Raw genomic sequence first — 144,179 nt, 5'->3', positions numbered from 1 at the left:
TCCCTCTCGCTGTCCTTGCTGCTTCACCTTCATTTTTGTCTCATTATTTCTGCTCCCTGATGTCTGGCTGAGCCTCCAGTGTTCCCTTATCGCCTCTCTGTGTGACTGTCTGTCAGTGTGTCCTCGCTCCAGCCATCCTGCTCTATTCTTGGCCGTTCGACAGCTTTTTAAAGCTGATCATGAGCTCCAGGCCTTGTTCTGAGGCATCTACTATTCAACCTGTATACTTTATGCTCGATCATGCAAGACAGTAAGATTGCATGTGGCTTTGCAGATGACACTGATTTACTTAGCTGTCTCCCCAAATTACTACGGTGCCCACTGTGCCAGTAGCCTGCTTAGAACAGTCAACTATTAAAGACAATACAGAAAATATAGCCACAAGCGGCCGTTATTAGTTTAGGTCCTTTTTTGCTCAGCGGAAGGAAAGCAGCTCAATTGCCAAAAGCAAATCCGCAGGAGGCAGCAAGCGGTTATTAGAGGCTTGAAGCCTAATAACTTAGTTTGGCAACAAGGAGAAACAACTGAAATGTATTGCTTGGTTTGATTCCAGAGCTATAGACAATAGCCCAGGTTAGCCTCACCAGACACACCGAGGCAGGTAGAGCGGGTCGTCCCTCAATCAGAAGATCGGTGGTTAGATCCAAAGCTCCACCAGTCACTTAACCCCAAATTGCTCTCGAAGGCTGTGCAATCAGTGAATGGGTGAGAATTATTAGATAGTCCTGATGGGCAGGTGGCACCTTGCACGGTAGCCCTGTCATCAGGGTGTGAATGGGTGAATGATGACATGTAGTGTTAAAGAGCTTTGAGTGGTCGAAGACTAGAAAAGAGAAAGTACAGTCCATTTACCATGGACAGTCACTTTTATGATCCATTGTACCTCTACTAGTAGTAGTGTATGATCAGTGGTGTGTGTGTGTGTCTCTGTGTGTGTGTGTGTGTGTGTGTGTGTGTGTGTGTCTGTGTGTGTGTCTCTGTGTGTGTGTGTGTGTGTGTGTGTGTGTGTGTGTCTGTGTGTCTCTCTCTCCATGTGTGTGTGTGTGTGTGTGTCTCTGTCTGTGTGTGTGTGTGTGTGTGTCTGTGTGTCTCTCTCTCCGTCTGTGTGTGTGTGTGTGTCTGTGTGTCTCTCTCTCCGTCTGTGTGTGTGTGTGTGTGTGTGTCTGTGTGTCTCTCTCTCCGTGTGTGTGTGTGTGTGTGTGTCTGTGTGTGTGTCTCTCTCTCCGTGTGTGTGTGTGTGTGTGTGTCTCTGTCTGTGTGTGTGTGTGTGTGTGTCTGTGTGTCTCTCTCTCCGTGTGTGTGTCTGTGTGTGTGTGTGTGTGTGTCTGTGTGTCCCTCTCTCCGTGTGTGTGTCTCTCTCTCCGTGTGTGTGTGTGTGTGCCTGCCTGCCGTTGGGCTTTACTGAAGTAACCCACGTTGCTCATGCTCTCTCTCTTTCTGACCTCCTTCCTCAGACCAGGTGCCTCTCTGTCTGACCCCCGGCTGTCTTAACTACAGCAGATAGCTGCCTCCCTGTGGACAGATCACTACTCTAGACAGCGATGCAGGTCTTGAACCCACTGAGAGACAGAAAAAGACAACTACAGTAAAGCAAACAAGTTTAAGGCAAATTGATCTGCAACATGACGAGGTTTTTATCATTAAATACACACTATGACTTGGCACAGTGGATTGGACTCTAAATGTCAGGTTAGAGAATTACTCCATATCAATATTCAACTTTGGACAACCTCCTGTTTGTTTGTTTCTGTAAACTTTAGTATGGAGATAAACAGAATGATTCAAATGATTGATTGAAACTCTCGTTAGGTTTGATTGTTGATCACTGTGTGATTCAACTTGTTTCTCTTTTCTTTCGTCCCTCTTTCTGCCTCACATCCATCTTCTCTCTTTCTCCACATCCTCCATATCTCTATCCCCTCACCTCAGGATTTTGACCTATTCTTACCTGCTGTCTTTCAATGCCTGGCTGCTGCTGGCCCCCATCGTTCTGTGTTACGACTGGCAGGTGGGCAGCATTCCCCTGGTGGAGTCGTTGGGTGACATGCGCCTCGTGGCTACCGCGCTGCTGGCCGTAGTGATGGTTGCTCTCTGCCTGCGCTGCGTCTTCTCACTGCAGGTAACAGTAAAAAGTGATAAGTAGCAGGAAAGGGCCTAAGACTGCAATTCCAATGCCTCCTGATGCCCTCTGCCCTCATCGCATCATGTAACTACATCGTTAGAAGAGTGGGAAGAGGTGTAAGAGCTGGAAAAGCCTAGTGTAATAATGTTCACATAAAAACCCAATGGTTACATCACAAAAGAGTGGCAGTAGATTGTTTCACTCTAATGATCTACCTCCCACACTTAAGTCCCGGATAAGATACCCCAACAGCTTCTGAACAAAATGTCATGAAATTAGACATTCAGATAGATATTCAGTGCGTCATAAAGGCAGCGTCTATTCATTGTTTGTACCATATGGTTTACACACACACACACACATGTATACACATAGTCTGGTCTCTACTGATATGAGGGATCGTAGAGCTCTGGGTGAACACAGACGGCTACAGTATTTATTTCCTGATTCAACAACGGCAGGACGTCAGTGACGACAGGAGAAACATCTCAACGCTGATAGGCTATCGCGCTGCAGCGTCACGCCATTTTTTCACCGGTGTTGAAATATTTCAACTCACGTGTTTGGGGCGTTTGTAGCGCTGCGCCATCGCAAATTCTCGTCACTCGAGTCTCATCGCGTCTGTGCATAGACTTTGTATGTAATCTAATATTTCGCGGCGCGTTTGGTGTGAACGCACCTTTAGTCTGGCACGACTATCAGGCTGAAATTTCAACAGAATCAACAATTTGGTCCATGGCAGTGGTTCTCGACAAGTAAGGGCTACCTGCTGACTATCCACTTGACATCCATGGAATGTGCAGTGGATATTCATGGTCCCCAGTCCTTATTGTTTTAATGTTCTACTAACCTCTCCTCAAGCAACACCATCAGGCCAAAATGTCCACTTATACATAATATCTAAAAAAAGCTAACCAGTGCCATGAAAATTGGAAATTCTGATTTCATCATGTCAGTGGCGCTGAAGCAACAACCCCACATCAACTCAGTCACTTTAATAATCATTTATGAATGGCACTGCACACCAGTTAAACACTTTTGGAAAGAAATAACTGAGTCACTGTCTGTCTTCCTGGGCTGCCTCGTCGTATTATCCCCTTCACTGTGCGTACTAGGAGACACCTCAACAATCAGTCTGAGCAAAACAAACCGCCGATTACTCCTCGCAGCCCGAACTATCGCCAAGAACACCATCCTCATGAAGGAAATCAAGGAATAACACACACATCACACACTGGAGAAACTTAATGATAGAATATATTTCAATGGAAAATCTAACTTCCTCCATCATATACAACAGAACACCACTCCACCTCACCACCCATCCTGTTAATATTACAATTGTATAAGTATATACGTACGTGCATACATGAACACCCACATGCACACGTACATGCATGCACGCATACGCACATACATATACAATTATAATATTTTAAATATATTATTATTTATAGTGGTCCTGTTTGTTCTTTGCTATATATTATTCATCTATATCATAGCCTATTATATTTAATAGTAGTTATTGTACAGCTGGAGCTGTTATCTTCATATTTTAGAAGATCTTTTTTATTTCTATTTATTTTTTTGTTATTATTTTTGTTTATCTCTGACGATGTTATATTATTGTTGTGATGTTGCTGTTATTACTCTCTCTCTCTCTCGCTCTCTCTCTCTCTCTCTCTCTCTCTGCAGAGACAGGAGAGCAGACAGGTATTGGTCGGAATGTTGTTTCTGGTCTTCCCCTTCATTCCTGCCAGTAACCTTTTCTTCAGGGTGGGATTTGTTGTGGCCGAGAGGGTTCTCTACATGCCAAGGTGTGTGTGTGTGTGTGTGTGTGTGTGTGTGTGTGTGTGTGTGTGTGTGTGTGTGTGTGTGTGTGTGTGTGTGTGTGTGTGTGTGTGTGTGTGTGTGTGTGTGTGTGTGTGTGTGTGTGTGAGAGAGAGAGTCTGTGTGTGTGAGAGAGTCTGTGTGTGTGAGAGAGTGTGTGTGTGAGAGAGTCTGTGTGTGTGAGAGAGTCTGTGTGTGTGAGAGAGTCTGTGTGTGTGAGAGAGTCTGTGTGTGTGAATATGTGCGTGTACCTGTATCGATATATTGTTGTGTATGATTTCTACTCTCACTCTTCTATAAAGAGTTTGTTATATGCATTATGCTCTGATTAGGCTGGATATACATTGTGCAGATTAAGACTTTTCTTTTCTCAAAACAAAACAGAATAGTCTCTAATTTGTCTGCCCTGGAAACTTCTCCTTTTATTTTTTGCAATCTGAGTCTTGTTTTCATCGTTCTTGTCCAGCCTTTCTATTCATAAAGAATTCTAACAGTGTCAGAAATGTATGACCAATGTGACTGCTGCTACGACCCTAAACAACCAATTTGTACATCTCATAAATGATACGGAATATTCTGGTCAATGACAGTGTAAAACATTACATTGCATTACAGTCATTTAGCAGATGCAATTTTGGGGTTAAGTGTCTTGCTCAAGGACACATCGACATGCGACTAGCCGGAGCCGGGGATCGAACCGCCGATCCTCTAATATAAGGACGGCCCTGCTCTCCACTTAGCCACAGTCGCCCGACAGTTGTTGGACCCTAGATCATAGTGTATGCTATCTTCGCTGTCTTCAGAATCAGCAGCTGCATTACCTGCATACATCTGCTGCTGTGTGGCAACAAGACGACACCGTGGGCCTGTGAACCTATTTCGTGGCCAGGCCCCTGTGCAGCAGTGGGGCGTGGGGTGGGATCAGAAAGATCACATTTGAGCTAAAGTCATGACGCACTGACAGAAAAAAACACGCCTGTTCATGTGCAGAATAACACTGTGAACAACATGCACATGAGAACGGAGCAGCGGAGGACATTTTCATTTGTCACTGTGACCAGTTCCCTCAGGAACACCTGTAGAGTTTCCTTACATGAGACTCCAGGATGAACTGATTAGAATGTAGTGGTCAAAGGTCAAGGTCACTGTGACCTCACAAAACATAACTCAACATGCTAATTATAACAATTTCACACAAATGTCTAACGGGATAAAAATTTGAAATGATAACATGGATGTAAACTGCTACTTGATTGGTTGGAGGAGCCATACAACTGCCAGGCAGTCCTTCTAGTTACTATGAAATTCAGGTCAGGATTTGGTAAAAGTGGTGAGAGAGTTTTTATGGTAAGCAACAGCAGCCACCCATGTTGAGAATATGTGCACCCATGGGACCTGAAGGGATTTGGGTGAAAGGCACCGCCAGGGTGCCTTACGTTATGTCACAATGTTTTGAGGAGGCATGTGTTGAGTGATGAGACTATGTAGGACTGCAGTAATCAATGATACTTTTTCCTTTTTTAGTCTGTCACCATCCTGTCTCTCCACCAATCCCCTCACTTACGTCGTCCCTCCTCCTCTCCTCTTCTAGTATGGGTTATTGTATCCTGGTGGCTCATGGTCTAGGCCGGCTGTGTTCGGTGGTGGGCCGTTGGGGCACCACAGTCCTCAGTGTCTCCATGCTGCTGCTCCTCCTGCTCTTCTCCTGGAAGACGGTCCAGCAGAACCACGTCTGGCTCTCCAGGGAGGCACTCTTCCGGTAAGGAGAAACTGTGAATGGGGGGGGGATAAGGGGAATTGCATGTAAATCACTACATTTTAGGATGAAGACTTGGAGTAAGGTCAGGTTGAGGTTAGGGCAAGGTTAAGGGTCTAGGACCAGCCTGGTAGCGGTTATGAGTTGTGAAGGCATCGCTACTTTGGATGAGCCCTTTGACTTTCCAATGAGAAATATTAATTATAGAGGGGAGCAAAGTGAGAGCTGTATGGTAGGGACAGGAGTACACCAGTGCTCTAAAACAACAGGAAGTTAGTTATTCTAAATTGGCCCATTGATTTGGCCACTTATCAACACAGTCAACAGTAGAAGCAGCTCACACACTCACGGAGGCAATTACAGTTCTTTAAAGGTTTACTAGCTTGCAGTCTTCTTCTTCCCTGTCTGTCTGAAATCTAAACACACAGACATGATACAAATATGTTCAGATTCAGTGTGAATTCAACTTTCCGATGTCTATAAATCAACTTAGAAGTCAAAGAAACAAGACACTCCCTATAACTCCCAACGGGTCTGAGAATTCTCACTGTTTTTTTTCTCTATCAAAGTAATCCAGTGATGGTTGATTTATTCATGGGAGGCCACTAGTACACTGCAGATACAGGTTACCACTTACATGTGGACTATTATATTAAACATGCACCGTGAAAAATGCTGTGTGGAAGCTGCCAGTCTTTTTTATAATAGTTGTTGTCATTATTTGTAAAAAAAAAAGCCCTTATGAAGTCAATGTTTAGGTGTATGTGTGTGTTTTACCTGTCTTGTGGGGACATAAATAAGATTACAACACAATGACATGTCCCCATGACTTAAAGCGTTACATGTTAGGGTTGGGGTTGGGCTGGTAGCAGTTAGGAAACGTTTCCAGAAAATTAATGTAAGTCGATGTAATGTCCCCAAAAGTCAGAACTGTGTGTGTGTTCATAATAACTTTAACGTGCTGTTTATTGATTGATGAAATTACTATTAATAAGTTAATGTATCTGTGTCCACATTATGCCGTCTCTTCCCCTCCACGATGGAGACTGATACAGTGAAATTATAAAGCCCTAGAAGTGATTTTTTTCCTCACATTTTTTTCATATTTCAGTCAAATGCAAATAATAAGACTATATCATTTTATTTGTATAGCACTTTAAAGGGTACTCAAAGACGCTTTACATGGTAAAAACAGAAACAATAGAAGTAATTATTATATAAACAAAATCGATGACATAACAATAAGGAACAGCACAAAAAAACAAACATAACTAGCATCACAGGTTAAAAGCTGATTTAAATATGTGAGTTTTAATTAAGTGCAGTTTTGAAAGTGGTGAGTGACGGAGAATGTCTCTGAGTTCCAGAGGGACTGTCCCCCCAGGTCCACTGCTTGGACAGAGTAGGGGGGTAAGGAGGTCTAAAGGTATGAAGGGGTTCAGGGTTGTGAAGGGCTTTGTATGTGATGAGGAGAATCTTGAACTGGATTCTTAGCTGTATGGGAAGCAAGTGGAGGTTCTGAAGGACTGGGGTGATGTGGTCTCTGGTGGAGTGGGAGAGCAGACGGGCAGCTGAGTTCTGGATGTTTTGTAGTTTGTTGATGATTTTGGTGGATGAGCCGTAGAGGAGGCTGTTGCGTAGTAGTCCAGTCGAGAGGTGATGAAGGCGATGATGAGTGTTTCAGGGCTGAGGAGGAGAGGGAGGTGCGGAGAAGGGCGATGTTTTTCAGATGAAAGAAGGCGTTTTTTGTGATGTCATTGACGTGGCGTTCAAAGGAGAGGGTTTGATCAACAATGATACCACGGTTATGGACATGTGTGGAAGCAGGAACAGTGGTGCCATCGATGCAGAGGGAGAAGTTGTGGTGGGATTTGTTCAGTGATATGGGGATGATGATGAGGATTAAAGATTTGTCGCTGTTGAGTTTGAGAAAGCTGGCTTGCATCCAGGTTTTTATATCTGTGCAATTGATGATTTGGTGGAGTGGGTGGTGGGGGTGATGGATTTGGTGGAGATGTAGAGCTGGGTGTCATCACCATAGCAGTGGAAATGGAAACCATGGCGGTGTATGATGTCGCCAAGGGGGAGCAGGTAGACGATGAAGAGGAGGGGACCGAGTACTGAACCTTGGGGGACACCTTGAGAGACTGGGGCTGTGTCAGACTTGAATGTATTGATACTAATGAACTGTTCACGGTCGGAGAGGTATGATCTGAACCAGGAGAGGCTGTGCCAGTGATGTGGAGGGAGGACTCAAGACGGGAAAGGAGGATGGACTATTGCACTTCTGTCCATTTTTTCCTGTTCTGATGTGAGGGTTCCGGGACAAGAGGATGTCGCATGTGTACAGGCCGTTTTCTTTGGAGAGTCGTTCTAGTCTGCGTTTCCGGGATTTCATGAGGCGGAGTTCAGGGGTGAACCAGGGAGCAGTGTGGGTGAGAGGGGCAGGCTGATCAAGGCAGGAGGATAGTGTGTTATTGTAGAAGTTGACCAGGTCTGAGGGGGAGGGGCTAAGGGAGGGAGGGAGTGTGGAGAATTTGTCAGTGAGACAGGCTGACAGGGATGAGATAAAATAAGATAATCCTTTATTAGTCCTGCAGCGGGGACAATTACAGGATTACAGCAGCATACGTACAGTACAGTGCAAACAAGATGCATAGTAAAAAAACAAGATCAAAACAAGAATTATAAATAAGTAATAAAACAGTAAAGAATATTATTAAATAAGTAAAAAAGTAAAAAATTCACAATAACAAAAATATTATATATACAGACAGAAGAATTGTTGTATTGCAACAAGGGGGGCATGATGGGGGCAAGGGGGTATGAGGGGCAGACGGACTTGATATTACGGAGTTTGGGTTCTGGGATGGGGATGTTGATCTCCATGATGATAGCTCGGTGGTCGGAGATGGTGAGGTCAGAACCAGAGAGGTGGTGGATGGTGATTCCAGTGGAGCAGACCAGGTCCAGGATGTGACCGCGGTTGTGGGTGGGGAATCAATGTGTTGAGTGAAGTTGAAGCATCTAAGAATGTCCAGAAAGTCTGTGGCTGTTTTACAGTCTGAGGAGTCGATGTGAAATCACCGAGCAGCAGGATGGAAGGTGGGGTGGAGCAGAGCTAGGTAGGTAATTCAGATATGTCGGAGAGGAAGGCAGGGTTTGGTTTTGGGAGACGGTAGATCATTTAAATGACATGGGGTTTAGGACCAGAGAGTTTGAATGTCAGCTGTTCAAATGAGGATGGACTTTGGGTGGTAGTCAGGCTGGTTTTCATGTGTTGGTGGTAAAGAGCGACAATTCTTCCACCGAAGCCATCAGGACATGGTTTGTCCAGGTAATGATATCCAGTAGGCGTGGTTAGGTTCAGTGCGTTGTAGTCCAGGTGTTTTTGCCAAGTTTCAGTGAGACAGAAGATATCAAGGTTGTTGTCAGTGATGAATTCATTGATGATTGATTTGTTGTAAAGTGACCGGGTGTTGAACAGAGCAAGTTTCATGGAGTGTTTTGTGATTGGTTGTGAGGATTTGGGTTGTGAGGTTGGCTGGATTCACGTGCTGTTTGGTATGATGACGTGATGAGGGAGTGGTTGTACACCGGTGCTGAGTCCACAGAGACGGGATGGAATTGACAGAAGTGGGGTTGTAGATATTGAACTTGCGCTGGGAGCCGATATGAACATCACTGGGACGGATGTAGCAGAGGTTGTTTTTGTTTATGGCTTTGTGAATGCGGTGTGAACGGGGCAGCCTCTCTGTCACAATAGTCTGAATGGGGAGAGCTGCAGCTGAAGGGGTTAATGACAGGTGGGGCCAGTAGGGGGAGCAGTCACAGGAAACTGTGCTCTGAGGTGGCAGCGTAGAAGAAGAGGAAGGGGCGTGTGTGTGCAGAGAAAATAGTCAGTTGCGTGGACAGAATTGTACAGCGTGCTGTAAATTAGCTGCTAGCAGCTTGTTGAGATGAATACCATCGTTCTTAAAAGAGGAAGAGCGGTCCCAAAACAGATTCAAATTGGCAATGAAGAGGAATTAAACTGTGTGTGTGTGTGTGTCATATGTATAGTATGTGTGTACAGGTAAAGGTCAATTATTGTTAATGTGTGTGTGTTCACAGGGACATACACAGAGTTAAAAAACTGATTTGGACAGGATTAACATAAAGTTTAAGAACAAGTAGAAGAACAAGCGACTTTTAAACTCAGAGATCCACTGTGAAATACCAGGGAATCATTCGGGACGGAGTTTAATTATGGGAGGACCAGTGAGTTCATAGAAAAGCCGGAGCTCATTGTGGCTGTGATTATTTCTTTCTACAGACTGACCTCATGCCTTCTCCTCCTCCTTTCTCCTCTTCCTCCTTGTAAAGCTCTGGTATCCAGACTCTGCCACACAATGCCAAAGTCCACTACAACTACGCCAACTTCCTGAAAGACAGCGGCCGGCACCAGGAGGCCATTCACCACTACACCACTGCTCTCAGGTCTGACTTAACTGAAGCTCTCTGACTGTAACAATCCAACACTTTCTAAGTCACACAGTATGTTGGCAAAGTTGTTTCCTGTTTCATGTCAAACACTCTGTATTACTTCTCAAAGTTTCCTTCGTTTAAACCAGGGGTGTCAAACATACGGCCCGCCACGTCATTTTATGTGGCCCGCGAATCCGCCAGCAAAAAAAAAAAATGTAAAATCGCGCACGGCGGAGCTCCTCCCCGATCCGCGCGCACACACCTCCACCAGCGTATGTGGCAGCAGCAGCAGCAGCAGCAGCCCCCCTCCCCGCCGACGACGAAGGAGCAGCAGCAGCACCCCCACCCCACCCCCCTTTGGGGGCAACCATGATGCCGATGCGGCCCCAGAGCAGCAATGAGTTTGACACCCCTGGTATAGATCAACAAGTGCCTGAGCGCGTGTGTGTGTGTGTGCGCGTGCGTGCGTGCGTGTCATGTCATGTCCTGGGGGGCGTCTTACAGTACGCTGCATTTACTGTACATTACATGCTCAGATGGGATGTTTTTTTTTTTGCATAAAGACTTAACCACATGTGCGGGGTAGATGGAGGCAGAGATGGACACTTTGAAACGTCACTGACGGGGCTTCAGCTGATAGCTGTGAATTATTTAGGCCAGAAAAGGTAACGCAAGGCTAGTGAGAAGCCTGCGAGTCAGAGAGTGCTACTAATAGTTTGCACTACCTTTCCTCGGATAACCCTTTGCACTAAAAGCTGGCGGAGACACATTAAAACAAAGAATGGTGGGAAGAATTCCCAAAACTATTCCGCTAAAGAAAGACAGATTATTAATCAGACAGTAAAGTAGCTAACCAGCCGTATTCTAATTTAATAATATGTTATGAGGAATTACACTATGTTTATTTGACCTGAGAGTGCCAAGTGAAATAAGGTGTATATTGTATTGGTGGCAGACGGTTTGACTTGGTTTTTATTGTCATTCCGCAGATTCTCGGTTTCACGGCGGAGTTAGTAGGTGAAATAGGAAATGACTCATGTTCACTTTGAATTGATGTTTCATCTGTGATGCTGCTGTCACTGTTCAGACTTGTTCTTCATGATGCTCAAGCAAAAGATTAGTTCACGTTGCCATTAATTCATTTGGCCTTTTCTCACCATGTAGTTGGTAAATGAGATAATAAAATGTCCTGCATTTAGTGATAATCGCCTTTTATTTATGTTCTTGTACCATACATGTATGGCTTCATCTCTTAAGATTGTAATGATTTATAGTTTAACAGAAGGTAGGTGAGGGGGTTATACATCTCTACAAGCAATTTAACCTGATGAAAAAAACTGGGACACTACTGCTACTGTTGTGTAATTTCCCATCCAGCTCTGATGCATTACATGTTTAATTAGATCGTAATAGAGCTGAAAAGATGACTTGATACATTTATTATTTGTTCATCTGAACTTTTTTTTATCATCAATTAATCATGTAAGTCATTTTTAATGCGTTGGAGACTCATCGACTTAGTTGTTTTTCTGCGGGCGTGGTGGAATCTTGCAATTGTCTCTTCCCTTAATGTTAGGATATAGTGACAGTCAGTGGCGGCTGGTGGAAAGTTTTCTAGGTAAGGCCATCCAATCAATTTCAGCAAACATCCCAGTATGATTTAATGCAAAAAAATGAAAGTATCAAACACGCATTACTACTTTGCAGTTCAATATTTAAAATGTATTCCAACATGAAAAAAAGCAGTAAATAACACTTTGATAAACATGTCAGGACATCTTATTTTAGTCACTCTCACAGGCAATTCAGTATAATATATATATATATAAAACATACACATACATATATAGATATAAGCTATGATGAGTTTTCACTGATGCCTCCGTGATCAAGTTGTCATGAAACTATGTAGAAGAAAAGATGTTCACTTTGTCTAATATGTAGCTTGACAGAGTTCTCATGTGTGCCCTGGTGTTCTCATGTTTCCTTACCTCCTCATCCCTCACTCCCTAACTGTCCATGCTGGATCTGTCCCCGTTGTTTTAAAAAGCTAAATAAGTTATTAGCCAAACCTGTCTGGTACAGCTAGTAGAGAAGCTTCATGTACTGCTTCTCTTTCCCGCTAGTCTGCTGTCTGATTGTGAGGTCAGGCTGATCTGGGATCAGCTCTTTAACTGCAGAATCTCCACCAAACTTCTCCTCTCATACGGTTCTTGGAGGAGTAGTGCTCGCGCTGGCGCTCAACGCTTCGCTTGGGGCCAAACCGATTTGGCCCCAAGCTGAATCTATTTGAGGACGCTGATTGGCTAAATTGTATGTCACTCATTTATATCTTTAATCAGCAATTGGCTAAATTGCTTCATAGACCCACCTCTTTTGGGCCAAATTCGTTTGGCCCTCTAGCTGCGCGTTCTGAGACGTGTCGTGCACACAGGCAGAGAGGATGAGCAGGAAAAGCATATATTTTGCGCAGATATCATATATTACACATATTACTGGGTACATTCCATAGTTCAAAAACACAAATATAACTTTTATAATTTATTATTATAATTTTTTTTTTTAATATATTCAATTCAATTAAATTCATTTTTGTATATAAAAATATATTTGCCTCAGAGGGCTTCACTATATGTACACATGACATCATCTTGTCCCGGAACCCTCACATCGAAACAGGAAAAACTCCCCCAAAAACCCCTTTAACGGGGAGAAAAGAGGAAGAGACCTGTGGGAGAGCAACAGAGGAGGGATCCCTCTCCCAGGATGGACAGAAGTGCAATAGATGTCAAGTGTTGAACAGCATAACAGAATTACAAGATATTCAATGCAATGCTTTCTCACCCTGGAGTATGTTGCTGAGCTCCTCAACCTTAAGCTGAAGAGTGCCGTTTTCTTGGCTCAGGGCTTCGTTCTCTGACATTATCGCAGCGTTTTTGTCCTCGTAGATTTGTTGTTGTGAGAATTTTTTCTCCAGTGCCGTAACTTCTTTTTTCAGAGAGTCATTCTGTCTAGTTAGAACCGTTTTCGCTGCCTTCCTTTCAATATAATCTGCCTTAATGGCATCCATAACTAAGAGGTTGTTGATGAAACCGCAGATTGTTTCTGTCCTTTCATTGTTCTGTCTCTTCAAGGCGTCAGTCTGTTCCTTCAGCATGTCATACTTTGTCTTCCAGTTTTCTTCTTCCAGAAGCTTGTTGAAGACGATTTGATCAGGTCTTTGTTTTGTGCCACCAGGACTTTCTCCTCAGCTTCCAGTTTAATGAGATTGGCCTTGAAAGTTTTTCTGATCGTGAGCTCTTCATTGACGACCTGGATTTGCTGCTTCAAACCGTGGTTTTCTTTCTCCACAGCGTCCATGCGGCCCTGTGTTTCATTGCACCTGTCACTCCAGACCATCACCACGTCATGTTCTTGGTTAAGGCGCTGGAGTTCCTGCTGCAGGGCCTCATTTTGACGGCTGAGGTCTTCAATTGAGGGTTGCATTGCCTCGTTTGTTACCTGTAAAGCTTTTCCAAACTCGACCTGTTTGTATAACTCTTTAATCTCATGTTGCAGAGCAACGTTGTCCTGGCTGATCACCTCTTTCTGAGCTTTTACGACTTTGCATGATTCAACCAAGGCTTCGACATGCTGCTGTGTGTCCTTGAGCTTCAGGAGTTCCTTTTGCAGCACGTCGTTTTGATTGCTGACAGCTTTGTGCAAAGCCGCCTCGTCCTGTAGCTCCCTGTGCAACTCCTGCATTTCAAAGTGCAGAGCGTCGTTCTCCTGGCTGATCGCCTCTTTCTGAGCTTCTGTGTCGTTGAAGGATTTCTCCAAAGCTCTGACATGCTGGTTCCTATCTTTGAGCAGCTGCAGTTCTTGTCTCATGGCCTTGTTTTCCAGATTCAATGCATCCGTCTTCTCTTTCAGTGCAGTGCACGCTTCCTCCGAAGTGGTCGCATCTTGCAGTTCTTTCACCAGATCCATAATTTCTTTCTTGAAATTCAGGTTCTCTTGTCTTGCGACTTCATAGGCTGCCTTCACATTATCCACTCTCTTCAGCTTTTCCTGCTGTTTCTGCAGTCTTCGTCGCAGACTTTCCTGGTGAAGGCCCATTGTTCTGTTTGATGCTTTTGCCTCTTCATACATTGCATCAACAGTGCTGTGATTTTGGGCCTTGTCGATGAGCACCTTCACCTGTGCTCGTAGATCATCAATATTTTTCCTTGCAGCATTTCTTTTTGACCTGAATTGCTGACATTTCTGATGTTTTGTCTGCAAAGATTCCCAGTCTGCAATCTCTACCTGGCTGCGGTGAATTTTGAGGCGCATGGAGCCAAGCACTTCAGAGATGTCCTGTAGGTTCATATTCATCTCTTCATAGTTTTCAGATGAAGAGGAACTTGAAGGTGTTACGCTTGGTCCCTGGTTGCAATTCATCTTAGCCATGGGGTCGTTTAAAGAGGACTTGAGAGAAGGAATGGTGTTTGCTTGCTTGGGAATTTCTCTCCTGAAGCTTGTTGATTCAAATACTTGTGTGTTCACGACAGAAATACAAAATACAATTTGTATCGTCAGTGTCCAAGATATGTAGAACCAATGGGCAGTATGATCGGTATGAGAGTGTGTCTACAGGGGCTTAGAACTAGAATAGATAGATTAAAGCCAGTGACATCCCTTCCTGTTAGAACATAGAATCTCTGTGTATTATGTAAACAAGTCGGTCGTTGCCTTGGCAACAATGAACTGAGCTGCATTATGGGTAATGTAAGATGGATATTACATAATTATGCATATTTGTTTGGATTATTATTCCTGCTATACAAATGTTTAAGGTGGAGCACATGTTAACTCCTTTATACTCTGTTGTTCAGTTTGGGTAGTTAGGAAGAGTTTTAAACATTGTAATGCACCTTTTTGTTGTCACACTTTCATCATGGCACCTTTCAGTGGATATTTTTCTGCTTTCATTTTGAGGTACTTCTTAAGAGAAACAAAGAATAAATGTAAGATTTATTTACATCTTTCTTTTTTAAATTTTCTTTTTTTTTAAGCTGTGCTGCACAGCAGCACCATTGTTTAACTAACCTTTCATCTCATTTAATGGATATAGATATATGATGTGAAATAAATTTGGGGAAAGAAAAGCAGTGAAGCCGTTGCTTTGAACATATTGTGCTTGATCATATAATTTCATTTTGGTGCTTACTAATTATAACTGAATACATATTGCATTACATTACGCTGGTCAAAGGGGTCCCTTATTTTGAAGGTTCCGACCGGAAGTTGACACAAGCATCTCTAACTCGACACTGGTGTACTTTTCGTTTGGTAGGGAGGAGTCAGACGATAGTTTCTTTATTAAAGTGACATGTTTATTACCTTTAGTAGATTCCCTTTAGTAAAGGTCATTAGGTACCCGTTAGACAGTATGTATTGTGCTCCTAATAATCCAGAAAGATGGTGGCATGTGATCACTCTCTTTCTTCTCATTCTATAGCACATAAAAAACGTCAAATAAAAAAGCTAAAATGGAACAAAAGTGTAGTGATAGATGTACTGTCATCAACAGGTTTCCATGCAACAACTGTGATGCGTTAGCTGAAGTACAGTCACAGTACAGACTTCGGTGAGAGAATTATAACCTTACTGTATGTCAACCTTAGTAAAGGATGGGCCAACGTTTTGTTATTCTATTTCCAAACTTCTATCTAATAAAACTAGTATCTAAAGAAACCACTTCTAAAAATACTAAATGATTCTCCCTCAGTGCACCTGCCCCCCTCTGCTGCTTCAAGATGGCCAGAGTCATAGCGGGCTGATGCATTGTGGGGGAGAGAGCGGGACGTGGGAGCTACTTCTCAGTGACCTACGCACTGCACATCTAAGAGCGTGCACACGTGTGTGTGTGTGTGTGTGTGTGTGTGTGTGTGTGTGTGTGTGTGTGTGTGTGTGTGTGTGTGTGTGTGTGTGTGTGTGTGTGTGTGTGTGTGTGTGTGTGTGTGTGTGTGTGTCGAGTGATGTACAAGCAGAGATGGGCAGTATTTCTATTACTTGTATTTGAAATACGTATTTCAATTACTTTAGAGTATTTTGTAATTTGTATTTGATAGGGCCGATTAAAAATCAAACGTAATTTGTAACAAAATACTTTAGAGTGGAGTAATTTTGTATTCAAAAACACTCAAAATACTTTCTCCACGAATCAAAAAACAGTTCACGAGTTCAGTCTTCAGATCTTCAAGTTCAACGGATTGTCTGTCAAGTTAAATATTGTATCTGAGTGTGACAGATGTCAACTAGCTTGATGTATAATTTATGCTGGGTCTGGCTACATAGTCTATTGTATATATATGGTGATGGTTATAATATCAAGCTAGCAATCGATGCTAACATGCTAATGACGCTAGCATGCTGTCTAGGCTAGTGCATAGCCAGTGTTTAGCAAGTTAACTTATCAGTCGAGTAGCTATAGGAAGAGGGAGATTGGGAGCTTGTATGTCATATGTGATGAATATTTTCTTGTTGATACAAAGCCAAAGTTTATGGGCTGTTAAGTCCCATTAATACAAATATATATATACATAATCAAGTTGTTGTCTTTCAATAGCTTTGCTGAGTTACACTGACATTCTGTGACTGTTCTTCCTTTTTGTGGGGTTCACCAGAGCTTTGTGTACATTATATAAACCTGAATGCTCTGCTATACCACATTGTGCGAAAACAGAAAATCTAGAAAAAAGTATTTCCTATATTTTAAATACAAAATACATGTATTTTGTTACATTTTCTGGCACCAGTATTTTGTTGTATTACATTTATTTGGGGGTATTTTGTATCAAAATACATTTTGATGTATTTTTGCCCATCTCTGTGTACAAGTGTGAGACAAACACGTGCGTATAGATCAGGGGTGTCAAACATACATAATTTTAAATTTTTAATCACGCACGGCGGAGCTCCTCCCCGATCCGCGCGCACACACCTCCACCCCCCCCCCCACCCCCCCCCCACCCCACCCCACCCCCACCCCCCCTAACCCTAACCCTTTGGGGGCAACCATGATGCCGATGCGGACCCAGAGCAACAATGAGTTTGACACCCCTGGTTTAAACCATGGGGATGCCCTGTGGCAACCCTGAGCTTCAAGTCATATTGCGAATGCTACAAAATGTTTAACACGGTGTGCTGCTGATCAGCTTAAGAGCCTCTAGTCAGGCTACAGCTGACTGACAACTTAAATATAGAGGACGTTTTCAAGGAAAACTCTCAAAAGAAAAAGCATTTATTCAGCAGTGAAAAGCTTCTAGAGCTAGTGTTGATCAAGAATCTCAGAATCCTTCCTAGGAATCATGTTGAAAGTTAAAGGTTGGTAATCTTGAGAAACTAGCAAGAGAATGCTATGTTTTAAAAACTCAGTCCAGTGTTGCCAACTCTATTCCAGTGAAAGTATCTCGCAGCGCTAAAACTAGCAAAAGATGCGCTAAGTCTGTAACACTGGCATTCCAAATAAGAATATGACTAATAAGTTTCAAGAATATTTCCAACCCTGCCTTTTAAGCTAACACTAAAAATACTTCTACCTCTAATTCATGTGTGAATGCAGCCTGTTGTTCCGTGGCGTGACGCTGGTCTGTGGGGGAATGAGTGATCTGAGCAGCTCTACTTGCAAGTTTGATTCATTACTGCAAAAGTGTTTGGTTGCTCACAGACATTTACCCTTTCGCTGAAAGGTCCTGAGGACCTTGATTAATGTACTTTTACATCCTACAGAAGGATATCAATAATTATTCATATCATTATTTATTCTTTTGTTAAGGTCAATGTCCTCAAAGAGTGTCTCCTGCTGCCTGTTCATGTGTGTGTGAGAACTGCTGTAGCACAGTGACATCAGGACAGAGACTGAACATGATATGTTCAGTCTGATATGTACTCATGTGACTGTGGTGTCTACGTGAGCCACTTAATGAAACTACAAATCTAAAAACGAGGACGGATATTTCTCAGCAAGGAATGTAACAAATCAACTACCAACATGCCACATCACATTTCATGTCTCCCTGTTTAGTTTTTTACTAGTTGTATTCCCTTTTGCCCAGTAGCCCATCATCTGTGCCAAATTGTCTAGCTTGTTGAATAGTAGAAAGTCAATTCAAGAGAGGTGCTTTTTTGACATGCATTTGGCTCATAATGGATGGCCAGGAACTCTGCATGTAAAATAAGGCAATTATGATATGACTTTAAGAAATCATGCACAAGTTACTGGGTTGTATCCAACATACACACATTGTATTACATTACATACAGTAAGAGAGGCTTCCTGAGGAACCAGAGATGTGGCTCAATATGTCTCCTCATGTTTCACTCTTCAGATGAGTTCATCTGTAATCTGGAAGCTATTAATCTGTCTATGTGTCAAATTGTATTACTCTGTGTTTGATGGTCTCCAGCCAAAAACCCAAACAGGTGTTTATGAAAACACCCTGTTTTATCTTTTAATGCTTTACTAATTCCTTCAATTTCATCTGCAGTTAATTGTTTTAACAGAAATATGTCTCTTCAACTATTAAAGATAAAAAATATAGATAGATATATAGATAAATATAGATAGATAAAAAATAAGGATTGACAATTATAGGGCTGAACAATTTGAGGAAAATATCTAATTGTGATCTTTCTGTCCAACTTCTTTGATTATATATCAATACAATCAAATCAAATAATGAAAAGTTGATGTTATGAAGGTCCTCCTAAGCTCGGTTATTGTTCCATATTGTAACTTACTCATTACATAACTAGCACATGTAAGCAAATCCATTCTCACTGCCTTTAGGACCACCAGGGTCCCAATCAGCCCTTCCAATGGGCTGGATCCACCAGCTCCTTCTGTTCTAAGCAAAGGCACGGGGTCCCCTCTTATATCCATTCAGCCAACTTCTTTGCAGTTGGTGCAGTTTAGTATCTATGAACTCTTAACAAGTTGAATATCAAAGATGATGCATTCATATGTGTGTGAAACATATTTTGTAAACACATTGTTCATGTATGTCCATACCAGATTTAATGACCAATCAGAACAAATGTTGTGGCATTGTTCCTTCAACTGAATATAGTCATTTGGAACGAATGGGCTAAATTAACGAAAACACAACAATTCTTTGTTTCAGGTGATTCTGCACTAATAAAATCATAATACCGAATATCATATTCCATTTCTGCCAATAGATCCCCTTAAATCTGGACACATTATTCCATCACAGGTTGGTAGAGACCAAATGCAGTGAAAAAGAGTGAATGTTGGACTTATATTCATCAGATGTTTTATACAAAAAGGTTCTCAATAAATGAAATTGGACTCCCTCCTCGGCTGTCCTGTCTTCTTATTCTCTCTCCTACTCTTGTCCCCTCCCCTCTGCTGTCTTTCTTCTCTTCTCCCCTCCTATCAGGTTATTCCCCCGCCATGCCAGCGCCATGAACAATCTCGGCACTCTGACTCGCGACCCAGAGGAGGCTGAGCGCTACTACAGGAAGGCACTGGACACCAACCCCCAGCATAACCGAGCTCTCTTTAACCTGGGAAACCTCCTGAAGTAAGACACAAACACTCTCTGACACAAAGTCTCTCTCTGTCTCTCTCTCTCTCGCTCTCTCTCTCTCTCTGTCTCTCTGTCTCTCTGTATCGCTCTCTGTCTGTCTGTCTGTGTGTGTGTGTGTGTGTGTGTGTGTGTGTGTGTGTGTGTGTGTGTGTGTGTGTGTGTGTGTGTGTGTGTGTGTGTGTGTGTGTGTGTGTGTGTGTGTGTGTGTGTGTGTGTGTGTGTGATGATGATGCAGATGATGGTGATGAAGATGATGATGCTCTGTTCTAGGTCCCAGGGGAAGGAGAAAGAGGCTGAGACTCTACTAAAGGACTCCATACACTTCGGTCCACATTTTGCTGATGCTTACTCCAGTCTAGCATCACTCTATGCTGAGCAGGTGAAACATTCACAATACATAAGAAACACTCTTTCTCTCACACTCATGCACATCAAGTATGCACCACACTTGACTGGTGCCTCATGTAATAAGTCCAGACTCAAATGAGCTTTAGCTGTAGATGATTAATCTCTGCAGCAACAAATCAGTGTCAGAGAAGCCTGCTCAGTTGTTCACACTTCGGTCTAGTTCGTTCCTGATTTAATCCTGTATTCACCTGCCGTCTCCCACAGAAACGCTTCGCTGAAGCCAGTGAAGTGTATCTGAAAGGAATAGAGAACTGTCCGGACAGCTCCGACCTACATAATAACTATGGAGTGTTTCTGGTGGATACGGGTGAGTTGAACCTAGAGGCTCTCTGGCCCCGGGGCTGATGGTCTTCTACTGCATAGACATACATAAGAATCCAAAATGTTCAGCTCATACTGGCTTTTCTTCCAAGGGCTGTGCTGTTTTTTACTGATGAGATATCACAGGTGGTTTATCCTGGTATAATCCTGACTACTTATTCGAACCATTAACATTAAATTGCCCATTTTCCTAAGCTTACTTGAAATGTTAAGTTTCCAGGCAGTCTTAGCACCTTCTAAAACTTTAAACTAGTTCTGCTGAGATCTAATCTATAACTGACCTCAACAATGACACAGCTGACCATACTAATGACGCATGAGGGGAGCATATAGCATTTAACAGACATGAGGGGAAGACAAAACAATAACTAATGTCAATAAACACTACATAGATCCTTTACTTCTAACGCAATATTAACTGTGCAAAATTACGAAATTAACTTCAAAATACACAAATTTGGGCTCTCTCCCAAAACCTTGCTGTGGCAGGTGTTTGTTATAGTCCAGGGCCCCGGCGTAGGCTCGGCTCATTGCCTCAGTAACCTGTTACATGGTGGAGGCCAGAGGTCCCCTCGACCAGCAGCACAATAACTCACAAGAAAAGAAATAATTGTATTTATGTATTGATACATTTTACAGGCGCAGTGCACAGCTTCTTAGCTGTTCCAGAGGTAGCTCTAAACTAATTAGTCATCTGTAGTTCCTGGGCATGTCGATCATGCGCTGAACCACTGGTGCAAGCAATAAGACAGAGTGAAGACCTGCAGGATGAACATATCATTGGACTTGTTCTTGAACAACCAGATATATGTCTCCCAAACGTAATGAACCTACTTGAAACGTATGGACACTACTTTGGGTATAAACTGAACAAAAACACTAATTCTTTCATTTAATCTCCATCCCAACAAATCAGGGATGCTTATAATTTGAAATGGAACTCTAAAACGATTATCTTGGTGGAACTATAACCAAAACCCTTTCCAACATATTTGAAAACAATTACAACAGAATTGAACATCTACCCTCCCTTTAGACTTCAGTGCTAGAACACAAACCGTTCAAATGAGTATCGTACCTAAGCTATTATATTTATTCCAATCCCTCCCAATCAATGTTCCCCAAAGCAAATTCCGGAACCCAGATCTTGGTGGGAGACAAATATTTGACAGGGGCTTTGATGGTGTGATTGGGGTGATTGTGGATGCATACAAACAGAAGGGGTCTTGGGTCATTTCAGCTTTCTACCAAGCTCTGGGGGGATACAACGCTCGACATAAAAGAAAAATGGGAAGCAGAGTTAAATATTCAAATAACATAGGAAGAATGGTTTCAAATGTGTGAGACACAATGTACATCCACAAACTATCGAGGGAATTTTGCTGGAAGAACTTTTTCTTTACACACTTTTTCTTTACACCCAAAATAAAAAGCAGGCAACATGCTCCACAACAATGTTGGAGGCTGTGTAGAAGCATGGATACTGACCACTTGGATATTTTCTGGAACTGTACAAAGATAAATCTTTATTGGGAAAATGTTAATGCTGTTAAAATATTTTGGGATACGAGATTCCGAACACCTGCCCTGTGATGCATCTTGGGAACATTGAAAGTGTTGTGATGAGAGAAGACCTCTACTTGTCAAAAGTTTTACTTGCAGCAAGTAAGAAATCTTTGTTATGGAAAAGTTGACATACCTTCTGAGAGTCCAGGAGAATCGAAAATAAGTCAAATCTTAAAATCAATTCTAAAACTCCGAGGTAACCAGTGAAGGGCAGCAAGGATTGGTTGGATGAGGTTGCTTCTCTTAGTACATGTTAAAAGCTTGGCAGCAGCATTTTGTATCAACTGCAGTCTGGATGTTCCACTTGCTTATACCAGAGTAAAGTGTGTTGCAATAATCAAGTCTGGAGGAGTTTGCAGAGGAAACTTGGATCTTGGTAAGCTGTCTTAATTGGGCAAAGCAGGACTGCACAACTTCAGTCACCTGAGCAGCAAAAGACAAATCAGAATAAAAAATGACACCTAGTTTCCAGGCCTCCTTACGTACATTGTTAGAAAAGGCTCCCAGCCTAGAGGAGATATTATGAATGCTGCTAGTGCAGGTGCTACAGGGGCTAATGTGAGAGGGCCGTATTCATCTGGATTATCCAGGTCTATGTAATGATGAAAAAGAATCCATATTATTTTGTCATGATAGAATCCTGACAGGTTTATTGGAAAAGGATCTTACATTGAGTTATCTGAATTGTGCTGATTCAGCAACAGAGATTAAAGAAGTGATTTTAATTGTGGGAAGATTGTTTTGCCTTTCACTAATCACTATCACAGTATGATCTGAAGGCTGCATGTTGAAGAGAGACGGAAGTAGTTCTATAAAATCAGCTGTCTTGCCTCCTGAGTAAGTAATTAAACGGAAAGTTTTACAAATCTGATGTTACCAGTCACCAACAACTAAAATCTCAGGTCTCTCTGTTTAAGGGTTTCCTTTGTAAGTGGCAAGCTTTGACCGGAGGGTTTGGCCAACTGTTAACGAGCTGTGCAGTTGATGCTTGCGTTGGTTGTAGTGCCACCACAAAAATGGCCCCATAGAGGCTACTCTGGGCCAGTTTTACCATCAAGTGTAAAGATCTTCCCACACCACCGCTGTCAAAGCAACACTGTCCCTGTCTGGTGTCTTTAAACAGTTAGATTACTTCAGAAAGTAAACCCTAACGGTTACTGAGGTGCATGTAATAAACAAACCAATGTTTTATCCTGTTGTTGCCTGCAACAGTGACTCCAGCTGCAAAGCTTGAACCTGATACTTACTATGTGTTTGAAGTGATTCGTGCGAAATACAGTACTTCCAACAAAACAACTGCAATTTTGTGTAAGTCCCTGCATTAGTGTAATTCCAGTATGTTTCAGGCCAAAGCAATGTCTGCTGGAAAGGTAGTGAATCAATCTAAAAAATGATGCTCAGCAGTGATGTGACGTCAACACTTTCCATATTTCTTGAACTGAAACACAGCAGCGTGGTCCTGTTGAGTGAAACATCTGCGTTGATTTAGTTTAAATGTAGAATTCATCGGTGCAATGCTCCACCAGCTCAGCACATTGTGAGAAGCATTTCACCTGAACTTCTAGTGGGACATGATGCTAGATGAACTATGAATGGTCATCTCAGTATTATTGTCATCATCAACAGTGAATATTCTACAACTCTGTAGAATATAAATGAGTAGAAGCAGGTATTCCATTTTTTAACATCTGATCACATATATTTAATAGATATGTCTTATCTTCTATCTCCTGCCTCACTTCTCTTACATCCTTTGGTTTTTCTGGTTTCCTTTTTCATTGCGACCTTATTTCTCTTCCACCCTTATTCATTCCTTCATTCCTTTCCTTCATCCTCCCACTTCCTTTCCTTACTCTTTGCTCTCATGATCCGCAGGAGAGGGGGAGCTGGCAGCCGCTCACTACCAGCAAGCCGTTAGACTCAAACCAGCACACTACGTTGCCATGGTGAACCTGGGCCGCCTGCTCCGATCATCCAATGAGAACACAGAAGCTGAGTCTTGGTACAAGAGGTGAGAAAATAATTGTTTTCTTTCTACTCAGGGAGGCCTGGAGCCAAAATATTTATCCGCTGCAATGCTATTGCTGTGTAACATGGCAAGGAACAGTGATACAGAAGGCCGCATCGAATCATTTAGTCTCTAATTTATACTTTCAACCTTCCTCTGTCCTGAACACACAGAGATGTTATTGATATTGATCTTTCCATCTAACTCCTGGCAAGAAAGCTAAGACATGTATTTCCCCAAAATGTTGGAGTGTTGCTTTAAGGGGAAGTTTAATAAGTTGGTCTCTCTCAAAAATATTTTTTCTTCAAGGTTTGAAATGTGAAATGAACCATTTAGATGTAGATGATTTTTCATGCCTTCTTTAAACATGTGTGTGATGTTTGTGACAACCCTCCAGTGGCGGGCCTAATAACTTCATTATGACGCCACAGCTACGGTTATTATTTGTTTCTAGGGGTGTAACAATACACGTATTTGTATGAAACCGTTCGGTACGAGGCTTACGAACAGAACAATACATTTGAATAATACTAGTGCATTTTGAAAATGCAGAAGCTTAAATTGTGGGAAATATAATGTTTTCGGGTGGACTTCGCTCAAACTGGCAACAAGCTGTCTGACACTCCCACCTCGGAACCACAACATTGTACTCTGGTGTGGCGCAATTGTGTTCTGGGAGACACACTATGCTAAACTAGCTTAGCAGGAAAACAACAGCAGCACACACGCTACAAACTCTCCCCGCAGCGTTTAGCTGTTCTCTACTGATTCAAACAGGGCTAAAGCAATCGCCACACAATCGCCATTTCTTCAGACCATAATTCTTCCTTTGTAAAAGAAAACAGAACCCCAAACAGAATCAATTGTCCGACCCTAACCCCGCACATAACGGGATGCTTCGTCATTAACGGACAATGCATAGAGTCAAAATCAATGCAATTAAAACAATGACAAGAACAAACTCACAAGAACCAGTCACATATATTTATATGACAACAAAGCAACAAATCAATCCAGCAACACTGCAGCGCTAAAACACGTATTCATCCACACACTGAAGAGCACGAGCCATTCAAATATTATTCACATCAGAGGGAACAATATTAACCATATCATAAAAACGACACCATCGACAAATGAACACAGTAGTAACGATACTGCAGATGTAAAAACACAAAAACACTTCACTTACCAAAGCTGCTGTTCACTTAAAGACAAAGTCCATCCTCCTTTCTTTGTTGACAAAGAGTTCAATACCACGGTTGTACAGAACATCGGTGCGGTTCAGTTCCAGCCAGAGGTCCTCCTGCGAACGTGTTCATTGAGTTGTAGATCCACTCGGGTCTCAGTAAAAGTTTTCAAAAGCGCCGTAGCTTGTAAGTGTCCAGTCGTGCTATGGTGTCTTGTTGCTGCCTTGGTTAGCCACCTCAGGTTAGCGTAGCGTAGCTCCAAACAGCTCCAAACACCAAAACGCTCAGTTGCAAATAAGATGCGTTCTTAGCCATAAAATGTGCAACGCTTCTCCGACGCTATCAGCCAGAAATACCGTTCGTACAAATCCTTTTCCTGGCTGGGTCAGGACTGCTAGCTGTAGGGTTGGCCGATTCTTTCTTACGATGTCCAGTTTTTGCTGAAATGTCCTTCTCCAGAAAGGCGTTTGCAGTAACTCCCAAATCTGTTTCTCCTCCTTCAGCAATTGAGTGTTAACAAAACAAAGCTAGGCAAGCAAAACACAAACAATTTGATAACTTCTTACATATCTTTCAACTTGAACTCTTACTACTACTACGAACTTCTACTAGCTAGCTTTCTGCTTCACAACAGTCACGCTACCCCACTGACCAATCACGGTGCACGTTATTGCTGACGTACTTGTAGGCTTGTAGCTCTGACATGTCAAAGAATACGCCCAACATGTCAAACTAAAGATCTGATTGGTTGAAGACTATAACAATCATCAATATCGTCCCCATTCACTTAAACTGCACATGGAGGCACTGGTGAGTCTGCAGGCCTGGGGCCTCTCTTCTACCTAGAGACACAAAGGTGAAATCTGATTGGAAGCAGAGCAACTGAGGAACACAGTAGCTGTGCAATGAGATAATAAACTAATGGGAAAAATAATTATAATACATGTAGTGTATTTGTGAAAAATGATTAAATTATAAAATAGCTATAACTTTGTGATTCTGTTTAGGCCAGCAGAGAAGGCTTAGCTGGCCCTGACGGCCCACCACTGCGACCCTGGCTGTGTAAGACAAGCTGGCCAACACCCAGAGTCATCCCTGGGAGAACAGTATTCACTCTCAGCAGCCTTTTGATCATTTATTGGTCTCACTGATGTTTCTGTAGCATTCCAAACATAAAATCTACTTGCTTTTTGAAGATAAACTTTGGTCTAGGACTTTAAATCAAGTTTGTGTTTTTATTGGACAGTTAATGTACAACAGCGCTTGGATAAATCTTAACACATTTTTTAAGTATTAATATACGACGATGTTAGACGGTGTTAGTGGAAAATGCAGTCTGAAGTCTAGACCGTGATTATAAGCTCCATGATAACATGACAGAAGCTCCCGAACCACCAGACTTCAAAACAGCTTCTTTCCTCTGGCTCTGAGACTCCGTCATTCATCCTCCATATATAATATCGATAATATATAATATAATATATATTTGACAAATAGAAACTATGTAACCTTGTAAGTGTAAACTAATTAAATTTGACACATTTTTGATTTTTTATGTTTATTACTGTAACTGGCACCTAAAACACTTAATTTAAGCACCGCAATTGTGTAAAAAGCAATCCCTGGTGACTTTTGACCTTTTCTTGCAGGGCGCTGCAGGTGACAAGGAAGGTTGACATCCTGACTCCACTCGGAGCTCTGTACTACAACACGGGGCGGTACGAGGAGGCCCTGCAGGTGTACAAAGAGGCTGCCGCCCTGCAGCCAGACAGCACCGACATCTGGCTGGCTTTGGTGAACAGACACACACCGACACACTCAAACACCCAATGAATCATGGAATGTCAGGTCGTGTGTGTGTGTGTGTGTGTGTGTGTGTGTGTGTGTGTGTGTGTGTGTGTGTGTGTGTGTGTGTGTGTGTGTGTGTGTGTGTGTGAATATGTGCGTGTACCTGTATCGATATAGTGTGTGTGTTGTGTTTGGAAACACACACATTCACACACTCTGTTTCTGTCCCAGGCTCAGGTTTTGGCCATGGCCGGTCGTACCAAAGAGGCGGAGAAGATGACCCTGGACATCATATCCAGAGAAGGCAGCTGTATCGAATGTTACCGCCTCCTGTCGGCTATCTACAGCAAGCGTGGAAACTACACAGAGGTGTGTGTATGTTTGTGCGTGTCTCATGGCCTCAGTGTCTGATCCTCAGAGGTCAGATAACTCACATTGGAGGAATGATAAACTCAGCAGGAGATACTTTCAGCTCCAACAGTTACCGTGGAAACTAATCACCGCTGCATCGATCATATCCTCCCTCTATCACCACCGTCATTCCTTGTGCTTGTCTGTCTTTCACTTTCCCTGTGACCCAGTTTCACAGTCAATATGAATTCTGTAGCATTAGTATGCAGATTGTTCACACTATAAATCTACAGTACGATAAAATGCCAGTAGTCATACTAATATCAATACCAGTGTGGTATCCTGATGGCAAAGGCACGGTCACCTTTAGTCTCCCCCCCCCCCCCCCCCCCCCCCCCCCCGAGGATCTTAGGTTGCAAGCTGGCTCATAGGGGCTCAACATTCCCTCTACAGTATATATGTTGGGGCCAGACCCAGACGTGCTTTAAAAGTGATCAGTAAAATCTTAAAATCAATTCTAAAACGTACAGGGAGCCAGTGGAGAGAGGCCAGGATCGGGGTGATGTGATATCGTCTGTTAGAACCAGTGAGAAGCTGAGCTGCTGCATTCTGAACTAGTTGAAGGAGAGAGAGAGACTTCTGGTTGATGCCAGAAAGAAGGAGGAGCTACAGTAGTCCCATCTTCTAAAGATGAATGCATGAATAACTTTTTCCAGCTCAGGGTGAGAGAGCATTCCTTTGATTTTGGAGATGGTTCTTATTTGAAGAAAACAGGACTGGACAAGTTTAAATCTGATTCAAAAACTCCTCCTAAGTTTCTGACAGTGGACTTTATGTTAGCGGTCTTAATTAATGGGAGTGATTGGGTTACATATTATGATTTCTGATTTTGAGTTATTGAGTTGAAGAAAATGTTGTTGATATCATTAAGACTTCTGGGGTCATCAGGTCTCAAGGGAAGGTATATCTGTGTGTCGTCTGAAAGAAACATGATGTTGTGTGATTGATGAATGATGTGTAAACGTTAGTGCTAGAAACAAATGTTTCTAGAGAAGTAGTTCTACCATGTAAACATTTTTTTTGTTTGTGTACAGATTAAACAAACAAGATAGACTTAGAAGTTTGGTAGGTGTGAACTTTGTACAGAGCGAGGCTTGCTTTTCCCCCCTGCATCCAGTCTTGATGCTAAGCTAGGCTAAGTACTCCCTGACTCCAGCTTTGCAATTAACGCAAAGATATGAGATATGTAACATAATGGACCCTACATAAACTATACTTTAACTTGCTCCTCTCAATCTTCTCCTTTGTAATAGTAACTATAAACCCTGACACACCAGGCCAACAGTCGGGCCCTCGGCGAGTGTCTGTGGCCCTCGTCTTTGCGGTGTGTCCCGCACATGCCAATTGAGCACGCGGAGCCCATTGGTGAGAGAAATCACTCCGATTGGCTGTCCAGCTTAAGCGAATCAGTTCACGAGAACAGGAAGTGAGGAAAGCAAGCAAAATGACTAAAGTCAAGAGGGCACACACCGAAGGCTCTCCTCCTTTTTCATCTTCATCTCATCTGATCATTCCAATACACACATATGTTCACATAACAACATGGCCATTTGGAAAGAAACTGAGTGATGAGTGAGTGGTGGGAAAATGGTAGGCAAGCGCTGCTCTGTTTTGTGTAGTCCTTGGGCTTCTGGTTTCAGTTATGAAAGTTATTCCCTCTCAAGCGGGCGCAGAACATTAGTGTGTAAATAGCAATTGGCTTTAGTCTTTGCGGTGAGTTCAAGTGCAACTTTTTCACCCAGACACGGCGACTTGAGGCAACACAACACTCTGTCTTTGTTGCTGAGAGTTCTTTGATGGCAGTTTGGTGTTTCAACAAGAGAAAATGAATACAGACATAATTTGAACATTCAATGCATAGAATTTGTCATGTTTTAAATGTTATCCCCCGGGACAGTGTCTGCAGCTTGTGGGCTTTATTCTAAGAGTGGAAATAAAATATTGTCTGTCTTTGGTCAGTCAGTGTGTCCCATGTTTTGGGGACAGTGGGTGCCGGCTCAGCTGGACTACAGTAGAGATGAAGCAGGGATCCACTGCTTCTGCTATCGTAGTCCCCAACAACATGGAGTCTGACACAAATCCAGAAACAAATCAAATTCTTTAATTCTCTCAGTGTGGCAGTGATGAAGCTGACGCTGCACTCTGTCAGAGAGACGGGATTAAACGATGACGCTCTTCATCTCCGTACTCCTCACTTTTCTGTCTAACTCTGCTTTAATCAGTTTAGGCTTCCTCTTCTCTGCATTGTCTGCTTCCTCTTCTCTTTCTCCTTCAGAGGCATTTGTGGTTCAAGGTAGAAGGTAGTCAAGGGGTTCTTGTTGCAGAGCCTAGAAAGCAGACTCAAACAGCAAGACACTCAACTGGAAGAGACGGGGACTTTTAGTGTGAATGTTCATTTGTGTGTATTTGGCTGTGTGTCCGTGCCAGGCGCTGGATGCTCTGGACAGGGCCCTGCAGCAGAGTCCCAGTGATCTGACAGTGAGGGCAGAGCTGTACTTCTCCAAAGGAAACCAGCTCAGAGAGATGAACCAGCTGGACCAAGCCTTTGAGGTACTGCTCTCTTCTTCCTCCACACTTGCTCTGTCTCAGTCTCTTCAGCCAGGTTTCTATCCAAATGTGGCACAAATTTTAACCCAAATTTCCAGAAAATTGGCAAAGTACAATGGAAGTCAGGGGGTAGAGCAGGTCGTCGTTTAATCACAAGGTTGGCAGTTTAATCTCCGGCTCCTCATGTCTGCACGTCAAAGTGTCCTTGAGCAAGACCCTGAACCCCAAGTTGCGGCGCTTTACAGCAGCCACTGCTCCTCAATGCTGAGGATGGGTTAAGTGCAGAGGTCAACTTTTATGAACGAATATGACTATTTAAAATAAAGTTTAAAGTTTTGAATGAATTTCCATTTCCATAACATGTTTGTTTCATGCATTCATTTGAGTAACTTTACAGTCTCCTCATTGCATTCATTGTGAATCACTTAACTAAACTGCTCCATAAGCCCTCTAACACAGGTAGTGTTGAGTAATCATGCTTTACTTATGAAGTAAAATGTACACATAAAGACATACAGTGCAGCCCATTTATCTCCCGATGTCTGAAGGAGATGAAGTTATGTTGAAACTGCTTATTAATCATTGTTTTACAATTGTGTGTTATTCCAGTGGCCGCTTTAGATAATGTACTGGAAAAGGAACTTTTTTTTACTCTAAAAAGATAAGAGATAAGGCTCACGGAATCAGTAATCCATTTCAAACCACTTCTTAAAACCCAAATTTATAGACTGGCTAATATGTAATGTCGTCTTTTTACTGCTTTTTTCTGTTTATTTTGTATTTTCTTTTTATTTGTAACTATTGTATTGGTTTGTTTTCATTGTTTTATCAGTATTTAAATGTTACGTCAGTTTGTCTTGCTTTTGTTTAGCCTCACTGTGTGTTGTTCTGTCACCTTGTGCCTAACTTTTAAAGGTGCTATATGAATAGAGAAACCTTATAACAGATCCAGCTCATTACTGCTACTACTGAAACCCTTTGAATCTGTGGAGGAAGTGTCTGGAATGCATTTTTCTGTACAGGAAAGTGGATTGACTTCCTGAGAAAAAGACTTGAGAGGAGAGCAAAGAAACACTTATAGGGAAATACTGGTGTAGTGGAAACAAGACGGCAAGAGCCAAGTAAGCCATCTCAGGTCACAGTATCTTTAAAGTTCTTTCTCTGGTATTATCACAGTCTCTGAAGGAGCAAAACAAACAGTTTGAAGTGCGGTTTAAACTGGTTCAGTTTTGTGAGTCTGGCTGCTGATTCAAACATCCACAGCGCTGCTCTAATCCCTGCAGATAACAAGCAGAAATCAACGAGGTGCATATTTTGAGGGTTTTAAATACTGAAACTGTTCCCATTGCTCCATTTGTTTATTAATCATATTTTGGCCTTGAAAACCAAATTTCAGCATGAGGCGTGATAAAGAGACTAAAATCCACAGCAAAGCAGAAGTCAAAGGAAAAGAGCAGAAACTGAACTGTTTGCATAAGGTTTTCAAAAGTTTATCATCTTACTTGTTTTAGATTTTTTTATTCAGAGTGAGTTCATAAAAGCAAAGCCATCTTCTGTGTTAAAAATAACAGAGGGTAGAGGACCAGCAGTCCCTTTGTTGTTCAAATAGAATGATTTGTTCCAAAGATCATTGTTGACCTTCGTGGTCTTCTAAGTGTATGTTAGAACCAAGATAGACGTACAGTTGAAGGCCCTAACTGACACTAAAGGGGAAAATATTTGAGGGGTCGGACTGGGCTACTTAAATGTATTCTTTGCATGGGTCAGAAGCTGCTACTTTATGTGAATACATTCTATGGCGTGTCCTCTGTCTTTGACAAGTTTTTCACTTGCTGGTTTTGCGCAACAGTTTCTCAATTTCCGGCTGTCTGGACCGGTTCCGTGCAGTTAAACTGCGGTTCACTGTATGGTTTGTGGACTGCCACTTTGAAGCCACAGGGTCGATGAATTTGCCGTTGCCGTCTTGGATTACGGCAATCACCATTTTGTGATTTTGGAAGTGACCATATTTGGAATGCAGAGGAGCGACCTAGAAACGCTGCATTCTGCTCTTGTAGCAGTAGCTACCTGTGAATCACAGTAGCCCCGCCCTAAAGCATCCCCTGCTTTATGGTCTGTTTGACTCTAAATGGACCATCATTTACTAAATGAACATCATGCTGTATTGACGAAGACTTGAAACTAGAGATTGAGACCATAAACTCATGTTTACAATGTTTACTGAGGTAATAAATCAAGAGAGAAGTAGAGTCATTTTCTCATAGACTTCTATACAACCAGAGTTCAGCTCCGGTTCAAACTGCTCCATCTTTACATTAAATACATTTCAGAAGTTGAACATTTGGGTCGCGGCTTGTCATTAAGGGGTGATGGTGGGTCCCGCAGCCAGACCAGTTGAGAACCACTGCTCTAGTCCATGTGTCCTTGGGCAAGACCGTTGACCCCAGATTGCTCCCGCGGGCTGTTCCTGTGGTGTGTGAATGAGTATGACTGTTAGTTAGTCCTGATGAGCAGGTGGCACCTTGCATGGTAGCCCTGTCATCAGTGTGTGAATGGATGAATGATGACATGTAGTGTTAAAGAGCTTTGAGTGGTCGGAATACTAGAAGAGATATAGGTCAGTACAGTCCATTTACTGTATACACATGCAGGCAGAGCGGCCACAACATAGCAGAGTCGCTTCAGTTGCATTCAGACAAAATCTGGCAATGCGGCACCTTCGTGCAGGGTTGTGTGGAGGTTTGAGTGTTTATTTGTGCTTTAGAACATCACAGCCGTGATACAATCAGAGAATAACATTTTATTTCTCTGATTCACTGCTTTGTTGCCACTTACACTGCTCTCGCTCTCTTCATCCAATTTCCAGCTTGCTCAACCACAGCTCTCTCTCTCTCTGTCTGTGTCTCTCAATTCAATTCAATTCAATTCAATTTGCTTTATTGGCATGAACATTTAGAAACGGTATTGCCAAAGCATCACAAAAATTAAACATACAATAATATTAATAAACAATAATATTAATACACAATAACATTAATATACAATAACATTTATATAACATCTCTCTCTGTCTCTCTCTCTCTCTGCCTCTCTGCCTCTCTCTCTCTGCCTCTCTGTCTCTCTCTCTCTCTGTCTGTCTCTCTCTCTGTCTGTCTCTCTCTCTCTCTGTCTCTCTGCCTCTCTCCCTCTCTCTCTCTCTCTCTCTCTGCAGTGCATGCTGGGAGTGAGCGTGTGTGAGTGAGTCGCTGAGCGAGTGGTTTTTCGACCTTTATTTTCTTTTCCCTAGTTTATGTTTATTACTTTAATGTGGTGTATTAGTTGTGTTTCACTTTAAGTTAAGGTTTAATATTTTTGGGGGGAGTTTGGGTTGTTTGTTTGGTGTTTTTTTACTCCTGCAACTAAGAGGAAAAAAAAGAAGCAAAACATAGGCAGTGAGGCTAAAGCCAGTAAGGTTGGGGAGGACAACCAGACGGGCAGAGGGCAGGGACAGTCTGACAGTGAGAGTGAGGACTGTGTGTCAGACAGCAGCAATGTCCAGGGTTTTAGCTTAACCAGCAGCCAGAAAGAAAAGTTTTACTCTGCAGAGTTTATAAAAACCTTTTTGCAAAAAGTTAAAAACAAGAAAAACTTAAAAATTGAAGAGTTTGTTCCAGATCTGGTTTTATTTTATAACTCGGCCAGAATCCGCATGAGCCAGAGGGAGAAGTCTGGCTTCATGATCCAGAGGTCTATAGACTGAGAAAACTTGTGCTGAAAGCAAAAATTAATGATGGTTATGAAAAGAACTCCAATGTGTGTTTTAATTAATTTATTGGTTTTTATTTTTGTTTTTATTTTTTTTACTTACAATGGATGCTTTTAAAGTTGGTAGCCTAAATGTAAATGGAGCCAGAGATGTTAGGAAGAGAGCATCTATTTATGAATTTAAGAAAATGAAAGCTATTTGTGTTCTCTTCCTACAGGAGACGCACAGCGACAGCACCAATGAGGCAGACTGGAGGAGGGAGTGGGAAGGGGAAGTCCTGTTAAGTCACAACACAAACCTCAGTGGAGGAGTGGGCTTCCTCTTCTCCAGGTCCTTTACTCCAGTCTCACTGGAGGTCAAACATATCATCGAGGGGAGGTTGTTTTTAGTTAAAGCACGGTTTGACCTTTTTACTGCTGTTTTTATCAATGTGTATGCTCCAACAATCGGTGCAGAGAGGAAGCTGTTTTTACAAAAAATTAATGATGTTTTAAATGGCTGTGCCTCGGAGGATTTTTTATTCTTGGGGGGGGATTTTAACTGGACAGAGGATGCGTCTATAGACCGCAACCACGCAGAGCCACATCCAGCTTCACAGCATGCTCTGAGGCAGCTGGTCCACTCTCATGGCCTGGTGGATGTGTGGAGAAGGATGCATGCCGACTGCCGACAGTACACATGGTCCCACCTTAGAGAGGGTAGGATCTCCTTAGCCAGGTTAGACCGTATTTATGTTTTTAAGCATCATTTTAATATTTTTAAAATGTGTAGTATTGTACCTGCTAGTTTCACAGATCATTCCTTGCTTTTATGTAATGTGTTCATTAGGAACATTTTACCTAAGAGTGCGTACTGGCATTTTAATTCAGTCTTAACCTTTGATAAGAATTTTAGAGAGGTCCTTTTTTATTTCTGGGGTGTTTTTAGGCAAAGGAAGAGCGATTTTAACAATCTTAGGCAGTGGTGGGACCATGGTAAGATTAAGATTAGGCTCCTTTGCCAGCAGCACACTTTCAACGTCACCAGAGACATCACCAGATCTATGAAGGACCTGGAGACTGATATAGTGGAACTAGAGAGTTTAAGCGAGTCCACAGGAGATTGAGGACATATTGAAGTCCTCAGGATTAAAAGAATGGCTTTGGCCGACCTGTTGGATGTTAAAGTTCAGGGTGCACTGGTCCGGTCCCGATTTCAGACCATCACAGAGATGGACACTCCCTCTAGCTTCTTCTTCGGCCTGGAGAGGAAGAGTGGGCAGGGGAGGGTAATCCACTCACTATTAGCAGACACAGGGCAGCCAGTTGTGGAACCAAGCCAGATAAGAAAGCGGGCTGTCAGCTTTTACTCCTCCCTGTATACCAGCGAGTACGGGGAGGAGGAGGCACTGACGGAAGGGTTCTGTGGTGAACTACCTCAGGTCTCTGAGGAGACCAATAGAGAGCTCGACAGGCCAGTGAGCATGCAGGAGCTGAAGGCCGCCCTGCAGGGCATGCAGGGACGGCGTGCTCCCGGCATCGATGGCCTCTCTGTGGAGTTTTACAAGGCTTTCTGGGACATATTCGCCCATGATATCTTGGATGTCCTGAATGAAAGTCTGGCCTCTGGTTCCATGCCGATGTCCTGCCGTAGAGCCGTGATAACGCTGCTGCCAAAGAAAGGGAACCTGCAGGACATCGGCAACTGGCGTCCTGTGTCTCTACTGTGTGTGGATTACAAGCTTCTGTCCAAAGTCTTTGCCTCCAGGCTGAGGGAAGCTATGGAGCAGGTCATCCATCGGGACCAGACCTACTGTGTGCCCGGCAGGTCCATGGTGGACAACGTCTACCTCATTCGTGATGTTTTGGAGGTCTCCAGCTCTTTGGGTATTAACACTGGTCTGATTTCTCTAGATCAGGAAAAGGCTTTTGACCGCGTTGAACACAACTTCCTCTGGAAAGTTATGGGGAAGTTATGGGGAAGTTTGGGTTCAGCGCTGGCTTCATAGCTAAGATCAAAGTGTTGTACAGCGAAGTTGAGAGTGTGCTGAAGATAAACGGCAGTCTGTGTGCTCCTTTTAGAGTGTGTAGAGGAGTCCGGCAGGGTTGTGCTCTGTCCGGGATGCTCTATGCCAGGGGTGGCCAACCCGCGGCTCGCGAGCCGCATGCGGCTCTTTGCCCGGTTTCATGCGGCTCTTACGTTCATATCGAAGTTTGTATTTGTGTTTTTTTAATGTTCGTGTTCGCTTCGCTTGAGTTAAATACGGTATTTTCGTCAAACGCGCATGTGCGGCCACAGATTACGTTCCTCGTCGACCCATTTAACGCCGAGACGGACTGTTTGAAAGCCCCGCTTTAAGTAAAAATGTAAAAGTCGGACAATTTACAAATATCCGTTGTATCGCGCAAGGCGGAGCTCCTCCCCGATCCGCACGCGCCGCGCACACCTCCACCAGCGTATGTGACAGCAGCAGCAGCAGCCACCCTCCCCGCCGACGAAGAAGGAGCAGCAGCACCCCCCCCCCCCCCCCCCCCCCCCCCCCCCATTTACAATAAATCTGGCTGAGCAAAGGTATGTGTGTGTGTGAGGAAGGGATAGGGTGATGTTCATGTGTGCCCATGTGTATGATGTGGCTCTTTGCGGTAACACAGTAAAAAATGTGGCTCTTGGTCTCTGACTGGTTGGCCACCCCTGCTCTATGCACTCTCCCTGGAACCCCTCCTCATTAGAATACGCTCTAGCCTTCAGGGTCTGGTTTTACCTGGTTTTAGTGGGAACATGATTTTATCAGCGTATGCAGATGACATCGTTGTTTTTATTAAGAACCAGAGGGATGCAGACCTTTTAACCAATATTGTGGAAGATTTTAGCACAGCATCAGCAGCGAGGGTGAACTGGAAGAAAAGTGAAGCCCTCGCTGTCGGTGACTGGCGTGACGGCCTCCCAGTTCTTCCCCAGAGCCTAGTCTGGAAAAGACATGGTTTCAAGTATCTGGGAATACATCTTGGACAACAACACATAGTCCAGAAGAACTGGGAGGGCGTCACAGAGAAGATAGAGGAAAAACTTTCCAAATGGAAATGGCTGCTCCCTCAGATGTCTTTTAAAGGTAGAGTATTGGTTTTAAACAATCTTATTGCATCCCAACTGTGGCACCGACTAACCTGTCTAGACCCTCCCTCAGGCTTTCTAGCCAAGATACAGAAGAGAATGGTTGATTTCTTTTGGGAGGGTCTGCACTGGGTGCCACAAGGGGTGCTGTTTTTAGCCAGAGAGGAGGGGGGACAGGGCCTCGTCCACCTGGCCAGCCGGACAGGCCACTTTTAGAATACAGTTTGTGCAAAAGTACCTCGCAAGTCCGGACGGTTTAGTGTGGAGAGATGTGGCCAGCTGCATCCTCAGACGTGCAGATAACCTGGGGCTGGATACTGCTCTGTTTTTAATTGATTCTAGTGTTTTAAAGTTAAGTGGGCTGCCTCCGTTTTATCAGGGTGTTTTATCTTGGGCCCTTTTTTTCCGTAAAAGGTGCCCAAAGTCTAACTCTCTGTACTGGTTGTTGAGAGAACCTTTGATCCACAGGGCCAAGTTGGACATAAGTAACGGTGTCACCCCTGGCCTGATGGGGGCACTGCTGAAGTCCAAGACCCTGTGCCTGCAGCAGCTGGTAGACGCAGTGGGGCCGACGCTGAGCGACGCCCCGGCCCTGGGCTCTCTGCTGGGTCTGCATTCTGTCCGGGTGGCGAGGAGGCTCCTGGAGCTGTGGAGCCAGAGGCTGACGGAGAAAGAGAGGAGCCTCCTCAAGAACTACAGCCAAAGAACAGTCAAGCCGGACCCTGCAGACCCTTTCCCCGAGATCTCCCTGAGCCCGGGGCTAGGGGCACTCACCGGCCCCCTGCTCACCACAACACGCCCAGAAGAACTGACTTTATACAAGGCAGACAAGAAGAACTTGTATTTTAATTGCGTGAAGGTCACTAACAAAAACGGACTGTGCAACAGGCTCCCCACTGTGTGGTCAGACAGACTGGGACAAAGCGGACCTGGCCCACAGTGGAGGATTTTATATAAACCTCCCCTCAAAAAACGGACTGCCGACCTCCAGTGGAGGATTTTACATGGTGCTGTCGCCTCCAATGCTTTTATCTCTGTTCTTAATCCCTCTGCAACATTAGAGAGACTGTTTACCATGTTTTTACTGAGTGTAAGAGACTCAGAGTTCTTCTCTCTTTTAACATTGTTTTTTAGTCTTTTTAATGTGGTTTTTACTGAAAGGGTTTTTATTATGGGAGCTGCCTACAAAAAAACAGGAAAAGAAAAGTGGCAGCTCCTAAACTATCTATCAGGAGAAGCCAAGATGGCGATCTATCTAAGTAGGAAGAACAGAGTGGAGAACAGGGAGGGGCAGGAGGCCAGGTCAGTCTGGCTGTGCAACATCAGGGCCAGGCTCTGGCTCGAGTTTAGGCCGGCAACCAGCTGGATCTTATCTTCACTAGATACTGTTCTACTGCCAACCTGTCCGTCACTCCTCTCCATCTGTCTGACCACTACTTCATGGCCTACTCCCTCTCCCTCTCCTCTCCCTCTTTACGTCCACCACCTACCCACATGGTCTCTACCCGTAGTCATCTTCGATCCCTCTCCCTGGCTGATCTTTCCTCTTCTGTTACCTCTGCTCTCCCTGACCCTGCATCCTTCTCTCTCCTATCCCCTGATACTGGTACTAATCTCCTCCTTAGCACCCTTTCCTCTTCATTGGACAACCTCTGTCCCTTCACCTCCAGGCCTGCGCGGCCAACTCCACCTGCCCCGTGGCTGTCGGACTCGTGCGTACTGATAGACGGAGTCTAAGAGAGGCTGAGCGTAAATGGAGAAAAGGCAAACTGCCGGAGGACCTTCTCAACTTCCAATCTCTTCTTTCCACTTTCTCTTCCTCTCTATTTACTGCCAAAGCTGCTTTCTTCCGCTCTAAAATCCTAACCTCTGCTTCCAATCCTAAAAAACTCTTCGAAATGTTCTCTTCACTCCTCCAACCCCCACCCCCTCCTCCTACTTCCTCCCTCTGCCCTGATGATTTCGCCAACTTCTTTGATAAGAAGGTAAACGATATCAGATCCTCCTTCTCTCCACTCCCCTGTCCACCCTCTCCCTCTCTACCCTGGCCAGCTCTTCCCCCAACGGTCTCCCCCCACTCTCCATGCCCCAGCTTAGCCTATCTTGCGCCCCTCTCTCCTAACGAGGTCCTCAAACTTGTTACATCTAACCGCCCCACCACGTGCTCTCTTGATCCGATCCCATCCCCTCTTCTTCAGTCTATTGTGACTGAACTCCTTCCGTTCCTCACCCACCTCATCAACACATCTCTCGATTCAGGATGCTTTCCCACAGCTTTCAAGACTGCCAGAGTCACTCCCCTTCTGAAGAAACCATCACTTGACCCGTCTGACGTTAAGAACTTCAGACCGGTTTCTCTTCTACCCTTTCTATCCAAAACACTTGAGCGTGCTGTCTTCAACCAACTGTCTTCCTATCTCCATCAGAACAGCCTCTTGGACCCCCACCAGTCCGGGTTCAAAGTGGGTCACTCGACTGAGACGGCCCTCCTTGCGGTGACGGAGTCCCTTCACACCGCAAGAGCTAACTCTCTCTCCTCTGTCCTGATTCTCCTGGACCTATCTGCAGCATTTGACACTGTGAACCACCAGATCCTCCTCTCCACCCTCAAGGGGATGGGCGTCTCAGGCTCTGCACTCTCCCTGTTTGCATCCTACCTGACAGGTCGATCCTACCAGGTGACATGGAGGGGGACCGTGTCGGAACCACGCTTGCTGACTATGGGGGTTCCACAAGGTTCAGTCCTGGGCCCCCTTCTCTTCTCGCTCTACACAACATCTCTGGGTTCTGTTATTCGCTCACATGACTTTTCTTACCATTGTTATGCCGATGACACCCAACTGGTCTTGTCATTTCCTCCTGGTGACACTCAAGTGGAGGTACGCATAGCTGCGTGCTTGGCTGACATCTCGAAGTGGATGACGACACACCACCTCAAGCTCAACCTGGACAAAACCGAGCTACTGTTCCTCCCGGGAAAGGGTTGCCCACACCGAGACCTGTCCATCACCATGGACGATACCGTGGTGAGGCCAACTCGGACTGCGAGGAACCTGGGTGTGACCCTGGATGACCAACTGTCGTTCTCAGCAAATATCGCATCGGTTACACGCTCCTGTAGATTCCTGCTCTACAACATCAGGAGGATTCGCCCCTTCCTCACTGAGGAGACGGCGCAGGTGCTCATCCAGGCTCTTGTCATCTCCCGCCTGGACTACTGCAACTCTCTACTTGCCGGAGCCACGGCATCGGCCATCAGACCTCTGGAGCTTGTCCAGAAAGCTCCAGCTCGTCTGGTGTTCGAGCGCCCCAAGTTCTCCCACACAACTTCCCTTCTCCGTTCTCTACACTGGCTACCTGTAAGAGCTCGCATCCAGTTTAAGACTCTGGTGCTAGCCTACAGGGCAGTGAAAGGAACAGCTCCTTCCTATCTCCAGGCCATGGTCAAGCCCTACACCCCCGCCCGACCACTTCGCTCTGCTGCCTCGGGGCGACTGGTTCCCCCGTCGCTCAGAGGTCTCTGCGGCCGATCGACCCGGTCACGGCTGTTTTCTGTCCTGGCCCCACAGTGGTGGAATGAACTCCCCACTGACGTCAGGACAGCAGAGTCGCTGCCCATCTTTCATCAGGCTGAAAACTCACCTCTTCAAGAAGTACTACCCTGACCCTTCCACTTAGCACTTATTTCATTCGTATTAGCTTATTGCACTTATTGTAATCGTATTAGTTCGTTGCACTTATTGTATTGCGGGTTTGCTCGTTGCACTTATTGTATGTTTGTTTCTACACTGTACGTTTGCTCTGGTTTATGCTCTTAGATACTTGTTTAGCAAAGGATATGCACTTATGACTTCTGGTGACTAGTAGTTCTCTTGAATACCGATGTTGAATACACTTCTTGTAAGTCGCTTTGGATAAAAGCGTCTGCTAAATGACTGTAATGTAATGTTTAGGTTTTATCGGCACATTGGAGACTTGGACGCTTTTAAACAACGCTGGTGTTTTAACGACATTGTTTGCTCTGTAATTAATGATGAATTGACATTTGCACAAGTTTTTATCGGGTAAACTATTTTTTATATATATTTTATATACTATACAATATATGTATATTTAAAAAACAAACGCATTAGCACTTTATTGAAATTGTAAAAATATAACTATGTAAATAAAGTGTTTTTGAAAAATCAAAAATCTCTCTCTCTCTGCCTCTCTCTCTGTCTCTAGTCGAGCCACGAAGGACGGAGCAACTTCGTTTCAACACCAACCGACAATGTTGCATAAATACCTTTAAATCAAGCTTTATTCTCTACCATGATAGAGAGCTAGATATTTACGAGTATCCCGTAAATAGTAACTCATTGAGTGTTTTTTATCATGATCCGCTATATAATCCTATATCGTTCCCTCCCTAACTATAACATAAACCGTGTTGTTGTTCCTTGAGTGGAATACGACACTGACCAGTCTGTTTTTGTTCTCTCCCACCAGAGCTACAAGCTGGCTGTCGAACTCAAACCTGACCAGTCCCAGGCCTGGATGAACATGGGAGGGATTCAGCACATTAAGGTAGCAAACATCAAATCATTACTGAAGTCAACACACAACAACACTGCCATTCTGTGGTGGGTGAAAAAAAGACCATTCCAATGTGCTTAGCTCCCTAATGCGCTTGCTAAAAATGCTAAAAGAGTTGTTGTCATGATGTACGGTGACTTATTATTTCAAATACACACAAATGAAATGATGAAGTTCTTTATAAACATATGAATACAAATAAATACAAAATATGTGTACAATGAAAATAAATGAAAAGGATTACATGTGACCAGGCAAAATCAGTGACGGATATCATCAACATTATTTTATTAACTTTATTTAGCCTGGAAACATCAAACTCATTTGCACCTGGAAATGACGGTCCTGGTGGGCAGATGGGATCAGCTGGATGGAGTGGCCACAGTTGTCTTCTGGCATCTTGTTGGATGACCGTAGTTTGTTTGGCTCGTACTCTGTACCGTCTCTCGCTCCGGTGGCAGTTGGTTCAGCTTTCTGTAGAATCTTTGGACCGGGCCGTCTTCTTCTTGGAGGTTCGGTTCCATTGCTTTCTCTCTCTCTGAGCGCGATGTGTGACAGAAAACAAATTATATAAACACTATGACCTTAAACATCAGTTAGACAAGTTCAACTGAAACCTCATAGATGATGACCTGTGGTGGTATTTAGTAGGGGAGGGGTATTAATTGTCACGGTTTCACAGATCATTGTAGTCAGTCTGTTCCAGTCACATACTCACACTCTGAATACTCACACAGCATGTGGCAAGAATTTGTCAGGCTTTTTGAGCTCATCATCTGTGACACCGGCAATGTCAGGAGACACTTTCCATCCCTTTTCCTCCATCATAAATGTATTTCCTCTGTAGCGGTATTTGTATTTGGTATCGTTTTGGCCTTTCGGGACCATGTTTTTTCCATACATGCTTATTTACTCACAATCAATGAATACTAAAGGAAAAAAACATCAAACGGAGGAAAGAAATTGGATCAATTATGTGTCAGATTAGTAATTCCTTAATCTACCCCTCATACCCATTCCTAGTATTTAGGTGATTTGTGCATCAGCTGGACTTAGATTAAACACATCTTAACAGTAAACTGCAGTTAAACTATTGACAGAGCAACAACCCAAGTTGATTCTGGATTGAACACATATTGCTGTATACATGTATTGTTCTGTGTCTGTGTGCAGGGAGACTATGCAGCAGCCAGGATGTACTACCAGCGAGCCCTGCTGCTGAGCCCTGGCTCCAAACTTCTGAAAGAAAACTTGGCCAAGCTGGACCGCCTGGAGAGAAGACTGACAGGGGGAGCGTAGACCACCACGGGTCTCCAGACACTGTACCACCCTGGGCACAGATAAGGAGAGCAGGGCTCAGCCCAGCCCTCGAAAGCCCAAACACCAGCCACCAGGCAGCTGGATACTAAGATCACCAGCCTAAGTAAGAGCAGAGGACAAGGGGGAACTTGTCAGGTCTGCAGCGTTTGGAGGTGGACCGGGTGTGGAGTCAAAGAGACTGGTGGAGCTACAGTCCAGACACCTTTCCTCGTGTAGACAGAATCGATTGATTCATCCTCATCAAGGGATTGCACATCCACTGTTGACATTTGTGTTTGATTGATTTATTATTTAGGTCCGTGTGAAGGCATTTCCTTTATGGCACTTCATCACAGATTGTATTTCAGTCCTATGGGAGAATCTTTCATGTATTTACATTAGTGCAGTGGGAGTGTGTGGAACATGTTCAGGATGGGAACAGTATGTGTAGCAAAATAATCTAAATCTAAGCTCAAAGTCTCAGTGGTCGGTCAGCATTGACCAAGAAGGAGTCAAAGTCCAGGACATTTATATCCAACACCAAACCATAGGCGGGACATTGACAAGGACGGTCATTGTTTTGCAAATCACAAGCAGGGCTGGGGAAGCTGCTTTGAATATGTAGCTTATGAAGATACAGGATACACTTCATTGGAAATAATTAAGGAACAGCAACTCTACACTTTAGTTGAAGTAAATGAACCGGTCAGCTGCCGTTCCCACTCTGCTCCATACTGTCAAATCAGCCCAGTAGCTTGATTCTCTCCTGAATCAGAAGACTGGGAATCTCTGTGTGCAAAGTCTGAACAACTGTAGCATTTGGTTGTGCCACTTGAGCAATAACAGCCTGCTACTGTAAATGTTGCATACCTTTGAAAATGGCTATGTAACCCAAACGCTACAGCAAAATAGCTACTGTATATAGTGCTACTGTTCAATACTGGTCACAAGCACGTCTCAAGTTTAGTCCTAAAGTTGAGAGTACATGAGCTGAATTCATCAAAGTTTACTCCAAACTTTCTGACAGCTGAAATTGCAACTCGACTCTGTTGGCTACAAAACCACACCGTCCACTGAGACCACTGAGTGGTGTTTCTTTTACCTCACAATGGATCTTTGGCCAAGAACCGACACCCTCTTGCAGAAAGCACATTAACCAGATAATGGCCATGTTTCATTTTGGCGAGTTTGGCATTAAAGCTTGAGAAACTAGTGAGGTTACGCTTGATCTCCAACCAAAGAACCCTGGCCAATGTTGCCAACCCTTTTCCTAAGAAATTAGCGAGCAGCACTATCTCCAAAACTTGCTAAAAGTAACGAGAAAGTCTCCAAGTTGGCAACAATGACAGCTCGTCCCTTCATGCCCCTCTAATACACATAAACAACAAACGTGCCACTTGTTAGTACTCACAGCTGTCAAGCTAGCAGTTAGTGGAAGACTGATAGAAAATGAGCACATGCAATGTGACGGGCAGGTAGGCCGTCATCACCAGTCAATTCATTCGGCCCGAATGGAATCTGAATCGGACGGCTTTATACAGTCCTGCGACAGATGCTGATTTTCTTTTTCTTTTTTTGTCAGAACATTTGATTCATTGATTGATGTTTGGCCTCAATGACAATTTCTACTAATATAGCACAAATGTTTTTGAAGAAGATTACCAACCCTAGCTTTAATGGTAATTAGCTACAGCTGATGTAATTTGCCGCTGGCAAAATTTGTCATTCAAATCGACAAAAGCAATTCTCAGTGCCAACTACATTTTTCATACCTGCCTGCCTGTGATAATCTTAACATCTATTTTTTGCTGTTGGTCTGCACTCACTACCACTTGATGACACGAGTCAGCTCTATTCACCGAAGACACACAGTTGAAAGCTCCTAAAAGTCAGTAAGTGGACCCTTGAGTTTGGATTATTGTGTTGAGATGAGGAGGTTTGACACAAGATTGACTTTATTCCCACTCCCTGCTCGAGTATATCAGTGAAAACAGGATAGCAAAATCTGTAAAGATCTCGGTTTATATGATTAAATGTAAGAATCATGCCGGCTGCCTTTTCTTTAGACATAAACTCTGCTACGTTCATCTGACCTCCATTTCCAGAACTTGCAACATTTTAAGATTATATTGCGAGCCTTCTGCAAGTATAATAAGCTAGTTTAACTACTCCTGTGTTGAAATAGTTGAAACGTGTGACATCATGCGTACCATAACCTGAAGATTGCTGTTTGGTTTCTTGTTGTGCTTTTGTTAACAGTGATGTGGATTATGAATGAATATTGTTGTGGAATGACAATGGGATGAAAATGAAGTGACTAGTGACTGAATGACTGACTTGCACCAAGAAAATAAAGTATATGTTTTATTAAATGGTGTTTGGAGTTATTGCTATTAATATTACAAATGTTTATGTATAAGCCTTGACAACCTATGGTTAAACCATACAACCCACTATTTAGATTCACAAAGATGTTTACATGTATATCTGCTGAATTATTATTGCAGCCTTACAGATGGGAGAGAAGCAATTGGTTGATTGTTTTGAGAGAGAGAAAACATTTTTTGGAAAAAAAGAAAAACATCGCTGAAGAACTGACACAGAAATGCTAATGAATAGTGATGATGATTCCAAGTGTTGGGGAATAGTACTGCATATATGACAAAGCCTTTAATAAATGGACTACTTGTACAGTGCTATTCTAGTCTTCAGACCACTCAAAGCACTTTAACGCTACATGTCATCATTCACATCCATTCACACACTGATGACAGGAGCTACCATGCAAGGTGCACCTGCCCATCAGGACCAACTCACCCAGGGGTATTCAATTAAAGTTCAGCGAGGTCCAGTTAGAGAGAATTTCCTAATCAAAGTTCCAGAACATCAAAATAATGTCTAATTTATTTAATTTTTTGGATTTATTCATTGATAAAAATGCAAATCATGATTAGCCACCTGCAGGGAAAGGCGTCTGACAGCGACGTAATAGGATGTGACACAATACAAAATATTAAAACATTTTTTATTTTCAGTGACGCAGTATCGCCTCAAACTCCAAGATAAGAGGTATTCTCTTTGAAAGAGTTTCCATTTTAAACGCATATGTTTTGCTACGGTCACACTGAGCGTCCACACTACACCGGCGCTTTCGAGCACCGAAAACGGAGGAGTTTGAAAACACTCCCGAGGACGGATACGTTTGAAAACTCCGGGTTGCGTTTTCGTGTGGACGGTCAAAAACGCATACGTTTAGAAACGATGACGGCCACACCCGCGTTCACTACTTGATTGGTTCTTAGCAGTCATGACGTGTCCTTCCCTGATTTGTCACTCCCCTATCACGTGACCCATACCCGGAAGCTCACACACAACAGTATGAAGGCAAATTACTGTCAAAATCCGAGAGCGCAAATGAGATCCATGCTCGCGCAAATTTTACTTTGACGAGCGCTTTTATATCACTCCGCGAGCAAAAGTCGCTCGAGAAGCTTAATACTGTTCGCTCGCGAAACTTTATTCTGCTCGCTCTCGAGTCTTTTTTTCTTCTCGCTCGCGAGTAGTTTTTCTTTTTGACAGTAAGTGGGCGGACCCAGTCTCCATTGTATCTCTACATCTAATTGGTTACAATGCTCGTCTTTGGATAAACCGGATATCACTGACACAGACGTCAGGTCTGTCAGAGGTGGTTATCAATCCGCCACTAAACACTACTCCACTACATTGCCACTACATTTGCTTTGAATTCACTCCATCATTCTATTACAGACAATGTGTGTTTGATAGTCAAACTGTGACAAACAGCTCAAAGACACTCTTTGATCTTAATTGATTAAAACATGATGCGATCATATTTAATCATAATGTTGTGTTTACAGAAGAGATATAATGTAGTTGTATATAATATGAGCAACAATTTGGACCTGCTCAAAGATCTGGAGCCAAGATTAGGGACCACTGTTTGTATATTAACTGTTAAATCACTGACAAGTAGTTAGTGGATGAAAAAGTATAATCAATACAAATTTCTCGTCGTACTGGGTATCTTCCCATAGGACACTTATATACTGGTTTATTGTTATAACCATTACAGGATACACAGTCTGTAACATTTTCCACCTTCTCTTTAGAATATGGATGCCACCAATTTTTCTGCAATGCTGCACATGTCCGCTTTTTCAACTCATGAGATGGACCATGTGCTTCAATCATTAACATGTGCATTAGCTCGGCAGGAGCTACTATTCGCCCATCATGGGACCTCCACAATCCTTCCCTGTAGGTTGCTCCACTAGCCAACCACTGGGAATGTTCATATGCTCCAGCTTTTTCTTGTAATGCCACAAGGTCACTCTCAGTCGGGGCTAACTGTGAATCATTTGGGCTTAATACCAACATTTGTGTTACATTACCAATATACCCTCCAGCTTTTAGCTGCGAGGTCGGCTGCATCATTACCTCTTGCTACTTGGTCATCCTCCTTTGAGTGACCCCTGCATTTTATTACTGAAATTTGTGCTGGCATCATTACAGTGTCCAATACATTTTTTAGCGCTTCATGGTGTTTGACCGGGGCTCCTGAACTAGTCAAAAACCCTCTCCTCAGCCACTGAGGCCCATCTAGATGCACTGCACCATGAGCATAGGCCGAATCAGTATAAATGTTTGCTTTTATGTCCCTGGACAACCTAAGGGCTCGAGTTAGCCCTACTACTTCAGCCAGTTGGGCTGAGGCAGGTTGAGGAATGGTAGCAGCTTCTACTTCCACCAATGTCCCATCAGGTAGTTGCTCCACTACCGCATATGAGGCTATGTTACCTGTTGGGCCTCGATAACAACAACCGTCACAAAAGAGTGTCATATCTGCTTCTGGGTGCCTTTCTTCTCTCAAATCTGATCTTAACTTTGTCTCCTTTCTGGCCAATTTTGCACAGTCGTGGGTAGCTTTGTCATGCGGCAACCCAGACGTCATGTTTACTCCTTTTGAGGTGAAAGATAGGTGGGGCTGTGTTAAAGTATCTAATAGTCTAGCTCCTCTCATAGCTGTTAGAGAAAAGGCTTGAGTTTCTAGATAGGCTACTACACCATGTTCTGTGTGTATTTTTAAGGGGTGGCACATAACTAAGTCTTTTGGACAACTATTGCGGCTAGGTGTCTGGTGCATCCTACTTGTCCTAGCTCTATGGGGTCTAATTTGGAACTCTGGTAGGTCAAAACTGCTCTTCCCTCTCTTCTCATCCGATATAGGACTGTGTTTACTACACCCTGTTTTTCTCCTATATCTAAATGGAAATCTGATTCATAATCTGGGGCGGCTAGGGCGGCTGCATGAGCCAGACTCTGCTCGGTTTTTATGAATGCTTCTTCTCCTTCAATTGTCCAGATCAGTTCTGCTTTCAGATTTCGGTTTCCAACTTTGGTCAACATGTCTCGGGTGAGGTTGACATAGTTAGGCACGTAGCTCCGGCTGTAGCCTGTCAGTACCAGGAATCCGAGCATTTCTTGGACGATTTTGGGCTTGGGGTAGGTCAGAGCTGCTGATTTCTGCTCTGGTAATATCTTCTTGTTTCCTGACAGTACTCTTCCCAGGAATGTCACTTGCCTTCTTCCAACTTGAGTCTTTTGTCTCTTGATTTTGTAGCCACATTCCGCGACTCTTTTTAGCACAGCTGCAGTTGCTGCCAGGCAGCTTTCTGCTGACTGCCAACAGTAGATCGTCAATGTACTGTATCAGAGTCACTCCTTGTGGCAGTTGGAGCTCTTTCAAATCTTCTTTTAATGCCGCATTGAATATGCCGGGGCTATCTTTGAACCCTTGAGGCATTCGGTTCTAAGTATATGTTTGGCCTTGGAAGGTAAATGCAAACATTTCTTGACTCGAGGGATCGAGTGGCAGTCAAAAGAATGCGTTTGCCAGATCCAGTACTGTGAAATACTGGTGTTGTGGGCTTATGTTCTGCAGTGCCACATATGGGTTGGGCACTGCGATACCTTTTGCCTTGGTGGCTTGATTTACTTCTCTCAAATCATGTACCATTCTCCAACCTTTTCCTCCGGCTTTGGGGACCGGCAATATGGGCGTGTTCCAATCAGATTCTGCTGGTCTGAACACTCCTGCTTCGAGCAGGCCATGAATGGTGTCTGTTATCCCTCTACAGCATCTTTACTGAGTCGATACTGTGGTTTCCAAACAGATGGCTGTCCAGGTTTCTTTTCTATGTTTACTGAATGCTGCGGTGTGCAGCCAACGTCATAGTCTCCTTTTGCCCATAGATATTCTGGCATTTGGTTCAGCAAGTCTTCCGCTGCTGGGTGGTCAGACAACTCACAGCCGTGATGTCTTTCCAGTTCCTGCTTTTCCAATATGCCATTTTCTCTGCTGCAATGTGTTATTTTCCATATTGTCTTGTCTGGGCTGCAGCGGGGAGGCGGTAGGACACCAATTTGTTATTTCCTGGGCTCTTTTCATCATTGGTCCTAATGAACGGGCTTCTCGACCCGCTGCTATGGCCAGCGTGACGTGAGGTTCACTTTCATGGTTTAGTTCATACCATTGTGCTTGGGTTTCAGTGAGTACACAGTGTGCTGCTACTCCTTCTGGGCCCACAAAGATGTCAGTGACCCTGGTCTTTTCTTGAACTCCCTCTCGTTCTTGCTCCCATGCGTCGGTGTATTCTTCATCAGGTGTTCGCAGGTAGTTGTAGGTAAAATGGAATGGGTCGATTGGAGGACCATACACTCCTTGGCTGTTGATCCATGGCTTCCAGTCTTGGTATGTTTTGTTGACGCAAGGCTGTTCCCTTTCTTCCTTGCTGGAATCCTCTCCATCTGCTGTAGCCGCGTCCTCTGCCTCTGTACTGTGGAGGGGGTTGGTAGTACAACACTGGGGGGGCCGGGACTGCTGGATATGGTTGATATGGGTCCGGGGGTGCAGCTGGGTATTGGGGCTGTTGAGGAGCCTGAGCTTCGGCTACTGCCATCTGTTTCCTGGCCTGTTGTTTCTTGTTATTTACTTCTGCATTGGCTTCCGCTATCTGGATTTTCAGCAGTCGCTGCGTCAGTTTCTTTAAATCTTCCTGTCCGCTTGTCTCAGCAGTTTGGTGTCTTTGATTGTGGTGAGTGAGATGTTCCCTCCACATGGCATATTCCATGTTACTCAACCCTACTACTCCTTCCAGCGCTCTTTGTACTGGTAGGGGCAGGCCTTTCTGTACAGTGTGTCTCCATACAACAGTGGTGGCTTCATGGCTGTCATGTCTCCCCCTTGTGGCCATATGCCACTCTACTTCTGCTCTTTTGAGGTACTGATGCATTTCTTCTTCTGGTTTTATCTTCAGTCCAGTGAGGGAGGTCATGTTTGGTTTTGTAGGCCAGATGCTTCGCATTGTTCCCCAGAAAATTCCTCGGAAGTTGTCGAATGGGGTCTGGTCCACTCTGCCGGACGTTCCTGTTTCCTACTTCCAGGGCGTTTAATTTGATTGTTCCCTCTGTGCGGATTATCATGGCCCGTATGTCTCCCAGTGCCAATTTATCCGCTGCCGTGAGTTTTTCAAAGAGATGGATCCAAGGGCTGGCTCCTCCTCCCAGCGGTGGCAGTGCTTCCTCCAGTATGTCCATGTCTCAATGTCCCCATGGCACAAACTCAGCTTGACCGTTGGATTTCACCAGTAAGGGGTACTGTTGGGCTTGGGAGAGTTGTGGCATCTCACCTCTTACAGGACATATCCAGTCTGAATAGCGGTCTGCAGCCTTCCTCTCTCGGGTAGACCGTCTGAGAGGTGTGTGACCTCCAGTTGCTCACTTCATTTCTTCTCTTCCTTCTTTCTCGCCAGTGCTGTCTGTATCATCATCACTTTGGGCTGTTCCATGTCTCCAGGGTTTGAAGGTCAAGACTCCTTTTGTCTCAAACTTCTCACCCTTATTCTTCAGTTCCTTTTTCTTTGTCCTTTCTTTTTCACTTCCTCTTTGTCTTTGCTCTTCTTTACTTCCTCTTCGTCTTTGCTCTATCTGCAGTTGCAGATTTGCTTTGGTGCGTTCCAGTTCTCTTAATTATTTCTGTTCATCTGCATCTTCTTTACTTCCTCTTTGTTTTTATTCTTCTTTTTCCTTTCTCTGTCTGTACACCTCTTTTTCCTCTCTCAGCACTTCCTGTCTTTGTCTTTCAAACGTCCTCACTTCCTCTTCCACTAGATTCAACACGTCCGATGAGTCGATGTCCACTTGTCTGTATGCGTCTCTCATCGCTTGTTCTCGAACATCACTGTTGTGCCTTGTGGTCTCTCTTTCTTCATTACTTCGTTTGTCTGTCCTTTCTTTTCTCTTTTCATCCTCTCTTGTGCGGTCTAGTTTTTTTGCTTCGTCCTGGTAAGCCCTTAGAATAGATGTGTTCAGGTCTACAGTGTCCTCCTCCAGTGTGTCTGTATCATTGCCGTCTTCCTCCTCTGTTTCTAAGTCCACTCTTCCTCCTCTTAACCTCCATAATCTTGAACAAGTACCTATTAGAGTCAGAGATATACTATATGGTATGATCAACCAGGCTTTAGAGGACTCATCCACATGTAATGTCTTAAATAAGGGGTTGAGAGGTCCCTGCGAAGCCAGTGATGTACAGACGTTTGAAATGATGATGCGTCCAATGTAGATTTGTTTCTGGAAGAAATTTTACAAGTTCTACAGAGTAATGACGCATCTATGTCGGATGATGAATTGGAACTGGTAGTCACGGTAGTGCAAAGTAGAAGTGGGGGTGCACGCCTAAATTAAAGAAGTGTTCCTTATGATGAGATTTTATCCAAAAACACATTGCTGGGCAAAAACGACTGCAATGTTTCCAGACGCACGGCACCTCGCAACCTCAAACTGGTTATACCTACAGAGTGACTACTCTTACCTAACTTAATCAGACAGGGCTTTATTGCTACCATACCTATGAAACTATGCTATACCATCATTTTAAGCTACGATGCAACATATGTTTTAGAGTTCATAGGCACCCTGGCAAAACCCTGAAACCAAGTGATTGTCACATAGAGTACAAAGCTATTACTGTCTCATTCTTCAGTTTCAAACATGTTATCCCACGTTATGTCTCATATCCTTTTTTGTTGAAAAAACAGCCCTGAATGTTATGGTTTATATGCAGATAATAATACGATCATAAGAATATGCATACAGTAGTTTAAGAAACACCACACAACTCGGTATACACCCAGAAGTGTTGACTTGATGGTGCTTTAAAATTGTAATGTGACAAAATAGTTGATTCAAAAGATGACAATCAGACATGACAGACAAAAGGGACCAGCATTGCTGCACTCAAGGAATAGCCATACATATCTAGCCAGCTGTATCCATCCCAATGAGCCATTTTCAATTACCAGTGTGCCCCACCTCTCCAGGAAAATGACTGTTTCATTTTGTGAATGTCCTTTATGGCTATAGTTGAGGAACTATTGTTTTGTATATAAATAAATGAAGAACTTTCCTTTCACCCAGTATTTGTCCTATTTATTGCATTTGATCTTTCTATGAGATGCAAAGACCATGGGCTGCCTAAGACACTAAATTAAATCTATTTTACAACTAGTGGTGATGGGGCTTCCAACGGGTCAAACTATTCTATTCTATTAGTTGTTAGGACAGCATGGTATTTCACATTGGTAGGTCGGCCACTTTGCATTTGGGTATTTCTACCTCACCAAACCCCTCAGAAAACGTTTAAAAGTAAATAAAATGCTGCATTAACGACATTTGTGTTTGGTGAAAGTTATGAAAAAGGCACTTGTTGTGGAAATTTATCATATCGTTCTTTTAGGTATAACTTGTATCACTTAAACCTGCATATATGTAGATGAGGCCAACCAGGCTCATTTAAAACCTAACGATAAATGAGTTCATCGGTATTTTAGCATTTCTGACTTGCTGTAGTGTTATTTCACCACCTAACCCTCTTCCCACGAAAAGGCTGGGAACTGGCCTTGGTCTGTGCAGCGGCAGACAGAGGAGGACGACATCTGCGAAGGGGGGGGTGAAGGGAGGAGACGAGATAACGTGCATATACTCTGTTTTTGTCTATTCCTTGTTGTTAGACCTCCGAACCATCTGTGGGGAAAGAGCTCTATCCATTCAGCTGAATTATCATTAGTGTCTGTTAAATAAATATGTTTTTATATTTTAAGAGTTTTCTCATCTCGATTATTTCTCACCGGGAGGTAAAAAAGATTATTTTCCACGACAGCACTAATCTTGTAAGAGTTGGGAGGAAGGGGCTTGCACAGAACAGTGAGATAGGCAGTGGTCAGGGACAGCTCTGACAAGTGGGCTACAGATATTTATTTGTGGATTGCATAAATGTTGCGTGATACTATGCCATTCATTCAGCAATGGAAGAACTTTGTATTTGACATAAATTAACACAATCGGTCATCTTTTATTTATTTTTTCTTTACTAGTTCTTGAAAAAGCCCTAACAGTCTCTAATTTTGCTCCAAAGGGGCAGCACCCCTGGCTTCCTCCTTCTCAGCCTGCCTTTTCAGAAAGTCCAACATGCCCTCACCCTTCTTGCACTTTTTAGTGGGTGGCTGGGAGGAAGAGGAGGACTCCACCTTGCTGACTGACGTGAGGCTTCAGCAGCAGTGTGACCATGGTTTGACACCGAGCACGAGGCAACAAGGGTGGGAGGCTGAATGGACGGCCTCTCCCCAAGTGCCTCATGCATGGCATCAAACCACGGCCAAGTGGCTGCTGTGGCCTCACCACCGTCTGTTCCGTGCCAGTGGGGGATTCTCCAACTCCTGTTAGGACCATAGATAACAGAATGTTACTGAGAGGGCAGTTTAGGAGCAATGCGCAGTGACTTCAATTGATAGGCTAACTGATCATAATTGCCTTCACTTCAAATGTTGAATAGTTAATCAAATTTTGTAGATACAAATTTACATTCAATTTCCATACAGAAGGCTGTTGTATCCAATTCAAGGCAGTTTTTAATTATCTACATCAAATCCACAAATACTAGCCCTGCCATATTATTTGCTTTACCTTGTATTTGGTCTTGAGATTGTCCCACTTTTTGGAAGCCTGCATGCCTGTCCCATGCCCCTCCAGTCCAATTTCCTTCAGCACCTGCCTGTAATCAGAGTAGAATCTGTATTGTCATTGTGCTTTGAACAATGAAAATCTGTCTATAGCTGCTCTTCAGTAATGTGAAATCAATCAATATGTATTTGTCACATTAAATCGTATTAGGCATTGCTGTATGTCAGAATTACCATGACCATTTAGGACTTTTTAACCCACTTACTGTATATAAGACTACTTACTCCCAACCTGATTTGGCCGCATTTCTCTTCCCACTGAAGATCTCGTCCAGTTTAACCCTAGCTTTTATCATAGTTAAGGTTTCAGTATCTGTAACTGAAGTCAAATAAAATAATCAGGGCTGAGGCCAAAGAGAGCATGTCAAATAGCATACGTCAGTTTGATCATTTTACAGCAGTTTTCAGCAACAGCAATGTAACGTTCATAGTTTGCCTTTAGGTTTAACAGATTATTGAAAGACATTATTGAAACATCTAAGCATTTCCAGGTTTTGGCTACGGTTACTTACATGATCTGCAGTTGTCGGTCATGATAGTTTGTTCTCGTGAACGGCTGACTGGTGCGTCACTTTAAATGTTGCAGCCGCAAGGAATTGTGGGTCGGAATAATCTATTTCCTTTCATAAAGGAAGATCCAGTGCTTCCTATGCTAAAGGAGCTAATAAAGGAAGCATTGAAGCACCTTTGCTTAGCATTAGAGAATTTCAACAGCTTTTATCATGGCGGCCACTTAAATACTTCCGGGTCATTTCACTCAGTGAGGAGCCTTCCTAAGCAAAGAGGACTATTCGACCGCAGCCATTGTTTGAGTTTGAGGCTCTGATCATAATGGTAAGCATGGGACTATTTCTATATGTGCAATGGACCTTGAGGGGAAACAAGTTTTGTTTCAATACACTGAAATGCAGTGGCGGGCCGTGGATTTCATACCTGGGCCTTCAGTGCTGTCCTACACTTCTAATAACCTCATTATGACGTCACAGCTACGGGTTATTATTTGTTTCGTGTAAAAGCCGCATATTCACATAACACTGCAACATTTGACAAATGAAATAAAATGTTACATGAAGTTCAACACCTAGCATACAAAACACGAAATGCAGAGTGCAGATACATGAATACGAGCGTGATGGGACGCTGCGTCATTACCGGATAATACAGTCCAAATCAATGTAACACAATGACAAACTCACAAGAGCAGTCGCATATATTCGTATGACAACAAAGCATGACAAGCAGTCCTTCTCGATTCATCGACGCCAGTCGAGCCTCCACAGTTGTATTTCGCCGGGTCGTCGTCGGTCTTCCGCCGCCGGTCGGTTGTCCGTCTTCCGCGGCAGTTCGGTCGTCGTCTTCAACCGCAGTTCGGTTGTCTTCCGCCGCCGGTCGGTTGTCTGTCTTCCGCAGCCGTTCGGTGGTCGTCTTCGACCGCTGTTCGGTGGTCGTCTTCGGCCGTGGACCGGCGAAGGGCGGGCCGCGGTTGTGGAGCTGTTTCCCTGCGAACGTAGTCGTTGAGTTGTAGATCCACTTGAGTCTCTCCAAAAGTACAGACGCTCAGTTAAAATGAAACACATTCCCAGCCATAACATGTGCAACGCTTCTCCGACGCTGCATACAAATCCTTTTCCTGGCTGGTCAGGGCTGCTAGCAGTGGGGTCGTTTCTTACTGTCCAGTTTGTTCAGAAATGTCCTTCTTGAGAAAAGCGTTCCCAGTAACTCCGCCACTAAATCCGTTTCTCCTCCTTCCGCCATTTCATATTAAAAAAACAAAGCTAGGTAAAATGTCTTTCAAATATTTCCACTTGAACTCTGTCTGCTACAACCAAAGCTCTGCTAGCAAGCATTATGTTTCGCGGGCACATAGTCACGTGCCCGCCCACTGACCAATCATAGCACACTCTGCACCTTGCAGCAGAGAGGCATCTGGACTCTGAGCTGCAGTAATGCTGACGTAACTAGGCCTGCAAACCGCTCTGGTGCGCCCATGAATCCCAAACTAAAGATCTGATTGGTTGAAGACTATGTCAATCAACAATATCGTCCCCATTCAACTTAAACTGCACATGGAAGCACTGGGTGAGTCTGCAGGCCTGGGGCCTCTCTTCTTACCTAGAGACACAGAGGTGAAATCTGATTGGATAAAAGCTCTACTTAAAACAAGCTGGACTGGAAGCAGAGCAACTGAGGAGCACAGTAGCTGTGCAATGAGAACATAAGATAATGGGAAAAATATTTTTATAAATTATAATACATATAAGAAAAATTAAATGTATTTAAGAAAAAATATTAAATTATAAAATAGCTATAACTTTGTGATTCTGTTTAGGCCAGCAGAGAAAAAAATCCTGTGGATATACATTTAAAGTGCAGTGTTGAAGTACTTTGTAAAACCAGGTCTCATGCTGCAGGTGATAAGGAGAGGTAGCCGGGTCATTCGGATGTATGACAAAGTAATTCAACAGCACTGCATAGATTTATTCAGTACTACACGAGCAGTTTCCCCGATCCTTCCTGCTATGGTTATGATGAGATGTGCGACAGTGAGAAAATGACTTTCATGAAGTGGTATGACACAGTTTGTGGAGAAACATTTTACTTTCATGTAGGGATTCTGCTCTACTGCATCAATGATGTGTAAGTGTTCTGCAGGGCCTGTATGATTCTAGCGACATTTTTCTGGAGTGCACACAGCTTGATCCTTTTGCATCACCTCTCTGGCATCTAGCTGTATGGGGGTATTTCAAACATTGTTTCTCGCCAAAGACACTGTGGCTCGGACGTATGAAGGTACATACACCGCACAGAATAGAACATACTCTGATGCCTTCATGCAGTGACTCGAATACGTGGCTCAAACAGGAAGATTTTAGATAAAACATATTCGAGGCATACTATGTGGATGGGTACAATACAACTACAAACACCTGCTACGAATTTGCAGGTTGTTTTTTCCACGGATGTGTCAAATGTCATGCACAGTCTGATTTAAACCGTGTCACCAATGTTTCCTATGGGCAGCAATATAGCTGTATGTTCAATGATAGATTAGCCGCCTTGCAAGCATGACATGAGCTGAGGGTTGTGGTGATGTAGGATTGTGAATGGGCATAATTTAAAACAACTCAAACCTTGCGGTCCAGATGTTTATGGACTTACAGTAATTAAAAAAAATCAGACTCCACAAGTATGTATCCGACCATTCAGGCAACAAAACAGTATCCAGTTGGGGACCCACAGATTATCCACAAGGATTTTGATTCTATTAATAATTATTTTGGGTTTGTGAAGTGTACTGTGTTCCCACCAAAAGGCTTGTTCCATCCTGTCGTGCCCTGCAGGTCTAATGGCAAGCTCATGTTCCCGCAGTGCAGCAAGTGTGCACGAGTGAATGTACGGACAGTGACCGTGATAGACAGATTTGGGTCTCACATCAAAAGGCTGTTGAAAAAATGTATCATAGTGTGGCATTCTCCCAACAAGACAGATACATTGTTATGGGATTATGTCAAAACATTTCTCAAATATAGGCCAGAAGCTTCTGGCTACCCAAGGAGAGCAGGTCAACTACATGATGACTTTCAAAAGGGCATTAACTTTACAAAATCAACAAAGCAGTCAGGACTCCTAAACGCTTTGTGAGGCAGATTTAGCATGCGGAATAATATGTCCTCTTCATCACTGATCACTGAACCAGACAGATTTACATAGCTGATGTTCAGCGATCATTACGATGTGCGGCAGTTCTGTTTTATCTCAGATGAAGTGGCAATGGTGCAACAGCTTAATGGGGACGGCAGAGGGTCCCTCAGAAAAGATGTCTTCATAGGGGCCAAGACCACTGCCCATGCCAGACTGATGCTTTATGATTTGTGGGATAAATTGCTGGAACATGTGTTGTAATGTTTCACTAAAAGTGTTGTCTTTACATCAGGGGCTGGTGATTGGGTGCCGCCCCTCGAATCGTCTCTCTGTAATTTGACAGATGAGATAAATGATGGTGACGTGTGTGAGGCCCCCCCAGCAAATTACAGCACAGTTTGTATTGGGGGCCCTAGTATTGTTATGCCTATCACACAAGACTTGGTACAACACTGATGTAAAAGCAGTAATACGGAGCAATATTATCACTGCCTGGCAAAAGCATTGTGATGAAGGAAACAAAGGGCGTCATCTCTATGAAATGAAGCAAAAAGTGTGAAGAAAACTAAAACAATAGGAAAAAACTTCAGAGAGCAAACTCATATCAAGACTGAGGCACACAGGGTTAAATGAAACAATGCAGCTAATGGGGAAACGTCCATCAGGTCTGTTTGAATGTGGCATAGAAGAAGAAACCGTTAAACATATTAAGCTAAAGCATATATTAAAGGATTGTGGGGTGGGAGTCTTGAGTCTTATATTGAATATATATATGAATATATAATATATGAATATATTGAGCAAAGTTAGTCAAGTAAAAACTAAAGCCTTGTTTGTATAAAGATAATTTAATTGTTTTTCTCCTGGTGCTAAGGGAATATGAAACGCTGGCTCACACTCCTTCACAGTAGGTGGCGGTAATGCGCCTTTAACGATAGTTGCTGCGTGCCAATAAACAAAACGAAGAAGAAGAAGACGCGCTCCGTCTCTCGGTTTAAACGTCACATGCGGAAGTATCAACATGGAGAACGTCAGAGAAGCTTCCACGAATCCACTTTTGAAAGATGGTAAAACAGCTGTATGAGTGGCAGCGGTGCTGTGTGTCGTACCGAGTGTGTTCATCGATAGTTCTGAAACATGTTATCAACAGCTTTTCCAAATGTCCACATTCGTCCGCAGCTAGCTCTACAAAATCCCTTTTCCAAGCTAACTGAAGCAGCTATCACGTATCTTCATTTGAATAGTGACGTGGTTGTTCAGTTAAGCACATTCTTAAAAACGTGTTTTAGGCACTTGAATCCAGTTTGTTCTGCTCATTGGTACGGCTGCACAGCAAACAACCTAGAAACTAAGAAAGTAACTAGCAAGCAAGTCAGAGAGACAGCAGCCGGTGTTATGGTCTACACTGCACTCATCCAGTCTGCAGAAAGGTTGAAGAGAAACAGAATTTAGTTTTAGCATTAGTCTAATACACCACGAAAGTGACATTTGGGAATAGTATGACCTGTTGTGAGTATGACTGGTTATACGACGTGCTGCTGTGTTTACAGGGTGCTACACGGATTTCCTGGCAGATGGCTTTGATGTGAAGACGTACACCGCTGAGGCTATTCACCATGCTGTCATTGCTGAGCAACTGGCCAAGCTGGCACAGGGCATAAGTCAGCTGGACAAGGAGCTGCACAGCCAGGTACAGGCCCAATACACCACAACACACTACCGTAAGGGTCTCAACCTATGGTGACATGAAGATTCATTACTCAGAGCTTCGTTTACAAATTACCATCTATAGATACAAATTTGTGAGCTGAAAATAACCTGAACTTGGAAATTCTACAGTAAATACCAAGTCAGACTTGACAGTCTGCTTCAAATAGCTAATGCAGCATTCACACAATCAGCGACACAGCAACAGGCTGCAGGTCATGTTGATGTGTGACAGATGTGACTCAAAGCAATCCTATGTTTTCATTTCACCCATTGCAGTTCTGCCTTCCTAGTGCGATTTAACGACATAACCAGGTCAATAAGCAACACTTTGGCTATTGTAGGTTAAAATAATAAATACAATAATGACAGAGCCAGGGTAGGGGCCTAATATTCAGAGAAAAAAACGAACAAATTTGCAAGATTATAAAGTCACAAACGAATGAGAAAAAATAATGTGCAAAACCATGGTAATGCCTGCCATTTCAACGTGTTGCTCCTAAAGTAGTGTTATTACCGTGTTATGTTATTACCGTATTATGGTAATGATGACCTCTGAGCGAGGTCCTGACAGATACATACATATTTTCATTCCTTTTCTTTCTTTCTGTTCTTTTTTCTTTATGAACATAAATAAAGTTAAAGGAAAATAGACACTATAATAATTTCTAATCTAATCTTTGACGACAAGAAGTCACATTTCTTTAATTCAGCACAACACTTTGAAAACAACCGTTACTCAGAACACACTGAGCTCAGCAGTATTCTTGCTTGATGTCTGCACGACCACAGTGACGTAACACCATCAGACTCAGCCCTCCGCAGGGCTTCTGTGTGGCACATTTTGTGACGTTGCGTATGGGCTGAGAAAATGAAGAAGTGTGAGCAGAACATCAGTTAGCTGCAAGGAGAAACGCGTACGGGGCATAAATGATCCAAATGTTTCCTCGTCACGATACTGCGCTGTCGTTGTGGAATGTGTAGCCGAGGCTTTAAACCAGGGGTCCCCAAACTTTTTCCTGTGAGGGCCACATCACTGAACATATCGTTTGACCTAGGGCCCGATGGGGGGGGGGGGGGGGGGGGGGTGCTACTCGCGTGCCACTCGCAGGTGAGCGACCGTTGCATCGTGCACGCGGATCGGGGCGGAACACCGCCGTGCGCGATACAAGCTCCCGTCTCTTCTACTTCTTCTACTCTTCTACTTCTACAGGGTGCGCGCATGACAGCTCTCATCTCGTTCGTCCCCTGGTGGTTGGCTGATTAAAATTCGATTAATTGTGCAGACTGAAAAAAAATCATAATGCGTCTCTGGTATTGTTCAGGGGGCCGGACCAAATGTGGAGGCGGGCCGCATCCGGCCCGCGGGCCGTAGTTTGGGGACCACTGCTTTAAACAATTACACTTAAGGGACCAACTGTCACCGAGTCAGTGTGAAGGGAAAACAACACAGAACACTCCTGCCTTCCGTTGAACCCCAGATTATATGGAATTATGTTTGAAGCACAAGCAGCAAAGGGCCGAGGCTCTTAAATCTCAGAGATCCATGTTGTTTCCTCATTCATTTACAACTGTAATCTAAATAAATTCAGATTTTTTTCTGAGAATTGTTTTACCCACAATGGCCCTAATACGCTGTCATTGATTATTGCTCCTGAGTAGTTTTTGACTGCTCTCTTCAATGCCATCAACAATCTAAACCACTAAGTTTTAGTCATTTTTATCCATTTAAATGCTAATTATTTACACTTCAATTACTGCTGGTTATTTCCTTAAGCCTATCAAATGTATTTAGACTGATTATGTACTTTGCAGTCAACAATTTGGTTTATCTTATTTTATCTCACGGTGGAAGCTCTGCAGAAACTTTCCACAGGGAACAAAGTGGTACCCATAATAGTCATCCATCTAAGTTTCTACTGCTTCTTTCCAGGTTGTGGCCAGACATGAAGACTTGCTGTCTCAGGCGACTGGGATAGAGTCCCTTGAAGGTAAAAAGACACATTTCTATATGCCACTATTATAACTTTATAAACACACTTGGCACCATGGGCTTTAGAATATCTTTCTCTTCCTGACTGTCATTGGTTTCGGTTCATCTCAGTACTCTACGCAAATCGACTGCAGACACTTGTCACTTGGTTAAGATAAGTTGTCCCTTATCAACAATAAACCTATTCGACTATTTCACTTAACAGCAATCTCGTTTATTTTATTTTGGTCAAAATGATCTTATGGTTGTCAAGTCAGTCAAATCAATTTTGTTTATGTAGCCCAAAATCACATTTTACAAATGTATCTCAAGCAATGTGTAAAGCATGCAACACCTTCTGTCCCCTCCACCCTCACTTTAGATGAGCAAAAACTTTCCCCAAAAATCCCTTAAAAGGGAAAAATGACAGAAACCAGAAAATGAGAACTGAGGAGGGATTTTTCTTCCAGGACGGACAGTCATGCAGTACATGTTGTGTGCACAGAATAACCAACATAATACTATTTCAGTATTGACAATCCATATGAAAATATGATGCATAGAATGTGAAGAAATTGAATCAAAGATACAAAGTACAACAGGAGAACGATGACCGGTTTCAACCCATACTGGATCTTCCTCAGGGCGTGGCTGTATACAATAGTCAAAAGTCTCAAAGGCTGCACTGAGATCCAGAGGGTGAATCTGAATCAATATTCAGGAGATCATTTACAACTTTATTACACACAGTTTCAGTGTGGGGTAAAGCCCTAAGAGCAGACTGAAAAGGTTCAAAAGATTACTGTTAAATGGGCTGAAAGTTGCAGAGACACCACTCTTTCCAGTATTTTGAAAAGAATGGAAGGTTAGAGACGGGTTGACCATGGATCAAGGTGTGTTTTCTTATGCAGAGGTTCAATTCAATTTATTTTGTGTAGCCCAAAATCACAAATTCAGAGGGCCTTAGAGGGCTTTACAATCTGTACACATACGACATCCTCGTATGTGTACAGATGTCCCAGGACCCTCGCATTGGAACAGGAACAACTCCCCCAAAAAAACTTTAACAGGGGAAAAAAAGAAGGAAGAAACCTTCGGGAGAGCAACAGAGAAGGGATCCATGCATATGCCTGTGGCTCAGTGGTAGAGCAGGGTCGTCCTTGAATCAGAGGATCGGAGGTTCGATCCCCAGGGCTGCTAATCCATAGTTAAGACACTTAACCCCAAATCGCTCCCGAAGGCTGTGCCATCAGTGTATGAATGGGTGAATGATGACATGTAGTGTTAAAGCGCTTTGAGTGGTCGGAAAACTAGAAAAGCGCTTTACAAGTACAGTCTATTTACTATAAATGATTTATATAATGAGAGTAGTAAACAGAATGAGGGAAAATGATGACTAATAATAATAGCAGCAGTGATATAAGCATTAATGGTATCAGTAATATTAATAGTAATGTGAATGCAAATTATAATAATAATAGTAGCAGTGGGTCAGGCAGGACCACGGCGGGAGGAAGGACCAGGGTCCAGATATAACCACGATCCATTGAACCTGTGAGGCAAGAAAGCACAAAGACTCGGGGGAAGAAGCAAAGTTAGTAATGAGCATTAGATATTAATTTATACAGAAGGAGGTATAGCTCAGTGTATCCTAGGAAGTCCCCCAGCAGTCTAGGCCTATAGCAGCATATCTAGGGGCTGGTCCAAGGCAAACCTGAGCCAGCCCTAACTATAAACCTGAGCCAGCCCTAACTATAAACCTGAACCAGCCCTAACTATAAACCTGAGCTAGCTCTAACTATAAACCTGAGCTAGCCCTAACTATAAACCTGAACCAGCCCTAACTATAAACCTGAACCAGCTCTAACTATAAACCTGAGCTAGCCCTAACTATAAACCTGAACCAGCCCTAACTATAAACCTGAACCAGCTCTAACTATAAACCTGAGCTAGCCCTAACTATAAACCTGAACCAGCCCTAACTATAAACCTGAACCAGCTCTAACTATAAACCTGAACCAGCCCTAACTATAAACCTGAACCAGCTCTAACTATAAACCTGAGTCAGCCCTAACTATAAACCTGAGCTAGCTCTAACTATAAACCTGAGCTAGCTCTAACTATAAACCTGAGCTAGCCCTAACTATAAACCTGAGCTAGCTCTAACTATAAACCTGAGCCAGCCCTAACTATAAACCTGAACCAGCTCTAACTATAAACCTGAACCAGCCCTAACTATAAACCTGAACCAGCTCTAACTATAAACCTGAACCAGCCCTAACTATAAACCTGAACCAGCTCTAACTATAAACCTGAGTCAGCCCTAACTATAAACCTGAGCTAGCTCTAACTATAAACCTGAGCTAGCTCTAACTATAAACCTGAGCTAGCCCTAACTATAAACCTGAGCTAGCTCTAACTATAAACCTGAGCCAGCCCTAACTATAAACCTGAGCCAGCCCTAACTATAAACCTGAGCTAGCCCTAACTATAAACCTGAGCCAGCCCTAACTATAAACCTGAGCCAGCCCTAACTATAAACCTGAGCTAGCTCTAACTATAAACCTGAGCTAGCTCTAACTATGAACCTGAGCCAGCCCTAACTGTAAACCTGAACCAGCTCTAACTATAAACCTGAGCCAGCCCTAACTATAAACCTGAGCCAGCCCTAACTATAAACCTGAAAACACAGATTGATTTCAGCAGTCTGCCATTATTGTACTTTACAATACTGTGTTTTGTAGCCTGTTTAATGGTTGTTGTTACCACATTGTCACTGATCGTGTCTTTTTTCCAACATCTATTTTCTAATTGTTTGTCCTGGAGGTCTGATGTTATGACAACATTCATGTTCAGATACCAACTATTGGTCTCAAAAGCCAGACTTTCTCAGCAGCATATTAATGACATGACAATAGTTTTGTAATAATTCAGATTTTTCAACAGTATTGTTGAGTAGTGATTATTGGATATTTGTATTGGATGTTTAAATAATGACCTGCTGTGACCTGTTTTTCAAACTCTGCCTTGTTCCATTATTGCAGTTCATGGGTTTTACCACAAGGGGGGACCATTGTTTTTCAGATTAAGTCTGCTAAGACTAAGAAAGTAGCTCTTAAATCACTTGTAGTGTCAGGAACATGTTGTTGTTGTTTTCAGGGGTCCTTCAGATGATGCAGACAAGGATCAGTGCTCTGCAGGCAGCTGTTGACAGGTACATCTGTTTTCCTTTGCTGGTTCTATTAGTTGGGCCTTGAAGTTATAAGATTGTTTATTTAATTTGAAAACTTGGTTTAAAAAAATTCTCAATATCATCAAATATTTTATGGTTGCTACATAAGCAACCATAAACGTTGAGGTTGACAAGAACACCCTTCATTAGAATTTAGCACTCAAAAACTCATCCCATCCATCTTAAGATGCAGGACGTGACCTTTTTCCATCTTAGCCCTGCAAGTATTCACCCCCCTCTGCGGTTTTCCTATTGTTGCTTTACAACCTGGAATTTAAATAGATTATTATTTCAATTTTATGTAATGGATCTACACAAAATAGACAAAATTAAAAAAAACACAAAATTGATCCGTGCATATTTATGCACCCCCTTTGCTAAGAAGCTAAATTGCTACATAAATAAAGTGTTTAAATATTATGACTTAAATCGTCTACAAAATAGCCAGAAAGCATTTTTTATGTTTTTTATCTGAATCAACATTGGTTTGTAAAATGGTGAAACACAAGGAAGAACGACCAACCAAAGACTGAAGTTCTTAAAAGTCCTGCTTATCAGAAGCCGCAGGTTTGTGTAAATGGTCTTTATGTTGCTGTTCTATGCACCTCTCTGGTTCTTAATGAAGCCATGCTCCTCTCTCAGGATTAGGACGAAGATCGTTGACCCATACAACAAGATTGTGGCCAGAATCACCCAGCTCGCCAGACTGCAGGTACACACACTTCATGATGATGATATTACAGTTCATTTTCTGTGGCTGTGTGCGAATCTGTCAGTTTTTCTTTTGAGATGGCAGAAGAAACTGCGTGCCAGTTTTACTGAAGAACATTATTTTACAATTGATTCCAAGCTTTCCAAAACCCACAAAGAAGCTGAGGCTGTGTAGGAGAGAGGTTTGTTATGTGCCTCCAACCTGAGCTGCACCCACCTGTTGCTCGACAGGTGGGTGCAGCTCAGTAGAAGCCCTGGGTGGCTGAGGGAAATAATGATTGAATATTGATGACACAGCGGCTGTAAAAAGGTCAGTTTTCACATTTTCTGTGCGTGTGTGTGTGTGTGTGTGTGTGGTACTATGTCTTGTCTCTTGCCTGAGCCTTCAATATGAGTTACAATGCATCCAGAAAGTATTCACGGCGCTGCACTTTTTCCAGATTTTGTTTTGTTACAGCCTTATTCCAACATGGATTAAATTCATTCTTTTCCTCAAAATTCTACACACAATACCCCATAATGACAAAGTGAAAAAGTTTGTTTAAAATGTTTGCAAAAATAAAGAACGAAAATATAACACGTAAATAAGTATTCACAGCCTTTGTTGACACATCTTTGGCAGCAATTACAGCCTCAAGTCTTTTAAAATATGATGCTACAAGCTTGGCACACCTATTTTTGGGCAGTTTCTCCCATTCTTCTTTGCAGGACCTCTCAGGCTCCATCAGGTTGGATGGGGAGCGTCGGTGCACAGCCATTTTCAGATCTCTCCAGAGATGTTCAATCGGCTTCAAGTGTGGGCTCTGGCTGGGCCACTCAAAGACTTTCACAGAGTTGTCCCGAAGTTACTCCTTTTGTTATCTTGGCTGTGTGCTTACGGTCATTGTCCTGTTGGAAGATGAACCTTCACCCCAGTCTGAGGTCCAGAGCGCTGTGGAGCAGGTTTTCATCAAGGATTTCTCTGTACATTGCTGCATTCATCTTTCACTCGATCCTGACTCGTCCCCCAGTTCCTGCCACTGAAGAACATCCCCACAGCAAGATGCTTACACCACCATGCTTCACTGTAGGGATGGTATTGGCCAGGAGATGAGAGGTGCCTGGTTTCCTCCAGACATGATGCTTGGCATTCAGGCCAAAGAGTTCAATCTTTGTTTCATCAGACCAGAGAATTTTGTTTCTCATGGTCTGAGAGTCCTTCAGGTACCTTTTGGCAAACTCCAGGCGGGCTGTCATGTGCCTTTTACTGAGGAGTGGCTTCCGTCTGGCCACTCTACCATACCGGCCTGATTGGTGGAGTGCTGCAGAGATGGTTGTCCTTCTGGAAGGTTCTCCTCTCTTCACAGAGCAACGCTGGAGCTCTGTCAGAGTGACCATCGAGTTCTCGGTCACCTCACTGAATAAGGCCCTTCTCCCCCGATCGCTCAGTTTGGCCAGGCGGCCAACTCTAGGAAGAGTCCTGGTGGTTCCAAACTTCTTCCATTTACGGATGATGGAGGCCACTGTGCTCATTGGGACCTTCAATACTGCAGACATTTTTCTGTACCCTTCCCCAGATCTGTGCCTTGATACAATCCTGTCTCAGAGGTCTACAGACAATTCCTTGGACTTCATGGCTTGGTTTGTGCTCTGACGTGCACTGTCAACTGTGGGACCTGATATAGATAGGTGTGTGCCTTTCCAAATCATATCCAATCAACTGAATTCACCACAGATGGACTCCAATCAAGTTGTAGAAACATCTCCAGGATGATCAGTGGAAACAGGATGCACCTGAGCTCAATTTTGAGTGGCATGGCAAAGGCTGTGAATACTTATGTACGTATGATTTTTTTGTTTTTTATTTATAATAGATTTGCAAAACTTAAAAAAACAACGGTTTTCACGTTATCATTATGGGGTATTGTGTTTAGAAGTTTGAGGAAAAAAATGTATTTGATCAATTTTGGAATAAGGCTGTAACATAACAAAATGCGGAAAAAGTGAAGCGCTGTGAATACTTTCCGGATGCACTGTAGATGTGATTCAAACATTAGGGATCAGTTTCTGGGGAATCCAAGGCCTCTGTTTTTCCCTTCTTCAAACAGATAATTAAAATTGACACATGGTCTGGAGATATCTGCACAGAAGGAGAAAAACAATCCAGTTCAAATGGATGAGAATCAACATGTATATTGTTTGAATTCATTTAAATGCAACCCATTCAGCATAATCCCAAACAAGGAGGTCGAATTAATATTGTTCAGAGCCTTAGAGACAACAACAGGTAAGCCTGGTTTCAGTTATGGTTCTGGTTTCTGAGAAGTTCATTGATTTGAAGTAAAACAAAATGCCAATTCAGTCTGATGATCAGGCTACCAACAGGTGACTTCAGATTTGTTCTGGTTTATTGTAAGGGAGTGGCATTTAACGAAATAAGCAAACAGACGTTTCCAGCTACAGTGTGGAGTCCTTAAGGCTTCCACACGCTACTTCTCCAATGGTTTTGTGTTAGCAATAGCCTAACATGCTGAGGGCAATGGTTCATGTTATAGATAAACCACATTGGAGCGGTGGTTTTATAACAATTCACACTCCTTAAAAAGCACGAGGGATCTGATACGTGACGTGAACAGACACGGCCAGCTGGCTGCCTAAAGTGGCTGAAAGAGCTCCCTTTACCGCACTATAGTTTCACTACAAATAATATATAAACAAGAGAGACACTGTTTGTTTGCTTACACCACCATATATTAATATGTTAATATATATAAAATTGAAGCTTGTCCGACCTGGACGGCATACAGCAAACAAAAGCCAGAAAGCTATCACTTACGCTCCAATAACTTGAACAACCTAACTTCCACACTGCCCCATTAAAAACGTATAAAGAAAATAAAAATAATAAGAACAATAATAGAAGTCTATATTCAAAACAGGCCGCTGACAAGTAGAGCACTTTCAATATGCGAAGGAACATAATCCACAGTTCCCTGTCACAACTTCCATACACAAAGGTTTAAATTCAGTTTGAATTCTGAACAACAATGAATAATGACAGCCTACTGCACACACACACACACACACACACACACACTAACACACACACAGACACACACAGACGCTGTTAAAGAGACCCATTCGGCGGCTACAAGTGTGCGACTGTTTTAACTGTGGTCAGCACTTCTTCCACCTCTCTCTCATCCATATATTTTATTCACACTCACACAGGTAGGTGGACTCACAGCATCACAGAGGCATGACAGGCCCTCACCTCTCAGCTACACCTCTGTTCCTCCTGCTGACAGTACACTGATCACCTTCTTGTGAATATTTCCTCCCCGCGCATACTGTTCTGTACTATTCTTCAAAAGCAGGAGTAGCTCCATGGTTACCATCTGAGTTGCCATAGCAACCATAACGTGTAATATTTTCCTTTGCCTGAAAAGCAAGCATTGCTGACCAACCAGATTATTTGATGTGCAATACATATTATAAGTACAGTTAGTGTTATGAAATTACATTCTGACTGCTGTTTTTTATTTTTCCCCCCAATTTACTGCTGACTGGTAAAACAGTTTTTCCTTCTTAATCCTGTGCTCCGGCTCTCTATATCGTATTTTATCTTGAATGTTATACTGTTTTTGAGTTGTATTATTATATTTTCAATTTATTTATATCTTACATACTGTATCAATGTTGAAGGTTCTGAAATAATGGAGCTAATGTGGTTTCATGTATTTGAATGAGTTGTGATTCCTTAACAAAAACACATACAGACATACATAAGTTGCCAGGTGTGAACCAAGCGACTGAAGTGCCACTCCCAGATCAACTTCAAGTTTATTTGATGAAGCAATTATATTGTAATTCTTACTTGCGTTCCTCACCATGTCCCCCCTACATCTCTTCTTGCTTCAGATGGCCTGTGACTTGCTGAGAAGGATCATTCGTATCTTGTACCTGAGCAAGAGGCTCCAGGGTCAGCTACAGGGGGGCAGCAGGGAGATCACCAAGGCCGCTCAGAGCCTCAATGAACTAGGTAAGGACATGCGTGTTTATTCCCATCTGTTCTAGAAAACTGCAGATGCACCAATTGCCATTTTCTTGCCCACTTCTGATGTTTTAAAAGTCTGACCAGCCGATTCCTATTCCTGCCATCCTAAAAAAGTCTAAAAGTTATTTTGTTATTGTAATTTGCATAAACACAATTCAAATGATAGGTTACTTAGAGCTATTGTTAATAAGTTAAACAGGTCATAATTCCTTTGCTAATATCTATTTGATATTATATTATTGATATATATTGGCCTAATACTCATTTTTACTTGACAGAGTAAGGGTCTGAGTTAGTTAAGTGTAGGGTGGTGCTAGGAGTCTATGAGGCATGCAAATCTTATCACGCAGAAGAAATTTGGAGCAGTTTGAACAGTACATCAACTTCCTGTTTCATGGCAAAAAGCTGCCTTTTTGGCACAACAATGTTGCTTGAAAACACTAAAGTTTGGTAACTTTTGATCACAAAGGTCTTTAGATTGTGCTGACCAAATTTGAAGTCGATCTGAATAAGTCTGAGGTAGTGTGCAGTGCCTGTAAAAGGCAAAATGGGTTAAATTAATCAGCCAATTAAAAATGGCTGACTTCCTGTTGGGTTTGCGATATACCTCCAAGATTCTTGTGTGTCGCCACCTGCTTACCAAATGTCATACATGTAGGTGAAACCTCAATCAGGGGCTCAAGGGTACAGGTAAAATTCAAGGGTCTTAGAACTTTTGCTCTGGAGCAGTCTTTCAGGTAGTATTGGGTCTGCAGATATAAATACCCCAATTTTATGAAAGCATCTTTCCCTAATTGCTGATAGCTGCTGGCCTCTTACATGTCAGTGCTCTGTAATGTTACAAATGGGCTTTAATTATGCTATTTTATAATTTCTATCAATTAATTTACATGCGTTTATTCATTTAATTTATAAGTTTCTGCTTTTTTGTTGCACCATAGGTTCTTTTTGATATTTCCTTTCCTTTGGAAATCAATATACATTTTAGCATGAACACCTTTCACTGATGTTTTATATTTTAGGTAATTTCAAATTCTTCATGTGCAAGTCATTGCCAATTAAAACTAAATAATATATACATTTAGAAATGAATTGAAAATAATACTGATTTGCCTCAAACAAGGTAAGGTCTTTGCTTATCTTCTGATAATACAGTGTGAAGATGAGTAGCTGCTCAAGTCATACTAGCTTATCATCAACGTTTCACCATGCACACCATTGTACACTAAATGTTCAGAACAATTGGAAAGGCACAGGAGCACACAGTGTACAGACCCATGTGACAACATATTACTGCAAGGTCAGTGCACTGCAGCTTATGAGATCACTTTAAACTATCTAAGAAAAGGAATACAGTAATTTACCTAAAAGAATATAGATAACACTGAAAATGAATAGTTCACCTCAAAATGAAAGTGCAGGCACTCGAAAAACACGTCTCAAAGCTCTAAGAAGTTTGAAAAACTTTAGGTTACTTGCGTAACCCCGGTTCTCTCAGTAGCATTCATTTTGTGTCTCACATTGGGAACGCCTTCGGCGTGACCTCATCAGAATCTCCTATTGCATTCTGCCAGCCAGGATTGGCTGGAACTAAGCACGTCAGTGTCAAGGAGGGTGGAGGCCCTCCCCTTATAAAAGGGGTTGACACTACGCTACTAGTCATTAAAAAATGCTCACCTCTTCTCGCTACGAATGAGCAAGGAGGGTGGTCTGGTGAGACACTCACTCATGCTACTCAGAGAACTGGGGTTACGCAAGTAACCTAAAGCAAAGTATTCACCAGAGTATTGCTACTCTCCACAGTTAGCAGCTCAGACTACTGTTTGGTGACAGAGTGGTATGAGCGGTAACTCTAATAACTGAGCAGTCCGTGAACAAAGCGTCTATGGACAGTTAAGCTAGGTCCCAGAAAGACAGTTAGTTCGGGAGATAAAAGGTTAGAACTTCTGCCCATAGCGAGAAGAGGTTTTTGAATGACCCTTTTATAAGGGGAGGGCCTCCACCCTCCTTGACACTGACGTGCTTAGTTCCAGCCAATCCTGGCTGGCAGAATGCAATAGGAGCTTCTGATGAGATCATGCCGAAGGCGTTCCCAATGTGAGACACGAAACGAATGCTATGAAAGAGAACCACGAACACAGTTAGATTGGGTGCAATCCTATCCCACCTTAATAATCTGTATATACTCTGTTACTTAGTTTGCATTTGCCTGACATCACATCACAACCTGCAGTCATAGTGCAACATTATCAGAATCATCGTTCTGGCTACCTGTCACCAGGTATTCACTGGTGTTTTAGCTCCGGTTTGTTTCTTCAATTCTTGAAAAACATACAGAAAAGGTGTCTTTGGCATATTTTGGCATTCCACTCTTTACTGGCCACTCATTTGCTTCTACTGGCTGGCAGCCAGCCCAAGATGAACCACCATGTGTGAGCTTGTGAGCTGGATGTCGCTGCCTAAGTTTTACAGGGGGGCTTGTTCAGAGCTAGAGGAGCTCAATAAGGTCGACTTGTGTGCAGAGACAATGAGCTGGAATTGGATAAATGCATCATATAAAGGAGGTCATTTACCATTTCAATCAGACCCTTTTGATGAGTTGTATGATGAGGTCACAACAGTGACCCATTCAATCCCAGGTAACCTTTTCTCTGAGCTCTTCATCATAGACTTGGTCATTCTGTTGGTCAGAATTGTAGCGTTTAATAAAGGCTGGAGGTTCAGAGGACTGTGACCTTCTGGTGTCCGCAGACCAAAAGTCATATTGATGCATTTGATGTCACTGCCACCAGTTATCTATTTGCCGTACAACCCTTAGTTATCACAAGGCATTCAGAGTGTTTTCAGCAGCCTGTGCCTGCTAGCCGATGACCACTTCTCATATGGCGTGCGCACGCACACACACACACACACACACACACACACACACGCACACACACACACGCACACGCGCACACGCACGCACGCACAGAGGCTCCCACAAATTCCATTGGCTGCAAAGTCATTTTAAATGGGGTCAGTGTCCTCACCATTCTCCAGCACAGCAACAAACTCTTAAAGGTGACACAGTGTCTGCTTCTTGTCTCTGCTGTGTCGGTCAGCTGTTGACCAACAATTTCAACAATTTCTCAAGTGGGTTTTGCTGCTTTGTGTTTTGTTCTGCTTCACACTGTCATAGAATCACTTCAGTGGGGTTTTAAGAAGGTCGTCTGTAGAGTAGTTTAATTTCACTGCTATTTCCTTTCCCCAGAGGTCACCACAATTGTAAATTCTTTAATAAAATGCATGATATAGACTTTTTAGCTGATATACACAAAATTATGTCCACACAGTTTTGGTCAAATTTTCCACAGGGCCTGGTGGTCTCCAGAGGATGAGCCCCAATTATACCTTAGCAATCCAAAAGACGTTTTCTCTCACATCACCATGAGGTGTTAACAGCTATTGGATAGGTTTGCGTTGAGGTTTGGAATAAACATTCATGTTTTACTCTAATCAGACTGTAATCATTTTGGTGATCCCTTCCCCTTTCATGCGTCATCATCAGGGTTGAATTTAAGTTTCTCTATTGGTCATTTTTCTATAACCAAATAGCTGCAAAGCTAAAGACATCTTGGTCTCCAAATTCGGATCAAATGCAAATAATAGCTGTTATAAAAACGTCAATACAAATTTCGAAATTAAGAGACTAATAATATATGCACTTAATTGGCTACTTGTCATGTAAAACCCATGAGTGTATGTGAATAAGTTTTAGATATCCTGGAGACCATTAAGTTTCTGACTAAAATGAGATCTCTACATGTAGTGATCAGGTAGTGATTTAGGGAAATGGCACTACAGGTAAGAGGAATTTGAGGGTGAACTGTTGCTTTAATGCCCTATGACTGCTGATAAAGTGCAGATCAAACCTGTGACCTTTTGCTCTGGTTCAGACTGCTAAGTTTGATCTGAAATCACCAGACTTCAACTGAGTCCAACCCCCGTAGTTTTTCCATTCATTTGTGGTGCCTTATGCTGCCTCATTCGAGTGGCAGATTACTTCACAATTGTTGTTATGGTAACAATACTATGAGGCAGTTGCATTTTAGAAAGTCAACAAACAGCCTTTCCATTATCCAAGTTTTTGCCATCTATGGTGTCGTTCCCACGCATTGCTTCTCTGATGGTTTTGTGGTTAACCGATCAGTATGGTTTGTTTGTTGCATCTATTTTACGATCATCATAACATATAGCACAACAATGCACGCTATAGATCAGGATGAGAGAGCATAACTCGCCAAATCATTACGAATATAATGTTTTCTTTTTCCCATGCTCAAATGGCAGATTAAAATTTGTCTTAAAAGTGTATTTTTTGAAAACTGATATTTTTTGGCTTCATGTCCACACTCAAAGGCCGTGTGGACAGAAGGTACAGGTACAGACTTTTCATAACTCTGGTTACTGTGTATCCATGTGGATGTGTAAATTGGAGCCTCATCTCCTCCATTCATGATGAGCATGCACCAGAAACAACAACCACAACAATGGACTACTGGTGTGTTTACTTTTTTGTTGGCAATGCTAGGTCTAGTGACTACTGTACATCTTAACTTAGTATTGCTGCACCATTTCATAGACAAACAAAGTCATCTGCTGCACGCTGTTATCACAGCAACGCCAACTTCTGTCCACACACGAGTCACCTTTGGCCGAAAGATGTTAAATAAGTAGGTATCAAATATGTATAAATACTGAAAACATTTAGGTTATTAGCTAATAACCAGTTTAATAACTTTTTTGTTTTGTTTTTACAATAGTTTGATTTGTTAATAATGTTGAATCTATGCTACGAAGAATTAACGCAGTTCTGAAGGCAAAAGGGGTCCAACCCGGTACTAGCAAGGTGTACCTAATAAAGTGGCCGGTGAGTGTAGATCACAATATAGCATTTTTTCTAGTATTTCAATAAATGAAAAGTCCACATGTTAAATTCTAATTTGTATACTGTGTGAATTAAAAACGTAACAAATGAAAAGTACTGAGTATTTTCTAATTTTATTAAGAACTTTAGTGCAAAATGAACATAAGAGTTTGAAGAAAAAATAAATATACACAAACATAGGCCTTATCGATATCTTATTTAAATAGGCCTGGCCTGATATCTAAACTGGCTTAGCCACAAACAAAACACTGTTAATGCATTTCTGTGTATCATAGTCTGTATGGTGAAGAAGAAAAAAGGCCTGTTTTGCTGGTTATTGACAAAGAATAGCCTGCACTCCAAATATGGCTGTCGTGGGACTGTTGTGTGGCAAACTGTGCAGATGGGTTTTGTGGTCCGTGTCTGGCTTTCTTGCGAGCTCCTCTTGTCTTGGTTGGCTGAGCCTGAGAGAGTTTCTGCATGTTGTGCCCTCTGGAAGCAAAACCGCTGTTTGCTTTAGCTCCACTCTGCTCCTGCTCCCATATGCAACGTAAAGTGGTGTCCTAATCATATTGCTGCTACACAGTTTTGCTGCTGTTTTTGAGACATCACGATAGAAACGATATAGAAAAAATATTAACCATAGATATTTTTTTATCGTTTGAAATATACCGTCACATCGCCCAGTCCTACTGAATTGTCCTTGATAGCACTCAACACAATATTTCATAACAAATAGCAATAAATTACCCTCTTTGTGTGTCTCTGACACATATTTTGAGACATATTCTGTACAGAGGAAAAACTGTAAATGCAATCCTTGAACTCGTACACATTCCGCTGCAGGTAGTTTCACTCTACATGTGGTTTTTATTTTAAGGAAACTCCTCACCTGTACCTCTATATTTCTCTGATCTCAGGGAACACGTCTTTTCTGAGGTCATCATTTAGTAAGCTGCCCATAGTTGCTGTACTCCATTGTTAATGAGCACGTGTGTTTAGCTTGTTTAGGCTTGTAGTGTATTTCCCCATCATAGTTGTATTTCTTCTGTGTTTTTTTTCCCCAAATACTTTCCACCTCTTTCTTTGGATAAACAAACCTCCATATCTGCCTCCATCAGCACCAGCTTTTAAAAATGTTTTTGCCATAGTCTGTTACTTTACTTTTATAAGCAGAATGTAACCAATTCATTTTAACTCTACAGATACAATATATTTACATTTAGGTTAATCCCATTACTCTACGTCTTGTGAGCATAGACATTTTTGTCTGGCATCCGTGTCCTTGAAGGTAACCTTTTTATTTCTCCTGGGGTCAATCCACGAGTTATGGATGACTACATTGTTTGGCGTAGGGTCGGCTTCTACTACAGACACCACCCTTTTCTTCATCTTGCTTTTCAAAACCTTTTGGAACTTCTGCCGAGTGAAGGCATAGAGGAGAGGGTGAAAGATGGTGGTTCCATAGGCCATCACCAGGAAGCCTAAGCGGAGGCGAACAGTTAAATCACTGGGCCCAGTGCTGAGGATGATTGTGTTGAGCACAGTTATTGGGGTCCAGCAAAGTAAGAATGTGGAGATGATGAGAAGAGACATCCTGAAGACTCGCTTCTGCCTCTCCCGTCTCTCCCGATGACGCTTTACTGCTCGTCGTAGCGCAATTATGACTGACACGGACGCCCGCATGCCCATAGGTGCATTCCCAACTGCCCTGACTCCTGTGCTGCTCTGTGAAGCTTCAGTTGACTCTGCTTGTGTCGCAGTGCTCAGAGAGATAGTGGTTTTGCTCTTTTGCTTCTTTCTTGGTAAGTTGTGCTGAAAGCGTGTACCAATGCGGATATTAAGTGCCTGAAGGATTTTGTAGTAAGTCACCAGCATCACCACAGCTGTAAAAAAGAATATAGGGATCTGTGCTAGCAGGTGATAGTACAAACCCTGCTCTGTGTAATACTCATTTGGATGAGCCACTGTGACCACTGCAGTCTGATTCACAAGGTCTGAACCAGAGTTGATGAAGAAGCTGACTTCCATGAAGGGAACCAGGAAACTGAAAAAGGATAGAGCCCAGATGGACCCCAGTAAAGCTACAGCCCGGCCCATCGTAAGCACACGGTTCGCCGGGCGCACTGAGATGTCATAGCGGTCTACAGTGATGGCCAGGACGTTAGCAGCAGTAGCTACACTTGCAAAGGAGACGCAGGCCTCGTGGAAACAGCAGATCATGGCTGTGTCCGTCTCCAAAGGAAGTAACACCACCACTGCTGTCAGCGGGATACAGCAGACACACACCTGGAAACAAGACAGGAATTCAGGTCACATCCCAAATGCATCATGTTTGTTCATTCTTTGTTGAGCACCAGGTAAAACTAGAACACACTTTGCAATGGCTGCAAGGGTGTAATACGATTTTATCAATCCAGAGTCCATACTTCAACCATTATGAATGGCAATCACTGAATTGCTGAATGAATTATTGGCTTTGTAGATACCCACGTATACCCAAATGACTATCCGCCTACGACCGAGAGGTTTAAGTGCTCCTTCGGTCCAATGGTCAGTGTAGTGAAAGAGAGCTATTATCAGCACAATATCCCACAGGTCTCTCCCTCTTTTCTCCCCGTTAAAAGGGTTTTGGGGAGTTCTTCCTGTTCTGATATGAGGGTTCAGGAACAAGAGGATGTGTACAGATTGTAAAGCCCTCTGAGGCTAATTTGTGATTTTGGGCTATACTAAAATAAATTGAATTGAATTAAAGTAATGTCTGCCCCTGGTGTTTTTCCTGAACCAGAGTGTACTTCACTGGTGTTTCTGACCATTTGGGTGTGTGACTCAACTGTGTCATGGCAGGTGTCTAGCTGAGGAGCCAAGAAAGCTCAGTGTGAAGTGTGAAGTTGTTCGTATGCGTGGTTCTTGCGAAAGCGGCAAGCAGCAACACCCAGGCCAAACATTCTTCCCGTTCTGAACAGACATGTTTTCAACTGGCACTGTACCAGCAAAAAATCCCTGTTGTTTTCCTCCTTTTTTAGTACAAATACGAAGAAAAAGCTTACACTTGCCCTCTTGAAATGTTGCTGTTTGTATGATAGCACTGCAGAAATATAATCTAAGTTGTAATAAACACAATGGACGACAGTGGAGAAGGTTGTAGCAGCATCTGGTTGAAGTAGTTAAGCTGACTTCACTGCATTCAGCACCTTAGTTGAGTAAATCAAAGCCTTCATCACCGTGTAGGGGCAGCACACGTAGCACCTATTAGTGTGTATAGCACATAATCAAACGTATTATTATTATACTTTGTCTAATTACTGGCACGGTAGTGGATGTTTTGTCCCTTTTTTAAACAGGAAGCATATGAACATATGAACTCCCAGTCCCCCTTTTGTCACACTCTGTAGTATCGTCAAGTGTCCACTTGATTCCTCTTGGCAAAGTAGTAGCTTTTAGATGTTAATAGATGGACTCACCAACACATCCACCACATGCAGGTTCATAGTGATGATGTTGGAAACGGAGCTGATGAGGTTCTGTTTCATACAGTAGAGGACAAGCACAGTGAGGTTGGAGCTCAAGCCCAAAACTATCTCCAAAAGTAGGAAGCCTGTCAGAGAAACCTAACACAAAAAGAACATGGGGGCATTTAGAGTGATATTTAATGTTATTTTAGTCATCATAATGGATGACCATAATAATGTGGAAGTTTTAATTTATATATATCACCAGGAAGTCTTCTTACATACTTTAGTATATTTCCTGAAAATATCCTATACCTAAGAAGATCTCTGTGGATAAACTTGCTAGCAAGAAAATATCATGCTGATATGTCACATTGATTTGATTAAAAAACATATCTGAGATGTGAGGCTGCAGCATTACCTGGAAGCTGATGGGGTAGATGGGCTCGTCTGAAGTCATTTCAGCAGTGTCGAGCACCGTCATGTTGCTCATGGTGGCTGCAGAGATCCGCACTGGGGATGTGTGCATTATCCTGATGGGAGGAAGAGACCTGCAGAGCAGTATGCACGCAAATGGTTTATTTACATTTAATTTAATAAATGTTAAAACCATATCAAATTCTACCAGATCTTTTTTGTTGTTAAACTGTCCCCAGACCAGTGAACTTTCAGCTGGTCTTCTCTTTTCTTGTAGGTGACGTACTGTAAACAGGCAGTGAGGTTAGGATTAGGCTTACTGTACAGGGCGCTTGTACTGTATTACTGATAATGTGGCATTCACTTCTCTTCACACTGCTGCTCCAGAATATTTTAGTATCTGTGGTTTTTTTGGACTCACAAAAAAGTGCAGTTTTTGTGTCTGGTAGCATTATTGATAATAGTGTGTACTGTCAAATGCAAGTGCTATATTGTCAATGTTGAGTAGGGAGTGTCACACTAATTTGTAGTTTGTGTTAGGAGGAATCTGTTTTAATACCAGAGAAGTCATGTGATTAAGCAGCGTCTGAAATCACCTCCTACGACACATTTACAAATTTTCCGAAACAGACAATCTCTCAAGCACACCACCTTCATGCAGCGATCGACCAGGCGTGCATAGGTGAGAAAGTATGCGGGTTTTGTCGTCTTCAAGTGTACCACTGAGTGAAACACTATGAATTCCTTTGCAGAAAGATTTTGTCGATTCGCTCCTCTCTATGACGACATACTTTTTGCCTTGCTTATGAGTGTGGCTGTTTGGAACAGCTAGAAACAGTTGAAGGCAAAGGTTTCTTTCAGATGTGCTCGGACTACACATTGATGGAAGAAAGATTACAGGGATGGGAGTCTTTTTTATTGTTCACCAATGTGTGAGAAACCTCGCAGGAAAGCAAGTTAAAAGAACCTGTCCCGGTTTGTTTGCTAAGCCTAAACCAACCCAATACGAGAACGGTAGAATATGTATTCTATAGACCTATGGAAGGTTTGCAGTGTGATATCAGGCTTAAACTCACCTCTCCCTTCCAGCAGTGTCCCCTCCAGCTCAGCAACAATCCAAGTGGCCAAAAGGAACTTGGTGAAGCATGTCAAACCATCCCATCATATCGTGACCTGACAAGATCAATCTTCTCTTTATCCACCTGATTCACAACATTCCCTCTGTGAACATATTAAAGTTTGATGGACAACAAAGTCTGTGAGCTTAAGCTTTAGGGATACTGGCTTCACTCAGGCGAAGGGAAAAGTCTGTTTGTGAAACACAGAAAGCAATACACACCCGCCCCTCGTTGGGGGGCATGTGGTTTGCAACATCAGTGCGGTGCACTAAGATCAATGCTTTCTTTCATGAATAGCTCTGTCTCATCATTGTCCGTTGTGCTTGGAGCGTTGCCTCCAGTCTCATCCCTGTTTGAAAAGGATGCCAGTGCCAGAACAATCCGGCTGTCTCCACTTCTCTCCACTTTTCAGGTATTTTGAGTCTTTCACACTTGTCCTGATATGGTCCACAGCACTTTATGTCATGAGGTTTGAAATTTCATATTCCAGAGAACAGTGAAGGTAGAAAGTAGAGATGGCAGAATGGAGGGGAGGATCCAAGGGAAATAGAAAACAACCTTGTGTGGTTGTTCCTCTTGGCTCGAGCCTTCATCGACCCTGGGATCCCAGAGGAGGCAGAGTTGCACCAAAGGGCAGAGACTTAGATATATGTCATATAGAGTCCTTGGAAACCACGCACAGAGACTGATCCTTTGACTCTTGGACACTCACAGCCTTTGTAGTCCCCCCTTTATCCTTGCCAGAGAAGACTTGTCCCATCATTGCCATCACCTTCCCTTGCGTTGCTCCTCAGTCATAGTCCATCTCTGATCCTGCTAAAAGAACATGTCGAAGATTTCAGTAAAGAAAGTATGAAAAATAAATTTTTCTCATGGAAATCAGATCTTTTGCCCCTGGTCTGCATGTTGCATCACATCCCCCACCTAATTCAACTCATTTATCATCCCGGCAGATAGCTGCTCACTCTGTGCTAATTGGATGCCTGTCTCTGTGTTTGCGCTCGTGTTTTGTGTGTGTGCGCCAAATGTGTGTTTAATCAGTTTTCGATGCCTTGCCTTTCATCTTTGATGGTTCTTGTCATGTGTTGTTCTGCTAATGATTACTGAAAACCGTGAACTGGCTCCCTGCAGACTGTCTTAGTGTATGAAATGATATACTGAGTGACTGTCACAACAACGGGCCACACAATGTCTCACTCAGTTTTAAGGCAGATCAGGATTGAGCTGGTTTGTCTTGAGATCTAAAATTTGGCATTTGTCTCGGGAAATAAAGTACTGAAAACTGCCACTAAAGGTCTGGTCGGATTCAGAGTCCTATTTACTTATTCTTACATTAGATAATCATTGAAATCGATCAACATTTGGCCGATTGCAGACTTTCTATTTAGGCGATGTGTTCTTGTAAGGTTGCTTGTGTTTGACAACATTTAACATTTAAGACCTAAATGAAAAAAGGTTTTGCTGAGAGTTTATATTTCTCAAAATAAAGTATCAAATGTGTTATTTTCACTGGTATGCTTTTTAATCTAGAAATAAATTACAATTTCTTTGCACAGCATATTGTAGTAGCTGTGATGAAAGTGACTCTACATATGATATGACGTCTGTATTACACGTCTGCTCTACAACAACTACAACAAGCCCCTCGCTCAATTAACGAGGTGCATTTCTAACTCGTGCTCTGAGTAGTTTTATAATGTGTTCAACCAATAGTGCCACGGCCATGGACAAGGCTGAATTCTTATTGGCTATTTTCAGATAACTGCACTGATGTAACAAACTCATCAGCATTCTAAATAGTTATGAATCTCAAGGCACCTCATGATTTGATTCCTATTCAGAGGGCCATGATTCGTTTATGAAACCATTATCAATGCGTCTTGATTTTTTTGATGCACGTTACATTACGTTTCACTATCCAATTGGTTCCACCGTCAGGAACGGTCTTACCAAATTGTTTCAGTTTCTGGCTTGGACTTCCTGACCGTAGTCAGAAAACACAGGGTCGACACTTTCTTTTGTGTCCAGGACCAGAGTCACTCCACTCAGCCAGGAAACAAGGCACGAAGACTTCTGTCGGTCTTGAGGCGATGCAAATCTTACAATCAATTTATTTCTCCACCTCTGATTCTAGAGCAATACTATTTGGGTTCAGCTATTTTGAGGCTACACAGTCTCCTGCTTTAATTTTAGTGACATTTACTTGAAAGATTATGAATGAGCATTATCTTACGCATACACTTGAAAACCCAGTATGACTTTTTAAGTTATTGCAGAGGTTATTGTTTTATATCTGCAGTTCTTTTGTGGATTATACATCACATGACTTGTTTTCTGTTGTGGAAAACAATTTAAGATTATTTTAGCCCCATGAAAACATTTCCTCTAACTTAGAGAGCTAGCAGCAGTTCAAAAAATACTGAAATGAAATAGAATGCTGAATATTGTGTTCAACCAATGTTGTGTTGTAACCAATCATAATTTGTAGTAACATGAAATATACCAAAACAGTAATGAATGGATTTTTTATTTTTTTTTTGTCTTGCCAGTTAAAGGTCCATCCAACATAACACATGATTTAATGACACCTACATACATGTGTAACTTATATTGTCTCTTCTTATTGTATCCTTAAGTATGGTGGAGTACTGTCAATCCAGTCACTTCAACAGTGGTTTTAGACCATCTCAGAACGGGTCACACATTTTCCAGCAGTTGGATGAAGGGAGATGAAACACCTGCTGCTAATCTGTGGGACATCCTGAAAGACGTGGGCTTACCCTGACCTTAACCAAGCACAACTTATCCCTAAACCCAATCCTAAACCACCTACTACTGTAAACATGCCCACACATTTCTGGTGAAACCAGAATTTATCAAGCAAAAATTCCAATCATTTTTTGATTTCATCTTCTCAAATGGAAGGATCTGACCCACTTCTCTGTTTTACATCATTGTAAAATTCATTTAGACTGTTGCAATTTGAAAATATCACCATGGGCTGTGATGGGTGTTTTTCAGTATTTTAACTTCTTTTTTTTGACTGATCAATAACAACAATTGAAGAAACTCTTAGGTACAGTCTTTAATTTTCTCCCAGCTTTCATTGTCTTATATTCTTGTAGACCGGTTCTTGTTCTGATACCAAGAAGACTTTTTAACTTGACTCATCTTTTCAATAAACCATTGCATGAAATATCTGTCCTGTGGGTGTTCTTACTCTAAGGACAAATTCTGATAAGATTTGTGTTTCATGCGCTTTTCTACAGCAGGAGAGCTGGTCTCTTTAGGAGGCAGTGACCTCAGCCTAGCTTGTGAAGACCCATATCCCTCGCTTTTTGACTGCCACTCATTTATCTAATTGTGCTCCACTCAAAATAGTCACTGCTTGAAAAGCGTGACTCACAGGCTCAACAACATGTCAGACGGCTGTGTGTGGTGTGATTTTACAGTGCCTTCATGCGACAAATTCACATTCCCTTGCTATCAGAACCGCAATGTTAGTACATGAACATGCCGTGTGTCAGTTTACCTCTAGACAAAGACCATTCCTCAGTGATCCTCGGCTCTGTTGATGTGCTTTCCTTCCCTGTTGGATTTTGTAATCTCAATCCCCAAAGGTAGCGTAGAGCCCACAGGTGATAACCCTGAGGGGCTGAGGTATAGTAGAGTAGTCCATCACTCTAGGATGCTTGATAGTTGATCCGTTCAGGATGGAAATTTGACTGGTAGAAAGGATGCAGCCACGGAGCCTGGAGGGAGCAAGAGAGATACTGCTGCTCTGCCTCTGCCTCTCTTCTCTTTGCTCTGCTTCTGTGTCTGTAGGTCTGTCTCTCTGTCCTGCTTTCTCCCTCCCTCTGTGTCTGCCTCTAGTAGCCCCCCCCCCCCTTCTCTTCTGAAACGGTCTTCTCCTTTTTTTTTCTTCTATACACCTCTGCGACTGACTAATTGGACTCACAAAGCACATATAACACTTTTTGCTCTCATTTCATTGTTTCTTCCTTTCGTTTCCTTTTTCAATCTTTCTTTGTCTTTTGTAAGTGGGAATAACTCTCCAGCATGCAGGAAAAACAGAACACAGATCTTTTTTGTGTTTGAGTCCTGGTTTCTTTTTCTCTTTCTCATGTTTGTTTGCCCTCATTAAAGAGCCCAGGTAAGACACTGTGGCCATGACAATGCTAATAGCAGCATCCTTCCTCTCAGGACTTTGGCCACTCATCTGCTGTTTGTGTTTGCATAGCAGCGGCCGGATGGTACATCTCTTAATTGTCCCTATCTGGCCACCATTGGAGCAGTTGCTGTGTTGCGCTTAGTGGCTGGTGGGCATATCTGGAAGGTAGCTAGTGAGTGGATTAATTAGGGCTACTAGGCATTGGCATGGCAACAACAGCATCTCCAGCCAAAGAGAACGCAGACTGATGGATCAGAATTCAAATAAGGCCTGTCTGCTGTCTTCTGGGATAGACCTCTCCACTGATAATGCAAGAATTTCTCATTTTTCACATCTCCCCGATCTGCTCATCATATCTCAGCTTCTCATCTCTCACTCTGCATGTGTTTATTCAAGGAGTGTAAGCAGAGATGTCCAACTGTTTTACTGACATGCGCAACTCAGCGGTAGGCATGTTTTCCCCCCCGGATACAAGTCTTTAGTGAGAGACCGATAGATAGCTTGTGGAGGGGGAATAAAGACAGATGTAGAAAGAGATGAAGACAGCTCGGAGACCAAGAGACGGCCTTTTTTTTTTAATGCAAAGATGACAATGTTGTGTGATAGGTTAGTTTCACCAGTGGTGGGCCGTCGGGGCCAGCAAGGCCTTCTCTGCTGGCCTAAACAAAATTACAAAGTTATAGCTATTTTATAATTTAATAATTTTTCATAAATACACTATATGTATTCAAATTTTTTTTCCCATTATCTTATTTTCTCATTGCACAGCTACTGTGTTCCTCAATTGCTCTGCTTCCAGTGCAGCTTGTTTTAAGGAGAGCTTTTATCCAATCAGAGTTCACCTCTGTGTCTCTAGGTAGAAGAGAGGCCCCAGGCCTGCAGACTCACCAGTGAATCCATGTGCAGTTTAAGTGAATGGGGACGATATTGTTGATTGTCGTAGTGTTCAACCAATCAGATCTTTAGTTTGACATGTTGGGCGTATTCTTTGACGTGTCAGAGCTGCTAGCTGGCCTAGCCATACGTGATTGGTCAGTGGGCTAGCGTGACATGTTGGGCGGTGACAATCCCAATATCTGCTGCCTCTGTGGAGCGGACATTTTCAGCCTCAAACGCATTAAAACGTGTTCAAGAAATACAACTGGGGAGGCTCGACTGTCTTCACTGGCGTCCATGAATCCAGAAGGACTTCTTACTGAAACTAAAACGCATGGATGTACTGAACCACCGTGAGATTAAACTCTTTATTAACAAAGAAAGGAGGATGGACTTTGTCTTCAAATAGTGAACAACAGCTTTGGTAAGTGAACTGCATTTGTTTGGTCTTCTGCAGTAGCTTTAATATGCTTGTTTATATATTATTATTTGTACAACTTGTTTTTATGAAGATGGCTTTTTGTTTGGTTTTATATGTGATAGGAACCATTGTTACGTCCAATGTTGCTCTGGGGACATATTTAGCCGGTGCCAGTGTTGCCAACTTGCCGACTTTCTCGCTAAATCTGGCGACTTTCCAAACCCTCATGGCGACTTTTTTTGTCAAAAGCTACTAGCGACAAATCTAGCGACTTGTTCTGGTGTTATTGAAGACTTCTCTGGTGTTTTGTCCATTGGCTTACCCTAAAGGCTGCCGGCATGTCTCTAGCTGTGCTATTTCAAATGAAGGTATATATGAAAACAAGTGCATGGCTGTGTGTGTCTGTGCTTTGTACATGATAGAGCAGCGGTTATATTTGGTGTCACTGGGCAAACATTGCACATTGACCTTTCGGCATATTGCAAATCAAGTGGTACCACAGAGTAAAAAGGCAAAAGAAACCTGCCAGCATTAGAAAATCCTTCAGCTCTCCCCTCTCTGTCCTCTGCCCCTCCCATCGGACATATGCATGCGCTTCATACAGCCACCTGTAGAAGTATTAGTCATTCATTTAAAACAGCATGCTACCTACAGTTACCTGTACTACTGGTCATTCACTTCAAACATCATCCCAATTGTGATTGTGGTTCTGATGCTGTTATATAGCAGCAATTCTATGACAAATACCGTCCTGTTCTCTTTGCAAACTTGTGGCCCTGGAAAGCCCTTTTGAGATGACTCACTGTGATTTGAGGCTCAAGCTAGCTACAATATCTGGGTTAGGCACATTTTTTCAGACATGGAGAGCAAATTTTGCTGATATTTTAGCTCCCTGGGCTCACACAGAAGGTTAAACTATTAGCAGGGTTGCCTGGCTAGAGTGAGACTTCGATATAATTGGCTTTATCACATATAGGCACACTTAATAACACGCACATATTTGGACTTCTGATTCAACATCGGGTTTAATAAAGTGTGCAACTTACCCTTGTTGCACCCGCAGTAGCTTAGGTCTAATATTAAGGGATATAGCCACCGGGACAACAAACCAGGGAAATACAACTTCACAATATTAGACATACACTAACCCAATAAAGGGCTCAGGTTCATTCACTAATAAAAGTAAAAGACGTGTTTTTCCCAATATCAAAACTACACCATTTTATTGAATGTTTACAAGCAGCAAAACCCAGAAATAAATAGAATAACACAAGAACATATCCTACTTTAGGCACATAGCCAAAACATGAACATACAACACACAGACATATCTCCATATGACCACACTCACTTACTTAGCCAAATATAAACATGAACAAGGTTACAGGGTTCATTTAGTGTCTTTGTAAAACAGGGTTGTGCAACGAAATGCAGTTTGTAGTCCTATTTTGTTACATAATAAATACACAAAAAACTAAAACAAAACCATATTACATAAGGAGGGTGGAGGATGAATTTAGAGTATCACAGCCTGAGGAAAGAAGCTGCTCTGAAGTCTGGTGGTACAGCAGCTGAACACTTCGTTTCACAGCTGGGTGAGCAGGCTGTGGCTGGGTGGATATGTGTCTTTTAGTATCATTTGGGCCCTTCGCAGGCACCTCTTTTTCACCAATATCACTGATGCTCAGTAGATGGGTACCAATGATGTTCTGGGCGGCTTTAATCACTCTGTAGAGCCCTCCTGTCATGGGCCGTATACACATCCCCTGCCAGTTTGTAATGTTTCCACTCAGGATGATTTTTATTGCTCCTCTAAAAAAAAAAGAATAACAAGAACTTTGCACAGAGATTTTGCCTTCTTAAGTTTTGTTAAGAAATACAGCCATTTATGAGCTTTCTTCATCAGGATGGAGATGTGTGAGAACCACCTCAGGTTGTTTGTGATCCTGATTCCCCGGAACTTAAAACTGATCACTTGCCCCACCTCAGCACCATTGATGTCAATCAATGATAAGTTATTTAGCCTGTTGATTATTTCCACACCAAGCACCTCATTATGAGCGGCTGATTTCCCTGTACCTTTTGTCTCCTGATTCATCAAAACATATGCTGACCAACCCTCACACATATCATTGTATCACTCTCTGGATATGGTGGGATGCCAGTCTCAAGTTGAGGCTGGAGAATTGGGAATTCCTCCATCCCTCCACATAAACTGGAGCTGTCCATGGTACCAACTGTGCTGAGGCACTTTGCTCCTTTACTATAAAACAGACATGACATGGTGAGGGCAGAAAACATGACAGCAGCAGCGTATATCAACTGCCCAGTGCGCTCTTTGTCTCAGTATGTTGTACGCTCGGGAAATATCAGGCAAACACAGCAGCTGTTCGTTCATTACAGAGGGCACTCGAAAGGCGTGGCTCTGTCGAAACAGTGTTTGTTGCATTGATTTTGTGACCCCATCTCACAAGCCTTTAGTGCAACAGGATGGAGCCTCCCTGAGAGTTTTATCATCATCCGTGATGACGGTGGCAGACATCTGCCCGGCGGCATCCTGGACTTCGCCATGCCCTTTCATCCATTTCTATCCGTGACATATATCTGAGTAAATGGGGACCATTGTGGTAAATAATCGATGTCCTACTTATCTGCAACGGCAGTACTGTGTGAAAAGAGTGTAACATCACACATCCCCTTGTTTCTCCACAAAGGCTGACATTGTGTTAACCGTTGACCATTTTACGCCTGTCGTTTACAGTTTATGAACTGGTGCATGTTGTCTGCTTGCGTACCTTGGTGTCACAACTTTGCATGTGTGTGTGGGGATGAACCCAATAGCTCATTGATATATACTCATTGAATCTGGAATTGGAATATGTAACTGATGTTTTTTCAGCAATATAAATAGTTTGTATCCATTGAAGGTGTTATGTGCTCTTCTTCTTTGACTGTGAAGTACAAATTGTAGCATGTCTTTGACTTTACAAATGACTCACAATATAAAAACATATTTTTTGACAGCATACGCCTGATATGGTATACCATGTTGTATATGGTGTGTGTTGGCTGGACTGGTAGTGTGTGCTACTAAACCTTATGTTGGTTAAAACCAATATGATCTCATTTTCAGAGTCATTAAGTCGACAAATGAATTTATACATTGGTATGTATCAGTTTGGAAAGTATTGACTCGTGCAGCCACAAACATTTCACTGGCACTACTCCATCTCGGTGTCTTCAGCAGTATTCTCATGGCGTCATTAGAAGCTACTTGAAGTCTCTGTAAGCTTTTCTTTTTGTAGTTTGACCACAAGTGTGCAGTATAGAGTGGTGTACAATATGCTCTGAACAGAGACATCTTCACTCCATCTGTACACAGACCAAGCTAACCTGAGCGACTGTTTGTTGTGCATACAACCTATGACATTGCCTAGAAATGTCTTCATCATCGGTCATGTGTTCTGTTATAAAATGACCAAGATATTTCACTTCTTCACAGACACCAAGATTTTTGTCAAACAATTTGAAGTCAGGGAAGTTGAGACATTTGTCCTGTTTGGTTCGACAGATGAAGATAGCACTCTCACTGGCGTTGTATTTGATGTCATGTTCCACATGTTTTTTTCTAATTTGAAGCCCTGCAATGCTGTGATATATTCCAATGTTATAGCATATTTCTTATGTATGGGTAACTTTGATTATTGGTAATGTCCACCTTGTCCTCTGAAGAATGAGCTGAATGAATTCCCCCAGTACAGAAACCAGGGCACATCTGTGGGAGAGCACAGCTTATCCTCTGGGACCCAGCACATAATATCCAATGGCCTGTGTTGTGTGTGTGGCTTCAAGCAAGGCTGTCTTTCTCTCTCTGTCTCTGTCTGTCTCTCTGTCTGTCTCTCTGTCTCTCTGTCTCTTTGTCTCTCTCTCTCTCTCTCTCTCTCTCTCTCAAAGAACACATATCTAAACAAGCAAAGAGATATGGGGCTCAGCTGTTCCATTGTGGTCTCTGGCAGGCTTTGTAGCTGGGTTGAGGCTTCTAGCGGATTGCTTTTGAATTGAATGTGGCTTCTGTCCAATTCCCTGGTTCTCTGTGCCTCAGCCAGCCACCTGCCTCATAATTCTCTCTCTCTCTCTCTCTCTCTCTCTCTCTCTCTTTCTCTTTCTCTCTCTTGCTCTGTCTCTCTCTCTGTCTTTCTCTCTCTCTGTCTGTCTGTCTCTCTCTCTCTCTCTCTCTCTCTCTTTAATCTGTTGTCTGCTGTCTGTCTTCTCCCATCATATCTCAGCTCATCTCTCTGCATGGTCCTGTTTTCTCTTCCATCTTCCCAGGACTCCAGAGTCACTGCCTATAAACTCGTAGGATATTGTTCACCTGATCCTCCTCATACACAGCATGATCTATAACATCTTCTAGAGCACTTAGGCAGAACAGTAGAACACGTTAAGGTGTGGAGATAATGTCTGAGAGTGAGCAACAGAGACCATGCAACCGTGTCATTTATTGACACGGTTGCATCAATTTCATATCAGCACAAAACAGGATTCATTTGCGAGGCAAGTACATGTTTCTTCCTCTAATGCACAATCAGGCTGTCCAAAGGATGTGGGTGGACAAACAATGCAGGGGGGAGCAGAATGGAAATGTTTAACACGCAGAAGTGTTGAAACAAGTGTTGCTGACAAATCTGTCAAGCTGACTACTCCCGCTGTCATCATTCTGTAAAGGATGCAAATAAACAACAGAAATATGATAATGTATTCGCAAAGAATGTTGACCAGCTGCTTTAACAAAACAAAACAACAAAAACAATCTGTGTCTGCCAATATGGATCAATGATGATGATGATCAATGATTGGTGGCAAAGGGATCAGGGATTTCTAAAAGTTAAATTTGCTCCTTTTTTCTTTTGTGCTGATCCGATCAGATCCGTGACTGAAATCTGTGATACGTTCCGAACCGTAAGTTTTGTAATCTGTTTCACACCAGTTTTGGGGTAACATACTCATAGGTTTGAAATGAAACAATGACTCTAAGGTACCAAAATTTCTCCAACTCCCTCAAGTTGAAGCACTTTGGGCGAAGCCGTCACTTGTCTGGTTGGGGTCCACCTCTCGACATGAGGTTTGCAGCCCTGTTCTCGATTTCTGGAATATGGAGAGCTTTCAGAGTCAACAGGTGCTCTGAGGCCCACAAGCTCTCCACCATCCCTAACAGGGCAGCAGACCCAACTCCACCCGGCCTGTTGATATAGGCAAATGGGGGGCCGTTGCCCGTCCTCACCCTCACATGCTTCCCCCGTATCAGGGGCCTGAAGTGCTGGAGGACCAAGAACAATGCTTGTAGCTAATGTCGGTACTCCGTTGGAGAACACACACCAACTACCGCTCTCCCGGGCAGGAACCCCCCATCAGGGAAGCATCCGTGAACACTGAGATGCAGGGGGTCACTCGTCCCAGCGGGACGAGTGACCCCCTTGCGTCCCCCTTGCGTTTTGGGGACTGCAGTCAATTGAGAACATTGTTTCAGAGTTAGAACATTGTTTACGAAACAGTTTGAAGATTAATTTAAACTTCTTTGCCAATGACTGCATCATTTCGGTGAGCAGCCATAGAAATTAACAACATGGATTTAGGACTAGATACAAAACCAAATACAACAGCTCCTCGATGAGGCATAAAACGAACAAAACAAGACTATTGAAACATTAAACGCAATAATTTGTATGACAACTAAAATTGAATATTGTGACAACCCTACTAACCACACTTCAAAAGTGACCTCAAGAGTTCAAGTAACACCACTTTGACACACGGAATATTAGCCTTTATAAAAATACTGTACTTTTCTGTGTACTTCCTGTAAACTTAATCTTCACACGTCCTCAGTTTCACTATGGGGTACATACATTTTTAGTAGGTGCAGGAAATGCGCTAAAGAATCAGTAAATAAGACTACGCTCTCAGTCTTGTTAGTTAGTTAATTAAATATACAAAAACAGTTTAGAGCACTGGAAAAATGGAAAAAAAGCGTGAAAATGTAATAATTTATTGTTTTGTGTGTGTGTGTGTTTGCTTGCCCATGCTCTAGACTATCTGTCACAAGGTGTGGATCTGAGCGGCATTGAGGTGATTGAGAATGACTTGCTGCTGATCAGCAGAGCCAGGCTGGAGGTGGAGAACCAGGCAAAGAGACTGCTGGAGCAGGGCATGGAGATCCAGGTACATACACACTCAACACAACCACATTGTCCTAGGCCTATTGTGCAGCTTGAACTTTGACCCCTGTTTTGAGAAACATCCAGCTAAAATACTTGTTTTCAGGAATAAGTAAAATATTAGCAAAGTTTCTAAATCAAATATATAAACTCTCATACAGTGGCCTGGTCCATTATTTACATTGACGCTATGCTAATCTACTTCTGTTTCAGTTTGCTGTATATTCCAACTCAACACTTCCTCCATGTTTACCCGTTGTCTTGATAAATTGAAAATAATATAGTAGTGCAATTTTTGGTCGTCTTTTTCCATTTGGTGCAAAGCTACGGTCAATACAACATTTTGGCACAGATGTTTCATATTAAAAGCCTTCCAGTGGATCATACGACATAATCCCCCATTTCCTGGAAGGCAGTTCCAATTCCCTTACTGCTTTTATGCCTCCGCAACCGCCAAAATGTTGTGCCAACTTTGAATTTCCTTAAATTTGGCACCAATGGGACTCAAGGATGAACTAATTTGATTTTGTGGTCAAAGGTCAAGAACACTGTGACCTGTGACCTTACAACATCCCATCCTTGTGAATGCCATATCTCAGTAATATCTTATATAAACATAGGCATAAACACCCACCTGAACCATAGTCCGGATGGAAAAAGTATTTTTGACATCACTCATTGGTTAGTGGACTGCCATGTTGATTTTGGCTGTTGCCTTCTTGGCTTTTTGCAACCAGAAGTGACAGAAGAGGGTGGAGCTAAAGACAACCGAATGCTGAATAAGTAACTTTTCAGACCCAGAGGTTTGGAAGAAGTTCATGGGGTTACGAGACAAGACAGGATTCCGCCAGCTAGTGTATTGCGAGCCCAATGCCTGTGATGTAAGTGTAACAGTGAGAGTGAGTGAGTTTGAGTGAGTGTGCATCTCTCATTCTATTGGAGGTAAATGCATCATAATTTGGTTGCTTAGCTATGACTGCATGCTTAAGAAGCTCTCGTGGTCTTGGTGACACACACTTTTTCAAAACTTCTTTTGTTGCCTGTCTTATACTGACATTGAATGCCTGCTGACTCCTCATTCACCACTCATTCACATTAACCGGCCCCCGGCCGGTTGGGGCTACTATTGATAACACAGCTGAGCGCATCTCCGATCCCGCATCAACGTCTCTGCGCACACAGTGGGGGGATAACAGTTTGTCTAACAGTATGGATGATGTGTTTGGTACACACACTGCTGCATAGCTCTCAGCCGCTGCTCTGCAGCTTACTTTTATTGTGTTGGAGGATGTGTTTGACTATCGTCTATCAGCAAACAGAACTACCAGTACACACACTGCTGTGCCTCGCCGTCGAAGGTGTGTTTTGACACTTTACAGCCCTTTGGTTACATAAATAACAGGTTGTTAGTTGGCTCACTTTAATAGTTCTGTACGGTGGATTTGGCTTACAGCTAACAGACCTACCGGTACACACATAATTAGCTTTTTGGCCAGACTGTATGACATGTCTTATACGACGAAGTGTGATGAAGTGTGTTTGAAGTGTGTTTTACATTCCTTACAGGCCACCGGTGTCTAGACGGGGGTTACGTGTGGGTTGTATTGTCTTGGGGAGGCAGGTATGGGCAGTTGTGGTTGTAAGAAAATATTAAAGATAATTATAACATTAATATTAACAATAGATATTGATCATACCGGGTATGGTTTGGCAAACCATTTGCCCAGCATTACCCAGCTGTAACTCTTTCAAAGGAGTAAATAGTTCATAGATATTAAGCTCCTACAGTCGTGGTGCAGTTACACTGGCACTTCACTACACTACATTTGCTATATTAGTTATATTATTTGCTGTTATTATTATTTATTTCCACTCTGGTGAATAACTCATGACATCACAGATATTTCATTTCTTTTTTATACTTTTTTTGTGTATTCATTTTTTTTTTTTAAAGAAAAGGGCATTTGATTAGATTTGTTTTTTGATGTGATAAGCTGTTGGTTCTGAGTAAAATATTAGGACAAAGGTAGAAGAGAGATGAGCAGGGAGACATGTGAGCTCTATTAACCTTCATCTGCCCCAGAAAGCCCATGTTCTCAAGGGAACCGTGTCCAATTATATATTGTGTGTGTGTGTGTGTGTGTGTGTGTGTGTGTGTGTGTGTGTGTGTGTGTGTGTGTGTGTGTGTGTGTGTGTGTGTGTGTGTGTGTGTGTGTGAGAGAGAGAGAGAGAGAGAGAGAGAGAGAGAGAGAGAGAGAGAGAGAGAGAGAGAGAGAGAGAGAGAGAGAGAGAGAGAGAGAGAGAGAGAGAGAGAGAGAGAGAGAGAGAGAGAGAGAGAGAGAGAGTGTGAGAGAAGTCAAAGAAGTTAAACAGGTGTTTTTGAAGCTGGTGGGAGAGTGTGACTCTAAATCCCTCTCCAAATTCTTCAGGCCCAAACGGACTGAAAGCTGAGCTGAAGGGCCTCATTTGACTCATGGAGCACTGCAGGCATCACATGTTGGTCCAGACACCATCAGACATTGTGACTTGATGGCAGACCAGAATAAAACTTGTTTTTTGTTGGTTTGAGGACAAACAGCTGATGTGACCTACCGCAGGCAACTTTTGTCACATTATTATTATTATTATTAATGAGTATTTATTTCTTTAATAAAATAATGTCCTCTGGGAAAAAGTTTTTGTGTATTCATTTTTTTTTTTAAAGAAAAGGGCATTTGTTTGATTGTGCCAGCAGAGACCCTGTAGCCCTTCTGTTGAGTGGGAACTCAACTGACCCATGTAGAAAAACTCCTCCTCTCCACTCCCCATTTCTTTCAGAAAGATAAAATATATTGAGCCCAGTGGCTAAAAGGTCCAACAATCAGTTACTCAAAGGAGAGATCCAACCGAGATGAAAGCTAAACCCGGCGAGCTAGACTATGACTAAGGATATTCCACCACCCACTCTGCTCCTGGCTAATATCCGGTCGCAGGAAGAAACGGGCTAACCCAGCAAATTAGGTCAGTGACTGTTGTGCGCACGTCTTTACAGAGACCTGGTTCCATCGTCACATCCCGGATCAAGCTGCACTTGACAGGCGGACAGCAGGAGAGTGCAGGATTCAAAGCTGGCTACATCCCTTGATGCACCACTTCAAAAAACAAACAAATGTCTAAAATGAGGCCATTAAGAATCATGTAAGCGGGAGAGCAGGACTCTGTTTAATGATCAATGATGCTTGGGGCTCAAACACAGTTGATGTCCATCAACTTTGACTGTGAAGATGTCGGCCATATTGCCCAGAGAATTATTGTTCCTGCTGTTTACATTCCTCTTGATGCAAGTTGAAGAAATGCACTACTTGTGTAGCAAATGCAGTTTATTTTTCAACCGGGTTGCATAATGTCAATAAATCATCCATAAATCCTCGATATTGTGGAGGTGTGTAAGTGTGTAAAGGTGGAAACCGTTTCTTTTGGAAGGCATCGTTGGTCTCAGCAGAGAGTTCCTCTTTTATTTTTATTTTTTATGGGGGTATTATGTGCTCTAACTGTTTCTTGATGAACAGGCGTTTATCCATATACCCAGTACTTATTGTACGTGTAGTATATCTGCTTTTTGAGCTGTTTTTCACACAAGGAATATTTTCAGAATATTTTCCCTGTGAAACCACAAATCATTCTTTTTTACATTTTGTCTTGTGTACAAAAACATGTTAACCAGTGAGCTCTAGAGGTGTTTGTTCACACTTAACACACAGACATGGCATTGATAGCAATATCGTTGTTAACTCTGGACAAGAAACGGATAAGCATATTCAATGTGTGGGGCTCTATAGGAAAACCTTTAACTGCTCTGTAGAAATACAACTCAAGAGTTTGTCCTCTTTAAGAAAATGAACAATTCAAAGAAAGGTATGCTTTGAAGCATATACAGTGTAGACAAATATAACCGAGTCAGTGCAAAGTGCAGCAGTGCTCTTCCTCTCCTCTCCCTCTGTTTTTCTTGTCTTGACTTTGCCCTACCACATTTCCACAGCTCGCTCTCGTTAAATCAATGTAAGGTGTATTTTTAGCTGCCGCTGTCACCTCCGTACTCGCTGTCAAACTGAGTTTTAGTGTGTGAAACTACCAGACCCATTGAGTTGATTTCAAACTCTCTAAAACAACACCACAGACAACTGCCAACCTCACTTCTCTTTCCCTCTGTCTTCCTCTCTCCGTTTGTCGGTCAGAATCCAACCCAGGTTGGCACGGCCCTGCAGGTCTTCTACAACCTGGGCAGCCTAAGAGCGACCATCAGTTCTGTAGTGGGGGGTTACAGGACCACCATACACGACAACATCACTAGTGCTTTGGACATCAAGGGCCTGACGCAGCCGACCAACCCCAGAGGTGAGACCCAAGGAGGATGTGGTGTTGAGAGAATTCTTGCTTATACACACAGAAACACTGGCACACTGCATACATTGTCCTCATTTCTAAAAGATGAAGGAGGATCGCATTTTATAGTTTGACCCAGTTCATGAGTTGGCTTGATCCAAAATAGATTATTATACCATGGCCACAGAGAATAGTCAATTCTGGCTGGAGGGCGTGAGTTATTTTCATGGCTCTGATGCAGCGGCCACATCATTGTTCTAATTAATGACACAATACTTTCAGATACACAGGCACGGTTAGGTTTCCCCACATTTTGAAGATTATATCACAAAAAAATGGAAATTAGCAAAGTGATGCGTATCCTTCCTCTGTGCTACTGAGCTCCATTTTTTTATCCAAAAACTATTCAAAATATACATTTTTTTGAGGCGGCAGTTTGCTGGCGTTTCGATTCACAAAAGTGAACCCAAGTTGCTTCCTGGGTTCTTCACAGCAGCCTGCTGCTCCTAGGGATGGGTTAAACGCAGAGGTCAAATTTCATGAGCGTACCTGTATGTATATGACGACTGGAATGAGCCACAGTGTTGCTCACTATATTTGAAAGTGTATTTAAAGTTTTACAATTTCAGTAGGAACCAATGAGCTTGTAGCTTACAACCACAGATGGGTCAGTCAGACTTGAGAGATTGATTAATACACTGTTGGTTTTGGTATTTTCAATGGAATTTGATGAAAATGAGAACTGCAGACTTAATAATAATAAACAAAATATGAAAGTAGCAGTTGAATAAATGTCTCATGGTCTTAAGAAAAGCTTTTCTCATTTGCTACTGCATTCGTATAAGAATCATAAATGCTTCTCTGCGTCCGCAGTGTGTTTGGGAAATAATACTGATACTGGTTTCATAGGAAACAAACAAACAAAACCTGACAGTGAATTCGTCCCCTCAGGTGCACCAGGCAGAGCAGTGCTGCCGACACCAGGCAACACAGCAGCTTTCCGTGCTGCTCTGTGGACCAACCTGGAGAAACTGATGGACCAGATATGTGCTGCGTGCAGACAGGTATTCAGCTCCCTGAGACTACCAACTGACTGTAAATTTAGTGTAGAATAGTTTATTCAAATTAGAAACCCAAGCAGCAGGACTGATGGATTAGGTGTGCTGCATACTTTCCAGGTGCAACATCTGCAGAAGGTCCTGATGAAGAAGAGAGACCCTGTAACTCATGTGTGCTTCATCGATGAGATCATCAAGGTGGGTGGCACCACTGTTCTGGTTTTATGTAATAATTATAGGTGTAATCAAAACCGTCACAAGGTTCCAGTCATTTATTAAAGAAAATAATGGTTTTAGTATGACTGAATTAGCATGTTTCTCAATATAAGACATCCACACAGCATACGAGAGCATACATCACAGCTTAATTATATGACACAAATCAATGTCAAAAATCTGCAAGCGCAAATGAGATCCACGAGCGCTGATGTAGAGGAGCCGCGCAGGCATTTTGAAACAGCCGCACACCCAAAGTACTTCTGGGAGCACCTTGAAATCACGCTCAGAACATCTCTGCTGACGAGAGCAATACTGTAGCCTGCAAGGAAGAAACCAGGCTTTGGGCGCGTGCTGTTATCCCTGAGCGCACAACTACTATCATTGTTTTCCGCTTGCAATACTTTCACCTGCTCGCTTGAAAGAAACGTTCACCTGCTTGCATTCGAGAGGTATTGTTTTTGACAGTAAGTCGGCGTGTCATTGGCAACTGTTTCTCTAATTATAATTGGCTACAGTACTCACCTTGGTTCATCCGTACTATGCATGTGCAACTCTCAACAGAGATGAGAAGAAAGGAAGATGGCTCAACTTATTAACTATTTCCATCATCCCCTCCAGAAAGAAAACGTTTAATTCAGAATGTTATTGATTAAGACTTTTTAAACAAGTTTGAACGTCTTCTGGATGAGATCTGGTGACACACGACCAAGCCCAGCCAAGTTTTAACCAGCCTTGTGTCCGAGGCTTGGCTGGGTAAACACAGGGTAAACCTGTGTAATACTCATATAGGACAGCCGCTGGTAAAGAGTGGATACAAAGGATTGGGGTCCTGGGCAGTTGCTTGCTGTGCACAGTTGATAATCCAGCCTTGTATTTAGTGCGTTCTCTTTATTTTCCAGATAAAAGTGCTGCACTATAGGCGTTTTATAAACTGAAACATTGAGGATACTTGAGACCTTAAACTTAATTGTTCCTATTAAAAACCCCATTATAATTAATATGTTAATTAATAATCTCTTTTAAAGGGGAACTCCACCAATTGTATTCATCAGAGTCTGTTTTCAGGTTTTGGGGAGTGCTCCTGCTCCTCTCGGACTTGTACTTTTCTAGTCTTCAAACCACTTGAACACTACATGTCATCATTCACCCGTTCATACGCTGATGGCAGGGGTTACCATGCAACGTGCCTAGGTGCGTAGAGGAGAAGAAGCGAGAGCAAAAGAAAAATGGCTGCCGTGATCGCGCCACGCGAGACTAGAAAATGGCGGAAGAGAGGAAAAATGGCCAAAATGTGGAATGTAGTCTTGTATGTGAAAACTACAAAAATGGCGACGAGGCCACGATTGTTTAATGGAGTAATGAGGCACACAATAGAGGCCGCGTTTACACACCACGTGCGTCTGAGATGAGCAAAACAGCACAACCTGTGTGTGTGTGTGTGTGTGTGTGTGTGTGTGTTAGTTAAACAATAAGGAAATGGAAACACTCAAAGCAAGGCAGATCCTCACTGCCGCAGTAAAATACAGCAACTGTTACTTTACCAAACAGAAACCCGACTGGTGAACTCAGATTTAGCAGGCACGGCTCTGGTCTTTTAACTAATAAAGTAAAGTTACCAACTTTACTCGCGGTGACTGATCGAAACACAACAGTATTACAGCAGCATGGAATAACACAATTACCACATTGATTTTATAAAGCACTAACGGACCTCGGCGGTCCATAAAAATACACAATTACAAGTTGGAAGAACCGTAAACTTAAAAAAAAAAAAAAAGATTACAAACACACTATGACCTATCTCTGCCCAGACAAAAGCCTCTTACTTTGAGATGGCTTCATAGTGGTCAGAGTGGTTCTTCACATTTCGGAGCTTGTGCGGCAATAACTCTTCCTTATGGCAACTGGAATTCTTCAGAAATTTAGAGAATTTTCTCCCTTACGACAAATGTTGACTTGAATAGGAAGTGAGCGGGGCTTAGAAGTTATCCTTCTCTTCCTCTGAAGATACTGTGAATCTTCCTTCTGCAGGTTAAAGTTGACGTACGGGGCAAGTGATCCGCTTCTCCTTCAGATCCAAAACAATCTATTGTTCGTCAAGCGAAGTAGAACTATTCCTCGGTTTTCTTAAAAGCATCGACTGCTTACAGTCTCAGTGACGTCATGGCCGTATCACAGAGATCCCCGTGGTGCCCATGGGCCTCGTCCAATGAGACCCCAGTGTTTCACGCATAGGTGAGATTTAGCGTCTGGTGGGGCTTGTGAGGAGATTTTAACCCAAAATCAGGCTGTTGAACTCCCATCTAGGCCTAATTCAATTGTTTCAACCACATGGTGAAGTCCCAACAATAAGAAAGAATGAAACAACAAAAATAAGCCGAAGCAGAAATTTCTGTGATGTCCTAAATCTTAAGATTCTGATCTGTTGATAATTCCAGAACTGGGCTATAGCTTATGCCTGTTTATACAGACTGACTAAATACACATGTAAACGCACATTGTAGCAGGGTTCAAGCACATTAACCATATGCTTTAAACCTGGTTTGTCTCCAGTCGAGTGTGGTCGCTTATACGCAGTGATACTCTAAAGCAGGGGTGTCAAACTCATTGTTGCTCTGGGGCCGCATCGGCATCATGGTTGCCCCCAAAGGGCCGGTTGTCGGCGGGGGGGGGGGGGTGCTGCTGCTGCTCCTTCGTCGTCGTCGTCGTCGTCGGGGGGGGGGGGGGGGGGGGCTGCTGCTGCCACATACGCTGGTGGAGGTGTGTGCGCGCGGATCGGGGAGGAGCTCCGCCGTGCGCGATTTCCATTTTTTTTTTTTTTGCTGGTAGATTCGCGGGCCACATAAAATGACGTGGCGGGCCGGATCCGGCCCGCGGGCCGTATGTTTGACACCCCTGCTCTAAAGCATTAGTCACTTAGAATTTACTTTGGATCTGCAGTGGGAGGCTGCATGAACGCTGTGGAGAGAAGGACTCGCTGTCCAGTCCAATTTCTTTTCGTTCCGAGTGTACCATATATATATACCCAACTTCCTTTTAACTGTCAGCATACAGTTTGTCACAGATTGTGGTGTGTTCAGCTTGATTAACCCCACAAACCGGTCTAAACCAACTAGTATGCCACAGCTCCGTTATGGCTTACAGCAACTGGTGCACTGCTGAAACTTTCCAGGTAAAACTCGTGCCAAAGAATTCCTGTTTCGTGTGTGTGAGTAGTAGACATAAACTGCAGTTTGGGTCACAGGCGTAGCGAACTGAACATACCAATACGCATATTGTTACAATCCTCGTATTAAGATAGACTTGAAACAGATCTGAGCTGGCCTTTAAAATGCAATGCAGAGCAAAATGTGTTAAAATATGTAAAGAATATGAAATTGCTTGAACAATTTTGTTGAATGTTTTATTTAAGAAAGTAGTAATAGTAGTAGTAGTATCATGGCAGTCATTTACACATCCTCACGACAATCATCAACGTCTGAGTCTCACAGAAACCGAGTACATATCGGAGTAACGGAGCTGTTACTATGGAAACAAAGCTCTCACCAATTACCCAGCGATGGATGTGTGAGTTGGAGACCTAATGACGTGTCTAAATGCACGGCTCCTCAGCAGTGCAGCTGCACTATCGCTCTTCACTGTTGTGGACGAGAGTGCCATGTGTCACATTGTCTCACTGTCATAATTAAAGCTAATTACATTAGAGGAGAAGCAGATCAAAAGAAGCAGTCAGACACCTGAGATGTGGATTGTGAAAAATAAGCTGTAACTCATTATTAGGCAGACGATATTATGTATAATGACTCACTCTACAGGGAGAGACAAACTAACTCTTCTTCTTTAAAAGCCAGTGACGCCATCTGTAGTTTGATGGACAGAAGATCATTTGTTCTGTTATTTCCTCCGTGTTTGATTATTGTATCTACTGTTATACGGCTGTCCGCAGGAGAAGGACCTCCTGTGCTACTGCTTTTACAGAACACCGCTGCCAGAGATGAGACTGCATTACTCCAGTACCTGCTGCCAGGCTTCTGGTTTTACAACTGATTTTTCAGATTGTGAGACCTTAGTGTGATCAGGCTCCTGCTTCCATCTCTGATTAAGGCCCTTATTTAAGTCTAAAAGATCTCACTTAAGGTCGAGACCCTCATCTGTAGTGATTCTTCATTTGTGTTCTTGTTCTTATTCTTACATTGATATATGTGCTACACACTGTTATGCTAAACCTATTGGTGACGCTTCCTCTTTATGAGCAGTACGGCACCTTGTTTGGCAGCTTCTGTCATCAGTGTATGAACGTGTGTGAAAAGTAGTGTACAGCGCTTTAAGTAGTCGGAAGACTAGAAAGGCTCTGTATACAATCAAGTCTATTTTGCCATCCATTTGCCATGAACATGTAAAACCATTAATCTGCTAATATTCCACTCCTCCGGTTTCAGTCTCTCCTCTAGACGTAATGAACAGGGATTCATTACTGAGGTCCGACAGCAATGTTGGGTGATCAGGTCTGGCTCACAATCCAAGTTTCAGTTCATCCCAAAGGTGTTGGATGGGGTTGATGTCAGGGCTCTGTGCAGGCTACATCCAACTACTTTATGAAGCTGTCTTTGTTAACAGGCACAGCATCATGTTGAAAAACTGTTGATACAGAGTTAGAAGCACACTATTGTCTAAAACATCATGGTATGCGGTAGCATTCTGATTTTCCAGACCAAGCCTCTAAAAGGAGCCCCACACCATAACGATCCGTTCTTTTCTATTCCACTCACATGCTGTTAGTCCGTTAAGGAACAAAATGGAGTCACAGAGGGTTGTGAAGGTAGAGAAAGTGGAGGAAGTGATGATGCAGTGGATGGGAGGAGGAGAGGTCAGACAGCTGGGCAGCAGACCTGCAACAGGCTTCTCTAATGGATTATTAGAGGACACACACACACACACACACACATGTCCGATCCCATTAAATAATGAAAGCACTTTCCTCAGTCAGGCTCTGTGTTGACCTGTGGGTCTGTGTTGGTCTCAATACCTTTCTCTATTACGAGTTACACAAAGCTGGTTTGGTCCATCTAATGTTCACACAGAAGGTAAATGATGAAGGATGTCTGCACTCACTACCTCAGTGATAGTATTGATGATGATTGTGATGTATAATGAGCATTGTAAGGACTTGACTTAATATTGTGAATGCAATTATTATTCAGGATCATTTGTTTCAATTATTTTATTGCAATTTTTGCACATCAACACAAGGCCTTTCTCTTCTGTGTACCTGGTGACAGGATGGACAGCCTGACATCCTCTACACCTTCTGGAATGATGTAACCAACACACTTAGTGAGGAGTTTCAAAGAGCAACTGAAGGTAAGAACGCTCCGTTTCCTTTTCCTGAATCCCCGAAACACAACTACCACTTTAAGAGGATGCTGACAGTTTATATATCCAAGCTTCTAATCCAGAGGGAAGGTGAATTACATATTTAAGGTGAGTCTCAGACAGACAGTAGATAGCTTCTTTAACAACTAGTGGAAGGTCTCATCTAGTGAGCCATAATCATCAGGCCGTAATAAGAGCTCAGACAACAGCAGGAAATCAATGTGGCTGCAAGTAATAAAAGACCTGTTCATGGAGCTATCACCGCAAACAGGACTCTCATTTCACCAGTGTTGGTTGTACAACCTTAGTTTCTATTAAGTCACTGCTTGCAACTGCATCAACACGCCATGATGATTCTGGGACAAAAATATAACAAAATGGGTCAGAAATGGTGACACGTTATTGATCTCAAATTATTTTCGTAAAAATGATGCAGTAGCAGAGGATCAAGACCAGCTGCTGCCTGGAACATAGGAATGCTAATAACACACAATATGCTGCCGACATTACAGGTTGTAAGTGACTGTTGGAACACAATCTAAACCCTTTGTAGTAATGGAACCCTTGTGATGAGCTTTAATTTCATAACCCTCTGAACCCCAGAACCCGCCGGCGGGATGGAAAAGCATTTTTTCTTTAATCACCAAAACTACAACGTTTATCACAGCCAGAAGTTGTGAATACCGTCATTAGCGTCAGATTTTCATCTTGCCGACGGTCACTGAACAAATCATGTGTGACGAGCGATTCCATCAGAGGAAGCAACTGAAATTAAGCTTAAATTGTGATATTTCATCAAAAACATTTTATTATATACTGTATGTCTTATTTAAAATGTCCCCCTTATAAACCCTTTACCCGAACCAGATCCTGTAAAAAACATTCAATTCTGAGCTCCTCAGCGCAACCAGGAAGCCATTATTGCCTCTGCTGAGAACTGCTGAACACAGAACAGAGAGGAGAGGCTGTAAGTAGAGGTTGTAAAAATGTGAATAGCTCAATATATATATATATATATATATATATATATATATATATATATATATATATAGCACGTGAAGCCTCCATTTCTTTCCAACATTGGTAACACTTGTGGACACTAGTTCAAGTCCCTGTTAGGTCCAAAAATACCGGTTTACCAAGGCGCCAACTTATCTCTAGTTAATTGTTTACAGAATCTTCTCAGCAATCTGGTCCAATTCAAATGTATTTCAACTTGGAAAGGATACACCAAACCGTCTTTAAATACTACAAGTTAACCAGGACACATCTGTCCGACACCCTTACGAATCTGGGTGCGAGAATACCGCTTTACCACTTCAAATTATTTTTCCCAATTCCATGATCGGAGTGTCTTCATAATAAAGATGTCAACACTACAGGTAGCCTGCCATCAGTGTATGGATGGGTGTGAATGGGTGAATAATCACATGTAGTGTGAATGGGTGAATAATGACCTGTAGTGTAAAAGCGCTTTGAATGGTCAAAGACTAGAAATGCGCTAAACAAGTACAGTCCATTCACTACTAGCCTGAAATCATTTAATGTTGCCGGGTTAGTCTTAGCAACTGGGACAATTGTTGAATGTTGCTATAACTTAAGGACCCATTGTTGCTGAAGAGATCGCATACAAATATAATAAAAGATGCTACATAGCTGCTCAGTGCAGGTTTAAATTATGAGGCCCAGGACTCTAAGGCTACAGCCACACCAATACGTTTTCTGTTTTAAGAAATAGTTTAAGTATCATTTCAGCACCGTTTTAGAATAATCACCGTCCATACTAACATGCCTGAAAACGCATGACCATTCACTTACACTGGGCATTCGCTTGCCGGTGTTAACAGAAAGCGGATTGGTTACTTAGTGACAGAAAATACAATTATGAATATTATTGTACTTACCACAATAAAAGGTTTTGTTTGATAGTTTTACACACACACACACTCAATTTAGTGATAAAAGTGATTTCATTTTTAAACGTAGCTACAATCTTGCTCTATCTCTCTCTCAAACACGTACAACAGTAAGAAATTAAAGTTTTACTAGATTATACTGGAAGTCCATGTCGTACCAGAGAGCAGCATTTATGCTTTTGTTGAGTCTGAAGTGTTTTTCCACACTTCTAATACTTATAGCCAAACCTGGAGAAGCCCTAGTGTTGCTTTTTAATCCATCTGGTGTTTCAGTAAAATCATGGTTATCAATCTTCTCAAGAGAGCTTTATTCCAGACTTTCACCTCAACAGGTAGCAGGTGCACTTTGTGATCAGAGGATCCAAGGGACTTGTATGCACCTTTTCTGGAGCCAATACCGAGGTCCACGGTTTTATTATGCATGTAGGACGGATAACATATTGATCCAATGTGTTTGCCCATCACGACTAAACTAATTCACATCCACACACGGAGGCACAGCCTTCAGGAGCAATTAGGGTTCAGTGCCTTGCCTAAGGACACTTCAACATGCACTGGAGGAGCCGGAGATCAAACCGCCAAAAGCGGACTGTTAAGCTGGGGCTGCGGCTTCTTTACAATGCATTGTGAATCTTCAACCCTTACAAGTCATATGAAACATTTGCACAAATCCTACCGGAGAGACGGCAGGTCTATATGGGAGGAATACCACCTCTGACTCGCTCACTCAATGGCCTCTCTTTCACGCTGCTGAATAATAGTTTTGAACAAATACATTTTACATATACAGCATGTCTGGCATCAGAGGCTTAGTTCTGATCTCTTTAAACTCGCTCCACATTTCTCAAAGGCAAGTGTGTTGTCATGGCAGCATATCAACTTTTGACTTAAAATGACGTTGGATTCAGGTGGTCAATTAGTCTGATTAACATGATCTAACATATAGGAATGGGAGACTATACCAGTGTTTTTCAACCTTTTCTGAGCCGCATTACACTAGAAAATGTATCTCGGTTAATCGCAAAAAAATCGTTGCCCAGCACTAATATGTACATACTGATCCCCGGTGAACGTAAATCCAAACGAAAGATAACTTTCGCTGTATTGCCTGGAGCTCACCTCTTTTTTCTTTCTTTTGACCACCACTCATTCGAGGCTTTTCATCTGGGTTAGAATGTTGTCCAGGACCCAGTTCGGAGTCTGCAGTTTTTCTTTTTGGGAATGAGAATTCCAAAGCTAAGCCAGTTGCAGCAGAAAGGCATCAATAAGGTGAATTGATCATTTTGAAGGTAAGAGACTCTGAGGAATTGAACCATTTGGAACTTGCTCTAAACGGGAGCTGACTGTTGTTTCACCTCCTCACTCATCCCTCTCTTGTTCCTCCATTTCACCGGAGTGTCTCTAGTCATTTGAGAAATGAAGCAACAAATTAAAAGGACAAAAGGAAGTTTTAATAATACTAACAATTACATTTCTCTCACTCACTCACTCACTCACAGATCTTATGGAGGCGTTTCAGTAGAGAGTTGTCTGATTACAGGGAATAACAAAGTGAGAACAGGAGAGGCGGTTTTGGCTGCTTGCGAACATATTTGGCTTCAAAAGTGTGTGTGTGTGTGTGTGTGTGTGTGTGTGTGTGTGTGTGTGTGTGTGTGTGTGTGTGTGTGTGTGTGTGTGTGTGTGTGTGTGTGTGTGTGTGTGTGTGTGTGTGTGTGTACACAAGCTGTGTGGTGAAGATATTCTGGAACAAAAATGAATAAGGAAGGATGAGATGCTTGTTAATTAGAGCTGTGATTACTGATTGTCCTCAGTATCGCTTTTCTTCTTGTTCTTCCTCCTTTCCTTTCATGTCATGGTTGATAGAATGGCTGATGATTTTCTGTATTTCTCAGTCCTTTGTGCAGATCCCAACCAATGGTGAATGTATCTACCAACAAGGTGTGTGTGTGTGTGTGTGTGTGTGTGTGTGTGTGTGTGTGTGTGTCAAAGCCTGATATCTCTTCTTCCTCTGTCCATAGAACTCCATTAAAAACACATCAGTGAGCCTCACTGCTGTTGCTCTGGTGACACACACACTGCACTTTATTTTCACTCAATCCCACACACACCATCCTGCTCTTACGAATACTCAATAGAACAAAATGTGAATTAATCTGCTGCTGAAAATTTCCTCCTGTAGAAACGTTTGCTAAATGTCATATATATATATATATATATATATATATATACACTACCGTTCAAAAGTTTGGGGTCACTTAGAAATGTCCTTATTTCTCAAAGAAAAGCACTGTTTCTTTCAATGAAGATAACATTACATTAATCAGAAATACACTCTATACATTGTTAATGTGGTTAATGACTATTCTAGGTGGAAACGTCTGGTTTTAATGAAATATCTACATAGGAGTATCTGGAGCATCACATTTGTGGGTTGGATTATACTCTCAACATGGCCAGAAAAAGAGAACTTTCATGTGAAACTCGTCAGTCTATTCTTGTTCTTAGAAATGAAGCTATTCCATGCGAGAAATTGCGAAGAAACTGAAAATTGACACGAAATTGTCTGGGTGACCCCAAACTTTTGAACTTTTTTAATATATATATATATATATATATATATATATATATATATATATATATATATGAAACATGTTGTGTCGCGGTAGTGCAGTGGTAAGCCCTTGCTAGCTTGGCTCTCTAATGTTCACTGATTAGCACATTCAGTTATCATATCTCATTATAGATATATCCATACACAGAAATGTAAAAACAATGTTTGTGGTTTAAGGGGGAGTCAGGTGCAGTGAATAAATGCAGTTTCCTGGAGTCTTGTCATCCCAGTGAGGTTGCCAGGTTTGGTATCATCATATCAAGTAACCTACACTGTAGCTGGAGACACCGCACAGAAGTGCTAGGTGGGTGAATACCAGTGTTGGGCCGTCAGGGCCAGCTAAGCCTTCTCTGCTGGCCTAAACAGAATCACAAAGTTATAGCCCATAACCTTATTTTCTCATTGCACAGCTACTGTCTTCCTCTGTTGCTCTGCTTCCAGCACAGCTTGTTTTAAGGAGAGCTTTTATCTAATCAGATTCAGCCCCTATGTCTCTATGTAAGGAGAGAGGCCCGATGCCCGCTAGGTAGACAGTTTAAGTGAATGGGGACGTTATTGTTGATTGTCATAGTCTTCAACCAATCAGATCTTTAGTTTGACATGTTGGGCGTATTCTTTGACGTGCCAGTGGCAACGAGGTAGCCTGCTAAGTACGTCTGCATTAACGTGCGCCGTGATTGGTCAGTGGGCCAGCGTGACTTTTGTCAAACAGAAAGCTAGCTAGCAGATCTTAGTGTTTAGTAAGAGTTCAGGTTGTAGAAGTCTATGAGAAAATGACTCTACTTCTCTCTTGATTTATTACCTCAGTAAACATTGTAAACATGAGTTTATGGTCTCAATCTCTAGTTTCAAGTCTTCTTCAATACAGCATGATGTTCATTTAGTAAATGATGGTCCATTTGGAGTCAAACCATAAAGCAGGGTATGCTTTAGGGCGGGCTTACTGTGATTGACAGGTCTCTACAGCTAACAGAGACGTATGCTGTACAGCGTCTCTACGTAACTCCTCCACAGTCCAAATATGGTCACTTTCATTCACTGGTTGCAAAAAGCCAAGAAGGTAACGACCAAAGGCCAAATGCGAGGCTTCAAAATGTCAGTCCACAAACTAATGTGCGACTACGTCCACTTCTTGTATACAGTCTATGCTTAACATACAGAGAAAAATCCCATATAATCTACCCAGGTTTGTTGGAATTGGAATGAGAGGTCTTTTCTTCAGGTCTATATGCTGTGTAATATGTTCTTGTGTGGGACTTAAATGTTCTGTCAAAGCTTTACACATCATGTTTCCTTTTGACTTTGCTCACTCTTTGCTCTCCTCAGAATCATTATATGTAATAAGCAGGTTCCTCACTGCCTCTTTTTTCTCTCTAGCTTCATCCTTCCTAAAGCAGGCGCTGGAGGGAGAGTATCCCAAGCTTTTGCAACTGTACAACGAGCTGTGGCGCCGCCTGCAGCAGTACAGCGCCAGCCTGCAGGGGGCACTAACAAGCAGCGGAGGTATGGACACATCTCTGGACATCACCGCCACAGAGACTGACAGCCAGGACCTCTTCACACATGGAAAACAGGACTACAAGTGAGCAGACACAATATATAATATATATGATATTATTGAACAAGTCCTTGTATGTTTTCAAATGTTTCTAAAATACATTGCCTACCCTAGCTTTAATAAGTGATGTGTAAGAACATTGAGTTGCAGAAAAAACACCCTGTTAAGCCTAGGTAGTAGAATTGGTGTCAGGAGAGAAGAAATGGGATCGGTGCATCTGTAGTTGGAGAGACAGTGAATGAGAAGAAGGTGGGAGGGAGAACTGTGAAATGAAGCAGGAGCAGAGGAGGAGACACTGAGGAACAAAGGAAAGATGTACCAGGTGGATGGAGAGGGAGTGAAGAAGTGACAGAAACAAAGTATTTCCTTGTATGAGCATGAATCACGGGAGCATGTGCACTGGTGCTTGTAAGCACATATGTTAGACAACAGAGTTCCTGTACGCACCAGTCGATCAAGCTGCTGGCTGAAAACAAGACAGGAAAGGTGCAGCATGTCAGAAACACATTTCACATCACAAGCACTGATGAAAACATATCTGCGCTTTTTACAGCTTTGAACTTTTTGAAGAGTTTCTTTCTTTTAGTTTTGTTAAGATATAACACTTCACAACTATACACTGTTTGAACAGTTTCATACAGTGCATGCATGCACACACACACACCTCTTGTAGCATATGTGCACTGAATCTTAAAAGGTTGAGACATTTATGTGCTCCATTAATAAATGTCAGCACAGATATTCAAGCCAATTAGAGGATATAATAAGTCAACATGTGACAATAATTAGATTGTGGGTATCGTTCATCCATGATAGATTTGAAATGTTGAACTCAGTCAAGTCATGCTATTTTCTGATCTTGATGCCTAGACCTATTATGGCTCAGTCACCATATCTATATTACTCATAATGGTTTCTCAAACATTTCTTGTCTGTTAATATCTTAACATCAGTTAAGTTTGTGCTCTCTGCATCTTTTTTGATTTATCGTGTGTGTGTGTGTGTGTGTGTGTGTGCGCGCGCAGCCCAGAGAAGGCTCTGAAGGACTCTCTGCAGCCGTACGAGGCCGCCTACCTTTCCAAGTCCCTCTCTCGCCTGTTTGATCCTATCAACCTTGTGTTCCCTATGGGCGGCCGCAACCCTGCCTCCAACGACGAGCTGGACAGCATCATCAAGACCATCAGCAGGCAAGCACAGCACACGGCAGACCCACTGGAAGGGACAGACCCACTCAATGAGATAAGATGAGCCTTTATTGATCCTACAGGGGACATGTAGGCGTTGCAGCGGCACAAAAACAGCAATAAGTACATAGAGAAAGGTCAAACCAAAATAAATGAATATAAGTACATCAAATAAAATTACAAACTATAAAAGAGCAATCAGACTGCAAGAAGTATACAAACAGTACCTGAGACCATTAGCTTTTGTTTCCCCTCACTGATACAGTGCTATATTCTCAGTTAAAATGTTAAACTTGAACTTTATCTGAAAACCCACATAATGACACAGTGACACCAAAACAGTATAGTAGAGAGACGCATTCTATTCAAAAACATGGAATTGTTATACAGAAAATATAAAATGTGTTTTGTTCACAAATTACAGATATTTATGAATGTATTAGTATCAGGATGTAAAGGTAAAATATGAAACTATTTGCATTATTAACAGTGAAATGAGGCTTCAATGTTTTAGGCATTTTCAATGATGATTGAGGCCATTTTGTACGGGTGACTGTGGCTAAGTGGAGAGCAGGGCCGTCCTTCAATCAGAGGATCGGCGGTTTGATCCCCGGCTTCGGCTCGAGCAAGACACTTAACCCCAAAATCGCTCCCGTACGGTGTGAATGAGATAGAATCTGAATTGTAAGTCTCTTTGGATAAAAGCGTTTGCTAAATGAATGTAATGTAAAAAAATATATACATTTATGTACTAAACTAAGATTTTTCTCATTCTGTCTTCATGATCTGACCAAAAAAGACATCATTAGTCCGTCCCTAACCTGCAAATACACACATATTTGTACCCATATTTCAAAAACATATGAGATGAATCATTGATTAACATTATGCACCCAAGCGACAGTTGAACTACAAACATACTGTATAGCTTACACTTGATCATTTGCCAGGTTACATTACTTTAATGTCCTGTTTGTTTGTTGTTAGTGAGCTGAATGTGGCGTCAGTAGATCCAAAGCTCTCTCTGGCTGTGTCCAAGAATGCTGCTAAGACCGTCCAACTCTTCTGTGTCAAGTCTGAACAACTGGTGTGTACAGCATTATGTGTGTGCATGTTCTGTGTACAATTCTGAAATGGATTTCAGGTCTTCTTAACCCACTATGTGTCCATAACACAACAGCAAAGTGTTTGAATGGCTAGATAAATCAACACTGTTGTGTGTTTCCTGTGTACATACCATACACTGGCTCCCTGTGTGTCCCTGTGTCTGCAGCTGTGCACTCAGGGGGAGGCCAGTCAGGTGATTGGTCCATTGACAGAGGGCCAGAGGAGGAATGTTACTGTGGTCAACTCCCTCTATCGTCTGCAGCAGGCCATCGCCAAGGTAGGAGGCTGCAAGAAATACTCTGTACTGAACAAACACACCTGCAAATGTGTTTGTTATGTCAAGAATGCAGTAACTTTATAACTTCAACAGTCATGATCAGACCTAAAGAGAAATGTTACTATAGCACTGTGGCAGTGTGCTCATTTTTCTCATTTGATCACTAAGATCTCACCACAATCATTTCTTTCGTGATTTTAATGTTAAGCTTGCTTTCCCACTTTATAAGAATCATGAAAATGTTAGGTTTAGTTTTGATATGTAATGTACATGCTCCAGTAGCCTCCAGACAAACCAGTAAACATTACCATCAATAAAAGATACTACCCTGAGCCTTCCACTTAGCACTTATCGTATTCGTATTAGTTTGTTTCTGTTTAAAAAAGGAGATGTAACTATGACTTCTGGTGACTAGTAGTTCTCTTGAATACCTATGTTGAATACACTTATAGTAAGTCGCTTTGGGTAAAAGCGTCTGCTGAATGACTGTAATGTCATTTATTCCTGCATTTTGTTACCTAACATCCACCGTCTTACATATCAAATGTGGTAGTACTGATGACGCGTCAGCTTGTGGCAGTAATTCAACATGTCTTACTCCACAGGTTTAGCATTGCAAGATGGACAGTTTTTTAAAAAATGGATCAAAATCAATGCAGCAGATACTATCTTTTTTATTCCACACATTCTTCTTCCTTGTTCAAATCTGGAGCATACATTATCCACAATGCAACTGGACCAGTCAGAGATTTACTTGAGGACAATCATCAGATTACACACACAGCTCCCTCTGGAGCCACAAAAGGCTCTATACAACTGTTCCAGCGTGGTGTGTGAGTGGGTAACGTGCATTCCATAAGTTCTATTCAGGCTTTGTTTCCTGTCTACATCTCTGCTGGAACTAATCAAATGAAGGCAAAAATGCTGCCCTCAATAATATTTTCCAGATACAAATAAAGCAAACGAGAATAAAACATGTGTGCTGAATATTCATAGTTATATTCAAAAGTTCAATAAAATTCAATATTTTGAAAGTATAGGGCTGCACTAAAAAGAGGACCCCATTCTGACATGGGGTCAACATATTCAATTATCATCACAATTACATAACAAGGTGCCCGTCTGAAAGGAGCCTAAGACATGTATGTACTAATGAGCTTTATGCAAATACTCATTTATGGTTTCTCAACTGCACACACCACAAGGCAGATGAGAACATCAACAACTAGCTACATTCTGTACAGAAAACATAGCATCAAATATGAGTGAGCAGGTTAGAGGCTATCAATGGATTATTGCTACTTGCTGAATCAGCTTTAATGAATTGCAGAAAGAGGCTTTTGCATATGTTTGCATGTAGCTGTGAGACTAGATTAGATAGCATCAGTGTGGTTTACTGCACTTTTCTATCGATGGTAGCATTTCTAGTTGGTTCCAGTGTGTAGTAATTGGTAATTAGTTAACTACATTTTTCATCACACACATTAGCCCACACAGCGTTCTAACTGTGTGTGTGTAACTGGACGCTTACCTTTCTAATGCATAGAGATGTAGCATGGACACACAAATGCATGTACATGAAAAGAAGCAAAGGAGATTAAAGAAAAGCAGGGTGCAGTGTTCCTTCAGCGTCCTTCATCAAACATGCATGGTGTGACCTGGCACAGCAGCCGGGCTGATTGATAGCATCAACAAAGAGATTACTCCAGCAATAAATATTTAACCTCAAGTCTTTCAAATTTGATTGTGTAAAAACAGAGTGAGAATTTATTCCAGACAGGCGGAGGGAGGGATGGAGGGACAAAGACGGGATGTTAAATAGGAAATCAAATGCAGATACATTTAGTGCGGGCTGTTTTTGTAATATTTAGCAATAGCTCAAATATTCTTGACCTATCTGTGTTGAATAACTTTAGACCACTTTCAAATCTCCCTTTATCAACTGAAGAAGCTCTATAGACTTAATTAAAGAGCTTCCTTCTTTGCTGTCCTTCCTTGACACATGTCGTTAGTTTCTGTAATGGCCCTCAACTGGTTTCTTTCTAAGATGCACCGATCGATCAGCTGGTGACCGGAATCAGATGATTTTTAGCTTGACCAGCCAGGACCTTTGATTGGCCCGTCAGTTGATATAGCCGATAATGTGCCGGTCAAATTTACATGTATGTTCTCACGATGGCTCACCTTGCACAAACAGTGGCATAGATATTGACTGACAAGTATCACAGCCCCACACACACACACACACACACACACACACAGGTTGCCAACTTGGCAACTTTCTTGCTCAATGTTGCAACTTTCCTGAGCGACTTTATTGCTAAAAAACAACTAGAGACAAATTTGATTATTATAGTTCTTCGAAAGAAGTTGGAATCAGCAGTTTAGACATAAAAAGAAATTGGAAATTAGAAGTCTGAGAAAATTGCAACCACTGCATCTCTTTTCCTTACTTTTCTAGACCGTTTTCTGTAAGCGTTTTTTATTATATATGCTCCTAAAATAAACAACAACCTGGTATAAAAATTCCTACTTATGCAGATGACACAAGACTGCATATTTTTTGTGCCGAACAGTTTAAAGTAACAGACTGTTTATATGTCATTTTACTGCTTTATTGCAAGTTGGGTGTATGACAACCGGTTGAGATTAAAGAGGTACTTCAGCAATTCACTCTTTCACTTCCACAGTGTAACACACCTGTCGCTGTGTGATCATTATTATTTGCTTTATTTTCCTCTAAATCTTTGATTTCCTTTTTTTTGTATTTGCAGATTATTTTAGGATTGGCGTCATGTCCACCAGTGGCTGCAGAGGCTCTCTCTTCTTCTTTGGAGGTATCACAATTTTGCATTCAATTTACACTAGTTTAGTTTGTATATTTATCATGAAAGCTATGACAATCATTATGACACAAAGTTTCCTTATGCACACTTGTAAGGTAGAAGCTGAACTGTGTATTTTGCCAGCTGCATCATTGCGTTTTCTGTGATTATGTTAATCACAGAAAACGTCTACTTTATTGTAGTGGAACTTTTTGTCAATTTATAAAAGGCCTGAAGCTCAAAACCTTTTATCATAACTGTGAATTAGAAAATCCTCAGAGGGCTTCACAATCTGTACAAGATACGACCCACGGCAGTCCAGGCCTATAGCAGTTTATCTAGGGGCTGGTCTTAGGCAAACCTGAGCCAGCCCTAACTATAAACCTGAGCCAGCCCTAACTATAAACCTGAACCAGCCCTAACTATAAACCTGAACCAGCCCTAACTATAAACCTGAACCAGCCCTAACTATAAACCTGAACCAGCCCTAACTATAAACCTGAGTCAGCTCTAACTATAAACCTGAACCAGCCCTAACTGTAAACCTGAGCCAGCTCTAACTATAAACCTGAACCAGCCCTAACTATAAACCTGAACCAGCCCTAACTATAAACCTGAACCAGCTCTAACTATAAACCTGAGCCAGCCCTAACTATAAACCTGAGCCAGCTCTAACTATAAACCTGAACCAGCCCTAACTATAAACCTGAACCAGCCCTAACTATAAACCTGAACCAGCTCTAACTATAAACCTGAGCCAGCCCTAACTATAAACCTGAGCCAGCCCTAACTATAAACCTGAACCAGCCCTAACTATAAACCTGAACCGGCCCTAACTATAAACCTGAACCGGCCCTAACTATAAACCTGAACCGGCCCTAACTATAAACCTGAACCAGCCCTAACTATAAACCTGAACCAGCCCTCAGGAGTCAAAGCAGTTGTCAACTAATCATAAGGTCTGTGGTTCAATCCCTGGCCCCTGCAGTCTTCATGTTGAAGTGTCCTTGGGCAAGATACTGAACCCCAAATTACTAGTGATGGCTGAGCCATTGGTTTGTGGATGTTTATCACTCCTGATGAGCAGGTGGAACCTTTTATGGCAGCCTCTACCACCAGTGTATGAATGGGTGTGTGAATGGGTGAATGCTGACTTGCGTTGCAAGTCGCTTTGAGGGGTCGCTAAGACTAGAAAGCAGCGGGGGGAAGACCTGAGTTGTCCATGTTGTCTAATGTTGTTAGGTGTAAAGGGTCAAAGTGACACAAGGCACAAGTAATACTCCTGGAGAACTGGAGGGAAGGTTCATTCCTGGCAATATTCTGTCAGATGGCAACAATTTAGTTATTGAAGAATGTAGCAAATGGTTCATGGTTGGACATCTCTGATGGGTTTGTAGACGGTGAATTAATAAGTCGATCAGCAGTGGAGCATAGCACTTAACCTTTGTTGATATTTTTCATTTCAGATTTTAGAGAAGAAAGACTTGTTTATTGTAGTCATTGACACCATTGTTGTGTGTGGGTCCAGAAACTTGCAAAAATGGCAAATGTAGTTTCTAGCGGTCCGTTTGGTTGTCAAAATTAATATTAATTTGAGATAATTAACACAATTGTAGTCAGTGGACAGAGAGTGGTGACAGGAAAGTATTCAAAAGACAGATTCCCAACTGAGGATCTTGTGCAGAATATTTAAAACAGAAAAATAAAAAGCCTACTGGAGAAATGGAGCGGTTGTAAGGCAGCTTAAGAGAGAGTTGCGTCTTGGCAGAACAGAAGCGTAGAAAGAAACTTAAATAAGACAGTGGCCTCTCTTGTCACATGTAGCAGTTTGGATGAACTTAAAGCTGGGAGGTCTTAAATAGTGTTTCTATCCAGCCAGGAGTGGGGGTAGGGTGAAGTCCAGGTTATGGCGATACGGTTATTAACTAAAAATGACTTATTCATTAGCAAGCTGACGTTTAGTGAAGACATTTTTTTATTGTTTGAGGTCTGCTGTAGCCCGTAGGAGTTTAAATTCCTGTCACACACACAGACACAAACTCATCGGCACATTCAATGTAGACGATCAGATGTTGAATTTCAGTAGATGTTGATGGAGATGGGATTTGATTTTGGAGTTAGGTATGCTCTTATTCTGCTTCTGTTTCCATTGTATATTCTTTACACAATGTCTAGTCAGAGAACTTACTTTGTTTGTTGCCCTCATTTTTGATTCAGGGAGTACAGGTCCTGATGAGCAGTGCGGTGCAGCCTCTCCTGCAGTCAGTGAGTGACTCCATAGAGGCCATCATCATCACGCTACACCAAGAAGACTTTTCAGGGTGAGCAACAGTGACTGGGAATCTGTACTGGAAGCGAGACGTAAGCCAGACTTGATCTGCACCGATCCATACTGACTCCTTCGGCGGTAAATGCCTCTGCCCGTCTGTCAGCAGAGTGAACCGCCTCACCAGGCTAACTGACAGCAGACATTTACTGAACCAAATCAGTTTTCATGTCAGCTCCATGGGTAGAAATCAACAGTGTTAGCCTTTGTATTGATTCATTGATATTGTTTGCTTGCCGTGAGGCGAATCTGCCACAAGTGAAACAGGAAAGCACACAAACAGTCTTAATCAATCAATGTAGATAAGGTTAATAAATTCAAAACATGTACAGCGGGATATTTGTGTGATTTATACAGCTGTCTATGCTGATTAGGCTTAACTAGACGTGACAAAAATAAACTTGTCTAAGTGTAAAAAGAATGGGGAGGGTCCCATTCCAATATGCGTCTCATGGAGTCAGTGCAGATTGATACATTTAATAAAATGGAAGCGTACCTGTTCCGTGAGCCACCCAAGTGACAGAAATCCAAAATGATTTAAGTGGGTATTAGCGTTTAGCCTGCAGGATGTTTTCCTGTGATCCGGGGATCATTTCATGAACTCACCTGTTTGGACTGGAGGAACTCTGACCTAAATTTAGTTCAGCAGCTATAATTCCGGGTCTCACAAGCAGGGTCCCTGCTCTGGGTGTAGCACTTTCCGATGGCCCAGGAACTATTGGTTTGGTTTCGCTATAGCCTGACCAATCCTGGAGTTAAGATAATGTGTTTTCAGCTCATGAGCCAGCCATCCATACATCACTTAACAATATAACCGTGAATAACAAAAACACTACATACTTTATATACAGTCTGTTATTCAATAATAATATGTTTGCTAGGTACGTTACAACGCAGCTGTTTGGAAAAGCACATCCCATCATTTTTTGACAGCTGCAGAGCCTCCAACATGGTTGCTGTGTCTTTTGCTGTCTGCTTTTAATCTGGGGTGTCATGAAGAACCCAGTTAGATTGTTTCTACCAAAACTCTCTCCATACTCTTGGGTTAACACATTTTTACCATTATTCACCCTCAAGATTGGAGCTTCATATAAGTTAGTGGCCACATGAACGTGGAAGGAGCCTGAACTGTATGCACAGGAGCTTCAACTTGCCGGGAAGCAAGGTTCTGTCGATGCTCTCAAGGCTGCTCACGGCGCTCTTCCTGAGCTGATCTACTTGCTCTACATCCTTGAGGGATGTATTTGGGGTATAGTCTCATTGCCGATGTAGAAACGTTGGTCTGACAGCTTGTCCTTGACGATGGAGAGGATTCTGGACTTGCTCTGCTTGATCTTCCTCCAAGCCAGTTTGATGTTCTCTTGAAGTTTTCTCAACAGAGGTACAGTACAAGCCATGGTCTGGTTGAGTGTTGTGAGGTCGTCCATGTAGGCTCAGGTCTTATTGCCTGTCCTCCAACCACCCACCGAGATGGCCTAATGATCACCTCCATGGCCAAGGTTAAGGCTAGTGGAGAGATTGTACAGCCGCCATGACTCCCTCTTCCGGATGTTGCCATTTTGTGTTTGCGTTTTTGTATAGCCTGAAAGGGGCTCCGTAGGTCCCTGGAGCTGATGAGGCCCTGCACACATATTTCTCCACTTCGCTCCATCTAGCGATGGTGTGTTCCCGTGGCTGGACTGGTGGAGTGGGAGGATGATCTCTTTGTGGCGTCGGTTGTCCGTGCAGGACATCACCAGATGTTTTTCAAGATCTGCCTTTGACACTGAGAGACTTCTACTCTTCTCTTTTTTGAAGACACCCTTCTCAAATGTTAAGGGTTCTTTGAAGTTTGCTCTTGTCCAGTCCGTCCTGCAATTCTTTACCATGTTCTCAGGTCTCCTTAGTGCCGCATGCCTGCTCCGAACTGCAACAGGTTTATGCCTGCCTTCTTCTCTGTAGCCTTCATCCATTACTTCTTCAGCTGCCTTCTCTCTCTGACTAGGCCATCACTTTCCTTCTGCCTCCTCCAAGATATTGCAGGGGTCAGCGTTGACCTCCTCCCTGAGCGGCTTTTTGGCCTCTGGATCTTCTTTTTCACTGCAGGTCGTGATGGACTGGGTTCAGGTTGCTCTTTTGTGCCTTGATCTTCCTCTGCTTGGACAGTGTCTTTGATGTCCAGCAGACTTGGATTTTTGTCCTGCTGCTGAACCTCAGTTGACCGACTCGACTGACCTGGAACAGCACTGAAACCCGGGTTTTATATCGCCATTGAAAATGATAATGAAGTGAAGAAGATCGTTGCAGGATGTATGATTTAGTGTGTTTTTATCTCCATAGACATCCTTTCAAACAGAAATGCAATTTCAATATTATTTATTAAAGTGTGTGTGTGTGTGTGTGTGTGTGTGTGTGTGTGTGTGTGTGTGTGTGTGTGTGTGTGTGTGTGTGTGTGTGTGTGTGTGTGTGTGTGTGTGTGTGTGTGTGTGTGTGTGTGTGTGTGTGTGTGTGTGTGTGTGTGTTGGCAGGCCTCTGTCCTGCCCTGATAGGCCAGATGTTCCGTGCTCACTCTACATGAAGGAGTTGCAGGGCTTCATCTCTAGAGTGATGGCTGACTACTTCAGACACTTCCTGTGTGTGGACTTCATCTATGAGAGCACAGAGTTCCTCGCTCAGAGGGCCATCGAGCTGTTCATCCGCCACACCAGCCTGCTGCGCCCGCTGGGAGAGGGTGGCAAGATGAGGCTGGCTGCTGACTTTGCACAGGTGAGGGAGCCCTGTCTGAGGCGGATGTGTTCTAGGCTGATTCTAGGCTGCCCCTTGTGTACAGGAAGGTTGACAGATGATTCAAAAATACCAATGTCATTCACCACACTGAAATGTATGCTGATGTTTGATTGCTGTTTGTGTGTGTGTCAGATGGAGTTGGCAGTGGCTCCTCTGTGCAGGAGAGTGTCTGATTTGGGGAAACCTTACAGGATGCTGCGCTCGTTCAGGTGTGAACACTTGTGTATCATTAAGACCAACGCCTCTGTGATTTTTAGTAGCGATGTGGCCTTTTCAACAGGAGCCAGCTGGTATTTAAGGCTCAGTTCAACAAAGTAAACCACATTCTCATTATAGCAGAGAAACAGAGGTTCATTTGCAGCACAGAATCAATTACGTAAACACAGCTTTACATTAAAACTCATTGCTCACTTACTTCTAGAGCAGGGGTCATCAACCTGTCAATCACAATCAACTGGTCAATCTTAAAGTCAGTTATCAAATCTATCAATACATCATACCGGCATTCATTTTATATTGGGTTCCCTTTCCTCTAAGCCTGACTGTGTCCATTATACACTATATTATATTGTGTCTTTTGTGTTCCAGGCCGCTGCTATTTCAGACCAGCGAGCTGATAGCCAGCAGTCCAGCTGTGGGTGACCTGATCCCCTACAGCACCCTGCTGCATTTCTTCTTCACCAGAGCCCCGTCTGAGCTCAAGTCACCTCACCAGGCCAGTACACACACACACACACACACACACACACACACACACACACACACACACACACACACACACACGTTTGTCTCTTTTGAGGACCATCCTTCCCTAGCCCCTAATCCCAACCTTAACCATCACAACTAAATACACCAACCTGAATCCAATTCTAACCTGACCTTTAAACCCAGTCATTTACCCAGTTATTCCAGTGATGACTGGCCGAAGGTCCTAGGTGTGTGACTATACCTCCTAAACAAGTGTTCTCCCCCACAGAGAGCAGAGTGGTCCATCGCCCGTTACTCCCAGTGGCAGGATGATCATCCCTCTGAGAGAGACAGGCTCACTCTCATCAGGTGACCTTCTTATCATTTGCTTATTCCTTTAATAGGTCAGTGTGCTGCTACATGACAGGGAAAGCACACATCTAAGGCTCTGTCTGCCTGTCCTGCTAGATCAGGGGTCACTAATAGGAGAACCGAAATCCGGGTTCGGACCCAGACGCCGTTGTATCCGGACCCTGGAGCTAAAGCCGATAGATAATTGAGAATTATTTTATTTTGACAGAATGCTTCTACTTTAACCGGCGCAGCTTTTCCAGCCTTTACGGTACTCTTTCAGTGGTCCAGGAAACACACCGACCAATTACATGTTGTAAATCACATCACGTGATGCTACTCAGCCAATCGAATATGAGTATTCAGATAAGTATCACAGCTTGAGTGAGAAACAACCAGACGGGAGATACTGCAAGAGAGGCTGAAGAGTTATTTCACATGATGTTCTCCAAAAAGAGAAAAGTTGTCATAGAGACCACAGAGTCCAGAGTCTTTAACGGGAATGTACAGACTCTTATAGGTTCATTCTTCACACGGACAGTTTAAAACCAGTGTGTCTCACATGTTCAGAGACCGTGATGATTAATAAAAGCAGTAATGTGAAGCTCCACTACGAGACAAAGAACAACTCTTTTTAGCAAACGTACCATCTCACATCTGAATAAGTCACAGATCATAAACAACCTAAGAGTCCAATATGATCACAATCCTGACACATGAGTTCACTGAACAACAATGATGTTATATCTCAGAGAGAATAGAGCAGAAACAAGTGGTTTAATAACATAAAGTCCTGAACACTAACTCCTCTTGTTAGAAGATAGAATAATATATCATGTTTTCTTGGTTGACATCACTTCACACCTGAATGAACTGAATTTAAAGCTGCAGGACAATTCATTGAAATACTTTTTTCTAAAATGAAGTACTTTATTTAAAGAGTCACATTTTTCAAAAGCTTTCTGTTGTGTAATTTATTCTTTTTTGCATCCCTTATTTGACTTGAAGCGAGAGAAGAATGTTTGTTTATTATTAGATTATATATTACTTATAATTCATTCAGTTCAATTTGAAAACTGACAATAAATATTGTTGAGATATTAATCAATTGAACTTTCTTTATCTGAATTGACCGTCAGTTGTTGACGACATACAGATGTTAAAAGAACTGTTGGCTACTTCAGTATACATGGGACTAAATGATAGAACACGTTAGACGTTATTGTGATGTTCTGGACCTTTAATGAGGACATTCTGTCTGACTGGACCTCGCTGAACTTTAATAGAATACCTCTGTGCTCGACCATGCCATCCCATGAATGACAACATAGCTCAGAGTACACTGACATGATGAACACTGTGGACTCGCACCTCACTGCATGTGAACTGTGGTGATATATTGTATATATAGCATATAGACATTTCATGAAGCATTTAAGGAGAGGAGAGGGAAGAAAAGTGAAGGGATACTGCCCTCAAGTGTATCTCACAGGTACTTATCTTATCAGCCTCTGGTGGTGAACTGTGTGTTTGTCCAAAGGTTGTCTCTGTTTAGTTTAGTTATTGATTAGTTGTTGCTAACTCACATTTCTCTATACGGAGCTTCTTTTTAACTGATCAGATATTTATCTTAACCAACATGCAGCTCAGCACAACAGTTAATCTCACAATGCACTCATGCAAAACAAAACACTTTCAAATGTCAGTATCAGACCAGTAAGACTGTCACTCATATAAAGACCATAACGTCAGTGACCATCCTAAACCAAGACTCCGATACAACAGATCATAACACCTTCTGCTACCTAATGAATCACAGCTACCGTAATACACTTCAAAACTGTTCATAATCAACAACTGTGCTGTTTCCTCTCTGTTCTCCTTTTAAGGGGCGCTCTGGAAGCCTATGTGCAGTCAGTGAGGGCTCGCCAGGGGAAGGAGTTTGCTCCCATCTATCCCATCATGCTCCAGCTGTTACAGAGAGCCACCAGTGGCTCACAGGACATCCGAGTCTGAGGAGGACGACACAGGTGTCATAGTATCATGAAGTGTGCTGGAGGGTATGTGGAGGCAGAGGATGTTGTGGATGTCATGATGCATCTGTACAAAAGGCCTCCATTGTTATTTATGACTATTCCAGCTAAAAAGTGATCTTTCATACTATTACAACTCTGACTTTGTTGTGGAGGGATACATGTTTGTAGATTCTGATGAACTAAACATTTGGGTTTGCCTCATTAACTGGATTTCTCTTTGAGTGACCAAAGCTGAAAATCATAGAACGTGTCCATTTTAATTAGGGTGCCACATTTAGATTTGATGTTCACAATAAATTAGATTTAAACTCTTTTTTTCAGCGCTGTCATTTACATTTTCTAATTATTGGAAAGAGATGCTATGCGGTACCATGATGGATATTTTCTTTTGCGATGTACCACACACACAATGTTCCATATGGTCCAATGTAGCGGGCGTTGTTTGGAAGCAGGAGGTTTTCTCCCTCGTCTGACTGCAGCAGCACGGTGTCGTGTTCAAGTACAGCTGGAAGCCACGCCGTGTCCCGTCTTCCCTCTGGATGCACGCAATAGGCTCCTGCTCATCTCGTTAAAGGACGAAATCCAAAGCTTATCTCGATCACTTTTTGATTTTGTGACACCCTGATTACCTGTTACTGAAATGATACAGCTCTAACACTGCAAAAAAACAAATGCAAAGACTTTTTGCTGTTCATATGAAGGGCTTTGTTATCCTCACATGGATACGTACGAGTATCTCTTCCACAACATTTAAACTGAAGAAGCATTCTTTTTTTACTTCGATGGATTCAGCTTTCTCCAGACAGCTGTAAATATGTAATGGACTCATGGTGTATATAGCAGTTCTGTCATGTTCATCAATAAACGGGGAAATGTTTGCACGACTTTTATTTGTACAGGACTTCATTAGAAGCAGAGGTATGATCTCACACACAGACGGTATGACATGAGCACTTTACAAAGTGGATTCAGACGGGCCACTTCCATTGGTTGGGAGGAGGCTCTTCTGTCAGCGGCTCCCATGGTTTCCACTCAGACATCTTCCTGGACAGAGCCAGCTCACATTCCGCCTGCACACAGGACACACATCCAGGAACGCTTTGATAAACTCATCCTTCAAGATAAGACACCTGTGCCTAACAGTGCATCGAGGGACAAAACCATGGTGACAAATATACAGAACACGGTACAAACAGTGTGAAGTAGTGCAATAGACACTTACTGTAGGAGCATCACTTCTAAACTTTAACATGAAGGACAACTTGTTTAAGCTTCATGTCTAAATGAGAACTAGTCCAACATTTTAACGTGCATCAAGAAATTAAGACGTTATATCGACCAACCTGAAAAATGACTTCTTCAATCTGCCCACAGTTTATCTTCTTCTCCAGCTTCTCAACATCAGCCTCCTATGAAGAGACACACGGTCATCATATGAACACACACACTTTCTCCAGCACCACGGGTAACCATGGTAATAATACTATTACCATGGTAACCTATGGTAACCATCACTGCATCAGAGTCATGACGGACTAAATATGGAAGAGAATCAGAAGATAAAACACAGTAAATGATTTGAGCTGCTCATCGCTTCTCTGCGTTGGCAGAAGAACACGTACGTCACATATTCATAACAGTTCATCATAAGACAAACAAGCAGCAACACTAACACTATTTTAAAAGACATTTGATTGACCTAGTGTAATATTATTCTGCTTCTTTAACATATTTCCTTGCAGTTATCACCATGTCATGTCATGTCAAATACTCGGAGCCCTCATGTGAAGGAGAAGTGACTGACGTTGGATAACGAGAGCCGTTCTCTGGGTTCACAGGGAGTCTAAAGAGCCACTGGAGATCTGGCTTCACGCCTACTCACTCACCGCTTTGACGTGGTTGAACCTCTCGCTGACCAGCTGCTCTGTGTACTTCCTGTAGGCTGCCTCCTGCGGCATCGTCTGCAGTGACGCCAGGATCTTCGAGTACAGAATCCTCAGACGCTGAGAGAAGACCAGAGCAGATCAGCCGGTGGCACAAACAGATTCTACTAAATGTCCTCTAGCGTTGAACAGTGAAGGCTGGTGAGCCATGATGAAGTCTGTGACTAGCTGTGATGCGTTCAGCGTCAGCTGCTCACCTCGTGGGGATTGTGGGACACGGCCAGGCCAACCAGGCCGGTCGTCTGGAGGAGAACAGCCGGAGAGAAAGAGTCACTTCAAATTCATCCTGACCAACAGTGTGGATTTGCTTAGATGATGTAATTTATGGATACGCTTTAAGAACATTTCATAATTTAACAAATCAAATATTTTTCTAAAGTAGCACATAGCTCAAGTATTGTAAAAGCCAACAATCAATCATTGTATAATTGGACAGAATTGAAACTATGATGTCATGTGGTGGTAGTGATGTGAATGTGCTCCCGAACCAATGACATCAGTGTCCCAGCGCTCAACGAGGCTTTACTAGTCAAGTTACAGTTACACATCATTTTATACAAACTTTTGAAAGTAGATTGTTACTATTATTCATTTTAAACACTTAACGTTCGGTAACTAAATTAGCTCCAGATTCTATGGATGAACAGCCGAGTGGCTGGGCACGGTATCGTAGTAATGCTAAACTAACTGACCTCTAATTGTAATTATTCCACGTTTACAGTGTGACGGAGGACTTTTGTTATCGTAATATAATGCGTAGCTGCTGCTTTAGTCTAACGTAAGAAACCCGTGTTGTGTTTGATCTGGCAGCCTGACACACTGCTAACCTAGCTAGCTAACCTAGCTAACACAACCCAGCGTCTCGTTTTCACTGCGCGTGTGTAACTCAACCACGTTCGTCCACCTTCAGACCACGTAGTGCCATAACAATGACTCAGTGTGTACTGCCTTCTTTACTGCTTTCTATCGCTAACATAAAACATGACCTCTACTCGTACCTTTTTCAGCAGCCCAGCCATTCTTCTCTGCAGTCAGGTCGACTTCCGTCCACTGAATATGACGTAAGCGAATCTTGTGCTGGGAGATACACCGGAGGCCCGGTGTCTTTATTGTACCTTCCATATAAATACAGTGATTATCCATAGCGTAGTGAAAAGTGAAAATTATTTCTTAATTAACTTTTGCAATTTCATATTGTAATGTATATTGTCCACAAATATGTATATTGACAAGATCATGTCAGCGATTTAAGGATTTATTGAAAAAGCAGTTTAGTTTTCTATAATAAACATTTGAGGCAGGATTCATGTTTTGTAAATTGTGCACAGCCTTGTTTGACTTGAGGAGAAACCTGTTTCTTATATTATATTAACAGCATGGCTCCCTCTGCTGCCCGTCAGCGGACCATCACCCGTGTGCCTTTCACTCTTCTCTCATTCTTTATGTTGTTTTAGCATCTTCCTAATTTAGTCCCATCCATGTCTGACCAGCCGACGTTCTAGCCTCCACCAACAGACACGCTGTCTGCATCACACTGTCAGCAGCACATGCTTTAATCTAGTTGATTTACATTGCAGGCCAGTCATCACCACAGCCATGATACATTATGAAATGTGTTGTGTAAATGAAGACTTCAGACTCAGTGGTTGGAAAAAAAGTTTAATGACATCAAACCAAGCAATGCCAGCTATATGCACATAACCAATATTATCAGTTTTTAAAACATCTATCTGAAATGTTTGGCAGAAAAAAAGACATCTATCTACAGTACAGTAAAAAATTAAAAGTATAAAAATATATTACAAATCTCAAGTATTTACAAAGACAGCTTCTCTCTACATGTGTGTGTCTACAGTTACACGTCTGTCAGTTAGTTTTCAGTCTAGTTTCCTAAAACAAGCAACATCTCCTCCTACACGCACTCTGCAAACTCAGCACCTAATGCAGAAAACAGTGGTGGCCTTGGACGGCCGTGACAAAGAGGTCACTAAACTCTCAGCATCCTCTGGGCGAGGGAGGGGGGAAGAAGAGGAACAAAGATGGAGACGATCTCCTCCTCCACGTTGGTTTAGCAGTAAGTGACAGTAGAGTTCCTCTGGAGGTGGTTAGAAGAACATCCTACGGCAGAAAAAAGGTTTAGATACTTATCTGGTCACACACACACACACACACACACACACACACCCCCACACACACACACACACACACACACACACACACACACACACACCTGTAGATGTTGGGGTCCAGGAGCACAGCTGTGTCTGTGGGGAGCTTGGACAGATGAACCACCTGGGTCTTCTGCTGCAGTCTGTCGCTCTCATTCACCCACACATCTGGCAGTCTGACACACAGAAATACATTTACTCTGGATCCAAGATCACATCTGGAATTTAGTTCTCCTCACATGCAAAATATGTTTTCTTTTGAGTGTGAACATTGGAAAGCTTGATATTCTCACAAGAGTTGAACTTGAGCTACAATGTGATCTCAACAAAAACAGAAGCCAATCACATCATCTCATCTTCATTAAGCTTTAAAGCAGCAGCTGAATGAATTCAGAAGAGTCTCGTCCACGTTCGTCCAAACATACTTTACAGGAGAAATGATGCTCATTTAGCATTTAAGGAGACACATTTCTTTCCTAATGTAAGTCGATGGGAAAAAGTCTCTTCTGGCCCCATTGCATCACATGACAAGGTAATCACACAGTTGAACCACCGTGTCCCTCTGCATCCTCAGCTGGGGAATCGAACTGTTGACTGACAGCAGTTCATGCTTCCAATGTGAATATATTTGAGTTCTCTGGTGTTACAAAGAGCTCACAAATAAACAACTGATCATGACAATTATCAGAATTGTTAGACTGCCTAGAATATAAGAGGAGAAGGTCTCAATGTCAAACACTTTTAATGGACTCAATGAACGGCCTACGTGACACACAGCAGATGAAAAAATGAAATATAAAAAGATGCCAGTACTCCAAATAATCTTGATGTATAACCTTCATCTGTGTGAACAGCTGATAAATGTGTACACAAAGCACAGTTAGCACTACATGTCTGTAGGCGTCAGAAGATTGAAATAAGGAGAACTTGCATACAGTACATCTGCAGATGCAAACACATGTTAGGCTGCTGTGGACCGATGGCTACGATGGTGTTGAGTTCATTGAGAATTAAATCTTCTTTTATGAACAAGGTTCATTTATTGTTCTTGTACAACAGGGCTCTGTCTAATGTTGCTATATAGGAGCACGTTATGATGTAGTGGAGGGTGGAGGATACATTTAGGGTCACAGCCTGAAGACCAACATTGAACAACAGCACCGTCTGCCTTAAAGGCTTTCAAAGTTCAAACTTGTCATTCCTTTGTGTCTAAGATCATTTCAGCAGCTGGAATGGATTCATGAACTAATACTTTGATGTAATCCACATCCTGTTATTTTGATGTACTGCTGGCAGAGGGTGAGCAGGACGGAGTGATGACGAGGACTTACATGTCTTCAGGTGTCCAGTGCAGCAAGACCTTCACTTTCCCAGAGTCCTCTTTCCTCCTGGCTGTTACCTGCACATACACAGACACACAGGCATGAGGTACTGCTGCGCTGCACAGAATCACATGAAGTAAGAGAGTGTGTGTGTGTGTGTGTGTGTGTGTGTGTGTGTGTGTGTGTGTGTGTGTGTGTGTGTGTGTGTGTGTGTGTGTGTGTGTGTTTGTGTGTGCCCACCGTGCTGTGGAAGACCACACTATGTCCGTTGCCCAGGCTCTCGATATGCGTTGCCAGGTTGAGGCAGATGGCTCGATGGCGGATAGCGTCCATGGTCTGAGCATCAAAGAAGTCATGAGGTCGGGCTGGAAACAAACAAATGTGTCCTTGGACACTTAACCACAAATTGCTTCAGGTACTGTAGGTTGTGAAGTGTTGTATGAATGTTAGTTAGAGTCCTGATGGGCACGGTAGCCCTGTCATCAGTGTGAATGGGTGAATGATGACATGTAGTGTTAAAAGAGCTTTGAGTGGTCAGAAGATTAGAAAAGCTATACAAGTCCATTTACTATTTAACGACACGCTACAATCACAGAGCTCCATGTTCGAGTATAGATTATTAGCAGACCCTCCATCCCATCAGGAGGAGCATAGCGAGAGAGTGTAAAAGATGAGCCTTTGCATTACAGGTCTGTCCTCCAGAGAGTAAGCCTTCTTCTGATCCCACGAGGAGTTCTCTGTAGCTAGAGAGGGCTGGAGGAGAAACACCAGGGACATTAGCTTTTATCTAGGACCAGAACTTAAGCCTCCACAAACCAAGTCTGTCGGAAATGTCATCACTTCAGCATGTTATTCTATTAGATATTTGTGTGAAATGGTCATAATTAGTGACCTTTGACCACCAAAATGTGATCCGTTCATACTGACGTGGACGTTTGAGCCACATTTGAAGAAATACTCTTCAGGAGTTTCTGAGAAATCACATTCACAAGACTGAAAACCAGGAAACATGAATAAAAATGGAACACTGTGAAAATGTATTTGGATGTAAAGGTGTGTGTCTGTGTGAGTTGCACATACGGAGGGAGCGTCTGTGTTTGTTCTTGAGTTTCCTCCTCTTGTTGAGGCCGGCCTTGGATGGAGACTCCTCCTTCACTTTGCCCTGATTGGACACTTTGGAGGAGCCCTGGGAGCTGAAGTGAGTGGGCACGTGACGGGCCAGCCCCCCCTGAGAGGCAAACGTGGCGTAGCAGCCTCCCACCACACACTGCAGGAACACAGTGAAGTGAGACGGTGGACAGGGTTACAGGTACGTTCCCACTGTGGTTCATGGCTGACTGGACAACATTGTGTGTGTGTGTGGTCACCTTGAACGGCTTGTCTCCGCTGTGGGTCAGCATGTGTCTCTGCAGCCAGCTCTGACTGGTGGACGGCGTGTTGTACACCTTGCAGCCCTTCCACAGACACACAAACACCTGTGTGGAACACACACATACAAGCGCACACCGATAACCAATCAACACACAGAGAGCAGCAGTGGTGTGATTACTGTAGAACAAAAGACCGTCAATAACATGACCGAGAGGCGAGAGGGACTTTCAAACTTGGGTCTATTGAAGAACGTAGTTTCCAGTGTACTCCGACAGAACCACATGTCAGATCGTTAAATAGCTTCAGAACTTCTCTAAATGTCTTTTATTGATGAGATCTATCTCAACAGCAAATACAAAGAACACAGTGTGTCCATTGTTGTTCAATCCACCATGGGTCTTCTAGTTTGCTTAAACATTCTGGTTCTCCAGATGTGGAGGAATGTTGAGAAGGCTCTTAGTTTCTGGGGTAGTTCTGGAGACGAACTCCTCTGTCCATCACACAGCAGAGGATACATCCTAAAGCTCTGCCTGCTGTTCTAGTGTGTACTAGAGGTTGTCAGAGGGCTGATATCAAGTTAAGTTCTCGTGTTAATCAATGTTCAACATTCAGGTTAACTTCAAGTTGAATTTATGACAGATCTATATATCTATGCCATTCATAGAGGCAACGTGCACAACAGTTTTCGCCCATCACCAGGACATTGTTAGAATATAAGAGAGCACTATACAAGAAGGCTGGCATCCTTCTAAAAATCAATAACCCTAACAACCTTCCACCAGTATTGTTCATCAGCAGCTCTCTGGAAGTAGCTGATCACACAGTACAGATACGTCATCAGCCTCAGACGAAGTCATCATGTACTGTGATCAGCAGCAGAGCAGCCTGACTGCTGGGCAACAGTACTCATGGCAGCACTCCATACATCTTCCATTGTCAGAACAGAAGTGATGTAGAAGAACAATATGGTGACGTTGGCTGTATTGTAGATCAGAGGGCTGCTGTCCTAACACTTAAAGAGGAAACAGTTCTCAGAGAGCTCTAATCATTTAACATGAAGACAGCTGGGCCTTCACCTTCCTCCATACACATGCAGTAACCTGAGAGTGAGACACTGACCCCGCCTCTCTGCCCGTCCACATGTGTGGCTCTGATGTGCTCGGCCAGGTCGGGGCTGCTGGGGAACAGCAGCTGGCAGTGGTCCCAGCAGCACGTGGAGCTCAGAGACTTGCCCCCGCCTGCTGCCGAGCCGCTCCCCGCCACCGCACCGTGGCCATTGAGCATGGCCGGGGTGGAGCGGCCGCTGGACGCCGTGCTCTCCAGGTCCATCAGGGTGCTGCCGATGCTAGAGAACACAACACAGAGACCACATTAGAGAGACCACATACACACCGGAGCCCTCACTGCAGACACATAAGAACTCACAGCTCACACCGTATAATTACACACCAGTGAAGAATAGATGCAGCTTACGTTTGAATGAGACCAGTGAGTTATTAAAATGCAGATTTAAGCTGGAACCATTTTTATCATGGACCTATTGTATGTTGAAGGACTATGGTACAGGTTCTGGCTACGACTACAGAATTAGCTGTAGTAGATGTAGACTATCGAACCGCCCACCACACAAATTAACTATTGATCAGATTCATTTCTCTGTCGGCCATGTTGCTTTTTACATATGTCTTGTCGTGCCATTACTTTAACAATGTATTTAAATGAGAGGCTGCTTTCAGTCGTAAACGTGACAGAGCCCTGTGCATGGGCCAGATGTGGGACACTTTCAGGGTACTGGTGACATCATCACCCAGCCTTCTCGTATAGGAGCACGAAATAAAGAACATTAGCGTTGAACTCGGCACCGTCATTACTGCAGCATCGTCGTCCCAAGCAGCTGATCTTCAAAGGGAACTGAACCCACTGGATGTTAGAAAGGGAATTATTTGTCTCTATTAAACTTTAATCTTAAAATTGTCAGCCATGACCAAATACACATCATCTTAAGGTGTGCATGTGTGCCGAGCCAGCTGACCATCTGCTCCATACTGGCTCAAAGCTACAAGAGGACCAACACCTCTGAAAGACACACACACACACACACACACACACACACACACACACACACACACACACACACACACACACACACACACACACACACACACACACACACACACACACACACACACACACACACACACACACACACACACACACACACACACACACACACTCTGCTGTGTGAGGGAACAGAAGATACAGTGAAGTCGTACAGCTGCCACAACAGCAGGATTACCAAACGTTAGGAGCAGAGAAACAGGAGCAGATGAGATTTGCTCTCCTTTATGAGCCACAGTTAATGTCTTACTTATTGCTCACCAAATATCGTGCCTTCAAATGTCATTGAACAAAGTCTAACCCATACTGCAGCTCTCCACAAACAACTAGAAGAGATCCTGACCCACAGTCCATGTACTAGCTCTTCTGGAGCTTTCAGCCGTTTCTCACTTTCTTCATCAGTGGGTGGCATTTGCTCGACAAACACAGTATTTAAAGATGAATTATTTTTTTACAGCAACTTTCTGAAACAAGCTCCACCCACTGATGAAGACTGGTAAACGTGGTTCAACCAAAAGGAAATACGCAATACTGTAGTCCATTTGTCCTTTACTCTACAAGAACACTAAATGTGTTGAAATCTGCATAAGTCAAGAACATTTGATTGGATCTTCAGACAATAACACAATAACTGCTATCACACCTGTGAAGGATGCTGTGTTCACACGACGAGGACGCGCTGCTCAGGCAGTGGTTGGTGGAGTTATGTCGTTACACAGAGCTGAACGGGGCAAGGCGAAAGAAAACCTCACACAGCCACACACACTCAGCCGCTCGTAGTGTGAACACAACATCAGGGTCACGCACGGACTAAATTGGGATCTCGAAAAACTGGAGGGACAAACCTGAGGGGACATTCAGCATCGGTTCATTAACAATCACAGCAACTGCTACTGGTGTTTCAATGAGACAACACCGTTTGCCGATGAATTAATAGAGGACCATTACAAAATATGAATCAACAGGCAGGAGGATAATAGTTCCATTTCCTGTAATCAAAGTGGGACTATGAGTGGAGCTTCCAGTGAAGCTTCCAGTCCTGTTACTCATACTGAACCTCCCAAGCAGCCAGGTAGGTGTGACCAGCACAGGTTTCACAGCCCTGTTAGTGTCGTCATGACTGCTGTGAGTGTACTGAGCGTGGTTAGATGGTATCTGGCCACGGTTCAGGATTCAACCCGTTTAACAGCTACTCTAAAGTTTCAATGCGTCACAGAGGCCTTAAGGGAAGTTACCTTTCCTTAAGGCCCTTTAGTGAGATCAAAGATCCAAATCTTTGATTATTTGTTTCAATAATCCATATTTTACTTTACTATCAAAGTAGTGGTTATCTGCAGCTCAATCATCTCTTGTTAACGTTGGTGCTGATTGATCAATAAACTATTAGTGAGAGTGATACTTGTGTGAAGAAGTGCTGCCTGTTGCGTGAGGAGAAACAAAGTAACATTACAAAGTGAAATGTACCATTAACACCAGGAGGTTATGGTAACTAATATAACGGATACATTATATATCATCTATGAGGAAATAGTTGACTTTAGGATATAAAGATAAGAATTAGCAGTACAAGTACACACGAATGATGGGAATATGTTGGTACTACACAAAAATGCCACTTCATCATTTTTGAATAAAATGCTGTTTTATCACCAATTGTGCCAAAGATTAGTGTCACATCAGCTGTTGTCCAGCTACACTCAGGTGTAAACTTCAGTCTGTTGAGAGCTGCTTTTGAAAGATCTGATCTGATCTCAGTCATAGTGGTTTGGATATTATTGCAATTGCAGTGGTGACAGTTGGCACCTAATGAGTAACAATAATAATTCATAACACATATACTAATGTTATTAGTTATTGCTACAATTGCCTACCAATCATTTCGATTTATCAGGCTATCACACCGATATGGTGCCTGAAAAATAAAGTTAGTGTTATTTAATTATTACTGTTTGACAGCTTCAACAACACTGCAGAGGTCCATCTCCCAAATCTGCTGGAGGTCGCTCCCGCCGACCGCCCGCGGGGAGATGGAAGAAGTAGCGGGGGAAGGGACGCCTGTGGCGGTCACATAGCTCCGTGACCAGCGCGATAGCCAGTGGAGGAATGAGTGGATAGCTGGGAGCTGATAACGGGATTTGCCCCATAGTTAGACACGCATTCTGTTCTAAGATATGAGCAACATTTCACTTAATAATAATAATAATAATAATAACCTAATCAAAACCCTCCGACAACGTTCCCAGAACATACAGTTGTGCGGTTGACGGAACGGTGTCGTCACCGCGGACGCATGTTCAAAACTTTGCCGAATAACCCCGGGGAACGTTTAACGAACCCGTAGAGCACGTCCCGGTTCGCGGAACGTTCCTCGGGCCGACAATGTGCCGTGCTCCACACATATGTGTTAACTCTTAAAGACAGTGGACTTGGCATCGTGGTGAGACCTCACATAACCTCTTGGTGTTTTAGGCCTCTTCATGCTGCACACAAGTTAACAGACCTGTCCTCTGAATCCATCCGGCTGAGCGGCTCTCCATTAGACGAGCTCCGCTCCACGCTGGCTTGTATTTTGGTGCCGTGCTGGGCTTTCTCCGCCGTCTTTGTGTGCTCGCTCGGCGGTGAGGAGAACACGTTCTCTGCCTCTCTTTGTTCTTGTTTCAGCACCCGGGAGTCCTCTTGTGCGGAATCAGTGCTACTCGCCAAACTCCCCTGTGCGGGACTTTTCCCCGGTTCAGAGAGTTTACCACCGGGTTCCCCTTCGTCGTTGCCGGTCTTTGCGGTCGGTACCGCTCTTTCTTTGCCGTCGTCGCGAACAGGAGACAGGTCGTCCCCGTCGTCCACCGCCGCACCACGACCACTGTTCACGTCCATTCCTGCTCTGTGCTCGTTGTTGTCGCCCGGTTCCTGTTTGGGGTCCGGCACGGCCTGTCCCTCTTTGCCGGTTTCTGCTGTTTCCCTGGTTCCGCTTTGATCCGACGTCGGCTGGGAATCTTGTTCGGCCCCTTCGCTCGTTATTTGAGCCATTTTTGAACAGTACAGAAAGCTATTTTGTGATGTTCCTCTCGAAAGTTGCCCTCGGGCTGCCGTTCTTCCTCCGCTCACACTCTCCGCTTCAAGCGTAAAACTCAGCAGGGGGTTTGCATGACGTCGGGGCTCCGCATGGCCAAAGCTTTTTTATTGAGAAGATGTCTCACTCTGTAACTATACATGCATCCAGCAATACGTTGGTAATAAAGTTGAGTACAGTGCTTCTCTAAACAGCTTCTCTGTAGTTTTTGCATATAGTTTACAAACTTAAATTCTGGCTTTTTGACACTGACCAACATAAAAAGCCCACATGTCTGATGTCGTAGTGTAGGCTACTTTATAAATATCTGTATATCTGTGTAAACAAATAAACATATTTCCAAATAAAAATCGACTAATTAGGATAACTTCAATGGGGTTAGAAGCTAACTAGCGTCCCTTGCAATTAATTAATTATTCAAATGTTTGTTTTCCTTTCATATTCACTACTTTTGATCTTGATGGTCTAACCTGGTTCAGAGAGGTGGGTTAAATAGGGCACAAGGAGGAGCAGACTGAATTTCTTTTTTTTTTACGAGTGAGTCATCTTCGTAAAGATAGACGATCTTCAGCATTGTGGCCTCTCAGCTCCACGTGTTCCGACAAACAGAAAAATGATCCAACTCCAAAAGTGCTGAAAAGGCACGTTCTTATCTCAGCAAGGTGCATATTCCTGCAGGCACCACCGCTCTTTTGAGCCCGTTTTAGCGTTCGTGACTGTACCACCGCTCTTAATACGGCTCCAGTCTGAACCGTGGAGCTCTGAACCGTGCACATCTTGGTGGCCGACTTGTTGCATTGAAATTAAGGCCTGCTTCTGTAATGCCTGTGCTAACGTTGAGCTGTATTCTCTCAAAATATCAATGTTTCAAGGGTGATTTATTGGAGTTCGATCTCCTGCTCCTCTCGTCCATGTCGAAGTGTCCTTAGAAAGATACCTGTAACATAAGGTGTGTGTGTGTGTGTGTGTGAGAGAGAGAGAATGTTGACTAGTAGTGTAGGGTGCTTTTAGTGGTCGGAAGACTAGAAAGGCTAGAAAGTCTATTTATTATTATCATTATGCAACATGACGGTGCACAATGAAATGTAGTATCTACACAAGAAAAACATGATAAAACAAAACAGTATTGCATTTTTTTTAAATTTGCATCAAGAGGAATGTAAACAGCAGCAAAAGTGGGCAAAAAACATAAAAAATGTGACATGTTCATCAAACCCTACCATGCTTGAGCACAAAGCATCATTGACGTAAACGTGATTCTCCTCTAGTCCCATCGGAGTCTTGTGCTTGTTCCACCCTGCAGCTTGATCCAGGATCCCACAATGGCGGCAGAAATAAAAAAAGAACTCATCTCAAAGCCCAAAGATGTGAAACCATTTCATGAGGTCATTTGATCCAGGTATAACCAGGATCCACGAACCTGTGAGGAGAGAAAGCACAGAGACTCTGGTGAAGAAGCAAAGTCAGTAATGTGCGTTAATGGTAATATAAAATAATAATGTGAGTGATAATAAAAATTATATTAGCAGTGGGAGTCAGCAGGGCCATGGGCTCACTCCACCTAACTGTATGACTGTCTATCTCTCTGTCTCACTCACTCACTCCATCTAACTGTCTACCTGTCTCATTCACTCAGTACAAATGACCGACTAACCCTGCTGCTCAACATTTTAAAGTTGAAATGGTGTCTGTAGCTGAAAGTACGAGGAAGTAGAAGGATTTGAAAGTTGAAAAAGTTTAAGAGGATTTGAAGATATTCTCCATAGAAACCCATTAAAAAAAAATGTGCAAAAAGATTAAGCTTAACTAGAAAATGCATTTCCTGCTGAAAATGCATTGGAATGCTGAAAGCTGAAATGAATTGCAAAAACATTGCTGAAAATAGATATCCAATTAAAAAAAAAATTGGAAAAAGCTTAATAATTCAAAAAGTTTAAAGATTACAAATTGCTGAAAATACAGAAATGGGAGACTACCTGTCTGAAAAATCTTGGAGCCCGAAAGCATTTAAACTGCACTGCTGAAAACCCTTCTAGTTGAAATGTTGAACTATGGTGTCTGTAGCTGAAAGTATGAGGAAGAAGAAGGCTTTGAAAGTTGAAGAAGTTTAACAGGATTTGAAGATTTTCTCCATAGATATCCCATTCAAAAAAGATTGCAAAAAGCTTAATAATTCAAAAAGTTAAAAGATTAGATTACAAATATGAAAAGTCATATCACCCCTCTCCTGAAAGAGCTGAACATTTTAATATTCGAACAGTTTCTGTAGCTTAAAAAATGTCAGCAGTACTGATATTTGTTGTAGTAGTAGTAGAAGTATTATAAGTAGTAGAAGTATTAGTAGCATTAGAATAAGTGTGTGTGTGTGGGGGGGGGGGTCCTCTAAAAGTATCCAAGACCCGAATGACTGAATGAGAGAGACACACACACAGAGATAGAGGGAGAGAAGTGTATGTCTTTGAGTCTGTGTGTTTATCAACATTGCTGATTAGAAACACCTGTGTGCCTGCAGGCTTTAAATGTAGATGAAACTACGAAAAACCTCTCAAACAAATCCTCAAAACCCCCATAACCGTTTAATCAGTACATATAACTGTCTGTCGGCCTGCCTGCCTCACTCACTCCACCTAACTGTATGACTGTCTCTGTGTCTATCTCTCTGTCTCACTCACTCAGTACAAATGACTGTCTATCTGCCTGTCTCACTCATCACATATGTGACAGTTATATTTCACTCACTCACTCAGTACATAAAACCGTCTGTTTGCCTGTCTCACTCACTCACTCCATCTAACTGTCTGCCTGTCTCACTCACTCACTCCACCTAACTGTATGACTGTCTCTGTGTGTTGGGGAAAATCTAAATGACTAATGATAAGGTGTGCTTAAAAAGCTTGGTGTCCTTATGTGTGCTTGTTGTGTGAACTTCCTCTGACATTAAGCGCCACAGTTGTTTAGTCTATCCGAAAGAACACTCAGCACTGCTTGTAATGGTAAATAAAGTTGTAGACGGCGTCAATACTTCATGGCATCTTCCGATAATCAAAGTGACCATTGATCTAATGAGTGACCCTTGATCTTATGTGCTTACAAATGCGGTGTTAGGAAATGATTACTTTTCTGGCGTCCTGCTAGACTTTGCGGGCTTCCTTTTGTCACTCTGGAAGACCACTGTCTATTCTTCTTAGGTGTCAAGGCCTGCTGAGAGGGACCTCTCAGCAGGATGTTCTGAAGTAGAAGGATAACAAAGAACTGTGGAAGTGTGGAGGTGGGGGCAGAGCAATGTTATGGCTCAAACCTCCTCCTGATTGCGAGAAAATGACCTTCATTGAAGACCAAATGTTCTAGTGAAGTTACAAACCCTTTGTTCTTTTGACGCCATATGTATTGTATTGTGTACGTGTCACCTTCTGTGACAGAATGCTAAACAAGTATATATACCAGTGTCTCAGAGCCAGACCTCTGAGCAGTCTTGGCACGTTGTTGTATGTGTTCAACCCTGTCTCCTTCTTTGCAAAGAATAAATGTTAACTGATTAATGATTTTCCATCGGTCTTGCGTGGATTTTTCTAACATAGATGGTCCTTCGAGCCGGATTCAACATCTCCTGCTTCTCTCCAGCTTTGTGATCCTGAAATCGTGCACGACTGAGTCCAGGACTCTTGACAAAGTCCTCAGTCCTATGCTCACACGAGCATAGTTTGATGAATTGAGAGGCCAGGATCCTGCAGCAGAGAAGGAGGCGTGACGAGTTCCTTTTGGTGAACCAGGCCGTTGGAAATCATTACAACCTGGGATTCTGGGAATCCACAATCATTGCAGGTAAATAGAAATAGGTTATAAGGCGTGCGTGAGCCTAAGCCTGGTTAAGTACCCTAAAACAAATTTAGTTGGAAGATTAACAACTTTAGTGCTTGGAAGTAGAAAGTCTAAGGGACTTAGTAAACAAAGATAGCAGTCGCGGACTGGCTAATACTTAGGTTCGCGGAACCTAAAAGGGAAAGGCATTTAGGGTAGGATTGTATATGTATGTTGACTTATAAGGGCGGAGGCCGTGACAGGGTTGAAGTCCTGTGTCCGAGGCTGGGTTAAAGTCCCGTGTCTTTTTCAGGTTAAAGTCCTGAGGCTGGGTTCGAGTCCCAGGCCATTAAGACCTCTGAGCAGAGGGAGGATTTGTTGACTTATAAGGGCGAACTACTTAAAGAATTCACTATTTGTCATAGGCTCAGGGAGTCTAAAAAATAAATAAATAAAAAAAGAGGGGAAAGAGAGAGACAGACAGACAATTAGAGAAATTCCAGACCTGCTGACGAGCAAACTAGGGGAATTAGATATTTGTCTTTGGCTCAAGGAGTTTAGAAGAACACCTAAAGGAAAAATAAGTTAAAGAAAAAATGTTACTCCTTTGTATTAAGCTAAAAGAAAGAATTTCTTTCAAAGTGGAAATTAGAATAAAAACAAAACTATAAGAAATAATGGGTTCATGCATAAGAGTGAGGATGAAAATTTAAAGGGAGAGATTAAATATATGAAGATGAAGATTTAAAGGGAGAGATTAAATATATGAAGATGAAGACAGCATTAAACATGTTAAGAGATGGAAGGAAAAATATGGGTTTAATGGGAAATTGACAGTCATAGGATGTCAACTTTTAATTGCGCAGATAGAACAAAAATACAAGGGGAATAAAAAGAGAGTAAAGACTACAGGAAAAAACAAGACAATGAGAAAAAAATGCGAAAATAACGTGACTAATTCTCCTGATTTGTATCCAAGCGTACATTTTAGTGAGGGGGTATGCAGAGGGCGACCTCCTCCACCTCCTTCCCTCTGCTTCTCCTTCAGCCACAGGACAATTCAGCTGAAATTGTGTCTGCGCTGAAGAAAAAACTCATGAGCGAGGACTCCTACGGACCGCTCTACAGGCCAGCACACACCAGATCGGGCACAGAATACGACGCGGAGGCAGGTGTGGACGGGACAGTGGGAAACGTGGAGAGAGAGCGGATGGAGGGGACGGAGAGAGCGGATGGACGGGAGTTTTACGGAGCGGAGTTTGGTTGTGTGTGGAAGAGAGTGGACAGGAGGAGGACATCGGAGGAGGAGGCCGTCAGGACACCTAATTCAGCGGATAAATCAGGTCATGTAAAAACACACACACACACTGATGCACAAACTGACGGTAAAGAATAATAAATAGAAATATTAGAACTATATCGAATAGAATTGTGGGGTTAGAGTTATTGAAGGGTGTGAAGTAGTATTTTTGTGTGATTTTGGGGCATGTACAAGCAGAATATCTATCGGTACCATCAACGATCATAAGATCCCAAAACAGGCTTACAGACAAAACAGCATTTGTGTTAAACTGTCCAGTTAACCTGTTAGGCAGAGAATGAAAGTGATTAAAATAAACGATTGACTGTTGTGTGAAAGAGGTTTCTAAACTCACAAAATTATTTCTGCAGTCTTGATAAACTGGTTCAGGGTCACAGCAAAGGCTGTGCACTTATCTAAATTTAAACAAAATAAGTGAGACATTTTCACCCTCTCCTCTGCTGAGGAAGAGGTTTTGAAAACAATTAATGCAACTAAAAAAGCTAAATTCGACCCACCAGGGGAAGAATCTTACTTTATGTAGATGACATTTTGATATGCTCTAAGATACAACAACAATGCAAAGAGGATACTCTTGCACTGCTAAAGTTTCTCTGGGAACAAGGTCATAAAGTAAGCAAAAACAAACTCCAACTTGGGAAAGAAAAAGTTAAATATTTGGGTTATGATTTATCTAAAAATGACTGATCGACAAAAGAAAAGAAGCTATTGTCAAAGCAAACAAAAAGAAAAGTATTGGATAAACAAAACTGAAAAATAAACAACGAAAGGTTCTGGGAATGACCTGAGGGCAAACTAATATTACCTAAGACCTTATATGTGGCTCTGACTCTTGAGTTGCCATGTTAAAAACTGTATATGTAAACTTTTGTTAAGAAAGTTCTCTTAAGTTAAGACATATACGGTTCTTTTGAGTCATGGGTTTAAACTTTAAACCATGTCTCAACAGGTGGGAATGTTATCTATGATAAGCAGGGGTTTACAGCATATGGCTTTACAAATTACGGGAAAAAAAAATGTCTAGCATTATATGTGCAAAATATAATCCATTTCAACATATTTGCAGGGATTTCATTGAACTAAACTAATATGAAGGAAAAATATTGTTTGACAATAATTGACAGAGGTCTAAATGGATCGAGATGCTATTATGGAAGCAAAAGCTTAAAGAAATACTAAGTTTGGAAATAAATTATTGTGAATATGATACACATATTGTAAGCAAGTTGATAAAACATTAGGCTGAGGTATTTGGAATAAACATGAAATATCATTGCTATTATCACTGACAGTCAGCAGGGTTGATTGAAAGAACAAATAGTACAATTAAATTAAAATTAAGAAGACATATCATATATAAGAAGACGAGCCTAAACCACTTGTAACATATGGGATAAAATACAGCAGAATATATAAAAAAAAGAAAAATGTTAAAAAGACTGTCTGCAGAGCAGAGAGCATATAAAAGTGAACCAATTGTACACTGATAACTCTTAATCTTAGGACACCTGCTTCCTCTGAGTGAGTCTGGAAGAGCAGGGAAGCGAAAGTCTTTGGGGCCGCTTGTCTGACCAGTGAACATGCTAACACACTCAGAGGGATTTAGTGGTGTTTGTAAGAAACAGAAGAGCTCAGTGGTAGAACTAACATCGCGGAAATTGGTAAAGTTAGATAGCCAGGGCTATGTGGGATAAGCGTAACTATGTTTTGCTTTGCTTTAGCGATTTTTATTTATGCTGGGAATTTAGGCAGATTAAATTGACAATTAATAAATACAAATGACAACTACACTAACATTACATGCTGGGAACTAGAAAATAATCCAACACGGTTAGGTGGTAGGAAGGGTTTAAAACCTACCCCCGGGATCAGCCTGCGTTCCCATAGGAATAGGTGGGAAAAGGTCTCAGGAGGGCCCAGACCAGTGCAACATGTTATGGTTAGGGTTAAAGTAAAGGTTACATGTACCTTTTGAAAGTGTATATCTTTTAAAACTGGGACAGTGATTGCCTTTTTTTAGCCAATTATTTTTTAAGCCCACACGATGGCTGCACTGTTTTAAACCACAGCAAAGGATGGTGGAACAGGACAAGGCCCGAGGGTGAGTCACTTGGATTTTTTAACAGCGAAAGAGTGTGCACACTGAAGATTCCCACCAGAACTCACCAGAACCCGGACCCTTTGACTCCTTAAACCCCTGAACATTACACCCTGCTGTGCATGTTTTTAAATATGCCAGGATCAACTACAACACTTTGATCCTAAAACACAAGTGCTGTGTGGTTTGTTTTAAATTGGCTGAAACCATTTCCTTGTTTTTAAAGAGGTATACAGAAATAATTGCCTTTTTAACTCTTTTTAACTACCTTTCTTATTCCCTTCAATCTTTCAACTTCCTCTATATATCTTAGGTATTTTAAATTGTTTTAATTATTTAAATTGTTTTAATTTTGTATCCCTTTTAGTGGCTCCACAAACGCCTCTTTTATTTATTTTTTTATTTTATTTTTTATTCTTATTTTTTTGCTGAATGTTCCACCCAGACTCCGGGTTGGATACACAACGCTTCTGTGGAAGACACCGGTAATCTGACTGGGTAAAACACCCCCCCTTCAATTTCTCAACCTTCTTTCCAGCTCCACAGCATGACCCACCCAGCAATAACCCTTACAAACAGATTTAACCCACTGGCTCCTGCCCCTGGTGCGGAGGTGAATGATGTTCCACACCGCTCTTCCCTCCCCACCAGGGGTTGGAACCAACAGCCTTCACACACACACAAGACACCCTCAGACATTCACACACATACCAAAACCTACTTTAAAATACTTCAAGCCATCCATCATTCAGAAATTCTTAACAACACATTCAACACCAACACATTTCCACAGGGCATGATGAGGAGGGTGAATATACTTACCTCTTTCATCAAGCCTGCATCACCAAATGAAGTAACATATCTTAAGGTTCAACAGAACACAGATAACTGGATGCACACAAACATGACAATACTTAAGGAACACTACGATACGGTGATTGCTGTGGGACTGGAAACAATCCCTCTGTTTAACCAGGTCATTTTTGACAAGGCGATCCAGTGGGGGAGAGCGAGATACAGGAGGAAGCTTACCCCCTCCTCCATCAACACACTGTGGGACATGATGAAAACATCATGAAGCTGTGAAATAAACTGTCCTGAGGCACTTTTTTGAAGAAAATCTTTAAAACTATGTATACTTTCACAAAATCCACCTTTGGCCTCCTCTCAGCCTGAAACGTGTTTTAAGAGCATAAAAAATGAAAAGTGCATCTTTAGGCAGTAAGGTGCTGAAAACAGCAGATATTGATGAAAATATCATGAAACTGTGAAATACACAGTCCTGATCGACTTTATTTAAGAAAATCTTTGAAACTTTGTTTACTTTCACAAAATCCACGTTTGGCCTCCTCTCAGCCTGAAACGTGTTTTAAGAGCATAAAAAATGAAAAATGCATCTTTAGGCAGTAAATTGCTGAAAACTGCAGATATTGATGGAAACATCATGAAGCTATGAAATAAACTGTCCTGAGGCACTTTTTTGAACAAAATCTTTAAAACTATGTATACTTTCACAAAATCCACGTTTGGCCCCCTCTCAGCCTGAAACGTGTTTTAAGAGCATAAAAAATTAAAAGTGCATCTTTAGGCAGTAAATTGCTGAAAACTGCAGATATTGATGAAAACATCATGAAGCTGTGAAATACACTGTCCTGAGGCACTTTTTTGAAGAAAATCTTTAAAACTATGTATACTTTCACAAAATCCACGTTTGGCCTCCTCTCAGCCTGAAACGTGTTTTAAGAGCATAAAAAATGAAAAATGCATCTTTAGGCAGTAAGGTGCTGAAAACAGCAGATATTGATGAAAATATCATGAAACTGTGAAATACACTGTCCTGATCGACTTTATTTAAGAAAATCTTTGAAACTTTGTTTACTTTAACAAAATCCACTTTTGGCCTCCTCTCAGCCTGAAGCGTGTTTAAAGAGCAGAAAATGCTGAGCATGTAACTTAAACCACTATAAATGACAGATGGAGTGAGTGAGTGAGACAAGATGAGAAACAGTTTGATGAAGTGAGTGAGTGCGACAGACAGAGAGACAGTTAGATGGAGTGAGTGAGTGAGAAAGGCAGACAGTTAGGTGGAGTGAGTGAGTCAGACAGGCAGACGTTAATTAGACCGTTAGGTCATTTGTACTGATCGAGTGAGTGAGACAGGCAGAGAGACAGAGATGGAGTGAGTGAGTGAGTGAGACAGGCATAAAGACAGTTTTATGTACTGAGTGAGTGAGACAGAGAGATAGACACAGAGACAGGCAGACAGTTAGGTGGAGTGAGTGAAGGAGACAGGCAGACAGACGGTCATTTGTACTGAGTGAGTGAGACAGGCAGACAGTTATATGTTCTGAGTGAGTGAGGGAAATACAACTGTCACATATGTGATGAGTGAGACAGGCAGACAGACAGTTATTTGTACTGAGTGATTGAGTGAGACACGCAGACAGTTATAAGTACTGAGTGAGTGAGTGAAATATAACTGTCACATATGTGATGAGTGAGACAGGCAGACAGACTGTCATTTGTACTGAGTGAGTGAGTGAGACAGGCAGACAGACAGTCATTTGTACTGAGTGAGTGCTTGAGACAAGCAGACAGACAGTTATATGTACTGAGTGAGTGAATCAAATACAACTGTCACATATGTGATGAGTGAGACAGGCAGACAGTTATATGTTCTGAGTGAGTGAGGGAAATATAACTGTCACATATGTGATGAGTGAGACAGGCAGACAGACAGTCATTTGTACTGAGTGAGTGAGTGAAATACAACTGTCAAATATGTGATGAGTGAGACAGGCAGACAGTTAGATGGAGTAAGTGAGTGAGACAGGCAGACAGACAGTTTTATGTACTGAGTGAATGAGACACAGAGATAGAGACAGAGACAGGCAGACAGTTAGGTGGAGTGAGTGAGTGAGTCAAATATAACTGTCGCGTATGTGATGAGTGAGACAGGCAGAAAGAAAGTCATTTGTACTGAGTAATTGAGTGAATTATAACTCTCACATATGTGATGAGTGAGACAGGCAGACAGACATATTTGTGTCTGATCGAGTGAGTGAGACAGGCAGAGAGACAATTGGATGGAGTGAGTGAGTGAGACAGGCAGACAGTTATGTACTGAGTGAGTGAATGAAATATAACTGTCACATATGTGATGAGTGAGTGCGTGAGACAGGCAGACAGACAGTTATTTGTACTGTTGAGAGCGTGAGACAGGCAGACAGACAGTTATATGTACTGAGTGAGTGAGTGAAATACAACTGTCACATATGTGATGAGTGAGACAGGCAGACAGACGGTCATTTGTACTGATCGAGTGAGTGAGACAGGCAGAGAGACAGTTAGATGGAGTGAGTGAGTGAGTGAGACAGGCATAAAGACAGTTTTATGTACTGAGTGAGTGAGACAGAGAGATAGACACAGAGACAGGCAGACAGTTAGGTGGAGTGAGTGAGTGAGACAGGCAGACAGACGGTCATTTGTACTGATCGAGTGAGTGAGACAGGCAGAGAGACAATTAGATGGAGTGAGTGAGTGAGACAGGCAGAGAGTTATATGTACTGAGTGAGTGAATCAAATACAACTGTCACATATGTGATGAGTGAGACAGGCAGACAGACAGTCATTTGTACTGA

The 144,179-nt window shown here is 42.5% G+C and overlaps 5 protein-coding genes across 8 annotated transcripts in view; 2 read left to right on the top strand and 3 right to left on the bottom strand.

Annotated features, from left to right (window-relative positions):
- The window catches only part of tmtc1 (transmembrane O-mannosyltransferase targeting cadherins 1), a gene marked incomplete at its 5' end in the record, with an annotated part of 95,607 nt that extends 52,895 nt beyond the window's left edge, over positions 1 to 42,712 (top strand). Inside the window, 13 exons of the mRNA XM_079184061.1 lie at positions 1,930 to 2,119; positions 3,818 to 3,939; positions 5,544 to 5,711; positions 10,074 to 10,187; positions 19,604 to 19,747; positions 20,024 to 20,132; positions 20,366 to 20,468; positions 23,924 to 24,059; positions 26,896 to 27,040; positions 27,266 to 27,403; positions 29,873 to 29,995; positions 41,319 to 41,396; positions 42,579 to 42,712. Coding sequence (XP_079040187.1) covers positions 1,930 to 2,119; positions 3,818 to 3,939; positions 5,544 to 5,711; positions 10,074 to 10,187; positions 19,604 to 19,747; positions 20,024 to 20,132; positions 20,366 to 20,468; positions 23,924 to 24,059; positions 26,896 to 27,040; positions 27,266 to 27,403; positions 29,873 to 29,995; positions 41,319 to 41,396; positions 42,579 to 42,704 — 1,696 coding nt within the window. The 3' untranslated portion in view covers positions 42,705 to 42,712. The remainder of the gene's footprint in view (positions 1 to 1,929; positions 2,120 to 3,817; positions 3,940 to 5,543; positions 5,712 to 10,073; positions 10,188 to 19,603; positions 19,748 to 20,023; positions 20,133 to 20,365; positions 20,469 to 23,923; positions 24,060 to 26,895; positions 27,041 to 27,265; positions 27,404 to 29,872; positions 29,996 to 41,318; positions 41,397 to 42,578) is intronic.
- Positions 42,713 to 58,448: 15,736 nt separating this feature from the next.
- On the top strand, positions 58,449 to 122,054 carry cog5 (component of oligomeric golgi complex 5). 2 transcript variants are annotated; one of them, XM_079184211.1, is made up of 22 exons: positions 58,449 to 58,509; positions 58,993 to 59,132; positions 61,083 to 61,140; positions 64,281 to 64,335; positions 64,996 to 65,065; positions 68,965 to 69,085; positions 90,550 to 90,680; positions 94,891 to 95,050; positions 95,990 to 96,102; positions 96,217 to 96,294; positions 101,595 to 101,676; positions 107,593 to 107,797; positions 108,799 to 108,960; positions 109,945 to 110,044; positions 110,231 to 110,341; positions 113,116 to 113,178; positions 115,384 to 115,487; positions 118,000 to 118,237; positions 118,391 to 118,467; positions 118,847 to 118,973; positions 119,235 to 119,314; positions 121,186 to 122,054. In XM_079184211.1, exons 1-22 carry the CDS (start codon positions 58,464 to 58,466, stop codon positions 121,310 to 121,312), a joined length of 2,448 nt encoding a protein of 815 aa, XP_079040337.1. In that variant the 5' UTR covers positions 58,449 to 58,463; the 3' UTR covers positions 121,313 to 122,054. The 2 variants fall into 2 exon arrangements, with proteins under 2 accessions (XP_079040337.1, XP_079040336.1); XM_079184210.1 differs by having other exon boundaries at positions 58,456 to 58,509; positions 118,847 to 118,977; positions 119,239 to 119,314.
- On the bottom strand, positions 75,243 to 78,014 carry LOC306714181 (G-protein coupled receptor 22-like; the record flags this gene model as incomplete). The annotated part of the gene is made up of 3 exons (XM_079184137.1): positions 77,880 to 78,014; positions 77,471 to 77,617; positions 75,243 to 76,295 (listed from the first exon to the last, which is right to left on the bottom strand). Exons 1-3 carry the CDS (start codon positions 77,985 to 77,987, stop codon positions 75,243 to 75,245), a joined length of 1,308 nt encoding a protein of 435 aa, XP_079040263.1. The 5' UTR covers positions 77,988 to 78,014.
- Positions 122,055 to 122,203: 149 nt separating the features above from the next.
- Positions 122,204 to 124,322, bottom strand: ndufa5 (NADH:ubiquinone oxidoreductase subunit A5). Its single transcript, XM_079184212.1, has 5 exons — positions 124,274 to 124,322; positions 123,473 to 123,517; positions 123,219 to 123,335; positions 122,676 to 122,741; positions 122,204 to 122,402 (listed from the first exon to the last, which is right to left on the bottom strand). The coding sequence occupies exons 1-5, from the start codon at positions 124,292 to 124,294 to the stop codon at positions 122,301 to 122,303; spliced, it is 351 nt and encodes a 116-aa protein (XP_079040338.1). The 5' UTR covers positions 124,295 to 124,322; the 3' UTR covers positions 122,204 to 122,300.
- Positions 124,323 to 124,926: 604 nt separating this feature from the next.
- LOC306713673 (zinc finger protein aebp2-like) lies at positions 124,927 to 133,370 on the bottom strand. Of its 3 annotated transcripts, XM_079183457.1 has the most exons (9): positions 132,755 to 133,370; positions 129,256 to 129,481; positions 128,133 to 128,240; positions 127,846 to 128,032; positions 127,453 to 127,518; positions 127,006 to 127,130; positions 126,775 to 126,842; positions 125,506 to 125,619; positions 124,927 to 125,393 (listed from the first exon to the last, which is right to left on the bottom strand). In XM_079183457.1, the coding sequence occupies exons 1-9, from the start codon at positions 133,276 to 133,278 to the stop codon at positions 125,381 to 125,383; spliced, it is 1,431 nt and encodes a 476-aa protein (XP_079039583.1). In that variant the 5' UTR covers positions 133,279 to 133,370; the 3' UTR covers positions 124,927 to 125,380. The 3 variants fall into 3 exon arrangements, with proteins under 3 accessions (XP_079039583.1, XP_079039584.1, XP_079039585.1); XM_079183458.1 differs by lacking the exon at positions 127,453 to 127,518; XM_079183459.1 differs by lacking the exons at positions 124,927 to 125,393; positions 125,506 to 125,619; positions 126,775 to 126,842 and having other exon boundaries at positions 127,037 to 127,518.
- Between the last annotated feature and the right edge of the window lie 10,809 nt (positions 133,371 to 144,179).

Source organism: Pholis gunnellus (assembly GCF_910591455.1).
Source record: "Pholis gunnellus genome assembly, chromosome: 22".
NCBI lineage: Eukaryota > Metazoa > Chordata > Actinopteri > Perciformes > Pholidae > Pholis > Pholis gunnellus.
This window is presented reverse-complemented; position numbering and strand designations above follow the sequence as displayed.

Coding starts and splice junctions, on each gene's coding strand:
- cog5 (XM_079184211.1), top strand. CDS start 58,464: ATGGAGAACGTCAGAGAAGCTTCCACGAATCCACTTTTGAAAGATG. Junction 61,141..64,280: donor TGGGATAGAGTCCCTTGAAG/GTAAAAAGACAC, acceptor TGTTGTTTTCAG/GGGTCCTTCAGATGATGCAG. Junction 96,295..101,594: donor TCATCGATGAGATCATCAAG/GTGGGTGGCACC, acceptor ACCTGGTGACAG/GATGGACAGCCTGACATCCT.
- ndufa5 (XM_079184212.1), bottom strand. CDS start 124,294: ATGGCTGGGCTGCTGAAAAAG. Junction 122,742..123,218: donor GGTTCAACCACGTCAAAGCG/GTGAGTGAGTAG, acceptor GTCTCTTCATAG/GAGGCTGATGTTGAGAAGCT. Junction 122,403..122,675: donor TTGAAGAAGTCATTTTTCAG/GTTGGTCGATAT, acceptor TCCTGTGTGCAG/GCGGAATGTGAGCTGGCTCT.
- LOC306713673 (XM_079183457.1), bottom strand. CDS start 133,278: ATGGCTCAAATAACGAGCGAAGGGGCCGAACAAGATTCCCAGCCGACG. Junction 127,131..127,452: donor ACTCTCTGGAGGACAGACCT/GTAATGCAAAGG, acceptor GTTTGTTTCCAG/CCCGACCTCATGACTTCTTT. Junction 125,620..126,774: donor CACTGGACACCTGAAGACAT/GTAAGTCCTCGT, acceptor TCTGTGTGTCAG/ACTGCCAGATGTGTGGGTGA.